We start from the raw sequence: 141,599 nt of genomic DNA, 5'->3' as shown, positions 1-141,599 counted from the left end.
AGACCCTTTTTCATCCTGACTACAGATTCTTGTCTCAACAACAATTTCTCTGAATTCTTATTAATACTACTGCTAGAGATTTACTTTCATCGACAACTCCCTTGAAAAAATAAAGTGGAATCATACACCTATAAAAGTCGTAGATATTAAAGCCTTGTCTTTCAGCTTTAAAATTAGTAGCTTATGCTCTTTTTTTAAATGCAGTCTTTAGTTCTGCAGAAATACCAAGGTATGCAGGTTTTTGCAGAACGATTGCAGAGGATGCTTGCTACAGCTTACCTGTGTTGCTTGGGTATGTTTTGTTTCCATGTTTCTGCCCCAGGGGTAAGGAGATAGCGTTGCTGGCAGATGTCCTTCTGCAGAAACAGATATTGTTGCTAAAACAGCCCTGGGGCTGAGAGAGATTGCTCTGCATGCTGTGGTTTGTGTTACTGCATTTTGCCATGGAGCGCTCCCTCACAGGTCTGTTAATCCCCTGGTTGCTCAGCCTGGGTTGCATGCAGGTTTGGTAAGCACATGTAGCTGTAGAGAACATGCAGAGCAGCTGTTGTTGGAATTTTGGCAGGTGGGCTGGAAAGACCTGCTACTAGTTAAGGAAGCGTTTCTAGAGGCTGTGGAATTAAGCGGAACTCCACCTTTCCATGCTGCTGGCAATCTCCTTTGTTACCTTGAAGTGCCTGAATCCCATCACCATGTGAAACAACTGCACAGGTAATTGTGCATTACCACCAAAACTGGTGGAGATGCAACTAATCCCTCCAGACTCATACTTGCCAAAAAAAAAAAGTTTTATATCAGTTCCTCAAAGGAAGTAAGTGCATGCCAGGAAAAACTCTTTCTACTAGGATACATTACATCTCTGTTAGGGCTGTTGCTTCTCATGACTGTTCTGTGTAACAGTGACTTCTGCACTCTAAAATCATGATGTGCCTTGCCAGGAACTCTTTTTAGGATCAAGCTGTAAGATCATTTGGAGTTTTTCACATGTATTAAGCTTACATAATATGGGAGTGGGAATACACTGTATTGCTTTCACAGTATCTCTGCAGTGTCGACACTCCCATTTGTCAATGCTGCAGATGTAGTTCCAGTGACACAGAGAATCCCACCCAAACAGAAGAAATTAGATTTAGTACATGTTATGTAGACCAGGGTTTATTCTCTAGTTTACTGGGTTCCAGCATTTGCTGTCCCACAGGCAAAACACCAACCAAGTAGAGAGGTGCAAGCAACCACATTCCTTGCTCTCTGTGTCAACATGGCCTGTAGAGATGTTTTACAAGCTCCATGTTTCTTCTGAGTGGCTCATGAACAAGGGCTCACGGCCCCACTTGTCTCCCCAGTGCAGATAAAAGTCATGATCTCTGCTTTAATAGGCTCTTCCCTACAGGAATATGTGAACATGTGGAGTTATCTAACTACACCACGTGACTCAAATGCTGAGCTGACAGCGTTTTGGAAATTTTCAGTAAAGTGTTGCCACATCTCTTGCTTGGCCCATCATTAGAGGGCAGCAGCATATTAGCTGATACTGAATAGTTATGAGACAGGAAAGACCCAAAATCATGACACTGGTCTTAGAATAAAAACAACAACCAAACAAACAAATAAAAACAAACAAAAAACCAAAACCAAACAAACAACTTATTTTTTATTTTCTGTGGGGGGCCACGTTATCTTCATGGTGTCCAAAGTTTTGAAGAGCACCCTCAGGTCATATCTGTGAATCTCTTTCATAACCAGGCTAGAATTAATTTCTGCCACTTGATGGAAATCTATCTGCTCACAGGCAGGATGTGTCTCTTGCAGCTGGGCTGTGTTCAAACCATTAAATCTTTTACCAATTACAACATTAGGACTTCTGCTTTGGGTGAGCCCTAAGATCCATCCAAATCATTGCTTAGATGCTGGGGAAGGACCAGAAAAGGAACTTAAGTCCCCGGTGTCCCTCTGGCTGGCTGAGGCTGAAGGACTGAGTCTAACAGATGCTGCATTCCTGCTGCTTTTACATAGGACATTGTGAGTGAAGCTCCTGATACAGCAGACATCAATAGACTCCCTTCCTGGAAGTTGCTTATTTGCCTCTTGGAATTGCTGCAGGTTCTTGGTCTCCAGAACCATCTTTGGCAATAAGGTCTGTCTTTAAATGATGGCCTCTGAAAAATTCCGTGTGTCTCCGAGGAAACGGCAAGATTTGGTAGTGTTTGTTAGCACTACTTTGTGAAGGTCATTAGCAGGGAGATCACAACCATTGCTCTTACAGGCAGCATCTTTCTGCAAGTCAGTCCTGGAGACTTAACAGCAAGATCCTGCCTGTCCTAAAGCACCTCTGAAGGAGCACGTGTCTCCTTTTCCAGAGAATTATTAATGAGGAGCAGTCACAAGCTCAACTATTTCACCTACATCTGCCTTTGATGGGGTGGCATGGAAAGGTTTCAGATGATATTCAAATGAGTAAACAGCACTGTTGGCTCCAGAACGACTGAAAAAAGTCCTTACACTAGTGAGAGAGCCCTGATAATTGTTTCTATTGTAGTCCATCTTGAGATGTTAACCAGCACCTTTTCAGTTAATTTAATTGATCCCCACCCCTCTGATGGTTGCAAGTACATGTCTTTCCCAGCCTTAGCCACTTGCTGGCTGTATGGGGTGGGGAGGGGTGCTGTGCCATAATTATATGACTTAGAAATTCACCGTCCAAAAGGCTGTATTTTTCCCCAAATCATGCTGGCCATATGTTGTGGTTTAATGCCAGGCAACAACTAACCACCACACAGCCACTCACTTGCTCTCCACTGCTGAGATGGGGGAGAGAACTGGAAGAGTAAAAGAGAGAAAGTTTGTGGGCTGAGACAAAAACAATTTAGTAGGTAAAGCAAAAGACACACACACACACACAAACAAAGCAAAACAAGGAATTAATTCACCACTTCCCAAGGGCAGCCAGGGGTTCAAGCCACCTCCAGAACATCAGGGCCCCATCAGGCATAATGTTTACTTAGAAAAGTGGTGTAACTCCAAAACATCCCCCTCTTCCTTATTCAGCCAGCTTTATACACTGAGCACGATGTCATATGGTCTGGAATATCCCTTGGGTCAGTTGGAGATCAGCTGTCTCAGCTGTGTCTCCTCCTAACTCCTTGTGCACCCCCAACTTTCTCACTGTCAGGGAGATAAGGAGAAGCAGAAAAGGCCTTGACACTGTACAAGCACCACTCAGCACTAATGAAAACATCTCTGTGTTATCAACCCTGTTTTCAGCACAAATCCAAAACATAGCCCCATCCTAGCTACAAGAATGTTAACTCTCTCAGCCAAAACCAGCACACTGCACAGTTTACAGTAGGGTCCAAGAGTGTCTGCATGAGGGAGTGGGAACAAACAGCTGTGAGGCACAGAGACATAAATCAGCTTTGCCAGTAGAAGAACATGTCTCTTATTACTCCAGTCACAGAAATCATTGCCTTCATTTATGCTCATTTTTTTTAACCATGACAGTTACTTCATTGCATTAAGTATTCAATATTGCTGGGTAGGGGGAATTCTTAAGGTGAGTTCTTTGACTCTAGATATCTGTCACTGCCAAGAGTCATGAAGCCGACCTAGTTTCAGCATCAAATCAGTAACAAAAAATGGCGTATGATTGTTATGGCTATTTATGTTGTAATGATCTACTGCAGTGGAAAAAAGATACGGAAAAATACATAGTGCATCTTAAAATTTCTTTCTTTTATTTACCAAATTGAATGCACTCTTAGATTTTCTCAAGGGGAGGCACAGAAAGATACAGACTAGAAGGAAGGGGTTATTTATAATTTTGGTGCTCATAAGATCATCTCACCAGCCTTCCTGCAAACTACTTGTCACATCTCCCTTCACTGGAAACTTCATCAATTCTATGCCTCATGGCTGACCTACAGAACTGGTGGTCTAAACATCAGATGGATACCTGGCACATGGCAATAACTTCTCCAACTTCAGTTAAGGGTATGTGACCAGCACCTCTCCATACAGCCCATGGCTTCATGTGTTATATGTGCATGTGTATAGTGATACGTATAAATGACATCCCCAAAAGGATGTGCTTCATCTCAGACAAGTTACACAATCCATAATTTAGAAGATCCAAGGAAGGCATAAGCTCTGTAGCCAGATCGTGGGTCTTGCTATAAGAGAACCTGGTTATCTGTGCCGATCAAGGAGTGTGTGTGTGCAAGTCTAAGGGCCTACAAATGAAGGGCTGTATGTGCGTATATGGGCAAACAGGTATCTGCGTGTCTGTGTGTCTGTACATGCTTGGAGGCACATATTCAGATGTCAAAACAGGTTCTAGCTACAGGGTGCTGTTGAGTTGGAGAGCACACGAATAACAAGGGGAGAGATGAGAATCAGGTTCGATTCCTGGCTGCCCAAGTAACCCACATCCACAGTGCTTAGGAATGATAGAGATGGTGGCCAGCAGTGGTTGGGAAAGGAGCCCCCGTAGTGGCTGAGTGGTGAAAATTACAGCCATCACCTGTCTTTGAGCCTGGATATTCCACACTGCCAGGATAGCTGTGGTAAAAGTCTACTTTGTGCTGGGCAAGGAAGCCCACTGTCGGCTGGATACTGCAGGTACCTCCGCCTTTGCCAAAGACTCCTCCGTCCTCGCTGGCCACAACTGTGTAAGCGTTCTGTCCTGTCCCATAGTGCTGACGGGGGGCAGGCATGGTTTGGATGTTGGCAGCTGCAGTGATTGGATAGCCCTGGTGGAATTTGGGGTGCACATCCAGGTAAGTACTGGTCTGGAAGCCACTCTGAAAAGGAAAGACAGTGAGTCAGCACACAGCCTGGTGACCACAGGCCTGACACGTTCTGGGGCTCGGTCCCTTCAAATATTGTGTTGTCTCTTGATCAGCGGCAACGGCATGGAGGACAAGAACCATATCCACTCCCATAGCTTAGGGGTGGATACACAATTGTACACACACACACATATATATATATATATAAGGAAAAGAACTTTTCTCTGGAAACATTTCCATGTCATAGTCAGCCCATTTCTAGGCTATGTACAGTGCATGTAGAGTCCTGCCAAGTCTGTGCCTCTGTGCTGAGCAAAGCAGAAGGCAGGGTGCGCTCATACTTGTATGCTTAAGTTTCTCCCAAGGAAGAAATACATCACAGGACTGATCTGTCCAGATAGAAGAGCCATGATGAGTTATGTGCTGTGTTCTTACTTGTGTGAGGCACTGAGCCCGTTCAGTCCACAGGCTGTGCTTCTGGCACCGTTTCAGCTTCATTCTCCGGTTCTGGAACCAAGTTTTCACCTAAGGGGGGAAGGGAGAGCAGAAGAAAATGTCAGCAGAGGGATGTTACCAAATTCAAAAGGAGGAAGAACCAGGGGAAGAGTGACCAGATGGCATAGATACATGGGCAGCAGCAGATAAAGGCTTTTTAAGAGCTCCCTGGGGTTGTTGCCAAGGGGAGAGGTCTGTCTAGCAGCCTCAGCAGGTGGCTAGTGCAACTGTGTGATGGGGGAGGGGCTGGCTTTATGTCAAGGGACAGTGATAGTTGTGACGAATCAACTCATTTCAATCATGGAGGTGATTGTCTGGTACAAATCAGACCACCAACAGATTTACAAGCTCTCTACACTACAGGCAAACTTCTAAGACACTGTTTCTGCATGTTTGTGAAGGGAGAAGAGGGAGACTTGCTCCTTTTAGCCAGCATTTCCCAAATTCAAAGCTCCTTGCTGGGGCGAATTCCAGAGCCGTTTCCCCCCAGGGCTGTGTCTGTGCTGTGAAAGCAGCCTTGCAGGGATGTGGATTGAAGGAAAGAGCAGACAGTCCCATATGTATTGTTCCTGAAAGGACCAGTTCCTGTGTGTGCGTGTTATATGTGCACCTACAATGCACATACAACTTTTTAGTCCCAGGGCATCCAGGCCATGTCCAGCTTTGAGATCCAAGTTCCGGGCACATTTTGGACTTGTAACTACAAGCACTTGTGCCCCGTTGCCCAGCCCCCTCTGCTTTAGGAAGGCATGATTTGAGGCAGCATGATTTCATTACACACAACCTACCTCGAGCTTAGCAGAGACCCTGAAGGGCTGTGGTGTATGAACCTCGCAGTACCCACATGGAGAGGGGAGCAGGTGTCAAGCAGCCGGGCACTGCTGAGTGTGGAACATTATTAGATATTGGACAAGATCAGCCCTGGGAAACGCTAGCAATAGCTTTCAGCATGTTGTTGCAGCCCTGTGTTTCAGAGAACTGATGCATGCCAGGGTATCTGTGAAGTTCACAGAGCATGGAAAAAGCTGTGAAGTGCTGTCAAGCACAGGGTAGAGACTGTTTACAGCAAAAAACATATTCATTACTGGGTTTGCAATTCTACTACAAGTGTTGGGAAAGAACCCTTAACTAACCCCTGACTGGGGAGGCCCAAACGAGGTGCCACTGGCTCTCCTATCCACAAAAGTACTTCTGATCTCTGGGCATGAATAAGCAGGAGAGCAACTGTTAGATGGCACCTTTGCCTCTACTCTCTGCTGGTGACTCATCTTTCCATCCTTTGCTGATGTTGCTGCATGTGAGCATTCAGCCACTGTGAGACAGATATACCGTGGGTCAAAGTCTCTGTGTTCACCTGCTTGTAGGTGAGCCCCAGGGCAACAGCCAGCTCCCGGATCTGCTGGGGGCTGAGGTACTTCTGGCTCTGGAACCGCTGGTGCAGGGTTTGCAGCTGCTCCTTGGAGAAAGCTGTACGGCTCTTGGTCTTCCTTATGCCCTCCACGCCACATTCTCTGCCCTTCTGAGACTTAGCTGTAGGCTGTGGGGACAAGGATGACGAATGTGGACTGGTGGCTGAATCTGGTGTGAATTGGCTGAAATTCCCAGAACTGGATGAAGCTGGGGATATTTCTATAAATAAAAAGACAACAGGAAACAGTATACAAGATGGAACACAGAGCTGTATGGGTATGAGCATGCTCCCTGCCTGCTGTAGAGCTCCCTGCCTGCCAGACAGGAGCTCTCTGGAAGCAAGGCCTTCTGTTACCCTCCTTTCTTCATGGATCTGAGCACAGACAAGTACACTGACAATGAGCAATTTCCCAGCTCAGTCCCCTCTGGGCTGCTTGTGCCTCCCTTTTGCCAGGCAGAAAATTCAAGACAGGGAGGGGACAGCGGTGCACATTGGTTCACAGTGTTACTATCCTCCTCCAAAAGGCCTCAGTAGTATTTCAGTTCTGGTGTGGTGTAAAGAGACCTGGTCATGACTGCAAGTATAGCTTCGGTTGGTGACTGGGCTCCCCAAAACTCCCTGCCCAGCAATATCAAGGCATTTGATAGACAGTGGCAAAGCAACCTCCAACCAGAGTGTGTGGTGGGGCAGAGAAGCTGATGCTTACACTGATGGGGGTGGCAGGTGTAGAGCATCAGTGAGACCTTGAATGTTGACTCAGTCCTGTTTGCCTGCATCTCCCACCACAGACCATGCCACTGTTGAAAACACGTGCAGATGGATGTTCCTGTTTGGCTGAGGGGAGCTTTTGGCAAGAGAAGAATGAAGAGGAGAAATTCGACGTGGAAGTGGGGAAGGAGAGAGGAAAGGCTGATGCATGGGACAGGTGAGCCATTAATCCTGTAGCAGGGACAGGGGGACAAAATTCAAGAGTGTAGAGGAAGGTGTCTAAACCCCTTTTCATTTGTCCTGGTCTTAAGGGGTTGACATAAAGATCTACAGGAAAAACTTCCTGAACAGTCTGGGCTACCAGTGCAGGCAAAAGCTGCCAAAATGCAAAATCATTCAGGCTGAAGGAATAAGAAAATGCTAATAAGAGAGATTACTCCAGCTCCTTTCTGTCAGATGCCTGGTTACTGAGGTCTGAGAGAGGCTGAGACATTCTCAGGCCAGCCCTGACTGAAAGGCTGTGATGCCACCCCCTCTTCCCCATAACTGCAATGATAACTCTAATCTGTCCATGTCTCCTTCCTCCAGCTACTCCTCTGCAAACACTTCTGCATGCTCTGTCCCCTCCCCTTCTACTGACATTTCAGGAGAGAGAGAGTGCAGTGAATAGGGCAGTGCCATTTCAGTGCACACCTTCTGACTACCGAGCCTAACCAGTATCTCCCAACCTCCTTCCCAGTCACCCTGAGAGCTGTGACACTGAAGCCCACTGAGACACCCTCCTCAACCTCTCGAATGTATGTCCAGTGCAAAGTACTGGTGTCGCCCTGAGGAACGGGCTTCCCATCAGCCCTACCAAACCTTTCCTTCTTCTATCCTAAGCTGAGAGCCTACTAAGCAATAACTCAAAAGTATTGAGGTGCTGTGGACCTCAGAAAGGTGACCACATCTGTGATACCATTCCCCTTGTTACACTCCTTGCAGAGGCACGCTTGTCTCTGTGGTGCCTGCCACTCTAGGCTTGCCTGCTCTTGCCATCTGACGTCCCTAGGAGATGATATCACCCAGAGCATGGGCTGCATGAGCAGGCAGGTGTAGAGTGGGGCAGGGTTCTGGTGCTGGGGAGCAGGGCCATCGGCACTACAAAGGGATTCTGTCTACAAGGAGAAAGAGACTTTCAGCAGAAGAGGTGCAAGGGCTCTTATGTGCATGGGGGTAGACTGGAGAGGCTTAGGAAGGTGAACATCCATGACTCGGCTGCATGGGAAGGTAAAATTTTGTACAGGATCATAGGATGCTTGGCTCCTGCAGGCTATGCATTAAAAATCTTATAGGTAGGAAATGAGAAATGACCATGATGGGAATGTGAGCATGGAAAATATGAAAGTCACCTGTTAGAAACCTTAGCAAGACACCACAGAACTAAAGCTTCCATATGTTCTTGATTAGCTTGTCATCCCAAACCCCTGTGGAATTTACCATGTGCAGCTTGAGCTCAGGACAAAGGCACTCCCTTTCCCATGGGAAGAGAGTGAAGGAGAGTGGAAGCAAGAAACACAAACAGCAGTACAGCAGACATAAACATGAAAACATATGACATGGGAAGAAAGTGAAGGAGAGAGGAAGCAAGAAACATAAACAGCAGTACAATAGGCATAAACATGAAAACATGACAGACCCACTTCCATAAGCCCCTGATATCTGCAGGCCTCCACTTCCAGACTGAACTCCTCTGGAGAGAACAGTACCAGAGAAGTGTGTTTGAACATGGATTTTAAGTCTATATACCAGATCCACTGGGGGACACGAACGAGCCCATCTGCCTGCTGCCTTCATGGAGCAGGAAGCATGCAGAGAACTTAAGCCTTTCTCCAAACTACTAGCCACTAGTCACTCTGCCTGAGACTATAGCTTCCTGCAGCAACTGGCAGTTTGAAACTGGCACTCTAAAAATCTCGCTCTCCGCCCTCCCATTTACCTTGCTCGAGTGTTGCCTGGCTGACTGTGAAATGGGGCTGGGCGAAAACCTGCTTTCCTCAGCTGTTCTATTGCCACTCACTGGAATGGGAGAGGAATGGCAGGAACAGAAAATGCCACTGCGGTGGGGCCTGGGACTTCTTTGCAAAAAGGGAAAGGCAAGGCAACAAGAGCACAGAAAGGAGAGGGAAATAGAGGAAAATGGCAAACTGAAAAAAGGGGAAAGTAACAATGCTCGATTTAAAGGAAGCAAATCTCCCAGCACAGTGATTCAGAGCAGGCCTTGGCTCAATTTTAATAAGCTTGGTGCTTATTAAAATAATAAGAATAAGAAAGGTGCAAGGAGTTTGTAAGGGGATAAGGGATACCACAAGAAGTATCTTCAGGATTTGTTTCTTTCCATAGCACACATCATCATTTGGCTAAAAGGAGGCCCAGACATTCCTGCCACAAGAATCATGAACTTCCATGAGACCACATTGTCACACTGCCCTTCAGCCTGGAGCAGACCTGCCAGTGCCTCGATGCTTGCAGGCTCTGTTGAGGTTTAGGAAACCAGTTCACAGTCACCAGAGAAAAGTTGCATGGAAAGGTGGTGTGACTGCCCAAGGTCACCCATCCTCCTTGCCTATCACATCGCACTTTGCCTAGGTCACACATTAGGAAACCAGGGCAGGGAGAGAGAAAAAGTTGCTCAAAGTCTTTAGCAATTGGTTGAACTAGGACCAGAGGTATCCTAGGGATCAGCTCCAGGGCTTAGATAAAATTCCTTACCTGCTGTGTGCCTCTTCCCTCCTACCTCCGGAGACTGCCTGGCACTGGCGGCTCCCGCTGGCCCGGACGATGTGGGAGCATGCCCTGCCTCCCCGCCGAGTTCCAGTAAAACTCCAGGTACCCCATGCCAGTCCCGCTGGGGTACGCCTGGTAGGGAGGCAGAGCCAAGTGTGCGCACATGGGGAGCAGATGAAGGGGTAGGTCCCCCACCTTCCGATAGATGCCACCTTCACTTGGGGGGCAGGTGACACCAGCAAGCTGAGGTAGTCCCGAATCACAGACAGGCAGTTACCTTTATAGCAGTCCATCCCCTGCCTGGGACTGCAATATTCACCATGGCCCGCTCCTCCAGGCTCTTTGTCATGTTAAAGAGGCTGATCGGTGGGGTGGGGACAGAGCAGGGGGGAGGGAAAGTAGCACACGGCATCAGGGCTGAAATATGTCCCCTCTGAATTCTTCCCATTCTGCAGGTTCCTCGGTCACACCTGAGCAAGGTCTGGTCCAGAGGCTCAGGAAAACTCCGCCTGCTTGCTTCTTTGGGCTCTGCTGAAATTGTCCTGTCTCAAAATCCCATGAGTGCAGATGTCCTATGGAAAACAGCTGTTCACTGCATGGGAGAATAAATCCCAACCAATCTCCACCACATGGGAGTGGACGGGAGGTAATTCTGGTGCTGAGCTATTCAGTATCACGCCGGGCAAACCCAAGCCCTGGCCTCAGGTTATGGGGAGGGTTCTGAGACCTTTACTTTGTGGCTTGTGTCACATTGACACCCGCCCCAAGACCCACACACACATGCACACGCCCTACTGACCTGGCAGCACTTTCCACACTCTTGGTGCAGATATCAGAGATGGAACAAGGGGGAAAACGAGTGAGAATTAGACCTGGGGGCTAGAACCTACCTTTTTTTTTTTTTTTTTTTTTTTTTTTCCACACAGACATTTGTGGGAGCCACCTGAGAATGTGTCTGGCCCATTTTTGACATCCCTGTACCAGAGCAAACTCAGGAACACTGGGCAAGTCACATCCAGCAACAGATCTCATTTTGCAGAGCAGGCTCAGAAATCTCAGCCGTCTGGTCTACAGGGGGACAATCAGAAGAGACATTTTCATTATGGAAGTAGGAAAAGATCTACTGCACAGAAGGTCCACAGCTAACAGATTTGCTTGCCTAGGGCCTTTCAAAGGCACCTTCTTTCATTTGTGTAGTCTTAGCTGTGGCCATTGCCAGGCTGTTACAGGTTGGTTGGAATAAAGGGGGTGAAGAGTCTCCTTTAAGGCAGAATTAGCTGATGTTTGCTGACATATGGCCTACCTAAGGTGGACAGGCACCTGCAGAGCTTGATGCTGCTTTCATCCCAAGCCTGTGCTAGCACCCCAGTACCTCCCCAAGTGGCCAGAGAGGGACACCTGTTTTCTGTGAGAGGGTTCAAGTATCAGCAGGGAGAAGATACGGACAGATAGGGGTGAGCAAGAGAAATAGGAAGTAGAATTAGATCAGCTTAAAAGGATATAGAACACCACTTCTGCCAGGGCTTCTGCTGCTGCTCTGTGCCCCATGGCAGATTACTAGTTCTGGCTTCCCTGTCTGTAGAGAGGGGGCAACCTGGGAGTCTTCTGACATCCCTGCATGGGTAACAAAGAGGAACTGCAGGACTGGCAAGTGGATGACCCTGAAAATCAATGCAACGGCTCATAAGCCACCACAAGCAGACTGTTCAACTCCATTGCCACATCACAGCATGATTTTGCTGCCATGAGACCATTCATTTTCCCATGAGGTGCAGACTGGAGGTAGCTAAGGGCCTGGCTAGGGTCTCTTTAACTTGACACTCAGTATTAGGTTTTCTGTTTGTGTGAAACACTTAAGACTACGAACTGCAGGGACTGACATACCTCTGCGCAAGAACTGCAGTTTAATATATTACATTTACTTGAAAAACTTAATGCAAAAAAGTGCTTTTGAGCACATCTGCCTCAATAGAAACCCAAGAACATCCTGAATATGTCAATTATGCTGCAACAGCTTCTACAAGGTGGTTTTGGTTCATGCCTCCCTGCTGAATCATTCCCCATTTCAGAGCTGCAGTGCCACAAGAGCTCAGATCACTGTCCCTCATGTCTGCCCTCAGGCCCTAGCTGATTAAGCAAAGGAAGAGACACCAGTGACAGGAGCTGTACCATATGTTGATGTTCAAGTTTTCAAGGCCTTAGGGGCAGTTAGAATATGAAAACAAGGTAGCAAACCTGGAGGATATCAACATCTCTGTTAGGATTGTTAAATATGAAGACCTAGCGGAAAACATGGTGTGGGTGCTGGCGTGGGTGACAGTGGGTGTCTGTGTACTTGCTGGGAGTCTCACTGGTTGAGCACTTCACACTTGATCTCATTGATTTCAGCTACTTCTGAAGGTGTCTGGGATCTTTCCTACAACATGCCCTGAGGCCATAATAAACCAGCTTAGTCACTTGCACTACAAAGTTCCTCTGGGCAGAAGCCGGGGAGGAGGGTGATGTTGCTCCGGGGAGCAGAGCCACCTGCCAAACTGGACCAGTGAGTGGGGCAGCACAGAGGCAGTCACCTCCCTGGGGGCAGGAGGGGGACTGAGGGGCAGAGGAGCTGAAGAAACCTCAGGGCCTCACTCCCTGGGCTTCAGAGTAGCACCATCGCTGAGGGAGCAACTTATCTCCCCCACTAAGCACGTAACACAGATGTGGCTTGGCATCAAACCAAGTCAGATTCTGGTTGGTTTGGTACTGTTTTATTCAGACTAGGCCCAAATACTCACTATTATCTGACAAAGATCTCCACAAAAGCATTCCCAGGCTCATGCTCTTGGCTGAGAGGTCTTTCTTAAACAGCCTTTGTCTGCTCTTCTGTACCATGAAGCTGAAAACGCACTCCACTAAAAAGAGGGTAAATTCTCCACCAGCATGTTAGTACCATGATCTTTCATTAACAGCTAAGTCCGCTGCTTTCTATGAGACGGCACTGAACTTTGCAGCAGTCACAGCAATGAAACAGTAGCCTGTCAATTGCCAGGTGAACCTGCAGAGCAGGTCCCTCTGGGATCTTAGTTTCTCCTAAAAAAAGGAGTCAGAGAGGGCAGAATGGGAAAGCTCACATGTGAATAAAGATACTGGATGGACTTGATTCTGAGGTGTCTGTGTTCAGGCAGTGTCTATGATGACTAATATGCAAGTAAGACTCGATATGTACAGCATGGACATAATAAAGCAAGAACTGGAAGTTAAAGCCAACAGCATCCTGAGTAGACTTAGATGTTCAGTCACAGTGTGATCCCTTGTGGACCACCACTTCTTGATGTAGCTCTCCCCAACAGCCTCTTGAGTGAAGATGAAGAGGATGCATCAAGAAAAGTATCACTCCATTGCATTCCTTTTTGGCTGGCAGAGCTGTGGCACTTTGGGCTGCAACAGTTCAGAAGTCCTTATTGCTACCACTATACCAGGAAATCACCAAGTTTCTTGGAGGCTTGGCCTCACGAGACCCCACCTGGGGGGTGCGTGAGGTGTTTCTCTCCCCAGAGGAACCTGCACTGCAGGTGAGAATCTGGTAACCCTCCACAGTCTTTTTGGGCTGTACAGTCTCTTTCTGCAAGTAATAGTATTGGAGAACAAGTGTTTTATTCTGCCCAAGTTTGCTGTTAAAAAAAGTACGCTTTTCAGTCCTTAAACTTGATGAATGTGGTTTTGGTTAATTATTCAAAGATAGTTAATGCAGTTGTTTTAATAAAAAGGCTTTGACAGTATTGTTTTATAGCATTTCTCCTTTCTTGGAAGCCTTAAACAAATGCTCTGCTTTATTTAAACATTTGCAGAGGTTTTGTTATCAACGTTCATAGTAATGGCTTAATCAAAAGACATTTTTAAAAGCAAAAAACTGGAAAAGTAATGCAGTTTGAATGATATGAAGCAAAGTAACTAAAACATTTCCACATTGCAACATTCCTGCACTGTCCATCTTTTAACCACTTAGTTGAGCATGTTAACTCTTTAATTGTAACTTGAATTTGAATTTAATTCTCTTAAAGCACCATAGTTTTCTCCAAAGACTTCTCTTTTTCGGTGACTGATGATTTTCTACATTTTTACTTTGCTTTCTGTGAGACTGTACTGTAAATTAGTCAGATCCCTGTGTTTGCCCGGTGTCACAATGACCTTGTCTTCTTTGGAAATACTGTTAATGAGTCTCCACCAGCAAAGGAGGTTTTTTTTCCCCCAGCACATATGGCTTTGCTGAACTGAGGACAGGCAGCAGAAAGGAGAAATTATTCCAAGAAATCATAAACTTTTGGTGGGTTTTAGGTGTGTCGTTCGAGGCTGAAAAATTCTGAAAGAAGTTAAATGAATTCCCAGTGAGGATATATAACAAGTTTCAATTGGGTGATCATAACGAAAAAGGAAAAGGATTCCCTTTCTCTTCTTCCGTTGTTCTGGGCCTAAAGCTGGTCAGAACTGGTGCTTCACTGTTCATAGCAGTACCAAAGACACACACAAAAAAAGTTAAAATCCCCCAGGGCTGAAAGATTTAAGGGGAGCTACGGTAACACCTACCTAAAAAAGACTGGGGGAGGGGCTAGGCAGTCTGCCAACCTTAAATAACATTCCTAACTATTTCCTAGCTGCCATCAATTTTTCCTTCTGTAAATGTAATTTAGCAGACAACTTCACATGTTTTTTGTTAAAGAAGGAAGGGAACAGTCTGCAGAGGCCCCTTCCATTAAATTACTAAGAGTAATAATAGCTCAAATTATTTTACTGTGCAAAATTTTTCAGTAAAATCAGTGAAAGGTAAAAATGAAAATCTATCCCACACCCACACATAGGTGTATACCTATATATTTAAATCCTCTCCCTTTGTCCCCTCCTTTTTTTTTTTTTTTAATCTGTGTAGGGAAACAAATGTAAGGGCCAAAAAAAGAATGGGCTTAGTTTCTAAAAAAGCAGGTTAGGATAAGCTGTTGATCACTATTGTGAGATGGATTTTTCAGCTCATATATCCTTCCTGAAATTCTTCACACAGTAAGGCCCTCTAAGAGAAGTGTATCTTGACCATCATGCCAAGAAGAAGATGAAATGGGAAGAAATTAATGTTGACAGTGTTGCCAGCACTCCCACAGTCTCCTGGGTCCCACCCATAGGATTTTATTTCCCAATTTGCTAAAAAAATATGTGATCAGTGTAGGTAGAAGAGAAGGCCTGGACAATATCACCGTGTCTACTGCTTTTAGTGTCATTCTGACATCTCTTGAAATGTAGTAGACTCCTCAACTCTCACACATCCTTCTCAAAACTTTTCCAGTCTACCTTCTGTCTCTAGTCTTCAAATTTCAAAAGCATCTGTATTTACGGGCCACAGTAAGTTCTCTTACTAAATGGCTACAGCATTTGGCAGGCTTATGGCAAGTATAACAAATTCTCATCCAACCTAATGCTGCTGTGTGTTTCCCACTTCACAAAGTGCCTGTCCATACTATGTGTGTGCCACCAACAGAAAGAAATGTGTGAGTCCAGCACTAGAAATGGAAAGTGAACTTTCCTTCCTATTCAATGCATGTGTTCACTTTGAAGAAACAAGTCTGCATATAAAGTAGCAGCAAGGCTATGCTCCAGCTCCACCATTTCTAATTACCCTACAATAACAGACATTAACTGTTGTTAATGTTATCTGTGGCAAGTTTTCTCCCTAAAAAGAAAAGGGATGAGGAATTTTCTAATGCTTACATTTTTTTAGTGCTTGAACTATTTCCTCTTCTCTTTAACAAAAGCTGTGAGGACTTTTGATGGTGGTTATTGCCATGGCACCAAGCTGTGTGAAGTCTTGAAATCTCAAATTATATTTAACCATTTTGTGTAAGACCATTTTGTGTTAAACATAATTAATCTTAATCTAAATGTGCATATAGAGAAAATACTCTCCCACCACTGGAAAACCCACCTACAGAGATGTGATCCCTTTGTGACATTCCCTCGACTTGTTCCTAGGCAAATTTTCCAAAGAATTCCCACTTAAACCCAGTTTGCTAATCTGTGGGTCTTCATGGTTCCTCTTCCTGTTCAGCTGTCATCACACTCATATGAGGCTTTTGACCAAGATGTGTTCCTTTCATGGTTTTCACCCATCTTGCCTCATGACCAGTGCATCAGGGCACAGTCTCGTAAAGGAATGGTGAAAGGGTCTTCAATACATTGTGAGTATGTGGCACACAAGTAGAGGATGAGCTGGTAGGGCACTCTGCCCACAGAACAAGGAATAAAGAAACTGTTGGAACACCTCTGCAAGGGTAGAAGTTAGAGAGAGAGCAGGTGATGGATTTTGGCAGGGGAAAGAAAGTAAGAGGTTTCTCAGTTGCATTAAATGCAGACAAAGGCTGCCTCAAGGGGGTTATAGGCCCTGGAATATCAAATCTTGAAGACTCTGACATATCAAGACAGGAAGAAGAATGCAGTATGCTCCTTTTCCAGTCACTGGCTCTAGTATCTGTGGTTCCACCAGCCCAAATGTGCCAGGAATTAAGTCTCCCCAGACAGAGATAACATAGCAGAGCCCTGATCAAGGGACTGGTATCAGAGGAGCAAATCTCTCAGCCCCAGGGATGAATCATCAGAGCAGTTTATTCCAATCTTTTCTCCTCCTTTCAAGTATCAGGTTCAATTGCAGCAAAAGCAGCACAAAAGGCTTTGTCATTCTGGGTGCTGAAAAGACAGGGAAAACACAACCAGGAGCAATGGAATTCACAGGTGATACAAGGCCGGGAGGGTGTTGCAAATACCACAGAGAACAAAGAAATAATGCAAAAGGAACCTATCTTGCCTGGGCAGGGAGGAAGAAGAACAGATGGGAGCCGGTCATGCACCTGAGGAGAAAGAATCCCATAGGTAAGTATTTAAAGGGAGATGTCTAGAAAGCACAGCATGGGGGAAAAAAAATAAGAAAAAAGGGAGGCAAATGCCTTTTTTTCGCGAATGGGCAAAATTGAGGCAGCACATGGGCTCAGGGAAGGGCCTGTTATTGTGCAGCACTGGTCACTCCTTGGTTCAGCAGAAACACCAGATTATCACTGCAGAAAACTTTTGTTTTAGAGCTAAAGGGGTAGTATTAGGCACAGTTTTGGTGAGATTACATGAAGAGGTTTACGTTGCCTTTTGTATGCAATGCAAAATAAAGGGATAAGGAGCAAAGAGAAGTCCCAGGCAAGAGCAACAGACACAGAAGTGTTATAAAACACAGCTTCTCTCTGCCAAGTGAGTGTCAAACCAGAATTGCAGCATCTCATCCTCTCTCCTTCTCAGTAATCTCTGGATCTAATCTCTATTTACATGTAGTGGGAGATCTATCTTGTCTGAAGGCATTCCCACTGCCAGCACCATTCAAGTGGCCCTTCCCACAAAGCAGCTGAGGACAGGTGGAAAGGGCGGAACTGGCAGGCAAACCGTGAAATGGGGCTTTGATGAAAGTAGATGAAGTTGTGTGTCACTTCAGCTCCACCAGTTATTCGCAATCATCTCACCCATGTACCAGACCACTCTGGAAGAGAAATGAACTGGAGACCCAAGCTTGGTCTGGTCCTTTGCTTCATCAGTGTTGGTTTTGGCAGGTGATAATTCAGCAGACTTTACTGGGACATCAGTCACATCACTGCTGGATCTTAATAAACAATGTTGTTAATGGGTCTCATTCCCCCATGAGCCATGTTAGCTCTGCAGGTCAAACAGGGGCAGGACCATCAACTCTGCCAGAAAATCAGTTGATCTCCTAAGCCCGTAGCTCTGGCTCTGGTGCACGCCGGGGAGCCACAGAATTGCTACTGAGCTGTAGTCTGGTTTGGGTTGTGGTTTGGCATTTGAGGGCTTGGGGGGCAGGGAAGGGATTGCATGTTTTGTGGTGTGGTGGCATGGCATTCTTGTTTCAGAGTAGCTGGTGCTTTGGCATGTCAAGATTTACCTCTATGAGTTATCAGTTGCCCTTAAAATTTTTTACTGATAATTACAATGCAGATTAATCTAAGCTTTGCAAGGAGAACTGTGGGTGTGGGAGTGGATATCAACCCCATATATTTACATATATGGACTATTTGCAAGAATGAGGCACGTGGGAAACACACATGCTGCTAGTGTGTTGCCGCATAACCAGGCATGTTTCTATGCTACAGACAGGGTAGCACACAGCCAGCACCCTCCAGTGAGTCTGCACTTAGTAGCCTGTGATTCCCTCAGGGCACTGTGCTGTAGCAGGAATGAGAGACCTCAGGAGCAAGGAAGCAATTCATGGCCCAAAAGTAATCAGTTTTGGGGATGTAATGTTAACTTATTTGGAAGACAACAGAGGGAGTGGGAGGCTGGTAGCCTGTGGAAGTCTCAGGAAAGATTTTTTTTTTAAATATCCTTTCAGTACCCTGGTGAAAGAGGCATGTAACAAAGGTTGTCTGGGCTTACCACAGTAAGCAGAACCCTTTGGGTTTTTTCTAACCCCAGACTTGGGGGCTTTACTGGAGCAGCGCCCAAGAAGCTGCAGAACCACCTGGGTGGCACAAACACGCAATGAGTTGTGGGGTCAGCACAGCACAAACCTCTGCTTCCAATGGCAGCTCTGCCAACATCCCCACTGGGGATGTCTGACATAGCAGAGGCCACCATAAGGTGACCTTGCACTAGGTAGGACTTGAAGTATGAGTGATGGCAATGGGAGCATCCACTGGGCCATGGTCCCTATGAGACTAGGCTTTAGCTGGTACCCTGTGTCCTGCAGAGTTTGGGATGGGATTAATGCAAGTTTAGTCACTACCCAGGACAAAGTGCCTCAAACCTCCACACCATCTCCCAGAGCGTTGTCCTTAGGGCTATACACCTTGAAGAAAATCTGAGGCAGGGGAACAGCAGCATGAAGCAGGGCCTAAAGAATGGCTCTTTAAGGGGTGATGAGGAAGCAGAGAAGTAGAGATGAGCGTGAGGAATGGGCTGAAACATCAGGGAAAATGCAGAGAACATCCCAAAATTGTGAAGGAGTGTAACACCAAGTCACCCTCAGGTCTGTATACAGGCAGACCCTGCAACACATGAGGCAGAAAGAGCAACAATAGAAATGGAGGTATTGGGAAGCAGTGGGAAAATGCCATATTGTAGAAACAAGGACCAAGCGAGTTCAGAGGCACAAGAGAAGTGCTGAGGTATGAGGGAGAACCCAGAGATGGCCAGGTAATGTGAGCCCATCTTCATTCATACTTTCAGTTTACCCATCTCTGCCCTTCCTAAGGCTGAGAGATGTCAGCCTGGTGAAAGTGGGCAGTGATCACCCCAAAAGTGTGTTGTTCCCTAGTTCTGGGCATGCACAAGTAGATTCAGAGACAGATATATCAGAGAGCCTGTGAGAAGCAAGAAGAGCCACTGAGAGCTGGAAGGAGAAGAGTTAAGCAGAATTCTAACTACTTCCAAGGCTGTGAGAGATCATGGAAGGGAAAGGAAGGGCCTGGTTGGTGCCAAGGAGCATGCATCATGTTCAGCTTATAGAGGCAGGTGGTGCTTGTCATCTTTCTCTGCTCAATGGAAGGAGAGCCTCCACCACACTCACTGTGCTGTTTTGGCCCTTTTTTGTGGTAGCTGAGCCACTGATGTAGACAAAAAGCCTAACACAGTGCTAGCAAGGAGCACGTAGTCTTCTCAACTCTAGTAATAGAGGCTTCCTCATGGAAACACACAATCTCAGGTCTCTGGCTGCTGCTGGAAGAGAGCTTGGCATTGCAAAGCATTGCACTGCACCGCGTTCTTCCTGCAAGTCACCATGTATATCAGAGACAAACTACAGGCTCAGCGGGAATTTTGTGGCCCCTTTGCCACAGAGACAACCACAGGGAGGGTTGCAAAGCTGGGCTTGTGTGCATGGCTGTGTGATTACAGTGATTCAACTTTTGCCTTACTTTTCCCTGCAGGAGAAATGAGGATGCAGATCTGCAAGCTGTGATCAAGGCTCTCAGAAGGCCTTCTTAGGCCACCTGATTGGGTGTGTGGACACTTTGTACCTTCTCATTACACTACTGGCAAGAATGAAGCATACTGTGCGTGTGCAACCAAAGTGCTCACACCCACAGATCAAACATCACATACGTGGTCATCGTGGCTGTGCTCCAAACCCCTCCTGGAAGCAGCTGGTTCAAAGAGTCTGAGAGCAGGGGCAGTACAATCCCTTTGGCTCTCAGACCTTCCAGTAACCTGGCGTATCCTGCAGTCCTTGGCACTCATATCAAGGACAGTACAATCCCTCTTCCACAGTCTTTCCCTTCCACATCAGGCAAGATAAGGAGATGAAGAACCACAATCTGTGTTATGCCTCTGCAGTCTCTGTTGTGTCAGAGCACTGCATAAGCAAATATACCCAGTGCCTGCACATCCAATGTGCATCAGTGCTTTAAGGTTTCCCATAATCTTTAAATTTCCTTGGTCTCTGTTTTTAAAGTGTCACGAATTTTTCCTGAAGCTGCCTTCAGCAGGACAAAACATGCTCTTGTAGCTCTATTTAATTCACCAAAGGTCAAGTCCAGTCCAGGAAAAAAAACCCCACCATCTTTTCATGAGCCAACACTGTGTACTAAATCTTTGCTAAAGCTTCATTTCTAGCCAGCTCTGGTGTCTGTGCTTTGGCTGTTCTCATCATACACATAACCAGTCCCAAGGAAAAATGTTTCTCTCTCTTTACTTCATTTTTTAATTTTTTTCTCTTTTTTTTCCTGTTCCTTTTTTTTTCTTTTTAAAATTTCATTTGGAAAAAGGCTTGTTCACAGAAAAAAATTACTCTAAATGATGTGTTTGGAAACACCACAGATTTACACTAATACGATGGTTTTTTTGTTTTCTGTGTATGACCAGAGAATTACAACACACCCCATTACCCACCAGAAATGTATGATCACTCTCCTGAAGTTTTGTCTCTGGCATGAAATGAGGAAGCTGGAAAGTACTTCTTTCAACGCTCCTGCACTGGTGTTTTTTCTGAGCTGGACAAGCCCCTGCAGGTTTCAGAGCAGTGGTGGTGTCTGTCCACCCTGGGCTTGGCTGACATTGGCCTTGGCTGGTTCTGTTTGTCAGAACCTTGTCTTGCATTACCTAACACAGGTAGGAAGGTGCCTCTGCTTTGTGTTTATGGCAAGGCTGCTTCTGATATGCCACTCTGATAAGTTTAGTCCAGCTGAGCCAGCTGTATCTTGCATGCCCATCAGTTTTCCCTGCCTGTGGCACTTAAAAGGTCCTGTGCATTTTATCAGTTTCTACCAAGCCCTTTATGCAGGTTGCTCTGGATGGCAGCTGACAATAAATTCCAGAAGTTGATGCTCCATTAAAAGTGTGCATTTTGGTCATGTTTCTCTTTGGTTTTGTGTGAAGAATCTCATTCTGCAGACAATTGTGTATTCTAATTTCTCATCTGCAGGATATGAGTAACTTTCTGAAGACTCTGATTGCTCATATCCTGTGGGGCAGCTGCAATCCAGCCTACATGGATGGTAAGATACAGTCTTAAAGGTGTTGCTTTCATAACCTAGTGAAAATATAACTATGGTGTGCTTAGTGAACATTTTCAAAGCCCATCTGTCATCTCCCACCACACCCAGCTCCTTTATTGATGGCAGTTGTTACAACTTGACAGTCTTGAATTTACCAAGTCAGTACAATTTCTGTGGCAAAAGGATGCAACTACATGGCTGAAAATCTGCTGTATTACAGCTGGAGATAGCACCAGCACAGGTCCTTTAGAAAGTCCCCAGTTAAAGAGAACCACAGATAAGAAATATGTCAGCCCTGAGTACAGAAACTCCGTAAGAAACACGTGGAAATACTCAGGCAACATTTGTCCTTCTTCCTCTCCTCCAGCAACCAGGTGTAGCTCTGCACTTTTGTCTGACAGTGTCAAGATCTCACTTAGCTGAGCATGAACTTTATTCACCGACTTCCCTAGGGGCATCACTTTGCTCATGAAAACATCCAGGTGCAAGGAGGGGCAGCGGTTTGCTCAAGATCACTCAGCCGGTCAGCAGGAGAATGACATGAAACCTTCTCTGCTCAAAGCCCCTGCTCTGCCCAGGAGATGGCACTGCCAGCTTTGCTGCCAGGAGCTGCCGAGCTTCTTGCGCAACCACAAGGCAAGGCCAGCAGTTCCAGTTCGAACTCTGCACGCCAGGCACCACCCCACGATAAGACCTAAGTCATCTACCTTGTTCTGTTTGCTAAACTTTCACCCTGATAGTCCCTTCTTCCAACAGGGTTGCTCAGGTCAAAATCCTGAAGAAGATAATGCACACTGGCACAACTTCTTGCTGCACCCAAAATACCCAGGCACCCCTCCTCTCCTTATCTGTGCCATCCTCCTACTTGTTCCTGTATTCCCCCACCTCTCATCTCTGACCTGTCAGAACAAGTGCATAGATGCTCCAAACAAGTGCTATGTCTTGTAATATTGCTGTCTGCTTTTGACCAGCAGGCTTAGCACTACACCTGCATATCCAATATATTTGCAAGCTCACTGATGTTTTTCCACCCTTCTTGTCACTTGCTGTCAAGCTCTGCTTTATCCACAGGATAAAGAGGCCTGGAGTACACCAAGTCCTGTTTCTAGCTGCTGAAACAAGATTGGCCTTCAGTATACCACTTACTCCAGAGCTGTCAGCATTTTTTGTTCATTCCCACCACCTCAGTGTGCTTGGCAGCCATCTCTGTACACACAGAGCACTGTTGGATGGACATGAAAGAACTGCTTTGGAGGGAGCATGGTTACAAAAAGACAAAGGCTGCTGGGTGACAGCAAGTGCTGAGCTGCACATTCTTCATGGATATAGGCTAGAGTTTATTTACATCCTCTGCCTCCCAGCTGTCTGCTCCCAACCCACTGTGTAGTCATGATCCCATCACTAAAAGTGGTGTCTCACACCAAGACACCTAATAGCTAGCTAAAACTACCTGGTGGCCACTCCACCTCACTTTGTTCAGCTCCACTCATACCCACCCTGACTTTCAAGGATTATTCTATAAAAGGTCTTTTGCCTTCCAAGAGGAAGTGGTTCTGACCACTCTTCACTGCATAATTCTTCCCTCTCCTTATCACACACAGCTCCCTCCTGTCTCCTGCTTTAAGTGCTAGACACCCTGCCAGCAAGTGACATGTTCTGGGTGTAAGAACTAGCTAGTCCAGCACTTCCTACCAGCTCCAGGAATCCATTCTGGAATCATGCACTGTTTCTGCCAGGCCCTCTGATGCATAATCTCTCAGTGCTTTACTCTGTTCCTTGGTTTCCTCTTACTCTGTTCCCTAAATATCATCTTCAGTTTCAATTCAATCAGCTCCATGCTGACTGCTCTGAGACAGAGGAAAGCGGTGCCAGGCTTTGGGAATGCATTGTCCTTCTGTACGGACAGCCTCCTTTTTGTTCACATTCAAACAACCAGGGAGGGAAGGTAGGTAACTGTTTATGTCCCAGAAATCCACAGTTCCAGCTGTGCCACTAGCCACTCTTCCACTGATTTGCAGCATCGGAGAGTTGTAAAAAGCCAGTAACACAGTATCAGCAACTATTTGCTGATACTGAAAGACAGCATCTTTAAACTATTTTGTTGTGCAGGGAGCCTGGTAGTTTTGGATGAAACCTATACTGGCTAAGGAAGGAGTTTCATAATGAATTCAAGTGCAAAAAGCAGATATGCAAGTAGTAGGAAAAAAGACTGGCTAAGAAGAAAGAGGATGGAAGCACTGCTTGGGTACTGAAGGACAAAATCAGAAAGGCCTCTCAGAGCAAAAACTTGCATGGGATAGAATGGGTGATAAAAGGGATTCTGTAATTATCCTATTAGCCAATGCAGGGAAAATCCAGGTCTGCTGAGGAATGGGTGGACAAACTAGTGATGGATGCCTCAGCCTTAGATGAGGCTGAAGTACTGAAAGCCTTTTTTGCAATAGTCTGTAGAAGCAAAGCCTGCACCAAGATTTCCAAACGTATCATAATGGTTTGGAAAATTGAGGGATGGTCAGGCGTAGGGCAGCAGCAGACTTGATACTACTTAGAGGGGCTGAACTTATTACAATGCATGAGATTGTATAGAATACAATTCAAGGGTGCTAGGACGTATCTGAAGCTGCTGAAAGAATTGCCTGATGTGATTATAAGATCAGAGTCTTTCATCTGTCTTCCCTGACAGCTGGAAAAAGATTTACATTGCCCTCAACTGTACAGAAAGCAAGCAAGATGACTTGGTGAGCCCCAGACCAGCCATTCTTACCTCAGTGCTATGTCCTCTTGGCACCCAGTGCCAAATGCGCCAAGGACAAGAATGTGTTCAGGAAAGGTTGATACTGGTTTAGCAAGGGCAAAATGACTGCCTTTTAAAATGACAGGAGTGCCTGTATGAATTAGGGGCGAGCAGTTGATGTGATATACTGTGACGAGCATTACACTGTAGGCACAGCACATGCCTTTGGAAGGACAGGGAGTTATGGCAGCAAACCACTACTCAGCATACTGGGAACTGGGAAGATGTAAAATATCACAGGGAGTGTGAATGACACCATCAGTAGATTAGCTCCTCCTAACTTCAGGCCTGTGTCCTGGCAATGTGACACTGCCCAAAGAGTGCCTTGAGCAACCCATCACACTCTTCACACCCTGACACAGGGTAGAATTCATCAGAGCGAGTAAGTGTTGCACCTACACCAACTGATTGTCCAATAAAATATTCCATAGCACTGAACATTGACCTGGAGACAGAGGGAAAGCTAGATAGACTATACAAAGCCATAATCAACTGATGAAATATTAGCAGATTTCTCCCAACCCTTTAATGAGAAATATCTGGAAACAGAAGAAGCACAGCACATCTATTGCTACTACATGCTTCTGATGTTCTGTTGATGTACATCCCCCAAATGTTGTTTTTCCTGAGCATGTAATTTGTAGAGATGCATTTGCCCATGAAATATTTGGCATCTCCATGAAGTCAGAAGATATGTCAATGGAGAATTCCTAACCAGGGAGACAGAGTGAGGAAGAAAGTCTTCACACTAGTTTCAGTTCATGCTTAATGGTCATGGGTTATTCCCTAAGAAAAATCCAAGAGTGCGTATATCTAGGCAGAAGCTGCTGGGCACACTAGCCTGTTCTGGTACAGTGATGGCCATGCTGGGACAGTCAAGAGGATGCTTCAGTGCAGAAGGTAGAAACTAAGAGAGCAGGTCATACAGGTTGACTAGCATTTTTCTGTGCACTGGGGTGTGGAACAGGCTTAGAGCGGTACTGGAAGAGGTGGGTCAGACACCGTGAGGTAGAACGGCAAAGTGCAGCATGCCAATATCTGCAGGTTAATATGGATCTGGAATGGCTGGAGATGAGACCCCACAGTAGCTACTGGTCCATTTTCTGCCCCATGTGACAGGGTTCTTCAGAGAACGAGGCACTGCTGTTTCCTTACTGCAAAGAAGCCCCACATTCAGATTTCTGTCCCAGTTCACTGAGAATGAGTAGCTAGCATAAAAGGTACAGACAGGAAAGACAGAGAGGACAAAGCCTATGGCCCTCACTTCTAGGGTGTTCAAAGCAGAATGGAAAGCCCCAGGCAGCAGGATTATTTTGGAGGAATAATTGATTTTAATAGGTAAACAGAGAAGGAGACAGAGTAGAGTCATGAGAAAGTCTTCTCCGGTGTTGAGAGCTTCCCACAACTCACTCATAAAACTCACCACCTATCCCTCTTAAGCTTCCCTTCCAGGGATGCCACTTTTCTTCACAATAAGCACAGACCTAGCTGCTAAGAACTCACGTTCAGTCCTGCCTCACTCCCTGAAACACTGCTTCCTCTCTGCTCATGACATCAGTGGTCACAACACAGATACCTGTGTCATTGAACCCTGAGAATATGGTGTTGGCATTGAGGGTGGGAAGGATAGTAATGGGCTATATGCAGCTGGTCTTTGTGTCTGTCTGATTGACTCCTCTGTTGTCTCATTTACCTCCTCCAAGAGGATATCATCACTTCTCAGACTCTGGAATTCTGTAAGAAAATAGATAAAAACATTTCTAACAGTTTCGTATCCATCTGTAATGGTTTCAATGTGAATCAAGGGGGCAGAGTGGGGGACATAATTTCAGATGACGTTATTTTTAAAAATGGGAGCGATAGGAAATCTAGCTTAGACACAAAAACATCTCCTATCCCAACTGCATTTGTAACGCCCTACCTTGAGTAAGCAAACTGTATCTGCGCAACCAAAACATTCGCACCCACAAACCACACATCAGATATCTTTTTTATATCTCAGAAGAAAGACTGGACTCATTAATATGAGTCTCAGCTGGGTTTTGCAGTGTTGGTGGGAAGCCACTTCAAACCTGGTTTTCATGGCTGTGCTCCAAAAACCTTCCTGGAAGCACCTGGTTCAGAGAGCATGGGGACAGAAAAGTACAACCCCTTTGGCTCCCAGATCTTCCAGTCATCTGGCATGTCCTGCAGTCCTTGGCACTCGTACCATGGAGAGTACAACCCCTTTCCTTTGTGCCCCTTCTTCATCACCTTGCCCTTCCACATCAGGAAAGATAAGGAGATAATGAGCCGTGCTTATGCCTCTGCAGTGTCCGTATTGGAGCACTGCACAAATACACCTTGTGACTGCATATCTGATGCCAAGTGAGTGCATTTGGGACCATTCCTGTGTCCTTTTTGGACTCCAGTCCAGAGAAGGCTGCCAGTGAATGGAGGTGTGTCCAGCCTGCTCTCCTGTCCCAGTTTAAGTTGCCGTGGCTGCTTCTGACTCCCAAGAGCTGTCAGCATTTCCAGGCATGAGTCCCACCTTTCCCTTCCTACCAACCCTCTCAGCAGAACTCACACCTTTAAGGCTTCCCATGAGCTTTAGATTTTCTCAGTCTGTATTTTTAAAGTATCACTAATTTTTCCTGACCTTGACTTCAGCGGGACAAAATGCACTCTCTCAGCCCAGTTTAGTTCACAAAAAGTTAAGTCCCAGTCAAGGAAAAAAGCTAAAACTATCTTCTCAAGAGCCAACACTGTGCAGTAAATCTGTGCTAAACCTTAACTTCTAGCCAGCCCTGGTGTCCATGGTTTGGCTGCTCTGTCCTCACACACATAGCTAGTCAGGAACTGGATGTCATTTGTTTTGTATTGTTTTGTTTTGTTTTTATTTTCGGGGGGGGGGTGTATTTTTTTTTTATTTGGTTTGGTTTCAATTACATTTAGAAAAAGGTATCAGTCTTTCTCACAGAAAAAAAGTGCTCTAAATGATGTGTTTGGAAACACCACAGATTTACACTAATACGATGGTTTTTTTGTTTTCTGTGTATGACCAGAGAATTACAACACATCCCGTTACCCACCAGCAATGTATGATCAGTGTGAATGATACTCTTGCATCAGAATGAGAAAGAAGTCAGAGCAGAAAGGCAGTGTGATGCTGCTCCCTCACTCTCCTGAAGTTTTGTTTCTGGCATGAAATGAGGAAGCTGGAAAGTACTTCTCAACACTCCTGCACTGGTGGTTTTTCTGAGCTGGACAAGCCCCTGCAGGTTTCAGTGCAGTGGTGGTGTCTGTCCACCCTGGGCTTGGCTGACATTGGCCTTGGCCGGTTTTGTTTGTCAGAACCTTGTCTTACATTACCTGACACAGGTAGGAAGGTGCCTCTGCTTTGTGTTTATGGCAAGGCTGCTTCTGATATGCCACTCTGATAAGTTTAGTCCAGCTGAGCCAGCTGTATCTTGCATGCCCATCAGTTTTCCCTGACTGTGGCCCTTGAGAGGCATTTTTAGTGCCATCTTCCAAGCAAGCAGAACCCAATCTTTGTGGACCAAGAGGTGAGGTCCTACTGCAAGGAACACTGTGACTGACGTAGCTATTTGTTTGTGGCTGCCCCATGACTGGAAGTCTTCAGGGCCAAGTTGGATGGGGCTCTGAGCAACCTTGTCTAGTGGAAGATGTCCCTGCCCATAGCAGGGACCCAAACTATTCTATGATTCTGTCCTCAGAGATCAGTAACCCACCCTTCTCTTTTTACTGATTGCTTCACTACATCCTCACAGACTTCACTGTTTCTTTTCTTTATTCAGGCACCTATGGACTCTTCCATACATCATCAGTGTCTGCTGTTAACACTGCCGTGTTCATGACCCTCCACACCTTCACCAGTGATGCCAGCTTTCATCCTCTCCTTGTTCTGGATCCTTATGCCTTCCTCAGTGGAAAATTATTCTGGTTGCTCTGTCCTAAACCTGGAGGACTCTTTAGGTCATAGACTTGCGTCATAGCCTAGGCTCAAAGAAGAGTTATGAGGTTGAGACTGTCATTGTGAGCTTTGATCCATCCCAGAGAGAGCACTCTGAAAGAAATAAGCAAAGTAAAGGGGCAATAAAGCTAGTCTAGACTCCAAAGAATTTAATGTAAAAAGTTAAAACCAAGATAATATTGCAGACAATAGCAGTTGGTGGCAGGAATATAAAGGATGCAATAAACATCTGTGTTTGGTTGTGATGGACATGCAAATTTGTTGATGGAAGGCAAATCTGTTCATGATGGAGAAGACTAAAATACAGGATGAAAGAGAAACTAGAGATGAAAGACTGGGTGCTGTTTGATCAGGTGGATCACTATATGAATGGCCAGTTACTAGTTCAGTACATGATCTGCAGTGGTCCCACACTGCATGTCACAGTGACTGGTGCACCGATGTGACTGCCTTACATAAATCCCTGTGCCCATTTGCTAAACAGGAAACAGTTGTGCAACAGCAGCAGAAAACAGACTTAGCAGGTCAGTCATGTGTCTATCAGGCATGCTGAATCTGTGTCTTAGGGAAGAGACAATTCTTGTAAGCACTGTGTAAGTTAGTGAGGTAAAGCATAGAAACAAGATTTATCACAGCAAGTATTTTACAAGTTATTTACACAGCCTGTCTCCACTAGAAATGGCATACTTTCAAGTAATATCTATTAAGTTGCCTTAGCAGTATATATTTTAGGAAATAAAACTATTTTCTTTCCTTGTCTAAGACAGCCTAAGTGCTGTCTTTCCCAACAGCATGCTATGAAGACAACTGCCTCTTGTCTGGTAACTCACCGTGTAAGGACAGAGCCAGGCTAAAGCGTTGACAGACCACAGCCACGTACCCCAGGTTTTCCAGTAAGCATCTCACATGTCTTCAAAGAATCCTTCTGAAAGTGCAGAAAACATTAGAACTGCATCCTTGGTCCTGTCTGTAGAAAGCCTGAAAAAGAAGCAAAAGACACAAATTCTCAATGCAGTAAAATGCGCGTTTGATTTACCTGCTGTCAGGATCCTTCTCATGATGTGCACAGCATGAGAAAACGTTGTACTGAGTCACCCCCTGCTGCTGCTCCATCACAGCCCCTTATAATGGCATTAGCAGTGTGTCCACACCTTCCTTCCTCTCAAATGAAACCTATGATGGCACAGTCCCCTCCCAAACTAGCAAATGTTCCTTCTTGGAGTAGCCCTCAAAGAAAGGTTTAGCAACTTTGCTTGGAGGCGAGACTGCACAGCCCTGCTTGGGCTCTCACCCAGATATGCTCCCAAGGGAGAAGCAGCCCCAGCTTCTGCAATGTCTGGAACTCAAATGTGCTCTTTTTAGAGCACAAAATCAAAAATAAAGATTTGTGCACTGGGCATGCACCAGTGAAATTACCTCCAGTAAAATGTGGTTGTTGTTGTTTTGTTTTTTTTTTTTTTTCTCCCCCCACATTTCTTCTCACAGAAATAAACTGCTATTTTTGCCTGGTACACAAATATATTCATCACAAATAGCACAAGCAAAAAGTGACAAATGTTGTCAGTGATGCTGTGACACTCTATCATACTCTAGCCTGTAAAACAGCACTGAAACATTTTTGACGTGGCTGATGACACTTGTTATCCTTGGGGGCCTTCTCTTGTCCACTCAGCAGTAGTTTCACTCTTTGAAGGGTTCTCCAGTGACTCAGTTCTGTGGGGGATTGTGGAGGCCGCAAGAACTGCCTACATGCTCATTTGGATGTGATGAACAGTTTCAACAGAAAACAACCCACCTTCACACATTCAAACCATTTAATTGCTAACAGATTTTCCTTTTGAAGCTTCCTTGCAGTTTTCAGAAATAACCAGATCCAAAACAAAACCTCATTTATCACAAAAACTACACCAAATATTAATTTAGAGCTCAGTGAATCATGTGCTTTGGCTCCAAGTGATTTTGCTCTTTGCCTCCTATTTTCACAAAGAAAATTGAAATGTTAAGAGTTAAGTTTGAGCTAGATATGGTTGAGTTTGGATGGCTAGGCTTTATTTTTTTAGCTCAGCTAGAATTGAAAAACAATCCTAGACAGATTAGCCCAGAGCACTCCCCAGCTCCAAGGCTGGTTGCATACCAAACTTAGCAAAACACAGGCTAGGAGCATGCAGCAGCCAGTAATGTTGGGCTTCAGAAAGTCTGTACTGGATCTCAGTTATGCTGAGCTTTTTGAGACTTTACTCCTTTTACAGACTTTATTCCCTGCTCTTTTCTCATTGCAGCCTGCTGACTCTGGAGTTATATTAGCCAGATTCCTGCTCTAGGATACTCTGGGTTCTGTTATCTTTTCCTTCCTCTCACTTCAATCCATCCTCCTCCTCTAAAGGATGTTTTACTTGAGTATTTTTTTGATGATCTCTTCTTATAGTTTCTGCCTAAAAAGGCATAGACTTCTTGGACTTGTTAGATAGCTGTAGGGCAGGAAAAGGAGAGCCTGAGAATAGGTGGGTGCTCAGAACTCCCTAGGCAAAAGAGCCATGGGTGAGAGCGTTCCAGACCCAATAGTGGGTCAAGAAATGCCCACTAGGATCAGCTGTAGGATCAGCTCCTGGGAACTGGCTTGCTCTGTGGGCAGTGCGGTTTTTTCTTCACAACACTGCTCCTTTCAGACAGCCAGTACTGACTGCACACAGGCATGATGTCAGAGGACATAAAGGTCACTTGCCAGACAGAGGGAGCAAAGCATCAGCTACAGAACAAAGTGCCTCCTCTTCACCTTCCTGACACAGAAGTTGAGGACCACAAGGAGAAAAGAGCAGGGGCAGAAGTCTCAGGTGCTTTGTCTCTGGACAGGATTCATAACCTCCAGCCACATCCCTCTCCCTGTTACTGAGAAACACTGGGAAAGTATTTGTAGGCAAACAAAAGCATTTGGGTGAACAGAAAGCAGAGATGCATACCTTTTTAGTTTAAAAACTCCTAAGGAATAACAGTAAGGAAATTAAAGGTGATTTACATGGAGGCTGAGAGGAATTACCATTTCCACTAGACTAAAACAGCAAATGCAGAGTGCTGAGCTAGCCAAAAAGGTTACAGGGTAGATGCTGGTGACATTCAGGGTATATGCCCAGGCTGTGATAAAGGAATAAGAAACAGAAGACCTACAGGATAAAGGCAAAATCCAAATAAGCCACTTATTTGATATTTTTTATTTCAAAACCGGGAAACCACCACATTAATAAGCATATAAAATCCATCCAAAATATTCACAATGCTGTTACAGAAAAAGAAAATAACAAAGAGATACCATGTGAGAAAGGCCTACACATTTCGGTCCAAGCCAACACACATCTGATGCGAAGTATGGAATGCTCTTATGCACAGCCGTAGGGGTAATTTCCTAACATACAGATACCCCATATAGAAATATCATGTCTGGACGTGCTGGAGGGTCAAAGGAAGGGCACAGAAACCTGTGTAACTGAGTCAAAATGTCAAAGTTCGGAAAGAAGTCTTATATAATACTTCTGAGAATAAATACCTGGCATGTAAGCCTGATAAAAAGCTAGGTAAAACTTGATGTAATACAGTTGCATTGTGCAAAGGTGGGGTATTTCAAATTAACTCACAGGAAGCATTTCACAGCAGCAAATTTAACTGATCTCTGCAACTGTATCGTATTAGGGAAGGTAGAAATGTCATCACTAGCTACTGAAAACGTCAGATACCCCCCAAAATATACACCAATGGGAACTTTTCTAACCTGCTCTGAAGCAGTATGTTGGTAAGAAAGCTTGGGCTATCTATGCTACAAAAGTCTTGCTGTCCCTTCCTACCTTTCTGAGCCTTTCCTCCTTTTACCCGCCTTGGACTCTGTGTGTTTGCCTCTTCTAGCAAAATCAACAGTGAATTCCAGCAGGTAGACCTTAGTTTGATCAAGTCCAAAACTGCAGACTAGATGCAGACTTCATCTTAGAGCAGGAAGTTAAATTGGACTTACCTCTGCGCTACCTTTAGACAGCTTGTGCAGGCCTGGACAGGCACAGGCCCTGAGTCTCTTGACAGAGCAGTGCAGTCAGTGGAGTAAAGCTCCCACCCCTTGACTGCAAGTATTACATGCTACTTTTTGCCCATCTGAACTGTGCTAGCCAGGGCGCGTGCACACACACTCTCACAACTGCCCAGCAGTAGGACAAGCAGGGACACCCATGTTTTCTGATGTACAATTACTGTCTGCCACATTTCTTTTAACAGAGGCACTATTACAGAGCTGTACACACCTACACAGCACGCTGGTGAGCACCACCACAACATCATGCAGATCTTCCAGAGAGGATACACAGGGCAAAAACATTTGGCCTGCAACCAAGAAGGCGACTGAGCACTACAGACCTTTCATACTGCTAAACTAGCAACTTCCAGTAGCTCTGTTTCTCTAGTCCTACATCTCTACCTTTATGAACTTACATGTACCATAACTGACCATGCCTGTGTCCAGAAGGGTCATGCTACATGCCTCTGTAATATTTATAGGAACAACTGCTAAGAAAATATAGCTTTGAAAAATAATTTTTTGTCCTTGCACGCCTTTAAGTAACAGTCCGCAAATTTCAGACTTTATGACCTACTAGAATACAACAGAAAAGCCAAAAGAGAAAATTAAGGGAAGGCAGGAAAAGTTACCTTCTGGTTAGCTATCACCACCCTCAATCATCCATAGAATGCTTAAAACCACGTCTGAAAATATAATCTAACAACACTCATTGTAAGCTCCAGTATCACTTTCCAATGAACACTTGGGAATAGTTATTTAAAACAGCCACCAAAAAATCCCTGATAACAGAGATTTTGGTGGAGAACTGCACCTCTTCTCACAAGTACACAATTCTTTGAATTTCTTACCAGAGGGCACAAATAACTTAAAGGTAATGTGCATAATTGGCTCTGTTGTACATACCACCCAAAATGCTCTCTCTCCTTTTTAGTACCACATTCCTCCTTTACAGTCCTTATTGCGCCTCAAGTCTACAGCATCTTTCGTTAGAATACCTATTTCTCTTAAACTTCCTCGATTTCATCTGTACATTTTTGTACACCATTAAAAAAATAAATATTTACAAAGTGACATACAAATAAATAAACTGAAGTAAAAGTATGCTTTCAGTTTCTCTATACAAAAAAAATAAAAGAGCAGGAAAAAATATGCATGTGACTTGGTCCCCTTTTACCTGAGGCTAAAAAAAGTGCACACTGGATAGGAAAAAGCAACCTGGTTTTTTGGTAGGCTTGCTAAATTTCAGTGTAGCACTGTACACACGCACACAAAATAGACTCAAAGGGCTGGGGACTTGTTTAGCGGGTCACTTTAACTCACTACAAAAATAGTAATTCAAATACATAATGGTCACTGTGTGCATAAGTATGTCAACCCCAGATGGCAATTTGATGTGAGAAAAGCAAAAACCACTGCCAGCTCTTCTCTGTTCTCCTGGTGTTTGACAGGGAAGATGAGATTATTTTTACAAGTGCCAGGTGCTTTCCAGTATGGCAGATCACCCATATCAGATTCGCTTAATGCTGGTAAGGCTGGCACAATGGACAAGCATGTGGGTGAAAAGAAGAAAATAGCAGCAATTGAGGAGGGGAAAAATGTCCCAGTTCTCATGGTTTTCTTTGCTCATTCCTTTAATGACTCTTTAAGCATGTGAGAGTTGAAGAATGGGTGTTTCAGGAATCTTAGGCAACTTCTTTGTTAGCTTGTATGCTGTTCAGCTCCACCATGGAGCTCTTCTCTAAAGGGGACGTAGGGTTGGAAGCTGCTCGCCCTTCAAAGCCCCTGGAGATGTCTTCAAAAGTCCTGCCCTTGGTCTCCGGCACTTTGAAGAATGTGAAGACAAAGAAGATGACCAGGAAAACGAGGAAGATGAGGAAGACATAGGAGCCACATAGTTTCTGCAGGGAGGACAAAAGCAGAGGAGGTTTTGATTTGAAAATGAATCTAAATGCAAGGTCATTTGCTGTTGACAGGTCAAAATTCCAACACCTTTCTCCAACAATGCCCTTCTTCTCATTGATGTTTTTTAAAATTAAATCAGGCTCCTGGGGGCTTCTGAAAGACTTTAATGCTCCTAGGGGTGACTAAAATCAAGGCTTTTAAAGGGAAAGCCTTGATGTGCTAAGTAAAATGGCTCTTTCAACTATTTGCAAATTTCAAGCAGTTGAGACACCAGAACGTAAGGTGAGCAACAGCACCGCTAACCTTCATTAACAACCACAGCACTGAGTCAGGGACCTCTGGAAGATTCACCAGCCCTCTGCTCAAAGCAGGGACAGCTTCCAGGAGACGTCACATCATTAAAGGTCATACAATCATGTGCTGGAAGTCTCCAAGGGTGGAGATTCTACAGCCTTTCTGGACACCTATTCCAATGCTGCAGTGTTCTCACAGTGCTTTATAAACCAGGACTTACCTCTGCGTAGGGGAAGAGCATTCCCACCAAGAAATTGGAGGTCCAGTTGGAACACCCAGCCACTGCCATGGCTGCAGGCCGTGGGCCCTGGCTGAAGAGTTCTGCCACAATGAACCATGGGATAGGGCCAGGGCCAATCTCAAAAAGAGCCACAAAGCCAAAAGTGGCAACAATGCTGATGTATTTGATCCATTCCACGATGTCCTGCAAGGGAACAAAATACAATCAGCTGCAGTTTGAGGCAAACATGGCACAACACAATGCCAACTCCAGAGTCACAACTTTCTCAGCTGCACTGTGAACACTGCAGCAGTTTCCAGAGTTAGAAAATTGCACTCTCTACTGCACAGTCCTGTATAGCCCCAGCTCTACCTGCCCTACAGGGCAGCACTGCAGATGTAAACTCTTATAAGTACCCTGCTGGGGTCACCATGGATATGAACACTAATTACTCACCTTCAGAGCTAAAGCAACAGTCATAATAGCAGCACACACAGCCATGCCAGCCAAACCAGCTAAATGGAGGGTCCTGCGCCCTGCACGCTCCACCAGGAAGAGCTGGAAAAATGGCAGAATAAAAATCCATTACTTTGGCACCAAAAGCACAGCAGGCTCCCTTGCTCAGTGTGTCCATCATCTCTTTTTTCATCTGCCTGTAACCCTCAGTGACAGTGGTGATTTCAGTTCAGGTCACCAGGCTATTCCATCCTCAGCACAAGTTTTTCCACTCCGGTTCTTGCTACTGCTTTCTCTCATCACTTTTCCCCCATGCACTCCTTTTTTACCTTCCTTTTCATCTAAGAAAACAATACCTCTTTCTGCCCACCTCTCCTCCCACAAATGCCTTTGATTAATTCTTTTCTTTGCTCCTACACTGCCCAGCTCAATGCTTTGACACAGCCACTGGCTACTTGTCTTTAGTCACATCTCCCAGAGAGGCCCAGGCCTCGTTCCACTCACCGACACAACAGTGAAGACCGTGTTCACCACGCCAGCTCCAATGGTGGCATACACAGGCTGTTTGATACCAGCTCTTTCAAAAATCCCAGTAGAATAATAGAATACCTGGGAAGAGAAGCAAAAGTTGGACACAAGTCATGGTCCCATGTTTGAGAGCATGTCCCTTATTCTCTGCCTATTTGGCTTGCACACCCCAACAGGGAGTTTCTAAGCAGCACTCCACAGTTCTCATCGTGGTTCATTCACCTGGTGCAAGGTTGCAGTGTCTTGCCACAGTGTGTGTGGGAAAAGTGAAAACCAACACAATATTCACCTTCCATCTCAGCCGTCTTTGCCATATCACACAACAGTGACCTCCAGTCAAGGCACAAAGACATTTTTGGAGGTACAGTTCTCTCTGCATCAGTGGCAAGTGTAAGTTTAGCTAGAGATAAAGGAGGCCCAGCAGATGGGACAGGAAGGTAACTCACAGCATTGATGCCTGAGAGCTGTTGGGAGAGCTGCAGCATGATGGCAATGATAATGGCTTGACGGTAGTTTGGAGAACGGAAGAGCTCTGGCACAGTGGCTTTCTTTTCTTGGGACATTTTAGCACTTTCTTCTTTCATCTCCTGAATGTCCTGAGACACATCTTGTGTACCACGGAGCTTCTGGAGAACTGGAGGGAGGAATCAAAAAGTGTCAGGCATAATACACAGACCTACCGGCTGTGGGGGGGTGTGTGTGTGTATCCTGCCCTGCTATTTCAGGGAGGGCACAGGAGCAAGAGTGGAACACCTGCCAGTTGGTGTTTGGGCCTGTTACACAGGGAAGACCAAGCCTCTACATGCAGCCTTGCTCATCTTTTCAACCCAGGTCAAAGTGCTGTGATCAACAAGGAAATCGGGCATAGGTCCTACTCATGTTGATTGACCTCCAAGCTAATATTTGATCCCAAATTCTGTTCATGCTCTTGCCAGAGCTGATCCCAGACCTCCAAGCTCCTTGTTAAATGTCATCCTATTTCCTGCCTTTCAGGAGGAGATGGTAGAGTGGCAGTAGCTCATCCTGCTACTTCCCACTAGGCCAGGTGCCACTCCTCAAGTCTTAATTCCACCTGGAGCCTATGCTGGGATGCCAGGTTTCTCATGTTTTCTGGCACTGGTGCAACCTAAAGGATGGGAGGATAGGCCAGGCCTGATCTGATGCCCTCCGGGAGTCACACCCTAATCCACCACAGGCTCCAGAGTCAGTCCTGGCCTCCCACTCAAATTCAGTGTAGGCTGGGAGCCAGAACATTGCCCTGCCCCTTCGAGATGAGTTCTTACCTGCTTGCGCTTTCTCTTCTTCCATCTTGTTGATCAACAGGAAACGGGGGCTCTCAGGGCAGAACAGAAGACCCACGCACTGCAGGATTGCTGGGAGGACTGTGAACCCCAGAAGCAGTGGCCAAAGTGCTTCAGTCCCCATGATTCCCTCCAGGCCAAAGATCTACACCAAGAATTAAGAGAGAAAGAAGAGTGATTTAAACACTTCCGTTCCTCACTCCCACTCCAGTATTACAGTGCAACTCTCCTCACCCTCCCCCACGGGCATGAGCAGGTTGTGCCAAGCCTACCTGAGCCACCAGGATGCCCACAACAATGCCCAGCTGGTTGAGGGTGCCAAAGGCTCCACGGACGCTGGTGGGTGAGACCTCGCTGATGTACATGGGCACAAAGCCGGTGCAGAGACCACAGAAGACGCCAATAATGAAGCGGCCAAGAATCAGCATCTCCACTGCCTTTGCTGCCTTAGAGAAGGCCATGAGGAGGCCACCAGCAAAGGCCAAGACATTCACCAGTAGCATGGAGTTCCTCCTGCCCAGGTAAAGATGTTAAGACTGAGCTTAAACTGCCAACAGGAAAATCACTGGGAGAGGGATAAACCTGACCATGATCTCCTGTCTCAGGGGTGGGAACAGAATAATACCCATTCAACTCCTGCCTTGGCCTGAAACCCTTCCTTTCTTTTTGCAGCCCACACATTCCTGCTTCCTCCCGAGACATCTCCTCCTCGCTTCCGCTCACCTCTGCCCTCTTCCTCCCAAAACTCCACTGCAGAAGGGAAAAATAGTTTAACAGATTGTATCCCTATTTCCAACTTACCTGCCAAATCTGTTGACAAACAGGCTGACTGAGAAGGAGCCGATCATACCTCCTACTGAGAAGATGGCCACAGAAAGGGACCACAGGGAGGTGAGGAGCTCTTGGGAGACAGCCTTCCCACTCCTATCTGACAGGGTTTTATTGAAGAACGTCCGGATGATCTGCAAGAGATCAGGTGGAGATAGAGTTACAATCCAGAGGGAGGCATTTTGCACTGGGGAAAGGGGCTGCCATGAAAACAACAGAACACCACACTCAAAAAAAAAAAAAAAAGTCAGCAGGCAGCAGCAAGTCACACAAGGGGAAGATGAGGGGCAGAAACAGGAAGTAGCAGTATAATGAGCGAGAGATTTCTTCACTGAACTCGGGGGTGGGGGTGGAAAAATGGGGTATACACAAGACAGCAGTGTTTATTAGGGAAAACAGGCTTATCTTCTGAATATTTTGGATTAGGTGAGTCACTGGTGGTTCTTGGGAGGAGTGTGAGACAGTTGGAAGTAAAAGGAAAAAAAGAAAACATGAACAGAGAATGGAAGGGGGCATTTCTGGCAATATCAAAACACTGGTAGCAGGCAGAGGCTTTCTGGTATGGACATTGTTAAAAGAAACACAAGGCTTCACTGAAGTAAGGCTGAAAATCAGCATTATGTAGAACAACCCAACAGGGCCATGATGCTGATTTCCAAGGCATCCTCCTAGACAATGAGGGAAATTCTGCATGGGCTAGGGGGGACAGAGTGTCTGCCCCCAGCAGATGGCAGCAGGACATTAGCTAGGGAGGACCCACCCCCATCCCCCATCCCACCGGTGATGTGACATCTCTTCCCGGAGACAGCGTGGATGTGGTATTGGTGACTCAGTTCTTGAGAGAGGAACCATCTTAAAGTTACATGAAAACCACATCTCTCATTTTCTGCATCTCTTCCTAGGCTACAGTCATGAGATGATTTGGTCAGAGTGCCCAAGTCACAACCCTTCTGCAAGCACTGAATCTATACTTAACACAAGGAATGGACAAACAAGTAAAATAAAGAAACCTGAAATATACTAAACGAGAGCAACTGTAATCCTTACCAACCTTCCACTGTTTTCTGCACACTGCTCACTACATTCCTTCTGCCATGGCTGGTTTATTCTGACTCAAAACTAAAGTTGCTCACATTCCTCCACATACCACATATGGCAGATGGAGCCTTCCTGCCCCCCCTTGCTCCTAATTAAGAGAATTAACCTCTCTGTGTGCTCTTTCTCCTCCCTAAAAGTTTGCCCTTCCTGTCCATTTTTTGTATTTGAAATGGGACTTTAAATTCTTATTGACTTCATAAACCAGAACCAAATTATTAGCTTGGATGAAAGCTCCTCTCCTTTGTACACCTCTGTTTTCCCATCAGCCCCTCACTCATACAGCCTCCCCAGCCCATTCTTCCTCTCACCTTCTCAGGTGCATTGATGACACCAGTGTTGTACCCAAACTGGAGAGAGCCAATGGCAGCAATGCAAACAGCATAGATAAGGGGTGCTGTGATTTTCTGTGGAAAGAGAGAGGAAACACTTATTTAGTTAATTTGGCTTTCTAAACAACTGGAGTTTCTCTTCAGCATAAACAGCAGCTTCACCTCCTAGGTGCCATATGCAAGTGCACCAAGGGCCAGGAATGGCCTTTCATCCAGCAAGGGTAGGTACCTACCAGTAGCATCCCCTGGATCCCCCTCCCTGGAAAGGGAAATGCAACTGTACAGAAGGAAAAAGTTCTGTAACTACAAGTGGGAGGCCTTGTCAGGGCCTCCCCCTTATTATCTCCTGACCTTCAACAACTATTCTCAGCTCATTAGTAATGAATACACTGGCTGCATTAGTAGCTGTTATTTTGGGTTGATCTGCTTTACAGAAGCTTTTGCTGATCTCTGGCGTGCCATGAAAGAAGGGTCTAACTTCTCTGTGCCAGCTGACAAGTTCCCATAAACTGAGTCTCAGATCTGCCCATGAGCTACACTGGCAGTCACTCATAACAGTTACAACATGCACTCTTCAGCAACAGGCTTGTTTTTCCCAGGCTAGAGCTTCCCAACCCTGCCCCAGGGCACCTGGCACAGCAGCCTCCCTCAGAGATGGCAGCAGTTACTGCCAACCTTCCCGCTTATTTTTCTTGAAGCTGTGGCAATAGTTGATATTTTAGATCAAGCACATTCCCTGGAATTTCAGTATATGTGAATCTCTGTTAAAAGAAAAAATGCTGAGCCCTCAGAGCCATGGAGAAAGCTTGAAGGTCCAACCCTCAGAAGTCCCACATATTGAGAAATGTGTCAGTGAAAAGCATCTGACATTTTATTCGTTTTTGAAGCTTGTGGCATTTAAGCCAGCTCCAAGTGAGGGAGGTGTGGGGGAGCAGGTGACTCAGGAGTTGGCGCTTAGGCAGCCAGTGCTTGAGTTGGCACAATTTGGAAAGATCGTGTTTCTGTCTCAGGAGGGATTGGAAGCTTTTCCAAAAATAATAACAGTCCCTTTTCCAAGACTTTCCAATTATTGTACTTACACTGGAAGGGTAGAGATAAGTACTTGATGGGGCCTACTATCGCAGCTCTTTCAGACTCTCTAGGCTCAGCTCCAGTAAGGGCTCATAAAACTGCCCATTTTCTGACAAGAGCCTTCTGCCAGTGCTCATATCACCTTCACCAATCTTTCAAGCCAAGCATGCATGTGCTTCTGGCCTGTACAGCCCTAAGAACCTACAGAACCTACCAATTCGGCCCCAGTAAACAGAAACTGAGGAAATTGCTCTCAGGCATGGTTTCCCCCACCTACATCATGTAAATATCTCAAGGCTGAGTTCTCTTCCTGCCGAGGTCAGTAATGGAGACAGAGGGGACAAGGCACAGATGTCCACCGAGGTAGCATTCACACCTGAACACACCCTAGGCAGTCTAGGCATTCTCCACGGCACCCTGTGACTTCTCCTCTCATCTCTGCCTTGAGAAAATTGGGCACAGAACCACAAGGACACAGTTCTTTCAAAGCATCTGGATGATGCTGTAAAAGGGCATTACAATATTTAAGTACTTTTAAGACCCCAGGCTAGGCCATCTCTAATCAGAAGGTATAGTTAAGCTGCGAACAAAAAAACCCAGCTCTCCACATCTTCAACGCAACAGCACCTTTCCCCCAGGACTCTGCTTTGTCATGGCTTGCAGTGACCACAGCTGGCCTTTTTCTTCCGGTACTTGCTTTGTGGGTACCCCTTACCTACATGGCACATACACAAGCTATAAGTCGTTCTGCCCTCCTTCACACTTCCTTCTCCTGGCTGTTGCCTGCTATTTGTCTCCTACCCAGCCTCCTACCACCCAGCCATCACGTGGCATGACCCATACCCTCCAGTGAGCCAGGCCGTGATCTACTGTATGGATCATTTGTTACTGTTGCAAGTCCCTCACTCCCCAAAAGGCAAACAGGGAGCTCAGAAATAGTACAGCTCCACCCACTCTATCAAAAGGCTCAAGGCTGAGGTCTGCACACCAGCAAGGAATTCAAACCACCACCCCTCCCTTCGACCACAGGCATCAGCAGCATGCGCTATCCAGGAGATGCTCCTCACCAACTCCCCTCCTTCACTGAGTGGAACTCCAGAGCTGTGCAACTTGTTGAGCCCGGCGGGAGCGGCCTCTCCGAGCTCCTCTGAGCGACCTTGACCGGGCGCTCCCCTTTCCTCTGCCTCATCCTCTCGCACTGCCCCCATCTCACATCAATATGGCGATGCAAGGCCTCGTCCTTCCCCGATCCTGCTGTTCCCGACTAACTATAATCCCCCGGCATCCCGCACCGGGTTCCGCTGGGTATTTGCTGTCTCCCTTGGTACATTCAAACACACGCAGTCATGAGCTCACGCCACTGCTACACACCTCACTCGCAGCTGCAGATGAACTACGATATCGACAAATGTCCCCTGGTCTCCATAGGAGAAAGAGCTGAAGGATACACTTTGCCGCCTTCTTGAAATTTAAAAATGCCTTTATATATCATGCCACCACCAAACAAAATGCCTTTAATAACAACCTCCCTTCCAGCATCCTAAACCCTGGGACAAACCGAGTGCGGCACTGCCAGCAAAACAAACCTCGTGATCAATACCCTAAAACACGGACAGCATCATGTGCATCATCACGCCACGCGCACGAAACCAAATCGATCTCACGACCTACAACAACCCATTCCAAACTGTGCCCGCCCTCCCCTCCCCCGGCCCCGTCTCCCTTCCCGCAGATGGGGACTTATCCCGAGCCACCCTCCAAAGGGGCCAAGCAGCGGCCCTGCCGGCACCACCGCCGCATCCATCTGCGACCAACAGACACCCGGCGGCAGCCACCGGGCCGGCAGCCAACCCCGCCCGCCCTCCCGCCGGTCGCGGCAGCATCCCCGCTCCCCGGCCCTCCGCCGAAGCGCCCGGGGACCCGAGCGGCGAGGGGAAAGAGGACGAGAAGGAACCCGCGCTCCTCATCCCACCTTTTTGTCATCCATGGCCGGCGGCTCCCGGGGAACGTCTGCGGGCGAACGGCCGCCCGTCCCCACCTAACGGAACCCGCGAGGAGGCGGCTCCGCGCCCGCCCACGCTCGAGAATGGTGCGAGCCCGCCCCGCACGCATTTATGGGCTCGCCACGGGAGCCTGGGAGGGAGGGGCGGGGAGGGGCTGCCCGGCATCCTGTCATTTCTCTTTGCGACAGAGCTAAAAAAAAAAAAAAAAAAAATCACGAAACACCCCTCCGAGCTCGCACCACTCTCTGACGAGAACCTGCGTGCCGGGCGGCCGGGCGGTCATGGAGCGGGGCGGACGGTGGCACCGGGCGGAGCGTGCCGGGCGGCGGGGGGGCCATGGAGCGCCCCGGCTCCGCTCCCCGCTCCGCAGGGAGCAGGCACGGGGGGCACGGGGGCGAGGACCCGCCGCACCTCGGATGGCAGGCGCAGGCGTTGGCTAATTGGTACGATGCCGCTGGTTTGCGCCGAAAGCAGCTGCGTGACACAAAGCGACATCGCTATTTATTATTTATTGTATTTTTAAATAAATATATTTATTATTCAGACCTATAAGCCCAAGCAGCAATGCCGGCAGTGACGGTGCAGAGAAGCAGCCACACAAACATCGCGGGCAGAAGCCTAAAGTCTCACGCTCCGCTCTGTGGATGCTCGTCCCTCCTCCCAAAGCTGTGGATGAGGCACAGTTCTGGAAAACTGGGTTTTGGGGATTTTTTTTTGTTGGTTTTTTTGGTTGCATGTTTTTACTTCTAAAAACATATTTTTCCTATGAAAGACGGGGGCAAAGCTGAAGCTGCATTTAGCCTAAGACTTGTACCCTTCCTTACAAGGGCATGTAGTGACAGGACAAGGAGGAATGGCTTCAAAATGAGAGAGGACAGGTTTAGAAACCCTTTAGTGTGAGAGTGGTGAGGCACTGGCACAGATTGCACAGAGAACTGGGGATGCCCCTTCTCTGGAGGTGTTCAAGGCCAGATTGGATGGGATTTTGAGCAACCTGGTGTAGTGGAAGGTGTCCCTGCCCATGGCAAGGAGATTGGAACTAGATGATTTTTAAGGTCCTTGTAACCAAACTGTCCTATGATTAAATCAAACCAGGCTACTGTGCTCCATAGTAATTTACTGTCCATCCTTCAGGTCAAACAATTACCAAACTCTTCTAGGAGAATAATGAAGAGCTGTGCTTTGAATCTTAGGCAAAACTGCTGTCAAAAAATAAAAGTCTTCCCTGAATTAAGAACCTGTCAAGATCTTCGACTTCAGAAAATGGCAACAGCTGAGAGCTGGGGATAAGGGCAAAGTCGGGGAGACAGCTGACATCCTGTTTTTTCATTTTTAGGAAAAACACTTTGAGACCAGACACCACTTTTGTCATAAGATTCTGGGGAACTAGAAAAATCACATTTTTAATTCGCTTCTGCTGTTTGTTTGGCATGGTCTCCTGGCCACACATAACTGGAAGTTAACAGGTCAAAGCTTTCCCCCACTCACCGTCACAAATACCCTTTTATTTTATGGCATTTATAAAGGTGAGTGAGGTTGATAAATACTCATGCGATATTTATGTGATAAGTATTTGTGTGTTGTTAAAATATTATTCCCAGCAGAAAAAGCTGTGTAAAAGGGCACAGGATGCCTGCACAGTCCTCTTTCTTAGGCTATATGACAAAAGCTCCTCTTCACACCCAACAAAAGAGCATGGACAGACAATAGCAGAAGAGGGCCCCAAATAAGACCCTGCCCCAGCTACTCCCAGGCCCATCAGAAGAGCCATTAGCACATCAAAGACCCAATTTTCACACACCCGGAGGAAAACAGGGACACAATGCCAGGTGACAACCTAGATTAAGGACTCAGAGGAAGGGACACCCTGCCTGGGCCAGGTGCCATCCCAGGAGAGCCATCAGCCCTGTTGTTCAGGTGTGAAACCCATCACAAAGCCAAAGCTGGAGCACCTTTTAGACTGGGGAAGAGGCGGTGCTGCATGCAGGGTCACCGGACACCTTACAGGATGCAGGGGAAGAGAATTTTGGGATTGCACAGGACTTATTACTATGGGACGTTTAAGGGAGGAAACGAAGAGCAGAGAAGGAGAGACGAGGGGAAAAAACAGACAGTTGCATGTAAACTCTTAGCTGGCCAGCACTTGATTAGCACAGTTTGCTCAATCCCGTTAATTTCTATTTCTAACTCTTTTCCTTGGTGAGGTGCTCTCTGTTTGGGGATGGGGTGGTATGTACGGAGGTCTGAGTGCCAGGTCACAGGGGCCCATGTGCCCAGGGTGCAGAAAGTAGGGCTGTACAGGTGAGGGTATCAGCACAAATAAAGATCCAACTAGATAGCTGGCAACCAGGTGAAGTGGCTGGGAGCTGGGGTGCCTGTAAGGGAAGAGCTGCCTCTTGGAGAGACTGGGACAGTCCCAGCCAGCTGCCAGAGCGACTCTGGGATCTGGGGGTTTATAGGGGTGAGAACCACTGGTGTCTGCTTGTCTCTAAGGGCAAGGCCATGGCAGGTTGGCTACTAGAGGGACCAGGATTGTCGTGGCCAGCCATGCACACACCTGAGTGCGTGTGTCTGTGTGTGTGCATCACCAATTGGAGTGGGGCTGCAGCCTTGTGCCAGCATCAGGGAGACTGGTATCTGGGGTCAGCCTCTCTGAGCCCAGCTCCTGGAAGGATCCATTTTATCATATTTGCATATGTACACATATATATATAAATATGTATATTTCCCACTACTGGACCTCCATCCTGCTTGTTCTGTGAGGCCATTGGTGCTGCTTGTGTTTGTGTAAATGCTTTGTGCGCCTGTGTAGATCCATGTGGCAGCCATGTACATACATGTACACATGTGGGGCATGTGTGTGTTTTTCTGCATGTGCCTACAGGGAATAATACATGGTCAGCCTTGCTACTGGTTGCACCTGGGAGCAAGGAGCTGTGTCCAGCCTAATTCCCTACCCCTCTTTTTCTGACTAATCTTGGCTCACATTTGTTTTTCCTTTTCCTACCTTATTTTCCATTTGTTTGCAAGCACAGCAAACTCCACCTTGAATCTGATCACCCAGCTGTCTCAAACTCTGGCATTAGCTCAGGAAACATTAAATTACTGGTTAATGTGAATAGTTGCCATATCTGTGGAGGCTCTAAGCATATCCAAATTTCAGAAGCAATTTTTGGACTGCATTCTTCTGAAATGTCCTCATTCCTTGTTTATTCTAAACCCACATGAAGCTGTTGCTAATGCTAAGCAACCCAAACTTCAAGACTAGATTAAATACATACCAGTCCCATTTAGAAGCAATAGGAGTTCAGCTGAAAATTAAATCTCTAACACATAATGCAAAACATAGTGGGTTGTACTGCTTTATTTTACAAGTGCTGGCAAAGTAAACAGTAGTAAAAAAGAGACACAAGCTCAAAATGCATCACGGCAACCCAAATTTTCCTAAGGAATGTGGCAAAAACACCCATTTCAGTGAGTTTTGCCGCATCTGCTGATGCTTAAATATTCACATTTGAAGTTTGCATCACAAGCTGTTCCGCCTAAATACCAGTTTTGTTTCTGTCCTAGGACACACACCTACCTCCCACATCACAGATCAGTTCCAGGGGAAGTACCTTAACAGCTCCTTAGCAGGGCTGTCTGATACTGTTCAAGTAAAACTAATCACCCAGACCTTTTCTGAATATAATACTCGTATATTATGCAAAATGCATTGACAAGCTAGGATGGAGGCCCACTGCATGTGGACAGCCAGACATAAGATTGCCAAGGGAAGGGCCAGGCAGAACCGGTCCCAGGTAGAACTTGATGCTGGCTGCCCCACATTAAACACCAGTATCCTAACCACAGAGCTCTAGGGATTGGGAAAGGCTTGCCTTCTGCTTAACAAGCTTTTTTCTTTTTAGCTTCGAGAACATTTGCATGTCTAAACTAGTGCATGCCAACTAACGTTTCATTTTCAGGGAGCTTACATTTTCTGAGGAAAGCTGGTTTAGTCAGAGAATCCCTATCTGACATTAAGCAAGAGCCCCAACAATGGGCAAGCCTGTTCTTATTTTAATTTATCTCAGAGACTGGAGCTGGCAAGTCACAGAATCACCTTGCTGTGGCTTTTTGAGAACGTCAGTGGAGGTCCAGCAGCTACAGTTCTCTGGCAAACACGTTTCATATATACAAGGCCTTGGCCCAAGGCACAAATGAGAAGGCACCAAAAATTGGGTGCTAAAAAACCCCCAAACTAACATTTTTGATCCTGACCATGCCTCCACAACCTAGTGGGAACAGAGACTGATCAACAGGGATTAATCGCCCACAGCGGCATCACTGTCCAAGCTCCTGGCAAGCTGTATTTCTCTTTGCCCTACCTGCTTTGTCAAATCTGCCCAACTCGCTGCTCTTTCTAGTCTCTCTCTTTTGCCTCCAAATTTAGCGAACCCTTTCTCATGTTTCTTCTTATTTTGCCTGGAGAGCAAATTCTTCAGAGATAAGGGGAGCAGGGACAAGGAGGATTATTATGCAGTGTTTGCCTTGAGAGCTGATTTTGTGCTTTTCTGTTTGTTGTGTTTATAACAAAAGAGCATTCAGAACAAAAGAGAGAGAATGAGAGCCAGCATGGGCCAGATGCTTCCCCCTCAAGCCATGAGTAACTTTTATTGTTGAGAGGAGGTTAGAAGGGGGGGTAGGGGGGAAGGAGGAAAGATAAAAGAGTCAAACAAGAAGATTGGTGGGATGTAGGGTGGCCCGTACACAACAGGAGGTTAAGAGAGTGAGAAAGGAACCAATGGAGAGATAGAAGGCAAAAACAAAAAGACATAATGAGGTAAAGAAAGAAGGCGCTAAAGTAGATTAAAAGGGCGAGGCAGAGGAATTAAAGAGGAAAGGAAGGAAAGGCAGCAGCAAAATACCAGAGGAAAAAGTACAATCTGTGAACTAGACAGAAAATATGAACAGACAGAGAGAGGTACAGGAGGAAGCTACAGAATTACCCAAATAAAAAAGCACAGACATAGCACTGGAGAGATCATAGCATTAAACCGAAGTCAGCTTTAATTTCTGCCCTCTACCACGGTGCAGTGTAGGTTAGAGCTAATGTCTGAAAACTTTGCTAATAAAACTAGTCAGTTAATCAAATCACTGAAATAAAAAGCTTTTAATACTTTAACAGTCACTTGCAAAGGGGAAGTAACCATTGTAAAAAAAAAAATTCTATGGAAGCCAACATTTAATACTTTAATAACGATTCACAAAGAGGAAGTAACTTTTATTAAAAGAATGAATAGTTCTGCAGAAACCTACATGCTGGAGAGTAAACCAGGAATAGTAGCATACCACTGAAAATTCTGTTTCCTCTCTCTACCTACCTTGGTGCTACACAAGAGACTTGACAACCTCCAGAAAGCCATCTAAGATTGCTTAGTCCCACTTCCTATAACACTTCAGGTTTTGTCCTCTTCTTTTGCTCTGATTGGAAAAAGACTCCTGACCAGCATCTAGGCCATAAGCCTGCTTTTTTTTTTTTTCTAATTGATGTTGCTTGTGAAACCAGGCTTTCTAGCAAAGTGAGGAGCCATATACTTGTGCATTTGCCTTTTTCTTGTGCTACTTATTTATTTTGTTTTATTCTAACATTAGTCCATACCTAAGAAGAGCAAAAATTAAGTATGTACACGTGACTGACAGAGAATGCTATAAATGTGTTTTGTTCCATAAGCAACTGACCTTCTTATGAGCTCTCTCAGTTTCTGCCTCCTTTTTGCTGAAATATGCAGGTGAACTACATCTGAAAGAGCCCCAAAGCCCATGTCCCAGTCCTGGGCTGGGATGCTGCAGCAGCTGGGGCGATGGAGACAGCTGCAGACCTGTGATGGGAGCTCACAAGTGAGATAGCAGGAGACTGAAGGGCAGGAGTGAGAGGCTTTGGCCAAAATATCTGTGGTAAGGTCTTTTTTAATATATCAGCCACTGCATCTCACTGTGTTTTTCTCCACCCTGAGCAAGAAACTGAATTTGAAGGGCAATGTAAGAAAACAGCCTGTCTAAAGAAGTTCAATTAAAACACATCAGCATAAGGGGAAAAAAAAGGTACCCAAGGAGTAAAATTACAAAGAGAATTTCCTATCAAAGTCCTGAGCATAGCAATAGGAAGATACACCTGGTTCAGGAGAGGGGTTGGGCTGGGGGTCGGCTCAGGAGAAGGCCTGGAGAGGAACAGAAGCTATGGATAGAAGGAAGTAGGGTTGGCAGTCAGCTGAGACCCCTTTCCTCCTTTCCTTTTCCCGAGGGGTGAACAGTACATGCATAAGGACTGGGTTGTTTTTGGTGAGTCTACACAAAACTAATCTTTACTTCACAGTGGTCAAGAAATTACTATACTGGGATGGTAAAATATTATTTCCTAAGGAGGGGGGAAACAATTTTTCTCTGGAAGAGATAACAAGAAACTCTCTGGTACGTGCGGGGCATCGTGCCAGCCTGATGAAAGGATGATGGGAAGTTTGACGAATGCAGCTAGACAATGTTCTGTAGCTGCTTAACCAGCTGCAGTGTTTCAGTCACACAGATACCAATCAGAAAGCATAGGCTTCCTCACAGCAACATTTTATACCTAGCCTGGTCAATCCAGCACCAGTGGAATAGGTGCTAGGGAATGCTGCCTGCTGGCACATGGGGCCAGTCTGGGCCTGCACCCCATGGCACGGACTGAAGGTGTTGCATCAGTGTAAGCTGCCTTATCTCATGTCCCCATTTAGGCATACTTCTCACACCCCTACATTAGTAAGGGAAAACTACACACAGGGCCAGCACATACACATACACTATGCAGAGCTGAACCCACCCACTATACCTACACACTCCCCAGCAAATACACACATTAAGACACACATATATTGACACAACAGCTCAGATATATAAACACACAGACACACTGGGCACAAGCAGAGCTGCGGATTCACAAACACCACTTCTGGAGGCATTTCTCATCAAGCCATATTCTTCTCCCAGGTACCTGATCTGAATCATACTATATTTTCCAGCAACAGAGTGAAGGATTGTAGCCTGGGGCAGAGGGGCTCAGAGGCTGTGATAATGGCTCATTACCACATGAGATTACAGCAGCAGGATTCACAGCAAAGAAACAAAGCCCCTGGCTGACCCTTCTCCACTCCCCTCACTATTGTAATCTAAAATTAGCTGAGCTGGAAACGCTCAGCAGCACCTGAGCCTCCCCTTATCCCTATGCAGGCTTGTTTTACCTCGTGGGCTAACAATGGCTAAGGCAGCCAATTACACTGGGGTTTATCATTCCTCTCCCAGCACGAGATGCTCTGAGCTGCCCCGTGGCAGTGCTCCCCTCTCCCCCATAAGTACAACATCCCACAATTGCTGCTTAGTAGCCAGGGGCACAAGGAGCAGCTCATGCAGAACTAGAAAGGAGGTGATGTGAAGAGTGCTCCAAAACACCGCACACAACTCCTGTGCTGAGATCCAGGCAGAGCGGATGAGGAAAGATGAGATTAAACTGGTCTTTAGGAGAGAGCTGCCTCGTGCAGCCAGTCCTGCTCTGCATCACTGGCAGGGTCAACCACAAGAAAGGGGGAAGGAGAGATCCCAGCATGCAGCCTCATCATCCCATCCCATCCCATCCCATCCCATCCCATCCCATCCCATCCCATCCCATCCCATCCCATCCCATCCCATCCCATCCCATCCCATTCCATCCCATCCTATCAATTCTGCCCCACTCCCCCTCAGAAACGGGGTGTCAGCAAGCCAGGGTAGGTATCACCCATAAGCTGCCCCCTCATTTTATACTTCCCCCTTTTCAGGGGAAGATGAGGTGTTTCCCAATTCAGCCTCTCTTTCTCTTCCCCATCCTCCTCTCTCACCCTCCAGTGATGCTGCCCTGTTCATGCAAACCCTTCTGGCTCTTGCATTGCTCCTCTCTGGGTGCTCCACACACCCTCTGTCCTCCCCCGGGATCATTCCTGCACCCTTTCACAGCTCACTTCCACTCCTACACATGCATGTATCTGCTTGCCCGTGGCCTTCCCCATCTCTCTGAAAACTAGTGGTTACATTCAGCCAGCCTAGCTGGGTGAGGATGCCGTGCACACAGCTGCTCAGGTGTGTTTCTGTGGGCAGGTGGAGGATTCTGCGGAGCCTGCTGCATTATGGTTGCTTTTCTATATAAAATGTTCACACCTGAGTAACTTTATGTTCTGATACAGAAACAGATATGTAATGTGTGTTGCTACATACCTGTACAAACATTAGAATGCCTGAGATTACCAGTGCAGAAATTCATAATATTAAAATGTGTACATCTATATTGCTTTATGCCCATAGATATATTTCTGCACATGCTTTTATTTCTGAGTCATATATTTAAATATAAAAAGATATTTGCAAACATGGTACTTCGTACATACAAAGGTATATACATATGCACATGATCACATGAATGTATACATAATATATAGCTGTATTTTTGTTTGTGTTTGCATATCTCTACTTGCTTGCATTCATATATCTACTATATTTGTTTATATATATGCATTTCTCTGTACTGGTATTCAGCTGTTCCCTATTTGAAAGCCTGTATTTTGTGGGTTTTTTTGTTGTTGTTTGTTTGGGGTTTTTATTGTTCATTTCTACTGGGCATAGTTTGTTCAAACCCAAACATTAACTTTCACATTTGCAAAAATAAAAGCAAAACAAAAACCTAAACAGAATCTTCTGTAGGTAACGAAGAAGGGCTTTTTCTTTGTATTTATTTCTGCAAAAAAAGTCACTCACTGCAGCGATAAGGTCTCAAACCCGGAAAAAAGGAGAGCTTGAACAGTAAAGATAAGATTTTGCTGAAAGCATCAAGAAAGTTAATGCTAATGACCAAATCCTCAAAAGAAATCTGTACTTTTCCAATCAGATGTGAAAGGCAATACTTTTAATATGTTGCAACACCGTTTGCAACAGGGTAGGCCACAACTGCTGCTTTGCTCAGCTACCCTTTGCTTTACAGTGAAATGTATGGAGAGCTCCTTCATACTCCCCAGTGGCAACCCCCAGTGGAGGTTGCTGTGGGAATCACACAGGAGCTGTGGCTGCTCTGGCCCAGACCTCTCCAGAGAAAGCTCTGGAAACTGGAGAGGTCACAGGCCTCATCCTTCCAATCCGTGTCACTCCAGCAAGAGTCCTCATCCCAAAATACTGTGTTTGCTCTGAAACAGCTTTCACTGTAGCCCTGTTTCTCAACAAGGAACAGGCCACCTACTGAGAAGTCAGGGACCAAGACAAGAATAAACTTTGAGGCAGAGATGGTTAAAACATCTCCAGTACTGAGGAGCTTCAGATTTGAGTTCCCCGGAGACAACACACATTACCAGACAGCTATAGGAAACAGGCTCGGCACTGCTCCATGGCTTTTGGTCTTATGATAGCAACAGTATCCATGAGAAAGCATCTACACCACTTATTCCAAGAGGAGCTTCACTCTTGGAGTCATTCCTTCAAGGGGCTGTGGCAGACTGTACAGGTATGTAGTGCACGGAAAACATCATGACAGTCGGCTCTGATCCTGCTGCAATCTGCTTGAGCAGACAAGTAGTGGACAGTGGGGCTGAGCTGCCCATCCCACAGCTCCGGGTAGGGCTGAGGTAGTGTTCACAGGGGAAGTCACCACACATCTTTCCAGGAGGCAAAGTGCTTGGCCTCAGGTCAGTGCTTCTGCACAGATTTGTTCCAGTTTAATTGACCAGGTGGGAACAGGGTGCACTTTGAAAGACATTATACTTTTGAATTAGCTCTCCTGCCAAGTGCATTATCGCTCTACAAACAATGTGAGTATGGGGAAATGCACCTGGGAAAGCAGAGGCTAGATGCATACACTAGGAAGAGTGTAGATTCCTCTGCTGATGACACAGATAAGTAGAGCTGGCCATTCCCCAGCTCAAAAATTAAACTACAGGAATGAGACGGCAGGTCTAGGATAAGAAGGAGCCATAGGGCAGGGACTACATGCTGGCCAGTCCAATAACCCTGGCTACTGACAGGGCTACAAGAATACTAATAAGGGGACACACAGAAGGGACATGCAGAGGGGAAATCACCCACAGGGAAAGACTGAAGGGAAAGACTGAAGAATCTATCCAGCCTTTAAATTTTGCCTCTTCAGCCAGTGGTCTTCTCCCCAGTAAGCACCAATTTTAAACACCAATAGTTCCCCTTCTACAAAACTCTGCCCCAGGCAAGCCCAGACATCATGTTTGTACCCACCGGCCAAGTGCCTTGGTTTCAGAATGTCACATAACTCTTCTCTAGTCAGCTCTTGGCACCTCCTGCATTCCTGCCTATTTCTTCTCAGGCTGTCTCTCTTTGTTGTCCCTTCTTTCTTTTTCTTCAAGTCTGCTTCCGTCTCTTTGTGGTTTCTCCACCTGTCCTTTTCCCTATTGCTGTGTCTCTTTCCAAGCAATGTACCTCTTTCTATACACTTCCCTCTCAACATGTATTTCCTCTTTGTCCTTTCCCATTACTCACTCCCTCTCCTCACTCCTTCCCCCATCATTTTTCATTGTCCATGCCTCCCTATAAAACCTCCACTTTCTGCAGTTGTGATCCCTCATTTCCATCGCATAGTCCCTTAGGAAAGGATGCCGTGGTCACCACAGGGTTAAAAGCACTAGCGGGGGCGTGGGGGTGGGGAGCTGCCCTTCTCTGTCCTTGATTAGTGCCATCAGCCTTTTGGGAGACAGCAGGTGGCCGGAGGGAGCTGGGCTGCATCCTCATGCAGTCTCTCACGTCCTCAGCACGTAGGGGAGTGCAGCAGTCCTGCTATCAGCTCTGCCAGTGCCAGGCGGGAGGGAGGGAGGCAGGCCAGGTAAAGCAGGCTCTTTGGCAGACACAGCCAGCACCACATGTGGAAACCTCAAACACATGAGGATTGAAGGGGATTGATAGGGTGAGTGTCTGTTCTTTTTTATGCAGCTGGAGCATATTAAGTGTAATTTTCCTTGTACTCAGATGCTTTGCAGAGGCCCCTCGGTCCCACACGTGCTCATGTGTTCCTCTGGGCTGCAGTGAGGCTCCTTGAGGCCTTCCCACAGTATATCGTGGAGTCCCTCCTAGTAAACCTCACTTCTGACCCACCGAGTCACACATACGTATGTATGTATATGTGCATATCTCAGATCGCCAAGCAGCTGAATTTCTAAAGAAGTGAATACCTCACTGTAGTCAGTCTGACAGACATCCGCCCTGGAAAACTCAATCTCCCTGGCAATGGAGAGTGTGAAAACTGAATATCCCTGGCAATGGAGAGTGTGAACAAACAAACGAAAACAGAAGTATATTTTTCAGAAGAGCAAGAAGCAGACATCTCCTGTAGAGACATCCACATTCCCTCCACTCAGAAACACAGCAGGAGAATTTAGGAGGTAGAAATAAAACATGACAAAAACAAAGGGGACTTGGCTGAGTGAGAATGAGCACTGGAATTTATGTATGATGTCACAGACTATGCCTTTGAGCCAAAGTCCCCCAACTGAAGGATTGCTGTGTTATTCCTTCTGGTACAGCCAGTTGGCACCTGACATGGGATAGGGCAGTATCTTGCCAGATTCTCAGTCTTCAGGGGATCACAGAACAATATGTCAAGTGCTTCAAAATAAGTCACTAATTGCTTATTAGTGCTCCATCCACAAGGCACACCCTGCTCCGTCCACAAGGCACACATGCACATACACACCACTTCTGCAGCACTGTAGGATCTGGACATCTCATAGCCTTGATTATTTACAGAACCCCACCAAAGGAGGAAAGACCCTTTATCAGATGTAGAACTGAGACAGAGACAAAAAGTACATCCCAGTCTGAGATGCCACAGTGCTGAGCACTTCAGCACTGGGACTTTGTCCCTTAAATGGGAACTAAGAGCCCATAAGGAGAAATGAATATTGCTACAATGGATCCAAAAAGCACACTGGGGAGCCCTAATACAAACTGACACCGAGGAAAACAGTAAATCCCAGCACTATACAGGTTACACTGCTGTACTCAGCACTGCTGGGAGCTGCCTCCCTCCAGAGGGGAGCCTTTGACCTCTGTTTTTCTGAACCTACACTCATCCCACTCTTTACTTCTAAAATAGAAGCTACTAAAGAATCTGTTCTTTCTCTCCATTGACAAGAGTAACTCTGTGATTAATGCAATACCCCAGAACAAGAGACTAGTGTTCTACTCCATCAAGGCACCTATGTTCTACATTCCTAGACATGGTGTTCATGGATCCACAGGTTACTACGGAAGGACAAACGCATTCACCATGCTACTCTGAATGCCTGATTAGATCTCATAACCACCTGTGATAGTCCTTAAAATATACACATGCTCTGCCTAATAAATTCAATGGTGAAAAAAGTCCAGAAGCCAAGATCACCTGTTTTCTGTACCTATGCCAGGTAAGGTAGGAATCAGGCTTCTTCATGCCTCATACCCAATGTATCCTTCATTATTCTTTGTATAGGGATGTGTCCCAGTACCTGACCCAGAATTTGCAATCATTAACTTCTTACAGTCTCCACCACTCCTGTTGCCTCCAGTAGTGAGAATGGCTTCCTATGGAGGCCTTTCTACAAAAGCACACTAAACACCACTGCACTTCATGTCATGTCTGTTCTAGTAGGAATGCAAACAGTATCCTCAGAAATAAAGTAATAATAAAAATTTGTCTCCAGTATATGACACTCACTGAGTGTGTGACTTTTTGAACATATTTTTTAGGTGTAGTTGCCTAAATGCTGCCTCTTATCCCCCTTCAGATTCATAAGCCACTGTACTGAAGTCTGCCTTAAATAACAAGCACTGAACCACCTGTCTGTAGAAAAAGTAACTGAACAAAGGGTTGGGCAAACTACAAGAAAACATTGCAGTGGGCCTGGAAACATCTCTTAAGGGAGGACACTGCGTGCATAGGTGGTGGTGGAGTACAGCCTGCTTAGACCTAGTTCTTAACTCCAGTCAGTGTTCTGGCACTACAAAATAATATAAATGTCACTTCTCTCCAACTTTAACTCTCATCTGTTTTTCTAGATCTTCTTGTGGTAGCACACTGACTGAGCCATAGAAACAGAAACAGGGATTAATAAGAATTGAAGCAAAAATCTGAGGGAAGGAAATATCTGTCTTACAGAAAATGGACAGAAAAAAAGGGAGAAAAAACAGATGCAGGTTAAGACAATGTAAGAAAGGAATAACTAAGAAAAAAAATTTTTGAAAGAAAGTACAAGAATGTAATAAAAAATAAGAAAAGGAGAAACGGAAAAAAAAGATGGCTGGTACAGAAACATATCTCTTTCTACTGGATGATATTCTTCTGATTGTCAGAAAGTTGCATGACAGCAAAAGGGAAGGATGTTCTTACAGCATATTTGTGTCAAATGAAGCAATTAGTGCAACACTGAGTGATGGGGACAGAATATTTGCAGGATTCCTCCACAACGTACAGAAGGATTTTCTTGCTGCAAAGCCCACTACTTCAGCAAGTCAGTAACTGTCAGGTCTTCAAAGTTTCTCTTGGTCAAGGAATATCTCCTGTGCTATTCCTGATGTTAAGTTCAGACTCTGTGCAGCTCTCGTGTCACAAAGGTAGGTGCAGAGCACCACAACCAGTCAGCTACCTTATGCCAAGAGTTCAGGTTTCCCTGAGAATTTGGGACCCTGAGCCAAACCACCTTTAACAGGTCCAAAGACTTATCAGATATCACATTCTTCAGCCTTTCAGAAGAGTCACTGGATCAGAGACAGAGAAGACAATGTGCTAGTCACATGAGACCCTAAACCCTGAACTGACCTAAAAATGCAGTGAAGCTCAAAACTCTATGAATAACATATTTATCTGCAACTGATTCCTGATCAAGCACTGATGCAAGATTTCTGGGAACACCTTAAACTATGGAGTGAAATGCGGTAGTAAAATAAATGTGTGACCACTGTTGCCATTATTTGACATTCACACAGCAGAAACAAGCCTCCCTGAATCCCGTCCCATTCTGTGCCAGGCTCAGTGTAAGACCTGGAATTATTTTCCCATGGCAGCCACTCCCCTGATTCTTCCAGAGTTTACCCCACAGAGCTTAGAATATTGCAGAAACAAACAAATGAGACTACTGATGACATGATCTTCAGACCCTGGAGCCAGCTAGAGATGCGTTATTAATAGGATTAATTAATCCTTCTAAAGGGTCCAATTTAAATTGTCAGGATGACTCTATAGAAAGCAGTGTATGTATATCAAGAACAAGACAGAGCTATATCCTCAAGATCTGTCTTGAGGCCTACATACATAAGGGAAAAGAACTGATGTAGTAATTACATGGCTTGGCCCAAGAGAGGATCTGTGATGGAGCCATAAATCAAACCCCAATATCCAGAGACCCAGACCAGGGCTTCACCAGCTAGGCAATTCACAGCCTTCCTCTGGACTGAAAGCAGAGACCATGACACAGGCAGCTGATAGGTCTGCTAAACAGAGCCACTACAAGTCCTGTATGTATAGTGTTGTTTGTTTTCATTCTAGATTTCATGCTCCCTTACTTACTTGAAGCCTCTGGCACCAACAAACAATTTTCTGGGAAACAAGAAAGTGTAGTTATAGATCATAAACCCTCACTTGCCTGCTGGGAATGTGCACAGCTGATGCTATCAGGGGAAAATACACATGTCAGATTCTGTCCATCTAGCCCAGACCAGAAACAAGAAAATGACCTTTAGAGTCACGCTCTAAATTTTTGTGCTTAGATCACTAGGAAACTGATTTTCCAGTAGGATATTCTTCCTAAACTAGGAAGAAAACCAAAGCCACTCACTGCCTGGTGTTATGCACTAAAAGAAGCCCTTGGGAAATTGCTGTACAGAGCATGGAAGTATTATTGTGATTGCCTATGTGAGCCTAAGCATATTCTTACTTTTTACTCAGAGGAATAAGTGCCGTGACATTATTCCCAAACAGACAGATTGTCTCCTTCCAACAACAAAGAGAGGAACAAGACAACACTGCAGGAGAAACACCAAAAATGTAACTTACTCTTGCAGGCCTATGGCCAGTTCTTCTGACCAGGAGATTCAAAAGGCTAAAACAAACCTCGGTGGCTTGAAGTGCAGTAAAAGACCTGCCAGTCACAGAGAAAATACGTGACATGCTTGAATACTGTACAACCCTTTCTTGTCTCTAATTTTGGCTCCCTAATCACCTAATATCTGGACCTGATGTAAACTGCTGTGGTGAAGCAGGTTTATATGAGTTCAGCACGGTCTGCGAAGATCAGCTGTCTCCTTCCGCCAGGCAGTAGGTGGATGTTGAACCTGCCCAGCCCCTTCCGTCCATCAGGGTGCCCAGAAGACAGCAGGAAGGTAATTTTGGGTCCTCCTTTTTCTAGTACAGAAAAAGACTACAGAGATCCAGAGGTGTGGATGACAAACACACATGGCTCCCAGGCAATACAACATTGTTTAAACTTTCCCCAGGAGGTACCAACCTTTCTATTTCATTCTGCTTTCCCTCCCCTGTCATAGGCTCAGCTGGTGGGCAGTCATGTTTCAGCTCCCTCCAAACCAGTGAAGGTGTCTGGACATAACTCAATGGGGTTAACTTTACAGGAAGAATCTCTGATGTGGGACATTTCCAAATTTCCATTTGAGGCTGATTTCCACTTGAAAGGCAGATAAGCTATTCCCTGTGCTTCACATAATGAAACAGCTTATCCTCCTCTTCTGTTGCCTCTGTACCCCTTTCTGTCATCCTTCAAGCAGTGAGGTACAATCACATTAGGAGCAAGTGCACATGTACACAAGATGTGGGGGCATGTTAAGCAGTAGGAGTAGGACACATGGAGCAGATCTGGATTTTATCCGCATGGGAAAGATCTTGTAATAGCTCTGACTTCACTCTGGCTCTTCTCCAGATGGAAAGGTGCTGGCACATCTGGCAGCAATCAAAGGCATTCAAGTACTGTGTTCCCCTCACTCTCTGTTCCCTGTATCCCCACCTTGCCTGCAGCTTTGGAGCCCCATCAGAGCTATTTCACTTTGTGACTCACCAGTGGGAATCTGCCAGCCTTCACCAATGTGAAATTAAGACAGACCCATAGCAGTTTAAGTGACAATGAATTTAACTCCCTTTCAAAGAAAAAAGGAGAATATATGTCACCTATCCTACCCTGTGCACAAATCCTGCAAATGCCAGTTATCACAACTGAAAAATTGGGTGAAGACTAAACACCAACAATCCAACACAGACAAGCCTGCATCTGCTCACCCCAGATACCACTTCTGTCATTCCTACCTTGCAACAGCTCTCCCGAAAGCCTCTGTCCCTTGGGGCCCCCTCTGCCTGCAGCATCCCTCTGTTCATGCACTAAGGTAATCCTCGAGGAGGAGCTCTGTAACCACTGCAAATCTTTGCCCTCACCACCTGCCCTGACAGTTTCTTCCACTGCCTTCCTAATTCCATGACATTGAACTACCTCCCACTTTCTAAGTACTTTCCTGAGGGCAACAGCTCCTGCTCTGCTCCGGAGATTGAGATACTGCTCTCCCCGCCAGGCTTCCAGTCTCAGCTGACCTGCCGTGATCTCCAACTTCCACATAGCCTGCCAGTCTCACCTGCCTTCACTGAGGAAAAGGTGAAAGGCAGCACAGCAAAAGAAGGAGCTACATCTGGACCAGCACCTTAGCTGTGCCATTTTCTCCCATTGTGAAGAACAAAGGGGCTGATCTCTTTATACCTGTCCCCTAAGAAAGCTTCTGTTTTCTGCCCAGCCGCAAGCACCAGCCAAACGGGACTGCTCATCCTGGTGAGCAGAACGCCAAGGGAACTGGGATGTGGCTACACTGGAGCCAGTAAAACAGACTCCAGCACTGCTGGGTCTCAGATCCAATTCAAGATCAGACTTTCAGGATCTCCTCTCCTTTACCCTTTCACTTGTGCCTTATGTCCTTTCCCCCCACCTTTGCTCTCCCTCTACCCCACTCCCCTCCAAGAGGCTGGGGCAGAGGTGTCACTGAGTCTCAGAAGTGTCTCAGTGTCACAGTGACAGAGCCAGCATGCCAGCACTAAGCCAAGACCAGCAATCCTGGACAAATCCAGGGTGTGCAGGCTCTACAAGGTCCCTTGGTTTGCTGTGCTTTCCCTTGCAGAGCTGGAAGGACAAAAACACAGACCCTGTGGTTGGACCCAGTCAGGCTGGATCTTTGAACACAAGTAGGCTGCAGCAGTTCCCTTGTGCCTCTGGGACTGCCACAGGGCACGGTGAAATCTCTCTGACCTCATAATCTCATCCATTTCTAGGAAAACCTGGAACTGCTACAACGGCACTTCCTCCCCTTTAAAGCTTTCCAGTTGTCTTTCATTCACAGCTGAACGAATCAGGTGTCCTGATTTGCTCCACCTGGGATAAGGACTCTGCCTTACATATGCAACAGTTCCCACTACTTTGGAGCTACTCTAGCTCATGGATTTTGTTACAAGTTGGCAGTTTTCCTTCTTTCAGACAAGGAGTGTTGGTATCTGTGAGCATGCTAAAACATGATGACTTCCTTTGACCCCATCACGGGACAAATGAGCACAGGAAATGTTTGTGATTCTTGTGTTGTGCATAGAATCATTTTAGACTTATTTCTCAGAATTTGTTAAAGTGCAGGTCACAAATGGGCAGCTTTTGAGAAGACTACAAATTCCCCTTGTAGTCTTTCATGTGACTCATGTTGTCTCAGATCTGTTATAAAAATCTCTTATCAGCCTGTTTCACAATGAATGGTTATTTTTATAGTTATATGATCAGGTTTTGATGTGCATGTTATTTCAAAATTTTTTGCAGACTAAAAATGGCTTTGGAAGGAGGGTAATTGTTACTGATTGAGGTAGTTTTTATTTTGTATTGAAAGAGATATAAGGATACCCACAGTAGAATAATTATCCCACTGAGATGAACACCAGTTTACTTCCCCTCATAAATAGGTACAGCTAGATTCAATGTCAACATGAGCCTTTGTAGCCAGCAAGGCCTTAGAACAAGAGGATCTATCTCTCCAGACAAAGTCAGTCTTGATTTGTCATTAGGTCCTTTGCTCAGAACACCATGTTAAGGACTGCACAGAGAAACTTCCACAATAACAGCAACAAATATTCCCAACAAAGGTCAGAGTTATTTAATGCTCTTGCCGAATGACAAGGATCAGTCATGCCAGACCTGGAAATAGACTTCAAGCCTTCTATTTTTGTAATCCCATTATCCCCTGTTCCCCACCTCCACAGCAACTGAAATTACTGGCACTTCTTCCATTCTCTTCCACTTCAGCATCTTTGCAGCCAAAGATCCAAGACAGGTAACCTGGTGGGAATGTGCAACTGGATCCCTCAGCCTCTTCTTCTTACCTCATCTGCCATGTCCTTGTCCTCCTGTCCCCTTTCACCCCAAACTTCCATGCTACGCTCTGTACCCAGCGCTGTCCATCTCCTGTGCACATTACACATCCTCCTTGCCTTTGCAACAGTTGAATACTGTTCTGCATCATCTCTTCTCCATCATCTTTCTCCTCTCCAGCCTAATTTTTTACAATACCTACCACCTCCTCTCTTTCTCAGGATTAATCTAGACAGAGTTTTAGGTCTGATGTTAGCCACATAGGGTAATGCAGTCATTTAACCAGTGTAATACGGACACAGCAGACTGACTATCAGTCATGTTAGACTAACTAGATCAAGTTAGAATCTAAGAGATGTACTTTAAATCCTAATTGAGGCAAGAAAGCAGTGTTTCTTTGTATATTTATTAGTTTTTATCAGTTTCTGACTCTTTTCAAGAGTCTCTCCTCATTTTTGTTCTGTTCATTATCTTTTGAAACACCGCTTTTTCCTCCCTTTCTCACCAAAAAAGGCTCCTTTTCACAACTTGATCATCACCATAAACAGGACGCAAGCTGCTTCCCCTTTGCATGTGTTTATATTAATATGTGCTTGCTTCTCATTCCAAGTTTATTGCTCCTGCCTCAAAGTCAAAGACGATTTTTTTTTTTTTTTTGAGAACAAAGAACTTCTTTTCCGTCTTAGATATGGATAAGGTAAGGCCATGATTCAGGAAGGCTGTGGCTAATCATACGATTAGGAAGGCAAAGAGAGACTAGAAAATAAGGCTGGAATGAGAGCATGAAGGCAAAAGGTTACAGATAGGGCTGAGTAACAGCTAATACCAAGAACAAGGAGGAGGCCTGATTCCACCTTCCCGCTCGTGCCTTTGGTACCCAGGAAGGGGAAGGCAGTAGCAAAAATCGGGCTGCGCAACGGGACCCAGCTCACTCCAACACTCCCCTCTGCTGGCCGGGGCGCGGGGCCCCGGGCAGGGCGCGGTGTGCCGGGACGGGGAGCTCCGGATCGCCCCCTCCCTTTGCCCCCAGAGACAACGGGACCCGGGTGAGACCGAGGCACCTGTGTTAGCTGAACCACAGCGTTCTTCTTTGAGGCTGAGGATGGCTGAATTACTGGGGGAACTTTAGCTCAATTCCAGGTATCTGTTTTGTGTTCCTCATACAACTTCAAGGTCAATTAGTAGGTCTTTTTTATCTTGAAATGTAAGCTAATATACCGCAGCACTCTCGTCTCCTTATGGTTCCTGGCCATTTCCTCCAGTGGCCTGGATTTGCTTTCCTCACTGCAGAGGAAATGATACACAGGAAGACCCAAAAGGCCAGATCATTTACACGTAGGCACATGTATCCATAATGTATTGTGGATAATGCTAAATAGCATGGGAAAGAGTTATTTGTTTTGCCATATCCTTTGTACTTAAAGAAATACTGATGTATGATCTTGGTTTAGCAGGCAGTGGGAGCTTCTTGGCCTGCTGCCCAGATGTGCACAGGTCTGTAAAATTTCCTAGAGCCTTTTTGTTGACAATGCAACATAGAAGGCAATATTTGGCAACTGCAGAGCTCTTGCTGTTTTGTTGCAGGGGATCTGCAATGCACGTCATGTCTGTTGTATGTGTATTGAAGACAGTTTTAGGATTTCCTTCCTTTGTGGTAAGACCGCAGGCTTACAGCCAAGTCCCATGTTTTCGAAGGCTCCCAGCTCTAGATCCTTTTGCAACTTAAAATTTCCTTTACCTTGTTTATAGCTACAAGTTTTAGATGAGTTTTCTGGACTATGTAAGCCTTGGTAAGCATTCATTTCAACATGAATTCATTCCTCAAACCTCCTAACTCCAGCTGTGCCCCACCCTCCTCTCTGGTGCCCATAACACAGCCTCCCAGCTGTCCTCTCAGTCATTCCACACTGCTGCCTCTCCTCCTCCCAGTTCTTCCACCCACTCCCTTTTCCTCTTTCCCTGTTTCCCTCACCAGTCTCCCCTCCTTCGCTCTTCTTCCTTCCTCCCCTTCTCTTTGCTTTCTCTGAATGGCTGTAACGCTGCCAGGACTTGACAGATGAGCCAGCCCCTGTCTCCGAATTAGCTAAATTAGCTCTATTAGCTACATTGGCTGTGTGCGTTCAGGGGAAACCCTCTTTCGCAAGCTCAGCCCTGCCAATCCTGGACAAGAGAGGGCCATTTTTAGGGATTCCGTTTCCTGCAGTCATTTAGCTGCCTGACGCTGTTTGCTTCTGAATCGAGCCCTGGCGCCCAGCCAGGGCAGCCTGTGAGGTGTGCACTGATGTATCCTGACAGTTATTTATGGTGTAAAAAAATGTCCCCGTTGCCCCAGGAAACCGGCTCTCCCGCTCATCTCAGGCAGAGTTTGCTAAGCAGAGTGCTTGTGCTTAAGAGTAGGGGGAAGCAGAGCTGAGATCCGGCAGCGCTTCCCTCACCTGTTGCAAAACAGGAGGGCAGGGACAGGCAGGACCACCTGCCGATTGGCGGCAGAGGCCAGAGACAGGGTGGGTGATTTATTGAAATGTCTGACGAACAGCTAGCTGCTTGTCATACTAAATAAGTAGAGGGAATTGGAGGGAGGAGCAATCCGGTTCCCATGGCAACCGCGCTCAAGTCATTTGAGGTCAAAATGATGACCGAGGCTGCCAGAGAAAACGAATTTTGATGTGAGGATAAATCCCACGGCAATGACTGCCATCAGTCTGCCATCTCTGGGTGCCTGAGCAGCCCTGCACCCCCCTTTGCCTGCTGTCGCCCCCCAAACTGGACTGCACTGCTCCCCACTACAGTGCTTCTAGGGGTCCTCACAAAGCATGATCATTTCGCTCAATGCCTGCCCTGAATTCACCCCTAGCTATTTTTTGTTTCTGGGTCATCGAGATCACATATGCATAGCCAGTAGAGGCTGATTGCAGTGTGGGCTGGCACATCCTTGCTCCTCTGAACCACCAGCAAGGGCTGCCCACAGCGGTCTGAGGGGCACAGGGCACCAGCCCACCACCAGCCAGTGAAGGCGCAGCTCGCCAGTCACCACTTCTTTGCTGTCCTCAAGGACCCGTCTTCACCGAAAGCCAACGCATATACGACTAGTGACGATAAAATCACGTCAGCTTCCTTTTTTTTTTTTTTGAAAGCAGCTGGAATTGAGCAGTTTCTGCAGAATCCTGACTGCGCTGAAACGGATTTCTGTTGCCATCTGGTGGTAACTGAAGAGCACCTGGAAATGTAGACAAATTGCCAAGATCCACCCACTCACCATTCTCTGAGAGGGACTTGTTCTCCTCCATAAGAACGGGCTGACCAGGGAGGTGGTTGAGTCTCCATCCCTGGAGGTGTTCAGGAAAGGACTGGACGTGGCATTTAGTGCCATGGTCTAGTTGACAAGGTGGTTATCTGTAAGAAGTTGGACCAGATGATCTTGGAACAGGGGAGAATGTTAATGCTATCAGATTTTATTTTATATCTAGATTCCATGTTATACTCTCATTGCAAGCGTTCTCCACAGTTTTCGATTAAACACTGGCAATTTTCTTGACTATATCACATGCTGTAGTCAAGACTCTCCTAACCTCTTAAACCTGCAGTTTAGCTCATCTAAATTAAAAATCTTCACTCTGGCTTTGAGAGTTGTTGAATGAGTCATCCACAGTCAGTCAGCTAATGAATGTACAACAACCAACCCCATCTGCCTGTTGTGGAAATCTCCTTAAAGGATTGCACCCCTCTTTGTGGAGGAACATGTGAACCACCATCCAGCCTCAGACTCCCTGTCTGTCTAGCCCAGGGCTCCATCCAATTGCTAGCTTAGGAGCAGAGACCTCATGAAAGGCGGAGTTCTCACGTCAGATGGTTTGCCCTGACACGTTCCTTTTGTGGGCACTATTGCAGCTTCTGCTGGAGCCTGGCTTAAACTACAGCATCAGCATTTCTGCAGCCACAAATTCACCCTCTTGTTGACTCATTACTCCCTGGTAGAGAATAATTCTCTTCCTCTTTAAGGAGGGCACCAAATCCAGAGACAATGCAGAAGCAGGGCACCCTAATGGCATTTGATTGTAGTTTTCCTTTGGTTTTGCTCCCAGCTACTCTTAGCCTGCCTTTGTATCTCCCTCCTCTTCCCTGCTCCAGCCCAGCCACATCTGCCTGCTGGAACCACCCCATCTCCTTCATGACCATCTTGCCTAAACTCCAACAAACTGCCTTTACCAGTCAGGCAGAGAGCCCATGGAGAATTTCCCACTCTGTTTTTCCCAGAGGCGGGGATGACTCATGACATCTTGTCACTCCCAGTAACTTAGCTGATAAAATCCCAGGAGCAGCCAGCCGTACTCCAGCTCTGTGTGGATGTTGGTTCTCCAGCAGCAGCATCTGCCCCATCTGCCCCAATCTGTGGAAAGGCACCAGCTCCTTCACTAGCCCCATCTCGGAGCTGAACCTTCCCTTGCCACACAAAACTAAAGAAGATCATCAGTGTTGTTTTGGTGCTGTTCACCTATGTCACAGGCTATTTTTGACCAAGTCTTCTGTGTGTGCTCTTGCGTTCCTTGCCAGAGGTGGGTGATGGCCCAAACAAGCCCTCCACTGCAGAGAGTGAGGAATTACTTTTCACCCTTTAGTTAGACCTCGGGGAGAGCAGTCAGCAGAGCTGCACTCACAACATGAAACCAAAGGCAGAGGGACTTTTTGTGGATATTTGGCAGTACTGTGACCCTCAGGTCCCAGGAAGAAACTCTGTAACACAGTATCTCCACTTCCACCAGGACTGGAAAAGTCCTGGTGCAGCTTCAAAAATCCTTCCTTCCCTTTAGTGAATTCATTTTTTATTCTCTACATCAGTTCTGACATCCACTGTCAAGACAGGGAAGCTGAGTGTTTCCGGGGCTCACAACTGGCAGTGATTTGCACACCCAGTTCTCTGCAGCTTCATGTTTCAGCTCCATATTCAGTGCATTCACAACTGAGAGCAGAGACAGGCACTAGACAGTGGTTTGCCACTATGCTGCTGTAAGGCAGGGGAGGGATCATTTGAGGGCAATTTTGAGTTAAACACCTGATTCCACAGACATCACAAATGTAGACAGCCCAAGACACCCCACCAACCTGTCAGCCCATCACTCTGCTCCAAAATGAGGTAACCTCATCCCACCACAGTATGATGGCAGTGGATCACACAGGTCTGAAAGACACAGGAGAAACTTCATAGTCTCTAGAAACTTCATAGGCACAGGATTTTGTTAGGAATGTTAATGGTTTTCTACAATTTAGTCCAGGAGCAGATCTTCATTCACTCCACATTACTTTGTGACAGAGATTATTTGGTTACACAATCACACTAGTAAATGAAATGCTGACTGGGAGTGCTCCCTTGCACTGAAATTTGGTGTTTGAAGTTCAATTAGCAGCCCACTAGCAATCTTCTTAACAGTTCCATACAGTTTAGAAGTCAGCACATGGCAAGGAATGTTCCAGAAGGAAGTCTGCTTACAGCCAGACTGCTACGGAGGGTAAGAGAGTTTAACAGTATGGCCACTCCGTGCTCATCAGCCTCAGAGCCATAGAAGAGTCTGGTTTAATTTACTACCAGAGTAAGCCTTTCTCTCTGAGTGGGCACAGAACCAATTTATCAACACTTTGTTCACTTTTCATATTTCCCAATTACTTTAGGCTTTCTGCATGGTACCAAAATAATTTGGGACAAGGGACTAATGCAGTTTAAGTTCAAAGTCATCTTTCACTAGCATGTCTCTACATGTAACGTTTGATTCACTATGATGACAGAGTCAAGTTTATTGGTTTGGTTTTTGTTGTTTGGTGGGTTTTTTTGGTTGGTCGGTTGGTTGGTTGGGGTTTTTTTAAGTTGCATTGCCTTCAGAAAACTAGAGCTTGTTGCTAGTTTTGAGGATCCAGGTTACTGGAAACACTGTTGTCACCAGATCAAGTGCACTGTTCTACCACAGAGTTGTGCTCTTACCCCAACTCCCATTGATTTGATCCCAGACATGAAGACTCCTTAAAAGAACCAAGGCCAATGCTGATTTGAAGCAAAGCCAGATTACTCTGAATATTTAACATAGTGTTCCTTGTTCCCACAGCTTCCTCTATAGATTTCCATGTTGTTTCTGAGCTGGAAAAAATCTTGTGCTACCCATCAAGAACTGAAGAGGAAATGCTGGGAAATACAAGTACCTCTTTCCTTGCATCCCTGAGCTACCGGCTTGCATGTGTTAAAAATCACTACAAAGCTGGAGTTGGGGAAGCATAGAAGTTCTTAATCCAATAGGATACAAATGGTAAACGAGTCTCCCAGGTGACAACTGGTCATTTTGAGTCTATGGCTACTCATTTTGCTAACAGTGATTTTTCCAGAGTCTGCAGACTAACTTAGTTCTGAACATTTGGCATCATCCCTAACTGCATGTCATAACCTCAGCAATGTCATTTTAAGCAACCCAGAGCAGAACTGCTGCCTCATATCGATTCTTCAGAAGGACTAAGAATGATTCATGTAGAGATTCCAAGGCTCACAGATTGAACAAGGCCTACTGGTGTTTAGGGAGTCTGCAAATGTTTACTACCAATTTGTTACCAAGTTATAAAGTAACCACTTAGTCTGACTCAGACGCCTTAAGCAGAGGACAGTATTTTTTGGACAGCAGTCATTCAAAAATCTGTTGAAAACCTTACGCAAGCCTTTATAAATATTTTTTCCCCTTTCTATTCATCCTGTGTTTCCTCAAATGTTTGAGTTAAAAATCTTCTGATTATGCACAGGAACATAGTTGTCCCCATTCCTTATTCCTTGGACAGAAGGGCATCTGATCCTGACTATTCCTATAAACCAGCAACTTCAGAACATAATTAGCAATACTGTGACAAAATCCTGCGACTAATTAGGACCATGTCTGACCAGTGGTAACACCACTTGAGGGAATATGTTGTCTTTTCAAATGTGGACTGATCAGAAGGCTTTAATAGTTCAGAGAAGAAACTGAATTAATTTAAAGTTAAATGGCTGTTTCCTTTTCCTGTTTGCACTCTATTGCCTCAGGCTGAGTGAAAGAGTAGGAGAGCAGATGCCTGTCTATGAAAGGAAACCTTAGTCAGCCCCCTTTTCAAGCTCTGTATCTTCATTTTAAATTCGCTTCTGTTTTGGTCTGACTCACACACCTTTGGGACATTCTTTGCCATCATCTCTCCCGGGGAATCAGTCACCTAATAGCTAATTCAGCATCCTCAGCCAGGATAGGATGTTCCCCCTCAGAAATTCTGAACAGCCTGTGAGGACATAACCCTAACAAATACCCCTGTCTCAAGTGTATTGTCATTGATGACAGCACTACACAGTCATGAGAGCTACATAAATTTCCAGTTCTTTCTGAAAACTAGTGAAGTATTTGGCTCAACCACTTCCTTCAGCAATGAATTCTCCAGTGTAATCTCACGATACGGAAAAGAGTTTCCCCATTTTCAGTCCCCAGTTTCATTGAATGGTCCCTTTGTTCTCATACTATGATACTGGCAGAACAGGAGCCCTTAAGTCTACTTTTCCTACTCTAGCAACTATTTTATAAACTATCTGTCCACTTTTAGATCTCTCCTTTTCAAAATTGCAACCTCTGCTTTTCTAATGTCTTGGAGTTTTTACATGCCTTACTCGCTCAAGTCACCATTCCCTGAAGTCTCCTCTTTGAGGGCAGACTTCTGTGTCCTCTCCAGAGCATTCAGACAAGATTGTCCCCACTGGTGCTGAAATCTCATGCCTATGATTATTATAGAGTTAATTTAAACCCCAGAAGGATAACATCAGCCCTTGCAATTGCAATGTTGGCACTGGATTTCAATTAGTGTTGCTCTGCCCAGTCACCTTCCCTGTTTAGGTCTGACTGAAGTCTCCCGGAGACCTCTCTAACACGGCTACTCCGATGTTGATTCATTGTTTTTCCCTCCTCTTCCCAGGTAAACAATAAAGAAACACAACATGGGACTCAGGATAATTCCTTAAGACATTCTGCTTTTAACCTTTTGCCATGATGCAAATTGTTTAGCTCCACCCTCTGCTTGCTGCTGCTGAGACAGTTCTTGTTCAAAGACAATTCTTTTCATCTTATGCTGTAATACTTAAAAGTCTTTAACTTTTTTTTTGTTTCCAAAGTTTGGGGAAGGACATTTTGGAAAGTCCCTAATTAATTCTGGATTTTCTTTTTCTACTGTTCACCCTAACTTTGTTCACTCTATACATATTTGTTCTTAAATTAGTAGCATCCTTCCAATTAAAAGCTCCTTTCCCTACCTGCTGATTATCACCCAGTGTGTATCCGGCCAGCCATCAGATCCTTCCTAGTCTCCATTTCACTACGCAAGTTTTCTAAACCAAAGTTCTGGTGATAGGATCTCCATTCTCCAGAAAATCCTAGAAGCCATTCTTACATCTGTTTCCATTTGAATGAATCTTTATTGAGAATGAATTATCAGAATTATTCACAATATTCTATATGAGATTTTTTTAATAGAAAATTCTCTTGATAATTTCCTGGATCCTATTTGCCTTATAGCAGTTCATGGTGTGTGACCAGCTAATATTCAAAGATCTTTTTGCTCCTTCTCTCTCATTTCCAGTTGGTGAATTCCCAGGAAAAGAAAAGTTATTAGTCCCTATATTCACGGTAGTAAATTTTGCATACCTGAATCTCATCCAAGATTTCATTTCATCCATCCTTCAGTATTCGGTTATAACATCCTGATCATTCTGTCCTTGTGTCATCAGCAAATTTCATCCAAATGCTCTTTTTATTTATGCCAAGGCCAGGAATTCACATATGAAACAAGATAAGGCCCTGGAGTGACCTCCATTAGTAATCCCTTTTCCCTATCAAGATTCTGCTTTTGTGGAGCAGTCTCAAAGGCCTTTTAAAAATCTAAATATATCAGATTAAACGTTTCTCTTTTATTAACTTCCTTATTGGCACATCCAGAAAACTGAGAAGAGGATTTATGAGATATTCTCTGCTCAAAGAATTAATCTTGGTTATCGTAATCTTCCAGGTGTTTTGACATATTTTTAATTACCATGCCGACCAGCTTTCAAGAAACAGATAAAAGCTTCTCTATTCTACTTCCCTGCTTCGTCCCTAGCACCTCTTCTTAAGTTGTGGGTACTGTCTGTATTGTGTCCCCTGATGCTCTGGTTCTATAGCAGATTTCTATGAGAGACCAAATATTTTTAGTAACCCAAGGAGCCAAGATGCCCAACTACTCCTCACTTGAAGTTCTCTGGAATTCTTGAAGCTATACCATATTATGTTTAAAATAATTAATTTGGTCCAACATTCCCTCCTTATGAGACCTCAATCTTCAAGAGCTGCTTCATTGTAAAAAACAGAATACATGCAGGGCAGGAATAGAAAAGCCTCAAAACTGAAAGTGTATGAGAAAAAGCAAAGTTTTTCTCGATTTTCTCTTTAACCTCCCTTGATGCAACACATCCACTAATTGTTTCACAGGCTTCCTGGCTCTCACACCCTGTAAGATTCTCATTTATCCTTTTCATTCATTTCATTGTTTGCTCTGCAACTCCCTATTGTATCTTCCCTCCTAATTATTAAATGCTGCAAATTCAAGCTTCTCTCTACTGTAATTTTTGAAAAACCTCTTGCATGACTCCAAAATTATAAGTTAAGTCACACAGGTATCCTATTTTCCTTTTGATCCACGGGAACGCTTGTCATCCAAGACTATTATTATTGCTGATATCATAGGTATCCTCCAGCACTTCTAAGGATTTTAATCTTTTACTATTAAGTCTGATGTCTGCTTCTCAGTCAGAATGCAATGGCATGAACCCCTCATTAGTTTGAGTTATTGCGATCAAACTTCATATCCTGTCTGCATTTTCACACCATCTGCTTTTGAAGTGGCAGACAGGCTGTTAATCAGACTCACTGTGCTTCAGTGCCTGTGAAGTGTAGTGGCTCTTTGAACAGTGACTTCAGGTTGTTCTTCATTTACTGTTTCAAGCAATTTCTGTCCACACTTACAGACAGGGATTTTCTAGCTGCCAGCCTTGGGAATGTGTCCTTCCCTGGCACCATTGCTCGACATGAAGACCCAAAGTTTGATGCGCAAAACAGGGATTACCTTGAAGGACAACTACCAGTTGATCTTTTGATTTGTTCAACCTAAGTATTGGAAACTTAGAATACAATTTTGTCAATTCAACAGGAAGAAGCAGTATCCAGCTTCCTCTCTCGGAGCTATTTTAATTCTGCAGGGCTAACAGCAGGAAAAACAGTACAAATTATTTCAGCCTGTCAAGTCAGAATATGAGTCAGAACACACCTAAGCATCTTAATTGCTGAGTAAGAGGGTACCTTTTCATGTAGGCTTTTTAGAGGAAAATCACTTTACAACTTTGCTGTACTTTGTATTCGTTGAGCCTATGGCAGTATAATGTGTAACAGTACCTCTGTGAGCTTTTGGGCCCTAGAATCTGATCTTCATTATCAATTTGTCTGTCTGTACAACCACTGGTATGTCTCACTTGTGAGTACTTCATAATACCTAACACAGTGACACGACGTAAACCTGAGCTGGGAAAGTACAATTATCATGGAAATAATTTTCTCATGGAAAACTCTGCAGATGTTTTACACTGATGGAAAACCAGCACAAATTGAATATGTACACAGAACAAATTCACTTCATTCACTGACACCCTCTTCTCTTCCCAGGAAAGTGCCCTTGTCTCATCCAAGTCTGCTAGAATAGAGGACAGGAGACCCTAGCTAGGCCACTGAAAACAGTTCTGAAGACCCCAACACCCTGGTCTTCCAGATCGTGACAGCCAGGAATTTCATCCCCAGGGGTCCTCTGCCCTCTGGCCTTGGAAGCACAGAAATCACGCAGGAACCTGCATTTAAGTATTACTTAGAATCATGCAGGCACTTGCTGATGCTGACAGTTCTGACTTCACCCTCCAAAATTTTCATCTTGAATGGGAGCTCCAGATCAAGACTCCTATATACAAACTTCCCTTACCAGTCTTTACACAAGACATTGTTCCCAGAGGCCCATTCAGAGCAGTTTGACCACAGGGAACTCATACAAAGGGCTGGGAAGACCGAGCACATTGTGGTTAAAATATTTTCCCCAATTTGTGGGAGACCTGGATCCCAATTTTTGCCTCCCTGCACTGCTTTCTGTCAGAGATACAACAATATGAACACACAGTTGAGCATTTTGCTGTTAAGTATTTGTCCTGTTGTATCTCCCTGGTATCTCCCATATACTGCCTGAATGTCCTGAAGGCTGGGGTTTATAATCCACCTATTTTTGTCTCTGTGAATATTTGATCAATTGTTCACACAAAGAGGAAGATGTTCATGGAAAAAAAAAAAAAAGCCTTAGAAAAGCAACTGCCTCCAATTATGTGGATAAAAAGATGCTGAACAACAAGAGCATTTACCTAAGACACGCTGGCATGTCTTGCTTTCAAACAGGGCATTTGACTCAGGACACAGAGGGAGCAGTCTTTTTCTGCTCATGATCCTTGGGAATGAGCCTTACTCTGTCCCTGTACTTACCTACAGCCAGTGCTGCTATGCCTGTCTATAAGATCAAGGGAAAAGCGGGTGAGCCAGGTTTAAACCTCTGCTATAAAGCTATGACAAGAATGAAAGTCCCTTGCAGAGATCTTAAAAAACAAGAACTCATGTAGGGTTCATGGAAATAAGGGACCAAACACAGAAGACAGACTTTATTTTCGTCCTTGCAGAGGGAAAGGTCATGGTACAAACTAGAGATTTAAAAGGCTTAAGAGAACCAGAATGAAAAGAGACATTACAAACGCACCAATTAGGGGAAAAGCTTCAGTTAGAACTTGTGCCTTGTCAGTCATCAAAGAATCCAATTACAAGACCAAAACTGGTAAGGAACCAGGCTTTGTTAGTTCTGTAATTCACAGAACTACCTGCTTCAAAGCACATTAAAGTGCAGCTGTAGCCTGAAAAATGACTATCACAGCCACGTGTGATGGCATGGAGCCATCCAGGCTTGGAGAAAACAAAGACCAAACCATCAGTCAGAAATGAATGCTGAGACTTTCCTTCTTTTGACAAAGCCTCTCTGTATTGGAAGCACAGCCAATGTCCCTGTCTTGGACTTCAGAGGATTTCAGAGAAGAGTTCATACTGTTGCAGGTCCTATTTGAAAGCGGAGGTGGGATAATGGCAGAGACAGGACAGTCCATGTAGAAATCACTTTTGTGGGTAATGAGAGACAGAGGGGCTTCTGACTACCCAAAATATTCCATTATCTTCACCAGTGACTAAAACCTCTGGAGCACAGCTGATTTGATTTTTTTAACACAACCTGGAAGGGTTACAGTGGCACACTCCTCAGGAAGGCAATGGCTGTAAGACACAGAACACACTCCATTCCTGAGAGCCCGAGTGCAGTGTAAGTGGGAAGAGGATACACTTCACCAAGAATTCAGTCATACCTGCAGAGCAAGTGACTAAATCAAATTCAAAGGCTTCCAGGACCAGAGGACAGTCTTAAACTGCACCAGGGGAGGTTGAACTATAGAAGGAATTTCTTCACAGAAAGGGTGATTAGACATTGGAATGAAATGCCCAGGGAAGTGGTGGAGTCACCGTCCCAAGAGGTGTTTAAGGAAAAACTGGACGTGACACTTAGTGCCATGGTCTAGTTCACATGGTGCTGACTGGGCAAAGGTTGGACTCGGTAATCTCAGAGGCCTTTTCCAACCTAATTGATTCTGTGATTCTCTGATTTCACCTGCACCTACAGCAGCACGAGTACACCAGTGATAGCAGCAGGGACACTGTTCTCCACATACCACCACCATCACCCACCCAACCCAGCACTGCACTGCAGAGAGACCTCGCTAAACCAGGGCAACCCTGGATATGTATATAGACGAGGAAAAGAGAGGCTGAAGAGCATTGGAAAGGGACCTGGGGGTCCTGGTTGATGGCAAGTTGAATATGAGCCAGCAGTGCCCTGGCAGCCAGGAGGGCCAACCGTGTCTTGGGAGGCATCAGGCAAAGCATCGCCAGCCAGTCGAGGGAGGGGATTGTCCTGCCCTGCTCTGCACCGCACCTTGAATATTGTGTGCAGTTTTGGGCACCACAGTATAAGACAGACATTAAACTACTGGAGAGCATCTAAAGGAGGGCAATGAACATGGTGAAAGGCCTTGAGGGTAAGCCGTACGAGGAGGCTGAGGGCACTTGGTCTGTTCAGCCTGGAGAAGACTGAGGGGAGACCTCACTGAGGTCTTCAACATCCTCCTGTGGGGAAGACGAGGGGCAGGCACTGATCTCTTCACTCTCATGACCAGTGACAGGACTCGAGAAAACGGTAAGAAGCTGAGTCAGGGGAGGTTTAAGCTGGGTATCAGCAAAAAGTTTTTCACCCAGAAGGTGGCTGGGCACCAAGGGAAGTGGTCACAGCACCAAGCCTGTCTATTCAAGAAGCATTTGGACGATACTCTCCGGCACACGGTGCGACTCTCGGGGTGTCCTGCGCAGGGCCAAGAGTTGGGCTCGATGACCGTGGTGGGTCCGTTCCAACTCAGCACACATTGTGACCGCGCTGCTCAGAGTGAGCCGCCCCCAAAGCCCACGCAAGGCGGGGCAGCCTCGCACCCAACATGGAGACCCCGCTGCCATTTCGCGCGCGCCGCTCCCCGCGCGCCCCGGGGGCGGGGCTGCCCCGCGCCGGCCCCGCCCACCGCGAGACGTCACGCACAGCGCGCGCCGCGGGGGAGCTCGCGGCACGCTCGCGGCACCGCCCCCTGCTGCGCATGCGCCACGCCGAGGGAGGCGGGGGCGGCGCCGCCGGGGGCCGCGGGGTCGCTCACCCGGAAGCCGCCGGGGCCCCGGGCAGGAAGTGACCCCCGCGCGCGCGCCGCGACCAGCGGACCCCGAGCGCGCCCGCCCGCGCGGCCCGCGGTGAGTCACGTGACTGACGGAGCCGCTCCGCCCTGCCCGCCTCGCCCCGCCCCCCGCGGGCGCCGCGGCCAATCGGAAAGGCGGGCTGTCCCTCCTTCGCCATCTCCTCCTTGACGGATGGGTGCGACAGCCAATCAGGCTGACGGTCCCGCCCCCGCCGCCCGCCAATGCGCGGCGCGGCTCTCGCGGTCGGGGGGCCGGGAGGGCGGGCCCGGCTGGCGCGCGCGCCCCGCCCCGTCCCCGGCGCCGCCCGCGCTGCCTGCCCGGGGAGCCGCCCCCGCCCCGCTGCTGTCCGGGGGTTCCCGTCCCCCTGCGCCGGGGCAGCCCTGTCGCCCGCCGCACGTTCCCTGGCTGGATGCGACACGGGGTGGGGAGGAGCCGCCCGGCCCAGGGGCTCCGCGCGCTCTTAAGGTGGCCCGAGAGCCCGGCGGGAGCGGGACCGGTGGGGGTGTCCCCGGGGTGGCGGCAGCGGGGGCTGCCTGGTGTGGGGGCGGCTGCGGGAGATGTCTCGCTTGTCTGTCGGGGTGGGGGAGCCGGGCGGAGGCTGGTACCGGGAGGTAAGCGCTTGACACGTGAGGAATTCCTGCTGCGGGGCCGGGGAGCGGCGGCGGGAGGCGAAGTGTCTGCTCTCCCGCGTGTCCCGGGCTGGGCCATCAAACAAAAAGCGTCCCTTGACGCTTTTCCAACTTTTGAGACTCCCGAGCTCCCAGAAGGTCCGGTTGGCACTGGTGGGGATACCAGGTATCACGGGCTTGCTTGTAGTTTGGATCCTAAGCGTGTAAAGTGCTGAGTTTTAAACCACCACTTTGGGCCTTTTGATTGTGTAAGATGCATCGTTACTCAGGTAGTATGTCACTTTCATAAAGTACTGTAAGAAATCTTTCCAGGCATGTAATATCAGTAACTAAAGTAAATTTTTACGTAGGTATTTACAGAATCACATAATCAATTAGGTTGGGAAAGGCCTCTGAGATCATCTTGTCCAACCTGTGACTCTGCACCATGTCAACTAGGCCAACTAAATGCTATCCAGTCTTAAACCCCTCCAGGGACAGTGACTCCACCATCTCTTTGGGCAGCCCGTTCCAATGTGCAATCAACCTTTCAGTAAAGAAATTCTTCCTGATGTCCAACCTGAACCTCCCCTGCAGCAGCTTGAGAATATATCCTCTCATCCTCTCACTAGCTGGGAGGAGAGGCTGACCCCCACCTGGCTACAGCCTCCTCTCAGGCAGTTGCAGAGAATGATAAAGTCACCTCTCAACCTCCTCAGCAACCCCAGCTCCCTCAGCCATTCTCATACTTACACACAAGTACATAAAAGAGTTTCCTGGATAAGAAGAGGTTTTTGAAAAAAAGTCACAAGCCAAACACCAAACCCTATCCAGGAATAAAACATGTTAGGGTACCTGCATGTTACACGGGGTTGCTGAGATGCCTGTTTACTATTAGTTGGAAATGGAAGGAACAGTCCTTTGGTCAGGATGTGGAATAGAATTCCTGCCCATATACTGTGAGTTTCAATGTCCTAACTGCCAAAAAACAGCCACCTCCTACACCATCCTGGATGCCAGAAGCCCCAACTGCCCGCTACCCATCTGTCAAAATTTACAGCTCTCCTTAGACAAATATTAACAATTCAGTCATGCACAAAACCAGTGGCATCTTGAAAAAATTGGGAGAAAGATAAAATACATTGAATGTAATATAAAAATAAGTTGCATGGTGTGACTAGTTTACTTTTTTTCCCCATGTCTCCATCTGCTCTCCTCTATCATCTACTTAGCTTGGAAAGTCTTTGGGACGTGTTCTTTTTTTCTGAATGCTAAATATTATGATGGATCATGATCCATTCACCTCTGTGTGTCTCTGCCACGCTATCCTTTGCCTTGCCTCCCTAGGGCACTTCTTCTGTTGAATGCAAATTTTTGTATTTACATTCTTTCAAGCAGTGGAACAAGTTAGTTACATAATGTATTTTTATTGTCTATAAAAAGCAGGCAGTATTTCAGGTATTCATTTTGGAGAGAGGATCCTGAAAATCAAAATGAAAAATAAGTAGGGAACACGCACTGGATGCCTGGCGCACGTCGAGTCCAACCGCAGCTTTTTAACACCTCTGCAGTTGGCTACAGATCAAAGAACTCGGAAATACCACCCGTCAGTGCCTCCCAGCACAATGATGCTCCTGCCTTGTCTCTCGGTAAAGAGGAGCCTGAGCACTCTATGGAACAAATCCCAGCTAGAAGGGGACTAGGTGACTTTGTATGGGAATAGCAGAGATCCAATGACCACGTAGGCTAAACAGAAGTCCAAGGAGGGGCAGAAGAGCAAGGGCACTGAAGCTAAGATGCTCACTCAGGACTGGAGTGAGGCTGGGAGAAAGGACAGAGCTCTGCTGTAGCGGTGGGAGGGAAAGAGTTGGTTGTTGGCCCTTGGTAATGGTCAGGAACACCATAATGGGATCTGTAATGAGATAATATGAATATGGGAGAAGGGTCAGGAAACCCTCCTTGACAGAGGGAAGAACAGGTAAGTAGTACCGGGAGAAGAGCTATGACTAGAGCTGCTGGCATTGGAGTGGTGTGGTTTGGTGTGGAAAAAGGAGGACCTAGAGCATCCTGAGAGGACGGTGACTGATTTCCTGAAATGAAGACATTGAACTTAGGCACGGGTTTTGACAGGTTGAAGGAATGCGAGGAGTCATTGCAAGTGCAGTGGTAAACTAAGCCCTGCAAAAGCAGCAAATATTACAACACACACTCTACCATCAGAACAATTTCCATATTACAGTTTCCAGAAGGAAAAATTATTGAGAAAATGCCATTTCCTCCCAGCATGTGTGCTGTCTACTGCTCCAAATCTTAGAGAAGTGCTACCATTTGGAAGGATGCAGGTGCAAAACTAAAAGAAAAGATTATCAAATGGAAGGGGTCTTTCAGAGAACTGGGGTAGGGACCCTGAGGGAGGCTGTTTCACAGTCGTGCATTTCAGATTGACATGTCAAAGTGGCCTGCCTGTGACACTGGCTTCAGGAGCAGGGGGATGCCGGGCAGTGCCTGCTCCTTCCTACATCCACATTTTGGAGTATTTGTTCTATTTAGTGTGCTTCACTGCACAGTCCTCTTTAATGCCATAAAATAATGGACTGTTGCCTTGGTCTGCAGCCCTGAGACACCCCAACGGGAGACTCCCAGTTTTCAGCCAACTGGGTGAAAGTGGGACAACGCTGTATGTAATTTGCAGAATCACAAAATGCGTAAGGTTGGAAAGGACCACAGTCCATCCTCACGGCTCAAGCAGGTCATCCTAGAGCACATGGCACAGGATTGTATCCAGTCAGTTCTTACTCATTTCCAGTGAGGCAGACTCTACCTCTCTGGGCAATCTGTTCCAGTGTGTGGTCACCTGCACAGCAAAGAAGTTCTTCCTCATATTTAGGTGGAACTTCCCATGCACCATTTTCTGCCCATTGCCTGTTTGTCCTAGTGGTTGGTATCACCAAGAAAAGCCTGGTACTGTCTTCTTGGCACCCCCGCTTTAGGTATTTATACACATTAATGAGGTGAATTAATAGGGTTTCCTTTATGGTTCTAGCTGGTTGTAACACACAGAAAAGACAGCAATGAGGCTTTTAAAAGGGTTGTGGTGGAAACACCTTTTAAGATCTGATGATGTCCCTGCAATAGGTTATTGACAAACACAAGGCGTGAGGGAAGATTACCAGAGACGGAGAGCCGAGTTGTTTTGGGATAGGAGTTGACCCCGAGCATCCCGGACTGGAGCTGGGCACAAGCGCTGCGTGGGCGGTGGGAGCAGCGCAGGTCACCCAGGGCGGAGACCCCGACCCAGGGCACGGGCAGCCGTGTGGGAGCGCGGCGGGGGCACGGGGGAGCCCCCGGCCAGGGGCCGATGACCGGCTGTCGGCTGGGTGACCCGGCCAGCTGAGGGGCGGCGAGAGGCGGCTGCTGGCAGCGCCCTCGGGGGCGAGGGCCCCGCGGCCACCGCCGGGGTGACTCGAGCCCCGGTGCCGGCGATGGCCGGGGCCCCGGCCGGTCCCCGCGGGCAGCCGGCTCCTCCCCTCCGGCCGGCAGAGCGGGCGGGCAACCGCAGCTCCCCCGGCCCGGCGCCTCCTTAACCCGGGGAGGCGGGGGCGGCCGCGGCCGGGGGGAGCCGGGGGAGGCGGAGCGGCGGCTGGGGAGGAGCCGGGGCCTGCAGTGGAGCCGCAGCCCGGAGCAGCAGCCGCGGGAGCGGCGGGGCCTGGAGAGACTCAGCGCCGCCCGGGCCGGGCCCCCGCACCGGAGCCCGCGGAGCGCCCCGCGGACGAAGCCGCGGCCCGGCGGAAGGCGGCGGAGGCGCCGCGCAGCCCCGCGCAGGCCCGTGAGCCGCCGCGGCCTCCCGTGGTAGCCGAGCCCGGGCAGGAGGAGCCGGGGCCTGGGGGGAAGTCAGGGACAGCGGCCGGGGTGGGGGGACACCCCCGTAGCCTGCCGGGGTGGGGGAGAGACCTCGTCCGCCGCCCCCCGCCCCGCCTGCAGCCCCGCCGGGCAGCCCCGCTCCCGGTGCGGGGACACCCCGGCGGCCCCCCCTGCCAGGCCCCTTCCCCGCAGCTGGTGAGGGAGCTTAACACTCGCCCCCTTCCCCACTAACGAGCCAAGGCTGCGCAGAGGCCCCCGGCAGACAGCCCTGGCAACTATCTAGAAGGAGGTCTGCGCTTCCTCGCTGTGGGACAGTCTTCTGGAGCTCTCTCGATACGAGGAGAGAGGTGTCCTCGGATCTCAGTTTCTGAGGATTGTGAGAATAACCCTTACTACCTACTCCCCCCTGCTACTGAGGAAATTCCTCCCTCAAGCAGAGCGGACAGCCCTTCCCCAGATCAGATAGTAACAGGGGAGTCTTCACAGAAGGAATCCTGTATGCCCAAGAGAGGCAGTCCCCAAGACAGAAATAAGCAGGAGCTCCAGATACTTACCTAGTAATTTTAATTATTTACATCTGCTCAGCAGGCGGCAGAGCAAAACAAGGGAGAGAAAGCAGAGGCAGATTTAGCTTTTTTTTCCTTTTCCAGTTGTTGGTAACTAGAGATAAAGGTAATTTCCAATACTGATCTCATCCTCCTTCATCCCAAGGAAGATCCCTCATCCCCTAATTCCAAGAGGGTTTTCTTCAAATACCCTGTGCAAGGAGGGAGGACACACCTCCTAGTTACAGGGAAAGGAAAAGGCAGATTTCGCTGATAATATCCACAGAGAGCAAGAATTTTTTCAGAGAAAGATATTTGCCCACCCTTAAGGACAAGGTGTACCTAGAGAAAAGAAAAGAGAGATTTCCAGGTAGGGAAACTGATTTCTGAAATAATCTGACTGTCAGTGAAAACGCTGTCTCCCAGGGGAACACCCCTTTAGTACTTAGCTGCCAAAAGGGAGAGAGGATCTCCATCCCAGGATAAAACCAGCCGTTTTAGGGGACTGACAATCCCAAGCAGATTGTTTTAATACTCAAGATCCTGATTTCATCCACAATCCTTTCACCCTCAAAATATTTTTTGAAGAAGCTCTTGGAATAGCTGACAGCAACAGTCTGAGTATGGGTCTCAGAGAAGGAGTGTGAAGGGCAGCACCCCAGCAACCAGCACTGAAGATAATCCACCTCCCTCCAGAAAATCTTCCAGACAGAGTGAGTGACCACATTATATCACCTCTCTATTCCTAGCTGTCCTTCTCTCTTGCCTTCTGTCCTTGTTTTCCATGTCTTTTCTCTCACTGTATCTGCTTTCCTTTTAATCTTTTCTCTCGTTCTGAACCTCTCCACAGGCTTCTTTTTCTGTGTGTCTCTCTCTGTTTCCCTCATTTAGTTCCCTTATATGCTGTATGGAACTGACCTGATTCTCTCCCTCACTATTTAGCTTATGGGAGACCTTATCCCTATTTAATTGTAAGAAACCTCTCTGCCCTTTCCCTTCATTTTTTTTTTTCCTGGTTGATTCGTTCTGGGCTCAGCCTTTTTCATCACTGGTGTGAATTAGTTTCTGTCATTTAGGGGTCATTGAGAAGGGTAATACTGGCCAAAAAAAGCTTTGAGGAGACAGGAGCAGTGATTTGTAGTGCCAGCGTCCAAGGATGCACCCATGGGGTGGAGTTCTCCATGTGTGTCCTACTGTGCTTGTAGCTGAGAATAAAATCATTGTGCGATGCAGAGCTCTCTGTGCTTGGGATCCAAAGGTACAGATCCCCATGCAAGTGCTCTGAGATGTGTGCCCTAATGTACCTAAGGGAGTGTGTGGGATGAATTCTGGAAAGAGTGCCCTTGAGAGTGGGTTCTGTGGTGCGCAGGGGCCTGGAAATGAAAACCGTGACAGTGCTGGTGGAACTGCTCCGAAAGCCAAAAGGAGCCATGTGGTTGCCACCAGTCTTCATTTGTGCTTTATCCTGTGTTCAGGAGCTAGGAACATGAATCCTAATGCTGGTGCTATGTGAGCTGAGCTGCTGCTTTTTGTAAATGAGGCGGTTAATTCCCAGTCACAAATGAGTATTCTGACACCAGTGTAGTGATTTCCTGAGAAATCAAGTCTGAGGGAGATTTCATCTCAAATGAAGCCAAAGCAGATTCCAGTCGTAGAAGAATCATGCCTAAGGGTATCTCACCTGAGATATTCCTGTTTCTGTTCTCCAATGAGATACCAGCGAGGATATCCAAGATCAAAAGGGCCAGGACAAGAACACTTTTAGAAGCCTTTTGGGAGAGCGATGGTTAAACAGGGAGTCCCTGAAGAAGGAACTCCTTGGTGTAATGTGCTAGCCAGATCAGACAAAAGATGCCAGTGATTCCCCATTTTGGCAAAGAATTCTGTCAGTTATCGATAGCTTCCAAAGGTGCCTCCTTCTAAGGGAAGGCTGAACCACCTAGCATACATATATTCTGGGGGTACTGTTGGATGCCCTCCTACCTGTTGCCCTATAGTTATGCAATCAGCCTGTTTTGAGTACAGCTGTGTTATCTAGCACGAGGAAAGAGATAACTGAGGCATTTTGGCCTTTGTACATTCAAGGGGGTAACTGAGTTTTTATGCTCCTGAGGTTAATTTACCTCATGCTGCCCGCTTCTTCACAGTAATGACTTGACATTTTTCAAGTGCTTTTGGCTCTGATGGATGCCAGAGCACTTTACAGAATATATATGCCAGTCTTAAAATTCTGCTCTTCCACAACAATTACTTTCTGCATATGAAACATTTTTTTCCTTCCATTAATGATAAAGATTAAGATTTTTGTACTTGCTGCCTGAGCATTAAATATTCATGACAGGCATACAAGGCTGAAAGTGGTGTGCTGTAGACTAATTGTTGTATATTTGTTAATTGCTGACAGAGCATTCAGTGCTGACTTGGACACAAAATTAAGACAATGTCTGCTGTGAAGATCTTGTAGTCTAAAACACAGCTATGCAAAAGCTAGGACATATTCATAAATTTAAGGGAAAAGGGAATAATTTTTAGAGAGCATAGCTCTTCAGTGTGATCATGTGTTCACATCAAATGTTTGTCACAGGTGAAAATGCAGCTTCCTCTGAGATGGAATACTGCAGCTGTTCTGCACCATTTATTTTATACAAAAGTATCCATAAACGAAAAAGGGAGAGTATTATTTGTCATCATGAAAGTGCAAGATACTTTATAGATACATTTAAATGTAAGTGCTATGTCTATAAGAGTTTACATTAAGAATGTTAAATCTGAATACCTAAAATTAGACTTTAAAAACCACGTTAATGTACCTAAGTAAATAGCCTAATTCTTGTAAATCCCCAGGAACGCAGAGTTGGCTTCAACAGAAGCAATGAAGTCTTCAACATTTGAGTAAAGAGACACTTAGCTATGTGTGTATGGGTTTGTAAATTTAAATCTGGACGTGCATGCTTCCAAAACTTGACTTCTTAGATTGAAGCAGTTTGATGGGCACTCACCTCCCATCTGAGAACTGAGTGTGTGGCATTTCTCAGGTCAAGTTGTTAAGTAATACGAAATGAGAAGGTCTAGAGAGTTATGGGAAAAGGATTATGTTATGATCAGGAGGTTATAGTAATGTTTGTGTTCTGTAAGTTCTTGGGTTTTATCTTGAAATCTGGTTTTGTAGGCAAGTTTCTAAGATAGAATAAGGAGTCTGAAAAGTTGGAACGAAAGAATGAAATACAGTAAACAGTTTGAGGAGTTTGGATCTAATTTCCCAGTCTGAGACAGGGTTGTGACTTTGTAGTACTTCTGGTTTAGATTTTTGTTGGTTTGGGTTGTTGGCTTTTTTTTTTCCCCTCTAAAAATACAGCTGGTGTCTCCAGAGAAGTTTATTCTTACCACAGAGGTACAGGTTACAGCTTACTACCTCCTTCCCTAAACTTCAACGGACCTTCATGGAGTGGGAGATTCCATCTGCATCCCAGTTTGGATCTTTGGCCCTTTACTTTCAAGTGTCAGAAAGGAGGTATGGTTAATGGCAACTGTGATACGGACAGCTGTCCCTCAAGAGCGGGACTGGGCTGATTATCTCATTTTACACAGCTGTCAGAGAGGCACTGGATCTTGGTTGTTAGCAACCAAAAGATGAAATATGCTTTTGGACTAATTTTTCCATTTGCTTCTCCCAGCCTTGGGTAGAACTGTAACCAGTGACTTTCACACAGAACCCTCTATGTTATGTAGTACTCCATTTGCAGAATATGTTTCTGATTGATGCTTCAGAACTGAAACTTTAAAAAAACACATTGTTTCTAGCATTTTCAGCCTGGAAGACAACTTAGAAAAGATGAGTAGTCCCTAGATTTATGGACAGCCTAATATGGTATCTCTAATATGTTTTAACTCTGCAGTTGTGTTAACTCTGAAGCCTGAAGAAAAGCCTTTAACTCACTGTATTGCTGGCAGTTGCACATGTTATTTTAGCAAGAATATCCAGTTGATGTGTTCAACCTCCAAATGCTTGTCATCTTGGTAGGAGGCAGTGTTGCTACTTGCTGTCTGTTCTGCTGGTTTTGTTTCCTTCTTCTTCCTTCTAAGAGATATATGATGAACCTAAAAATCTATAATGTGTTTCTTCTTGTACTCAGGTTTTTCACTTTTAAAGGCTGTGTATTACTGAGAGAGAGCAAGCACGCTGCAGTATGCTTTCACAATTAATTAATTGTGAATTTTCATTTTATGTTTGAAATGGAATTGCATTATACTGGGAATGTTTCAAAAATCAGAGATCTCACAACCGAGTTTAGGGAACAATTTAATGTTGTATCCTGTGGTGCTTTGCCAAGATTTGGACCAGACTGTTGTTTTATACTTCTAGTTTTTGACCTGCCCAGTCTTCTACCCCATCCTATTAAGGACCTTAAACTTGTCTTAGAGGCAGACAGCACAGATTTTGCTGGTACCTGACCTTTGTGAACCCTTTCCTGAACCCCTGGGTTCCGTAGCACTGCGTGATACTTGCATTCTTCTCCTGCACCTTTAAGGCCCAGCATGTTTCCACCCTGCCTACTTCTTGACTCGCATTTCCTCCTACACCCCACTCCTCCTCTCAGTTGTCCCTGCTCTTTGCATCTGATTTCCCTTGCGGTCCCTTTGGCATTCTGTCCTGTGGTCCTACAAGCCTAGAATGCTGCTTTTCTCTTCATCAAGTAAGTATCCCTCGTCTCCTCTCTAGGATTCTTCACTGGCAGGAGTCCTTTCTTACTGTATCTCACAGGTTCTGGTCTTACTTCCTTACCTGCATTTTGACCTGTTCCTAGTTTGGCTTTCATTAGATTATATGCCTGTGGACACATAGGATTTTTTTGTCTGAGGTTATCTCAAGCAACTTTTTTCTTTAATCACTGAAAACGTCCAGTTCTGCTTGTCTGTGAAGTGGCATTTTGCCTCCATAGTCTGCCTCATTCATTCTCTTACCCTTCCTTCTCCTCTGGCTGCTTTCCTTCCTCAGGAATTGGTAGATTTTGGTTGGTTAGACTGAAAACCCCTTGCATTATGTTCTCTAGTTCCCTTTAGCACTTGAGGATCTTGGTTTTCAAAACTGAGGTGAACAGTTTGTTCAAGGCCCAGTACCTCATTCCTTATCCTTCTGAGCTGGTCAGTTTATTTGATGTGAAGTCAAGAACTAAGGGAATGTATGTTCTTTTTTTGGCCTTTTTTATCTGTAAGAGAAACTGAGTAATGAGGGACAGGGTGAGATGATGAGTGAGAGCTTTTATACCTCGAGGAAAAAATATTTGCTTTTTTGGTTTTTTACAATTAGCAATTCAAATTTTGTTTATGCTCTCTGCTGTATAAAGACTGTGGCTGATTATAGCAGAAATATGTAATTACTGTTAAAAGTTCAAATCTGAATAATTGGGAAAGAATCTGAACTCTTTGTGGTCACAAATTAAAGGAGCAAAGTTTCTGAATTCTCAGTTTCCCCCTAGAAAACTGTGGTTAAATAAAACCAAGACAAATTCTCCCTCCCCATCAGGAACTTGCAGAGAAAAGTAAGCAAACTGCTAAAATTGTTACATCTGAAATTCCCTTTATCTGAACAAAGCAGACAAGCTTTGAATGTAGAGAAATGGTCTGGGATTTGGAACACCCATGTTCTCTGCATGGTTCTGCTGCTCCTTTGCTGGCTGACCTTGGGCTGCACGCTTCTCCATGCATGGCTTCCCATTTATTCTGGAATAGGTTATTGTAAGAGTTCCAAAGTATAAGGATGAAAACCACTTTTTAATGGCTGGCTGTTCTTCTTGTTGTTGATTGCCTTAATTACAGTGTGATATTGAACTTTTTCAAAAACTCTATATGCTGTTTTTTGTAACATTAAGAAACAGTGAAAGCACAATGCCCCAGTTAATTCTTGTTTCATAGAAGGACAGTGACTCCAAAATGGAAAGATCATGTACCATATCTGCAGTCTAGAACTGTTTTGTAAGCTGATTTCAGTATAGATTTTCTCACTCCCTTGAAGCTTCTGCTGAGATCTCTAATGACCTTTTCTTGGCCAGGTCTCAGGGTCTCTATTCCATCTTCATCCTTCTTGGCTTCCCTGCTGTTTTTGACACTTGATCATGCCCAGTCTTGAAATCTTGTCCTCCCTTGACTTTTGTGTCAGTATTTTCCTGGTTTCCCTCCTACTGTTCTAGTCATTCATTCAGTAGCTTCTGCACTAAGCTATTTACCTTTTTTTTTTTTTTTTTTTTTAAACAAGTTAGACACAATGACCCACTTCTGGTGTCCTTTCTTTGCTTTTCTTTACCTCCTTCATTCCAGGCATATTAAATTAGGCAACTTTGCATTCTACCTTAACATATTTTTTAAAATTAATTGCTGCAATTGCTGAGGCCAATACAGAACTCTAGACAGCTCCTTTGAGATTTCCCTTTGTTTCCTGCTTTCCTCTGTTGCAAACCTCCACAGCTGGGCCTATAACATGTTCTTGCTCTGAACAGTCAGGATAGGGACTCATCTTCCAGTTCACGGCATGAATCCTTTGCTGCTTTTTTTTCAGTCTCTTTGGGTAACCTTTCTCCTTCATTTACCATCTTTGTTACTGCTTGCTGTGCTTGCTGGCCTCTGACAACTGTGTTACCCTCTTGTCTTGTTAAAAACATAGTTTCTGAATCTGCCCTCCTGGCATGTTTTTACAACACGTTGCCATCTCCTCCTTGACAAGCCTGTACTTTGGCTACCATCCACCACATAAGGTTCCAGCTTCTTGTAGTCACTCTAAGGGGCCTTCACATTTATGTTTCTCCTCTATCTGTTGCTGTCTCTTGCTGCATTGTCCTTTGCTCTGCCAGCAACAGAAGCATGGCATTGTGCTTTTCCATTTTTCGCATGAGGATCTCTTCATTTTCTTCCTCAGCTGACTCATACCTTGATACACAGAGGAATACTGCCAGCCAATAGAGGCCAGACACACTGGAAACTACTTATTTCATAGAATTGTAGAATCATTAAGGTTGGAAAAGACCTCTGAGATCATCGAGTCCAACTGTTAATTGCATATTTGCAATTAACTGTTTTCAAATATACAAGTAACTGTTATTAGCGTATTTGAAAATTATTCAAGAGGTCTAACTGATACTCAGAGGTAGTTGTCTTACTGCATGTACCCCCCTCTCCCTGACCTCTTTTGTGAATAAGGATGATTGCAAAACTAAATAAAGATTGTCATAAGCAAAGACACAACATCTCAAAGAGTGGGACGGTCAGGGTTAGAGCAGAATAACATTTACTTGCAGCTGCCAGGTGACAACTGTGGCAACCATGTATGTGGAAGAAAGGGACTTCTTTCAGTGTCTGTAAGGAGGTGAACAGAAGATTTAGTTTCAGGATGATACACAAAATGGAGCATTTTATGACTAGGATGCAGAAAAACCAAGCAGCAACATAAGTGTTTGAAGCAAGGAGAAACCATTAATGAGTGTGTGTTCTGTGGCTGCGTGGTTCTGAATCCTCTTGACCTTGAAACTTGGTACAAATCTTTGCAAGTTGTGAGCCTGGCAAGGGATTGTCAGGTGTTTTGTCTGCTGGAAGACAGTTCAGCCAGTTTAGTTGAGAATAACAGCTAGCAGAAGAGTAAAAAGGAATTATGTTAAAACAGTGGTTGAGACCTGATTTATGAGCTTCACACAGTATGACTTGATTCTTCTGATCATTCTCCAGCTTCACTTTCAGCTGTGCTTTGCTCTCAAACTCCTCTTTAAAAACAGGCTTTTCTGCTGTGGTTTTGTAACCTCAACTCTGGGAGCGTGTGCTGTATGTACATTTTGGGCACGTGGTATACAACTAATCTGTGCTTGATACCAATTTCCTTATTTCCTATGAATTCAGTACATAGTTCTTGCTAGCGCTTGATACCCATTTCCACAAGTGGGTTGTGGCTTGTTTTAGCAACTATTGCAGAGTTCATATTCACTAATCTATTTTCAGTGGCCTTTGGTGAACAAGTTCTGACCACTTGCAGTCAGATTGTCATTTTCCCTATACTTGGCTGCCATTCCTTTCTCTTATATAGAAGCTTTTCACTGTTGCTGTCATTAAACTGCAAGGTTAGCAGTACTTTTTCACTGAGAGACCCATTTTTTAATGTAAGAATACAGTTTTCATTTATAAGCATGTTACACACAGAAACCCAATTTCAAAGAATATATCTTTGCAATGCTGTGCAGATCTTTTGAGCAAGATATTCTGAATGCTGATCTACTTCTGATGTTGTCTCTAATTTCAGAGACAATCTGGATATTGTATCAGTGTTTGCATATCTTGTATTGGAAGTTTACTGCTGGATGCGATTCTGATAGGCAGACAGTTGAAATCTCTCTCTTCAACTTGTTTGCTCCCATAAGGCTAGGGAAAATACCTGCTCTTAGATACTGTTTCTCTACCACAGATTTTGTGGTTTCTAAGGGAAAATTTCATTCCAGATACATGCTCATAAGTTTGAATTATTCCAAAAACAGTACCCGATACCTTTCTCAGTGTAAGAGTAATTGTTCCGTTAATATTCTTAAAGCAAATGTCAAAGATTTCTCTCCTGCCTTGGCATATGTTTAGAATTACAGCTCCTACTTCCAATGGTAAAATACTGCGTAGTGATTCTGAGGGTGGAGGGATGCTGTAGAGACATTTCTGCTGAAGTGATGTATTTTCATTGTGCTTCTTCAAAGTGCTTGGTTTACTTTTTACTTCAAATCTGTTATTGGGAGGGTTGTCATGGGACATTTGGCTTATTATTAGAATAAATCTTTTCTAGTAGTCTTCTTACAAAGGAAATAACTTCCAGCTCAAAAGTATTTTAGGCTTACCAGTATTCTCAACATAATTTGCTGTTTCTTTTGACAGGTGTTACGTATTCCCCACTTTCCCTTACACGGCACCATAAATAAACAAACTAGTCCTAACTTTGAACACATATTTTCAGACTGTCTAAGGGGTGTCTGCAATATGTGTGTAGTATTTCTCAATGCATTTTTTTTCTTCCTGCATGTTTATATAGCAGACAACAAAAATATTTGATTAGTTGATCTTATTAAAATCTGGCAAGGCACTAGCTGTGCTCCATCGTAGCCTGTTATGCCCATAAAGATACTGTCTCCCTTGACATGAGCATATTTCAGACTTTGGCTGTAATGCCATCTGTTGATAAGTTTAAATAAGCAGGTCATGTTTTGTAAACTAGACCATTTGTCAGTTTCACACAAAGCTAGGACATAATTGCCTTTGGAATTGAATCCTGACACACTTCCAACATGAGGGTTTTGGTGACTTTTATAGTCCCCACAAGACTTCATGCTCCATTAGTACCAAAAATGTCTGTGCAGTCAGTGCTGTTCATTTACTCAGTTCAGAATACAAAATTATATCCTGCTTGTGCACCGTTCTCAAAATGGAGGGAGTCGAGATGTCCAATGTTAAAATGTGCTCTCATGATATTTATGTAATTGGTAAATATTATGAAAATTAATTTGTTTTTTTTATTTTTCCTCGAGATTTTATATGAACCTTATGTTACCGAGATTTCTATTTGTTAAAGGAAAATGGTATCTGTATAACAATTTAATTAGAACAATTAGTCCAGTGATTTATATATGTTAAGCTATGCATTGTCTGGAAGTCTTCATCTTCCTCTAACCCTGATTTTTAGTTCATCTGAGCGTGTACTGTAACTTCTAGCAAATTTCTGTTCAGGATGCCATAATTACGGAATCACCTGTGTTCTTCTACATAGAATATCACTGAACATTGAAAGCCATTCTATCTTGCAGGCTGAGTGGTTCTGAGGAGGGGTGCAGAGCCAGACCACTGTGACATGGGCAAGTGCAGGTTGTGACTGTGCTCATACAGGTGGTACCACGGCGTATGCTCTTCGGTGACAGGAACTTTAAAATCCTCCTGGATTATTTTTCGCTTTGTGGCTCATGACTAGCGAGAACTGTGTGCCCCCTGTTACCACACCTGCAAGCCTATAGTTAATTGGGAAAGTGTTTTCTGGCTTGTTCTACTGCTCAAAAGTAGGGAATGGTTCTAGGGTATGACAGTTTCTCTTACCTCCTTGCCCCAGGGAATGGTTTTCCTTCTTTCCTATGACACTGCAGGCAGAAGTGTACTTTCAAACTGCAGTGCTTTTTTCTTGTCACTGGTGTGATACCTGGCCATTCCTTCCAGGTTAAGTTTTATTTTTATGGACAATACCCAGCAGCCTCTCTCTCTTCCATCTTCATTTGATTCCATAAACATGAACATCTTCAGAAGACTTCTCACAAGTAATTACCAAAATGATGGGTAGACATTTCAGACTGTGCACATAATCAGGTTCCTTTTTTCTAATTTCTTACATGAAACAAGTATCTCTGTGAGAACATTTGCTCAAAGAAGATCAGATTTTTAAGTGTTTTGTTCCTGCTGTCTTAGTTCACACCTTCTTATTTTTGAGGGAAAACGTGTCTGAAAATGGCAAATTTCTCCTGCCAGAATTAGCAAAATTGATTATTTCCCCCTTTCTGTATTGGATAAGAACACAGTGTTTTTGCATGTGTAATTTACACAAGTATGTCAAAATTGCCTTTTTGTCATCAAAGTAGAGGCTATTTCTTCATGCATGTGGTGTTCTTAGGTTTTACTTTTTCTCCTTACACTTTGAGGCAGTTTTCTTTAGTTGACATGGTGCTCACCTTTCTGTTTCAGAAAGGTTGCAGTTGAATAGTTTGGTTTTTTTTTTTTTTTGGTCAGATTGGGGTTGAGCTTTTCTGTTTGCGAAATACCTTAGAAGACAGGTGTATCTCTGAGTATGTTAGAGGGATATTGTTAGTTAGATCACTGGATCTGTGTTTCAGGCACCTAAGTAGAAGTGGTCCTGTATTTATAGGTGTTCTACAGCTACTGTTGTTGCTTGGTAGTTTGTTGTGCGTTTCTTCTCTCTCAAAGTTTGTGTTGAGCAATCTATGTTGAGTCTCCTTTGAATGTTCTGCCATAGTGTTTCATTGGATCAGACTAGCAGCAAATAAAGCAACAGTGAAAGTAAACACAGGAGAGTAAATGTAGAGATTTATTCTAGAATATGCCTCTTCTGTAGGCAGAGCACAGCATGGTTTCATTCATTGTATGGCTCCCTGCCTCAGTCATAACTGAATCTGACTGGCCAGCTTTTGAGTTCAGCCTTGGAGAATGTTTCAGGCTGTAAATGTTTATTAACTGCGTTCAATGTGACCCTCAGAGTGTTGTTCCCCACATTTCATACATTTTTCAGTCCTGATATATAAGTAGCAGTGATCTTGGATAAGATCTGACTGGCTTGGAGCAAGCATTTGCGAAGTAGCAGGGCAGGCAAAGTACAGATTTCTTCACTGTGGCAGTAGGGATAGTCCTTACTATCCAACAGACAGAAGACTGGCTTGCATGAGCTTCGATTTGCTGCTAGTTACAAGTATTCAGAGTAAGGCAGTAGTTTTCCTGGAAAGCTGTAGTGAAGTATTACTAGTCCCAAGCGAATTCGTGGTTATTAAAAGGTATTCAATGCAAGGATTTTTTTTAAAACCATTTTTCTTATGAACTGGACAGATTCTTGTCAGTTTAACTATAGTTTGGGATCAGTGCTTGGCTGGCACTTTTGCATCTCTCTGACCTGTCTGACTTGGGGTTGTACTGTAACTCATTAGTGCTTGGGAAATGAAGACTGCAGACAGTTTCCAGCTGTTGATGGTGGTTATGACTTGGCTACTTTACCCTTGCTTTTTAAAGTCAGCCAAATACATAAACAGATAGAATTTACCTTGTAAAGTGGGAGAATTCTGGTCTTCAACTTTCTTTTTACTTCTTCAAAGTTAATTCTGGCTTGCTAATTTGGTAGGATATTTTAAAATATCCTTGATTTCAATTCAATGTGTTTATTAGTTACTAGTAGTTTTTTCTTTGTTTCAATGGAATCATAAGAGAAGAGTTCAAAAGAAGATTTGCCAGGCAATAAGCTGGGAAGGGAAAGTTGGAAGAATCATCAGCCTCTCTGGTTTGGCTGCAGTCTTGTTTTATTATACCATTAAGTAGTGTCAAGCTGGTGCACCAACCACTTGGATCAGGTGAATGAGATATACAACACAAATTAACAGTAATATTTACTGCATAGCAAGTAGTTCTTTTAAATAATTTAGTAATCAATTACACAGCGTTATTTTTACCCTGAAAATGTTCTGGAATTGCCACCCTACCTAACGTTTGACTATGCCTGATTATTACAGATCCTGTATTGCCAGCATAAAGGCTTTTAAATCCAGTAACATGATAAAGTTCAAACTTGGAAAAAAACCTCTTATTCCACTGCTTTGAAATTTCCCATGTGATTCCTGTTGGGTCTGACTCTTTCTGTCCTAAATTACTGTCTAGTGTCTATGTTCTTAAAGAGCTGCTGTGTTTTACTGAGAAGTGGTTGTTTCAGTACTGGGTGACTAGTGCATTTGTATACACAGATTTTTTTTTATTTATGATTTTGAGATTTTGTTTTGTTGTCAAAGATTTTTATAAACCAATGAGTGGAAATATTAAAATTCTTAGTGTGGGTGTAATCTGACCCAGTTCTAACCTTGCTGTCTCCCTGACGAGTATATTTTACACAAATGCATGAAAGCTTGTGTATTTGATGATGGGCGTGTTGCATATTGGCCTTACATTTTACTGCATAGCAAATCATCCCAGATGCTCTACTGACATTAACCTGGGCAAACCTGAAGCTCTGTGAAAACTGCAGGGTTTTCTTCTGCTTCTTGAATTTCTGGTGTTTCAGATTGGTATCTTATTCTGCCATAGACTTTTATAACCTAATTTTCTTGATTTCTATGCTTGCCTTAAAAAAAGGGAGGAGGGGAATGGAGCTGAGAAATTTGTATTTATTTTACTATGGAGTTGTTAGCACAACTGATATTTCATAATGGCTTAACAAGAAGCAGTAATTTGTTGTCCAGTTGCACCATGGAAATTAAAAATTTTATGAGGCACACTTACAAAATTAAGTTGTTCAGGTTATATTTAGTTCATATTTGTTTTTTCCCAAGTGGAATACTGCTTTTAGTGAGGGCTGTACCTGTGAAGTTACCATGCTGTGTTTTGGGTACACGGTGGTCTGACCATCCCCACTGGATAAAAATATATTGTTTCTTTTCCCTTGTATTATTTAGGAAGGAATAGTCCTGCTGGTTGGGGGGGGGGTGTTGTTGGATTTTTTTTGTTTATTTGTTTTGGGGTTTTTTTGTGTGTGTAAATTTCAAATGTTTGATACTAGATCAAATCAATCACAATGTTATTCAATAATCTACATCTTGAGGAGGGGGATAATGTAGGGCATTTTGCATTTCTCTCCTTAGCTGTATAGCAAGTAGTTGTCCCTATCACGTGATAGTGTGGCAGATAAGTAGATGGGTAAATTAGTTGCAGTTGGGCTTTTCCTTTCCTCCACAGAGAGAAAAATGTTTCCACTTGCCGTAGATACTGTAGAGCTCCAACTGTACTTTTTAGTCAGTGAGTGCTGTGAGTGTGAGTGATAATGTTAGCTGTGCAATTAAGAGGTGTTTTTTGAGGCTGGGGCTTTGCAGCCACTGTCTGTGGAGGTTGAGGGATGGGTTTTGTTGGGGAATTGTGTGGGTGTTTGAGCCCTAAGAGGTGTGGTGAGCACATGCATGGAAAATGAAAGGCTTAGTGCTTATTGGAATAAGGACTTAAGTGCTTTAGTGCTGTGAGAACACTTCAGTGCAGAAGTGAAAGGTATAGTGCATATGGTTGTGGGAGAAGAACCGGTAGCTTCTGTGTCAAAATACTGGGTGCATCTGTCTCTGGATCTGAGCATCCACACTGTTATTGTCAAATACCTATTTTTAGAATGAGTATCTAATTGGTATTCATGCAGATGGGTGTCTCCCTGTCTCATCTGATCCACTCATCTGAGTGATGCACTTGGTGGGAGGTGTCTGCTGACGAATCTTTCCTAAGCAGAGTGCGTTCGTGTCAGTCTGTTCTCTTACATGTATGCATGTGTTTAATTTGTCACAAATGTCTACATAAGTATGTGCACATGTTTGTGTTTCCCTTTTCTATGCACTAGCATGCTCAAAGATAGTACCATCTAAACCTCAGAAATAAAAGGTGCAGAACTTGCATCCCTTCAAGACATGATTCTTCTCTTGATGCAAAGAATAAGCGCAAAGCAGTGCAGGGTTGTGGCCATGGAAACTTATCTACCTCATTCCAGACTTCAAGGGATTGCTCCTAGTATAGTGATGCAACCAGTTGTGAGTAAGAACGATGAACTTTCTGCTGCCTTGTCTGCAACAAAAGGCAACATAAAAGTTTGTGTGCTAAGTGCACAAGTTCCTACAAGCTCATGTTGCTGTTTTCTTAATATGAAATAAATGCTAAGTAGGGATTCCTGGGTACTACTGCAATCCAGGTGTGTTTTATTTTTATGAGGGGAAGTATATAATATTTATGAGAAAAGATCCTGAGTCTCTTCCTACCCTGTGGCAAACTTGTGTGACTTTGGATGAGTAAGTTTTTCCTGTGTCTTAGAATTGGAGAAAACACTTGCCTGCTATGTTGTGAATTAAGCAAGATTTAATTCAATACAATTATATATATATATATATTTGAAAAATTGGTTATGGTAGGCAAAGCTTTAACTATTAAGAGCTTAATATAGTCTGTTCCAACTCGACATGGTAGATGTAATTATCTATATATAGTATTATGCATGATCTTGGTGTTTTAAAATGAGATATGTAATCCTAGCTCTAAGGAATAGGATTCATTATAATGTCACCTAATGCAAAAAAAGAGGCTAGGCCTTAGAGGGAAATTAATTTCCCCCAAAATTAAGATAGTCCTGCCTTTGAAGATGATATAATTAAATTGTGGTTTGTATATGGCATGAATGAGTATTCCCTTTTAGCTATGATTTTCCTCTTACCTGACACAGTAAACCTGCTGGATTAGAGGTAATCTTGGTGAAGGCTACCAAGGTTATATGGATTGGGTGGTAAGGGAGTGAATGTGATACAGATGCTGAAAGGGTTCTGCTTCCTTTGAACAGATCTTGGTTCTTTACCTGGGGACTGTGCTCTGGGTACGACTGCCCTAGCAACGCTACTGTCAGCACTGTCCCAGCTTCTGTCAGTAAGGATGGTCCTCCCAGAGAAACAGTCATAGGCCCCTTTGGGTGATTCTGTCTGGTTGTGAATAAGGTGTATGAACTAGGATGGTCTCCACACAGGTGTTTGTGATAGGGGGAGAAGCAGAGGAGGAATGCAAATGAGTGGTTTTGTTCTCAGAGTTCACCTTGTTTGTGTCTCAGGAGTTTCCTTTCTGCTCGTTTCTCCTCACAGGTACTCCTGCTTCCAGCACCATGGCCTCTGACCTGGAAAGCAGCCTCACTTCCATAGACTGGCTCCCACAGCTTACTTTAAGGGCTACTATTGAAAAATTAGGGGGTTCCTCACAAGCAGGACCTCCAGGGTCTGCCCGAAAGTGTCCCCCAGGCTCACCAACAGATCCTAATGCCACACTGAGTAAGGATGAGGCTGCAGTGCACCAAGATGGGAAGCCACGTTACAGCTATGCCACACTGATCACATATGCCATCAACTCATCGCCTGCCAAGAAGATGACGCTTAGTGAGATCTACCGTTGGATCTGTGACAACTTTCCCTACTACAAAAATGCTGGTATTGGTTGGAAGGTGAGGGCTTGCACTAAAGTACTCTTTTTTGCCTAATTACAAGACTTATTTTCTTAATTCTGTGCAAAATACCCTCACTGAGAAAAACAAGACACATGTAAAACTAAGTTGAGCAACTGGAGAAAATGGAGAGCTAGAAGTGCCATTTTCTCTGAGAATTGTGTTGTATGTGGTGCCCCCTTAAGAAGGAGTGTGCAAAAAAACCCCACCAACAACTAGCAAGAAAAACAAAACAAAAAAACCCCACAAAACCCACATTCCTACCAAGCTCTGCATCATTTTTCTATTTTCACTGCACCTTCTGTAGATGTAGAGGTGGTTCAGCTCCATATTATCATCTAAATCCATCTCTCTTTCTACAGCTTCTGTTCTGTTCCATTCCAGGTATATGTAGTGAGCTTTGGCTTTTGAGTATGCACCATCCTATTTTCTCTACCCGTTCCAGGGCATACTCAGAAGACTGTGTGTTTTTGTTGTGGCACTTACCTGTATCTCTTACTCTCTCATCAGAACTCTATTCGTCATAACCTCTCTCTGAATAAGTGTTTTCGAAAGGTGCCTCGACCGAGAGATGATCCGGGGAAGGTAAGAAATCAGCATACTCCTGGGCAAGCAATTTAAAACTGCAGGGAATAACCTGGGGTTGCCCTTTCTAACTCATGGTTGGAATTTGAAACCTAAAGTGTAGGCAAAAATGGAAGCAGTAGTAAGATTTACTGCAGTACTTTGGCTGCAGACTCATTTACTTAAAGGGAACCTCTAAAGGGGCCCTAGTGGTTTTAGTAATTATTTTTCCTATCTGTGATCTTCAATTGACTTTAAAGATACTGTAAGAAGTCAAAAATGGGGTTGAATGTACCTTAGTAGTTGTGTTTCTTTTTCTTCTTGATCTCTGTGTAAAATGTGGGTCTAGTACAATCTGTTCTGTTATGAAAGACCATAGTGACCGCTGGTGAACAGCAGGATTATGATGTGACAATCATGAATTTCCTGGAGGCAAGATCCATGAAAATGAGAGCAGAACTAGTACCTACCTAGACTGCAAAATATTTAGTGTTGGGAAAAAAAATATCATCATCGCCTTGTTTAAATCTGTAGAAATCATTTACAAGTAAAACTCAAGAATTTAGGAATTTGTTGGTCAAGTAAAGGCTAATAAAGCTCTGATAGTACATATAGATTGTAAAGGGGAATTGCTAGCAAAACCAAGACTTGTCATCTTGACATGCAGATATTATTGTTTAAAAAAACCTCACAATTAAACAAGCTGAGGGAGATGGTGGGGGAAAGAAGTTATGTATTTAGACAGAAAGATTGTCTCTTCGCCCTCATCCTAAAGTTGTCAGAAAGGACCACTTGTTCAGGCCTTTTATTTCAGGTTATATTTAAAGGACTGTGTGGTCTCGGTGTTTATAAATGGAAGTTGTAGATCTTTGAAGATCACTGCTCAAAAATATGGCTTACTCCAGGAAATCCCAACTGACTTAAGGGTATATGTTTGCAGGTGTTCATTGGCACATTGGGCTGGGTTTATAATGAAAATATGTTCTGTGCTTGTTACTTATTCATATTATTCAGATTTCAATTAGAGGTTCAAATGAGCTAAATTGCACTGTGGAATTCTCTTTATACTTATTCAGAAAACAACACACATTATTATAGACTATTTTGTGTTGAAAAGGACCTTTGGAGGTCAATACGCACCCCCACCCCTCTCCCATAGAGGAACAATTCGATTCTGTTCTTGAAGGGTTTGTTGAATTTTGATTATCTCCAAGGATGGATATAGCAAAACTGGGCACTTGTTCCAGTGCTGTTCCACCAGCGTTGTGAAGAAATTTTTCTTCATGTCTGACTATACTTTGCCTTGCTGTAACTTGTTATTTGTTGCCTCTTATTCTTGTGCTTTACATTTTTAAGAAGAGTTTGATTCTGTCAAGTTTTATTCCCTTATGCAGTTGAAGACAGTGGCTAGATCCCCTTAGCCTTCTCTTGTCCCAGCTAAACAGATCTCTTCTGTGAACTGCTTGTACATTATTTGTTTTAGTTTCTAAACGTTGTGGTGGCCCTTCTGTGACATACTTTAGTATGTCAGTATCTGTCTTGCATGGGAACCCCCCAAATGGGCAGAGTGCTCAAACCGGAGTCTCACAACCGTGGAAAAAGAGCAATCCTTCTAGCTGTCTGCCAAATCAGAATATTGAGTTGGTTCTCACCAGTCAATAACAAATTCAAGTTGGGAGGAAGCTACTGAAGGAGATGTGCAGGCCCAAAGAGTTCACCTAGCTTGGATCAAATCATCCTTTTGGTGTCCTGTCACAGAGTGGTGGAAAAGTAGAGTATTCTGCCTTCCACCAGTAGCATTGTATCTCCTTGTTCTGTGCAACCCAGTGCAAAGAGAGGAATGTCTGTGCAACACCCAAGTCTCTGTCTGATGTTTTAGAGGGTGGTCCATGTGGTCCTAATGTTTAGTTGGTGCTGCATTCTGTGGGTCAGTAGCCCCCTGCTTCAGGAAGCTCTGTAATTTAATCATACACTCACCAATGGATCTTCTTTCCAGGGTTCTTATTGGACAATAGATACATGTCCAGATATATCTCGCAAGAGGCGGCATCCTCCGGATGATGACGTGAGTGTTTTTCTTTCCAGACAGCATGGAGCGGGGTGGGAATTCCCTTCTTGTTCCAATGAGTCCTTCCAGCACTGGACCATGTTAGTCTTTTGGGGGCAGGGTGTACAGATGGGGAGACAAAGGCCAGGAATGAATGAACTAGAGTGTTTTTGTCCTGCTGATTGGCTGTTGTTGCTGCTATTCAGTAGCAAAGTTAATCTTGTGTAAAGTCCCTTATCCTGACTTCTCAGTGACTAAGGCCCCGTCCCCCTCTTTTTTTAAGCCATGAACTTCTACAGCGGGGGAGCTGGCTTCCCATCTGCAGTTTCACTTCTCCATCTGTTTTTGATTTCTGATCCTTTCCTTTTCTCTTTCTTCCCCATCCACAGATACCGCAAGACTCCCCAGAGCAAGAGGCAAGTAAAAGCCCCCGAGGGGCTGTTCCAGTCAGCACAGAAGCCTCTTTGCCACCTGAGGCCACCCCTCAGATGTCGATCCAGAGCACCACCCCCATTGCCAACTACAGTCAGGTGAGCAGCAGAGGGAAAGATAAAGTGGGAGGAACAGCACGGGGGAGGATGCATGAATGGAAAAGCGAAGTGGTGAGAAGAGGGAATTGTGAAAATTGTGATATGGAGGCAAAAATAAAGAGAAGCTGAAATTGCAGAGATAGAAAATAAGGAGGAAGTGAATTTTAGCAAAGGGCTGGATGGGGATAAGGATAAAGACATAATGGTATTAGATAGCTAAAGAAAATGCTGGAGCCACTGGGCTGCAGAGGGAGGGCAGTGGTTGGTATTCCCCAAGGAAAATGGCATTTGGGAAGATTTGCTGGGGGATGAGCTAAGTGATACGGGATATCGGTGCATGTTCTGTGTGTATCTAGTCTCTGGATCTCTGTCTCAAGTTACAAAAACCAGTACAAGCTAAAGGCCTTATTTCTTGTTCCCTTAGCAGGGTGCAGGACCTGTGGATGTTGCCTCTACTGTATCAGGGGGGCAGGGCCGTGAAGGAGCTGATGTGCCACCCCCGCTGTACAGTGCCAACCATGACTTCAAGTTCTCCTACTCTGAGATCAACTTCCAGGATCTTAGCTGGTCCTTCCGAAATCTCTACAAATCCATGCTGGAGAAATCATCTTCCTCTCAGCACGGTGAGTAACTACATGCGTCATGTGGGGTGGGCAGGTATCTGCCCACACAGTCTTGTCCATTTGGCATCTCTCAGATCTTTCCTCATTTAGGAGCCTGTGCAAACAGACGTTCCTTCTTTGGCATGCTGTAATTACTTCTGCCAGGAACAGATAAGAAATCTGCACGTCCTTTATCTATTGCTCCCCCTAGTTCTCTTAGAATAAAGAGGATGGTGATTTAAAAATACCTTCTGTTGATACAAATGCATGTACTGAAATGGCAGAAACTGAGAGAAATGAAGTCCCAAAGAAAAGCGGGTCAGAGAAATATTCAGTCTTCAGGCTAGAAACCATAAGAGGGTGGGGATTGTTGCATGTGGAGTTTCTCCGGGAGATTGGAAAGTCATCATTGCTCAGGTCTGGTAAAACTAGGTTTGTACACCTTGGAGAACTGTACTTCTTGGTTTGAGAGCATGGAAGAGAGAGCCCCCAACTCTATTCATAGCCTGCATTTCTGGGATTGAGGAAGCAGCCACCAGAGGGCAGGATCGCTGCAGGGATGAGATGTCCACGGAAAACACTTCAGAAAAGCCTACAGTTCTTCCCACCTTTAAACACTCTTCTAAATACTAATCTGGAGTAAAAAGGAATATGTTATTACATGAGCTTCTCACCTGTGCTCTCAACCATCCCACAGTGCAGGCAAAGTTTGCCACTCTAGGAGGAGCCTCCTGAGCTTGTAGCTTACATGAAATAAAAATTTATATACTTCTACTGCTTTCATCGTGCTGGCACTTGAGATTCCTAGTAGGAACATGTGAGGTATAGGATAAGCGACCTACAGAAAATGTAGAGAAGAACCTTGAGTTGGTGTGTTCCTCTGTTTTTACAAACTTAGCCGTAGTCTGTTGCTTTTTCCTCTCCAAGTCTTAGGCTGTAAGAAAAACATGCGGTTTTTGCGGAAATTTGTAGGCAACTTTGAAGTCAGGATGGCAGTATTCATCCTTTTTCCCCATTGCAATAGTAGGAAGCTCTTATCTTGAATCTAGGCTTGATCTTGAATCTAGTGAAAACCTGAGGCTTGCTTGCAGATGGTCAGGTAAGGGTACTCAAAGTAAGAAGTGAGTAACTCAAGTTAATGTTATGTGGTGCCCCTGTGATTTTTTCCACAATGTGTGGGGAGAATGAACCAGGGAAGCAGACATAAGAGATATGCTGAGCTCCTGGTATTGGGGAATAATGGAGGACATCTGATCTTCTGCATCGGGGGATGCCCGAAATACAGGAAAATAGAAGTGACACACCCAGTGAGTCAGGAGGAATGAAAGTCATGAAGGAGCCCTGATGTGTACAATGTGGTCTGTGTACAAAAGCAGAGCCTTTTATATGTGTGAGAAAAATTGGGAAGATTCCTGACCAAGCGGCTTGTAGAAGGGGACTGAATAGAGCCCTTGGAAACAGCAAGTCTGATGTATCAAGTTATCTGTTTTCTAAATGTTTTGTTGTTTAAGTTTGCTTAGTGGTCATTTATGTGAAAACAACATGCGCATGACATTTCAGGAGAGCAGGAGTTACTTTGGCAAATGTAGGAAAAATCCAGTAAGGAATTTGAGTACCTAACTCTGTACTAAAATCCTGCTGAGTCTTTGTTTTAGAGCCTTTTGTTTTGAGTACAGTTTGGAGTGCAGCAAGTACGTAATTGCGCAGGTCGTGGTTGTTGGCAGCCAGTAGAGGGAACTCCAAAAGTTTCATAAATAGCGGCATGAGCAGTGTGAAATTAGAGATGGATAATGTAAGCAGAGGTCTGATTCAGGCTGCTCTTAAAGCTCCCTCCTCTTTCATTTACTTGGCAGGTTTCTCTTCACTCCTTGGTGACATGCAGCCCTCCAACCACAATTATTACATGTACCAGCAGCAGCAGCAGCAAGGCCCCTCCTCAGTGGGTGCTGCTCCCCCGCTCCACACTCCAACCCCAGAGGGTTGCCCATCCCAAGGGGGAAAGCAGCAGGGTGGTGAGGGTTATGGCCCTCCACCAGTGATGTCCATGCACCCGCCCCCGATGCAGCATGGAGGCTACCACCAGCATCAACAACATCACCCGCACTCCCACCCACAGCAGCAGCCACACCAGCACCAGCAGCAGCAGCAGTCACAGGCTTCAATCAACAGTGCTGGCTTTGGTGAGTCAGGGGCAATGCAGGGAAAATGGGAGCAGTGAGGAGCCCCCAGACAGAAATTCCACAAGTGAGCTTTCCCTAGGTAGTGCCTAGAAAATGGGTGAAAACCAGTTAAGTTTGAAATCTGAGAGGGAAATGACCTCCCTACTGAAGGAAAGGAGTATACATCCACCCTGGGTTTGGGATTCTGTTTAGAGATGCAGGATAAAGTCAGGGCCTCAATTAGAAAGGAGGTGCCATCCCTGGTCTTCCATCAGAGAAAGAATATCTAGCTACTGTACCATCAGGCTCTTTGGTGAAGAGGCACCGATCTTTTCCTATTAAGGGGTGGAGGGAAAGGGCAATCTGCATTGGATTAATCTTGTCCGTGTTTCATTCCAGCGTTTCCCCCTGATTGGTGCTCCAACATTGATTCCCTGAAGGAAAGCTTCAAGATGGTAAACCGGCTGAACTGGTCTAGCATTGAACACTCCCAATTCTCAGGTCAGTGTTGGCCTAGTGACTAGTGATTAGGGCTGTAGTCTAGAACATATGTGAGTGCTGTGTTAAGATGTTTTTTCAATGAATCTGTGTCGAGTCCATTGGTTTCTCAGACTCACCTTATCTAAAATGAGGTGTCCTACTTCATGGGTTCTGTTAAAGATCCTGAAGCACTTGAATGAATACTGCAGGAATTTGGGGCAGGAGGAATTAATTCATAAAAGCATGGCAGAAAGCTGAGATTTTCCCCTCCAACTCTCCCTTCCCCTACCTGAGTCAGTGAGACGGTATCCTTAGATACGGAGCTCTCCAGGCATTTGGTGACAGATTTGAAACAGTGAAGTTGGGTTTGTGAGGAGGAGGTAGGATTTAGGGACAGAAGACAGAAACTCTTTGCATGGAAGACCACAGTGTGACTACTGTCTTTGGCACTTTGTCCTTTGTCCCCCGCAGAGCTGATGGAGAGTCTGCGCCAGGCTGAGCGGAAGAACTGGACGCTGGATCAACATCATATTGCCAACCTCTGTGACTCCCTTAATCACTTCCTTACCCAGACTGGTCAACTCCCTCATCTGGTTGGCCCACAGCAGCCCCCTCGAATCTCTGATTCTTGTGCCCTGAACAGTGGCAAACAGGAGCAATCCATGAACCAAGGTAATTAGGAGGAGACTAAAATTATATGTAAATGAAGGCCCAGTTCTGTGAATGTCCTAAATTACTTACAGCCTTGCCAGGCAATGTAGCACTGAGCAACTCAGAGCTAGGCTGTCAGAGGTGTTCATACCAACTCAGGTTTCTCTGGCTTTAAAGAATGAGGTTGTCCTATGCCTGTGGCATGGACTGACTGCTATTATTTGATGCATACAGTTGACAGGCAACCTATCCAGGAAGAAATATATTTAAAAGGTAAACCCATAAAAGGAGAAGGGGTGTGTTTTTTTGTAAGTGACCAACAGAAAGAAATGGCCAAGTAGAGAGATTGTTATTCCAGATGGCATGAGCTGTAAAGGAGAAAGCACTTGCACCCGAAAGGAGAAATACTGACTGGACAAGGAGTAGGAGGATGCACTCTGAGGAGAGCACAGAGGATATCGTGGTCTTGATAGAACTGTGATGATGTCTGTCATCTAGTACTGAACTAAGTGGATGATATTGAGCCAGCTTGTGGTGTTTCTGGATGAAAATTTTCTTCTTTTACAATAATAGAGAAACTCCTGCTGGTTCCAAGAACAAGATCCCAGATCAAGCTATAGCTTGCAGTTAGGACCCAACAGCTGAACATCTCCTCAGTATCCCGTGGGTCTGAGTGAGTTGCTCTGTGGCTGAGCTGCCACCCCGTCAGTGCCAAGACTGCTGACCAGAACATTAACAATTGTTGGTTTTTTTTTGGTTTTTTTTGTTTTTTTTTTTTTTTACCTCATTTCCTTTCACAGTGAACTCCTATGGTCAGCCCCAGCCTCCCCATCTCTTCTCCGGGCCATCTCCTATGTACCAGATTTCCACCCAGGACTCTCCAGGATATAATCGCCCAGGTAAGGAGTGACATTAAGGTGTATTATACCAATGAACATTAAAGAATTGTTTTCCAACTCCTTTATGTGTTTCTCCCAAAGCACTTAGTAATCAAACGGAGCACTGCAGGTAGAGAGAGAGGCTAGACTGCAAAAACCCCTCCATTTAGGGTTCTGCCATAGCTTTGGGAAGGCTTAGGGTGTCAGTGGCCTGATTTCTTTCACTTCACATAAACAGTCTCCTAGCTCAGCCTCACCCTCAGTTGGTTGCTTAAAGACAACTCTACATGAGAAGCTTCTGTTGATGAAGTCCTCTGTGCTCTATCAGCAGTCAGCAGTGAGGGAAGTAAAGGAGGCTGAAACTTAACTTCTGTAGAAGATGCTGTGGAGAATTTCACAGCAGACCACCTAAAGACATTTGTAGGTGCTGTGTGACAGAGAAATTGATGCCACTAGTGTTCTTGTTTGTTAGACTATTGGAAGGGAGAAGGCCCAAACAACTTTGGGTTTTTTTTGCCCAAGAGCCCCCTGTGAAAGAGCATGTAGTTCTTTATTCTAACTGTTCTCTTTCCTTTTCCTTTTTTCTTGTTTTTGGCTCAGCTCATCATCTGGTCCCCCGGCCTCCAGGACCTCCTCCAGGTGCCAATGAGGAAATCCCCGATGATTTCGACTGGGACTTGATCACCTAGCGAGTTACAGACTTTATAGCCCGTCCTTTGTGAGGGACGTGGGAGGGGGGAGACGTGGGGTCAATGGTGTCAGCACCGCCCTCCCCAGCCTCCCTGCCTTGCCTGTATATAGATATATATTCTCTATCTCCGCCAGAGAAGCCACCGCAAGATGCTGCCGAAGATAATCCTTCCTTGCGTCCTGTTTTATCTTCTTTTCTTCTTTTGTTTATTATTATTATTGTTATTATTATTATTACCAGTAATTGAGCACAGCCCTCCCCCTCCTCTGGTGGCCTCGGACGCATCGGATCAGCTCTTTCATGTTGCGTAGTGCCCTGTGGAGGGCAGAAAGATGGGTCCTTGGTGCCATGAAAAGACCTTGGAAGGCTGAATCCTCGAGTGCATCTTTCTCTGCCTCCGTCATTTTGCGTTTAACAATCCCTCTTTCCCTTCAAGGTGGCCGGTGAATCTGTCGTATTGGCTACTGGAGTGAGAGAGCCTAGTGGACCCTGGGAGCCTGTAGTTATGTTGTTTCGTAAATGTTGTAAAGGTCAGGGGGCTGAAGGGACACTGGAGGAGTGATCTTAGCTCTGTGAACTTTGTCACACCAGCCGGAACAGCAAGAAAAGAAGTGGTGTTCCCAAGTACAAAGAGAAGGTAATCCCTGAGGTAGGGAGAGCTAAGCTGAGCTGGGAGGGCAGACCTGAGTTTGGAGAAAGGAGAACGTGGCAGAGATGGTATTTCAGCAGTGAAGTTGGGTTTCACAATGCAGTGCCATCTGTGAAGACAGAGATTTTGAAGGGAATCCTGACCATTTCCTACACTGCTTTTTGCAGTCTCCAGGTGAAGCTTAAATACCCATCAGGTAAAGGAAGCAGTCAGGGGTCTCACATGTGATTCAGAAAATTCTGTTCCCCGGAGCTTTTAATTTCACCCTCTATCCTTTCAAGCCCTTCTTCTGAATATGTAGTGAGGCTCTTACTTGCATATGCAAATTTGGAAATTTTCTCCCATCGGTATTTGTCCAATTGTTATTTGGCTCTCCACCCCTCAGATTTCTTTGGAGACTGTCCTTGCCTGTGTTTTGAGAGTGCCAGCAGCAGGAGCCTTGTTGTGTAGCTGCATGTCCTGTGTCAGGGGTTCCCACTTGGTGAATGGGCTCGTGGTGGGCAGATGAAGCTGCTGCACAAACTGGGGGGGAACTGAGGGACTGCTGGTCAAGGGCTGGACCCTCTGGTCAGGTACCGGGAGGCCCTCATGAGCAGTTTTTGTAAGAAGGGCATTAGAAAAGAGAGGATGAAGCAGGGCAGGCTTCTAAACCGAACAGCCGAAGAGTGTAGTATAAAAGGGAGGTGGGTGGGTCAGACCCCTTCCAGTTCGTCTGGAGAGATGACAGAATCTGGTGTAAATCCTTAAGGATGAATTTTGTCAGCACTTGCAAATCAGGAAGGTGGAAAAGGTGCAGGAGCAGGAGTGAGTGTTGAGATGCCTCCTCCCCAAAAGCTATGTCCTCTGTTCCCCTTTTTTTCTGATATGGCTCTGTTCTGTCAAACCTCTTGTTTTCTCTTAATATTTTGTAAAGCCTCCCCCCAGCCCTTATTCCCTGTTTACCAGTAAAGGGAACAAACATGGAAATAGACCATCATGGCCACTTGACAGACCTGCGGCAGGGGAGTAAAGTAATAACCTCTGCTCTGACTGCAGGAAGGTGGGGAACTGCCATTGCTTTTTCAATTTGCTATAGGGATAAACAAATTGGAAATTGGATCTTTGTCAGGGAAGTGGACAGAGTCTTGTTGTATTGGGAGGGGAGAACAACACTTTTTCTTTTTTTCTTTTTTTTTCCTTTTTTTTTTTTTTGGTTTCTTTTTTTCGTTTTAAGTGTGTGTTTGGGGGGGAGTTCATCATTGAGTATTTCCAAGAGAATTGAGGAATCCCAGACAGCTTCAACATGGAGTCAGCTGTTATCTCTGCTGATTCAGGATGGGAGTAATACATCTTGGAAGCATGTGTGATAGGTTTCTGTGGGAAGTGGCACCAGAGATAACTCATGGCAGGTGCCAGTTAGTGCTTTGCAAAGGACATTAGTGAGAGCCGGCCCTGTGGAAGTCTGAAAACACCACCGGAAGAAAAACAAACCAAGATGGCTCCTTCTGCGTATCCAAGTGCTCCTCATTTGCATATTTGCCTCATTTGCGTATTAAGTTGTGCCTCATTTGCATATGTAAATACATGCCGGTCAGTGTGCAAATTAGCCTCGTTCCTCTGCCCCTGAAATAAATGTGTGTTGTTAGTGCGTGGGAAGACATCGATGGGGTGGGCAGCACTGGCCTGCAGGGAGGGGAGGGGGGCCAGCCTGGCCTGGAGGAGGGTCCTGCAGGCCCCTCCAGCCCGGTGTGGCCCCCCTCCCGGTGCTTCGTGTCAGTGGTCAGGGAGAGAGGGGCGTGGTTTCACGAGTTTATTTTTGTGCATGCTTTCTTAATAAAAAGAAAAAGTGAATGTTTATGGTTTAACTCTTTTGGTGCCAGTATTGATTTTTTTCCCCAGCGGCGCCCGTCAGGTTGGCTCAGTTCCCACCTACTTACCTTAGAATTTGGGTGTTGATATGGCTAAATGAACTTGTATGTACTTTAGACAGAGATTTTTTTATGATGTTGAGAGAAAGAGTTGAAAGTTCTCCCAGATAGCTCTTCTCAGGGCACTGAGATCTGTCAGTCTTTCAGTTCGTGCTCACCAGAAAGGCAGAGTGAAAACTCTACCAATGTTTGGTGGCTGTTTGTCCGTACCACGTGTTGACCTTTCTCTTTTAAGGAAGGAGTAACGCAAAAAAGCAAATTTTAAATTGCTTCCATAGAGTACCTAAATAAATGTATTGCCACTTTTCAGGAGCAGGGAATGTTGACCTTTGGGAACATTCAGGAATTCACACCCCAAATAGCCTGAGTGGATGAAATTTTTATCTTCCTCTACCAGAAAGACAGGAGAAGCACATCTCTCTTGTAAAGAGAGCCTGATGTGACTGAGCCCCGATGTGCTTGTTCCCCACCTTCTTGAGGTCAGACTGGAGGTTATCACTTCTCAATTCCAGAGTTTTGCCAAATGGCTGATAGGCCAGCAGTCACCTAATCTGGATCATCAATGACTGCAGTTACTCAAATTATGCGCATGTGCCATCTTAAAATGCAGGAGGTACATTTGGGTGATCTCAAACTACTTCCTAAAAGGAATATTTGGGACTCTTGTGGAGAGAGCGCTGGGGAGGCAGTGAGTGTGCTCATGTTAATGAACATAGGTATGGCATGTGCATTGGACGAGTTACAGTGATGTATTTCCCAGTCAGTTCAGTGCAGCTGCCTGGGGCAAGTGCTGCTCATAACGCATGGCTGTAAAGAAATGCAACATTACCCTCTAGTGGAATCTTCAGATACTCCCACACACACCTCAGGCCCCAAGTAGAAACAAAGGAGAGGAAAGATGTGTTGACATTCTAAGGAGAGGCATCAAAGTGAGTTTTATCTGCAGTTTATCAGAGACAGGAGATGTAGAACATAGACGTATGGAAATAACATTCTCATCTCAATTCAGAGGTTCAACTACGTGATCCCACCACATTCTGCAGCCTTGCTTTCTTCTCTAAGAGTTAAAATACTCTACTTCACCAGAGTCTTCCTCGCTCTTGGTACTTCCAACTTCCCATCTCTAGAGTAGGATGTAAAGGGGTTACTTGTCATGATCTGAACCATACAGGGTGTGGAGTTGCAGGCTAATGAAATGTGTTGGAGCAAAACCAGCTGTTAAGCAGTGGCTGATGTGCAGGACTATAGCTTGGTCTTTCTGCAGTGGTGAGAGCATTACACTGTGCTGCTAATGTTCTTCTCTGCTGAAGTCTGGCTTCTGTGAAGTTCTGTGGGTTCATCACTAAAGGCACCTTCCAAGATTCCTTGCACTGATTGACGTACCTTTGCCCTGAAGTCCCGTCCCACAAAAACGTAGAGCAGGGGGTTGATGCAGCTGTTGGCATAGGCAAGTGCTGTAGAGAGGTGATCCCACAGGATCAGTGACTCTGTCAGTCCTGTTCTAAGACTAGGTACAAGGGAGAGAATCCCAACTACGTGGTATGGAGCCCAGCAGGTGAAGAACGCAGCTACCACGAGCACAACTGTTCGCAGCATCCTGTTGCGCGGTTTGCTAAACTGCTTTGCGTGTGTCCTGAAAACGATGAGGACGTAGCAAACTGCCATTATGCCAAAGGGGAGCACAAAGCCAAAGACAGCCCTAGTGATGTTTATTACCACTAAGGCAAGGGGTACAGAATAGTCACCTTCATAGATATTTCCCAACAAGTCGTTACCATTGTAGGCTAAAGGTGAGTATTCTTCCCCTGACTCATTTACAGACTCATTTATATAATCTAGCACCTGATCATCTCCAAAACTGTACCCGCACTCAGTTTTGCCATCATAAATGCTTGTCTCACGGTAGTAGAAGACAGGACAGCAGAAAATGAAGGCCAGGATCCAAATGCCACTGCATATTAGCAATATAAATTTCACTGTTCGATGGTTTTGACACCAGACAGGTTTCATGACAAGGAGGCACCGGTCGATGCTGATGGCCACGAGTAGGAAGACACTAGCAAACATGGTGAAGATTATGACTGATGGAATGACTTTGCAGAGGAACCAACCATATGGCCAGTGTTCATGGAGGGCCAGGTGAACGATGAAAAATGGCAAGGACAAGCAGCACATGATATCAGCCACAGCAAGGTTTAGGAACCACACAGTGTTCACAGACCTTTTCATTTTCAGACCAGCTACCCAGATTACCAATCCATTGCCTGGGATACCTATGATGAAAACGATGATGAAGATAGCAATCGAGACAATTGATACCGATGCATAGTATACAGCAGCCTGTTCCTCTGAACTGCTGTTGCCCAGGAGTTGAGGCATTCTGCAGCTATAAAACAGAAAGCAAATTAGTAGCAAGTCACATTCTCCTCCCTGAATTCTTCTCCTAATCTTTCATGAAGCATCCTGAGTCAGGGGACAGTACAGAGCTGTGAGGGTACAAAGGCATGGGTCTATACCAGTTTGTGCTAAAGGCTTACCAATGTGACCATTGTACACCATCATTCTCATGGTAGCTAAACTACATAAACCCCACTATTCAAACAGCTGTGTGCAGTTACATTCTCCTGTCTCTGCCACCCCCTTTAGTCTCCAAAGTGGAGCTCTCCATTCACATGGCCATGCTGTCCCCAGGTGTTTCCTGATTGCCTTCCTGCTTTTACTACACTTCTCAGAAAGGGAAATCCGTGTTTTTGAGTCCTGTTCCTTTAAAACGAGCGATTTCCTCAGGCATAACCAGTGAAATACATTTAGCCTAAGAAAGCAGTGCTTGTCTTTATGAAATAACCTTGCTCTGCTTTTTGGACATTGTAAATAGAACACATAAGACAGCAACTCTGTTGCTAAGGGGTATTTTAGGGCTAAGGGGTATTTTAGGGAAGTCTCAGTAAGCACTGCTGGTTCTTTGGAAAGCTAGTCTTGATGAGTAGAAAGGCAGGAAATTCATGGTTTAAGGTTCTACAAAGGCAAGAAATGAATCGCTTAAGGAGAACAGACAGAGACTTATTTGTAGAAACAAAAATGAAAATACAGAGTAATAGTAGTAAGGTTCTTGAGCCACTTTAGATATAAGAGATACCTTATTGCAAGACAAGCTGTGCTACCACAGACCTAAGTGACATTTTAAAACTATGAGAGCGGTAGAGGAACAACGTTAATTGCTCAATTATTCTTAGACTTAGTAAATTTAGAAAGGAAAGGTAAACTAGCAAAGCCAAGATAGAACTGAGAAAAAGAGCCCAATCTTCATCCTTTAGATATTAATAGAATTGTCTATAAAATGCCTGTTAACTAAATCCTTGCTGAATCAATGAAAGCAGTTGTGTTGCTGAAACGTCCCTAAAATGTTACTAAAATGCAAGGAAGCTGCATAGTTAAGAGCTGAATGCAGCCTGCAGAAGCAACTGAGAAGACATGAATAACATAACTGACCCTCTTTTAACCTCTATTATTCCAGTACTTAAATGACAGTCAGGGACTGTTTTGTGCAGGACTACATATCAAGATTATTAAAAAAATTTAATTCAAATCATCCACCTCTTTCTTGCATAACATATAGTCTAAATGTGGAGCGATGCATGAGTGTTAGAACTGCTTCACCGGGAAGAAAATTAAATCGTAATTTTCCAGTTTTTGGTAATAACTGCTAAGAAGTTTTAGATGAGGGTGACCTGCAAGAAAAGCCATGAAAGAAGCCTCTGGAAGACTTAACTTAAAGCTGGAGTCTTAACTTAAAATTCTAGCAAGTTTGTTGCATTTCCTGTGGTCTTGCTGATACATGCAGAAGTGACTTTTACTGGGACAACTGGAGAACAGTGCTGCAGGAGCTGAATCTTGCTGCCTTCCCATATAGCTACAGAAAATGGTGTGATGGGATAGGGAACCAAGGAATGCTATAAGGAACAGTAATGCAAGTCCTACTCCAAAGTAAACGCAGAGATGAATCAATACGAAGATACTGCCCACTCTATGTTTTCAAGAGTGCTAAAAGGGCTGGAATGTTGTTGAAAAATGGAAGAGGGAACTGGAAGAGAGAGAGAGGTTTTCAGGAGTGAATAATAATAAATTTCAAGAAGAGGAAAGCAGCTTATGATACCTACCTGAGTGAAGTTATTTCAGTGTGTCAGGGAGCAAGTACTATCAGTCCTGTCTCTGGAGTTACTGAAAAAAGAAACTCACATGACATTTAAGGAACTGCTTGTTGTTTCCTGTATGTGTGTGCCAAGTGTGTTCTTTCACCCTGATGGAAAGGCTTAGAATGACTCATATTTGAAATTTTAGATATCATCTGCTCTTTAAATAAACAGTCAAACCAAAAGAAGTGGTCCTGATACCGTCAAATAAAATAGTGCCCTAAATAAAACATTAATAGAAAGCAAAGGAATAATGTGCACAGACCTATACTTTACTAGAGTTTCCATAAGACAACTGAATGACATCTTGCCTGTTGGCATTTTACTGACATTTGCTCAGTATAATTCACAATTCCAAACTCTGCCATATTACTGCCAAATTTCTGACCTGTTGTCTTGTAGCCACTTCCATGTTTTATCAGATCAGCACATTCACCTAGTTAATACCATTCTTCTTGGATTCTTAACAATCCAGATCAGCTTCTGTCCCAGCTTGAGACAGCTTAGAACATTGTATTCAGCAAATGATGACTGGTCATGTCAAAGGGATTTTATTCTGACTTTTACCTCTCAGGGTATTTAAACTGTATTTTTTAAGAAGGAACTTGACTGACGGAAAGTTAGAAGTGGTTGACTGAAATGCTGATAGCACAAAATGGGGCAAGGCGATAAGAACCAAAGAGCTCTAGGGCAAGGCATTTCAAATGTTTTAGCAAGGGGTTCCCCCTTGCCCCTCAAATTTGGCAAATCGAGACTGCTAGCAGAAATTACAAAGCCAGACATTCAAGAATCAGCCTCAGTATTTTGGTTTTGGTCTGGGAAAGGATCATGACAGAGCAAAGTTCTGCTCCTGAGTGTGTTTCTGTGAAAACCACCAATGCTGCCTCCAATACAAAAACCGTGCAACCAGAAACATGAAGACTAGGGGAGGCTGGGTTATACCCCCAAGGACAGACAGGCAGTCTGCCAGGAAAATTTCTCTATCTGCATCATATTCTCAGCTGCCATTCTTCCTACAGGACCCCTCTGACCCAGACAGGCAGTGCTGATAAGAGGTTACTCTTATGGGCTCCTGCTGGCCAAGGGACACACAGCCTGGTCACCACTGTGGAACTTGCTAGTTCTGGTCAAGCTCTACTTTGCAAGAAGGTCCTTCTCCACCAGTTTTGCTCCTCCAAGTTAAAACCTCTCTAAGTTTTGGTGTTAATCCCAAATTATCATATTGCATTTTCTTCTCTTCTGGCTCACTCCATTCCCCTTTTGATATACAGACTGAGGTAGCTGAGAAAGGCTCTAATTCACAGAATCACAGATTAGCTGAAGTTGGAAGGCTGTCTGCAGACTGTCTAGCCCAACCCCACTGCTCAAAGCAAGGTCAACTAGACAAGATTGCGAAGGACTGTGTCCAGTTATGTCTGGGTATTTCTAAAGAAGGAGAGTCCAAAAACTCTCCAGGGCAATTTGTTCCAGTGTTCAGCCACCTTCACAGTAAAAAACTGATTTTTTTTTTTTTTTTTGGTGTTCAGGTAGAACTTCCTGTGTTTCAGTGTGTCTCCCTGGCCTCTTGTCCCAAGCTCCACAGAGAAAAGTCTGTCTCCATCTCCATTAAACAGTCCCATCAGACAGATGAAAAAAATCCCCCTAAGTCTTCTCTCTTCTCCCCAGGTTGGATGAGGCATTGAGCAACCTGGTGTAGTGGGAGATGTCCCTGCTCACTGCATTGGGGTTGGAACTAGGTAATTTTTGAAGTCCCTTCCAACCCAAAACACCCTATGATTCTCTTCTCCAGGCTGAGCAGTTCCATCTCTCTCAGCCTCTCCTTGTATGACAGGTGTACCAGTCCCTTAATTGCCTTAGTGGCTCTCCACAAGTTTCACTCCAGCATGCCCACATCTCTGTAGTAGTGAGGAAGCCAGAACTGGACCCAGCACTCTAGACATGGCCTCACTAGTGATGAGTAGAGAGGAAGGATCACCTCCCTTGACCTGCTGGCAACACTGCCCCTAATCCAGCCCTGGCAATTATTGGCATTCTTTTCTACACGGGCATATTGGCAGCTTACGTTCAACTTTCTGTCCACCAAGACCACAACATCATCATTCTCTTCAAAGCTGCTTTCCAGGTGCTCATCCCCCAGCATGCATTAGTGCATGGGGTTCTTCCTCCCCAGGACTTTCCAACTCTTCTTGAACTTCATGAGGTTCCTGTCTGCCCAGTTCTCCAGGATGTCCAAGTTCCTCTGAATGGTGGCACAGACAGCTGGTGCTTCAACCACTCACACCACTCCTGTATAATATGCAAACTTGTTGAGGGTGTACGTTACTTCATTATCCAGGTCATTAATGAAGAGTTAAACAGTACTGGAACCAGTGTCAGCTGCAGCTGGACACCACTGCTGACTGGTCTACAGATGGACTAAGTTATTCTGATCACTACTCTCTGAGCTCAGCAGTTCAGCCACTACTCAGCCCACCCCACTGTCTGCTTGCCTAGCCCATATTCCAGCTCAGGTAATCACAAACTTTGGACACCAAGTAGGAAACAAAGCCTGGAAAAATTGGTACCAACATAAAACCTACATAATAAAAAAATAGCCCTTCACAATAACAGTGTCTCAGTGAAAGAAACACCATTTGAAATAGTACATGGTGTGTTTTGTAAAAATGCTCATAACTTTTAAGTTATCTAAAGAGTCATTTCGTGAGACTGGTTTCCCCTGTACCTTCTGTGCAGAAAATTCCAAATATTGGGTACAATAAAGTAGATTCCTGGACAATGCCTTATTTTTATTTAAATAGGCAAAGCAAAAGATCAAGTGATTCTTTTGCATGGTTTATTGTGAGGCTACCTACAGATTGGCATGAACAGTGCATTTTACTCTACTTACACACCTCACATGATTGCACATTGTGGAGTTCCATCCAAGATTTCTGCTGTTCCTTGTTTTTTGTTCATTGAAGATTTCTGTGTGGGAAAAATTTGGATCCTTCATTGCTTTCATAGTCTCATTTTAAATATGTTCTACTTCAAGATTTCAATCTCGGGCTGAATTCTTTAAAAAAAAAAAAAAAGGTACAAAAAATTAAAACATTTAGCTTTTATCAGCAGTGCTTTATAATTTCTTGGTGCAGAAATGCCTGTTTGAACCAGGCAGAAGAATGTTATGGTCTCTGCTGGTTAAGTCTCAATGGAAATGGATGTGAGGTGTATTCCTGGAGTCCTGGTGCTTGTGAATTTTTCCTCACGTGCCTTATCACAGCTGGCCCTTTGCCACTCTCTCATCCTGGAAGGACCGTAGGAGGTCTGTAGCACACTGAATGACAGCACAGTAAAGAGATAGGTGAAATTTAATATTGCTAATTGTGAATCACTGAACCTGGAAAAGCAACTGTAACTATACACACAGAGGGTTGTACTCCAGGTAAGTTATTAGAACTGAAAGAAAAAGCTTAGCAGTCACTGCAAGATGTTCTCTGAAAAATCATGTCAACACACAACTCAGTCCAAAATGTAAATGTAACAGGAAGCATTCATTGCTTCTTGAATAATGAATGCTGTAGTAGTCCCTGATCTTAAAACGAATTATAGAATCAAAAATAATACAGAAAATGATGACTAGACAGCCATTGCTGGGAATGGCTTCTTTTAGTGGACAAGCTAAATAGATGAGAATCGTTCACCTTGGAAAAGAGGCAGGTGGCAATATGAGAGACATGAATTCTTGTTCGAAAAAAAAATTACTTTTTTTCATATTGCACAGATTCATAGCTCCAAGGATGATATAGGTAACTAGAAGTACAAATAAGTTTTAAAAAAATTAGTTAAGTCCACAGAAGACTATCAAATATTGCTAAGAAATGCACTAAACCCCTGGCCCTCAAAGCCCTTACCCCACAGATTGCTAAGCTACTATACTAGGTAAGTGTAATTCTGCGCTGTTTTACAAGCTTTCTTTGAGTTCTTCTGCAAGGTTTACCTCTCATTCACATCTTCACCTTAATTCTGCAGTCTGACAAGCAGTTCAGCATTGGGACAGTGCAAGGAGGGAGGCTGAGCTGCCTCTTACACACATATCTGCATTGAGTGTGGGTGCCACGTATTCCTACTGGCTCCTGCACAGGCTGCATGGAAGGGTTCACGTCTCTCTCCCTGGGCATTTAACTGTCACTTATCAGATCTATCGATCAGCAGATCAGGCTCCCTTTTTTTTCTTTCAAATGGTTTCTGCACTCGGCACTGTCAGAGATTGCAATGTTGGGTTAGTTGGATGGCCCGACAGGATGGCTTGTTTGACCGCTCTGACTGAGGTTGGTTACCATCCTGTTCCACTTACCTATGGAAACAGCAAGAAACAAAATTCCATGTTTCAGCTCTCCCTGCATTAACTAATGCTATTGCATACCAGAAAAAAAGAGAGTAATTCCTTAAACTCACAGAATCATTAAGGCTGGAAAAGTCCTCTGAGATCATTGAGTCCGACCTTTGACCAATCACCCTTGTCAACTAAACCATGGCACTAAGTGCCACGTCCAGTTGTTTCTTGAACACTTCTTGGGATGGTGACTTTCACGGGCAGCCTGTTCCAATGCTCGACAAAGAATGCTTAGATATGGCTCTATATAATTTCGTAACTTTTCTTATGCCTTTTCTTCCAGTTTTCAGAGTAAATGTTTGGTGTTTTAGAGGCTCAGTCACAGGGCACTGCAACACCAGCGTTCACCAAGAAGTCACGATTAAAAACATGGTTTAAATGCTGCTTTTGCCAATTTTAAGAGCTCTCTAAGCACAGATACAGAGTGTAGTTTAGAAAGGAGACAGTGTTTATTCTGCCCAGGGCGCAAGATGAAAGTTTCCATAAATCAAGCACACCAACCAACAAAACTTTTTACTATTTATACATTTTAGCAAACAAAGGAATTAGTGTTACTTGGCTACAAGTCACATAGTTCTCTTATTAATTAGTACTCTATCTTCTGTTGGGGTTAATGATTCTGTGTCTTCTCATTCTAATTAGTCTGCACGCCCAGTCTTTCTCTTCTTCTGGGTCAGTGGGTTCCTTGAGTTGGTGGTGTGCGAGTGGGTGTTGTGATCTCTCCCTGCCGGAATTCCCTTTTACCCAGTCGGAGCTGATTCTGCACGGGTTGCCGAGTTGTCTTTATTAGTTTCTTCCTTATCTTGGAAGTTCTGCCAAATGTCCTTGTGGCCTGTAAATTCTGTGTTCTCTGTGTCCACTATCAGCGGTACATCCTTCTCCCCAAGCTTTGTTAACCTCCCCCTAGGTCTGAGGTTATTGAAACATGTCAAGCCCTAACAAGGTAACTTTATCCATAAGTAATTTGTCTTTCCAGCACCTGGACATCACTTAGAGCTTGCTCGTTAGCTGCTCTCGGTTTCACGGATTAAATCTCCCTTGTTGTTGGTTAGGCTTGAAAGTATACAAAGATCAAACGTCAAAGAACATCCTTTCTTAAAGGAATTTTAACATATTCCGTATTTTTGCAACAATTAGGCAGTACTCCGCTTCACAACCCCCTCCTCGTTTCCTGTAACTATCTGGACAAATTGTTAATTTCTCTGACCCTTGAGATGTCAGCATCACTGCTAGTCCTAACTAAATCGATAAATCAACTAGCATTTACGCCTTTATTTTCACCACATTTCTGGGGAAGCCACGCTCCTGAAACGAACCTTTGCGCAGCTGGCATTTCCATCACTTCCAGCAGCAGCAAAACCCGTAGTGTTTTGTGCCACGTTTTCTATTCGGTTTGCCGTCTCACCGGAAAGCCAGGGGACCCCAGCACCACGGAGAGCCCACGCTCGCTCAAACGCCCAGGCGCGGCCGGGGCTGCCCCCACGGGCAGGTCGGCACGGACAGCCCCGCTGCCCCCGCCACCCCTGCGGGCGGCGCCCCACACAAACATGGCCGCGCCAGCCCCGCCGCGGGACCCTGCCAGGCTCCAAGATGGTGCCCGGCCCCGCTGCGGTGTCAGAGGCGGCTCCAAGATGGCGCCCTCCCGCCCCCGGGCCCGGATGCCAGGATCCAAGATGGCTCCCCCCCGCTTCTCCGACGTGGCGCGCGTCCCGCCCGGCGCCCCCAGGCGGTGCGTGCCCTCATCAAAGATGGCGGTGGGCAGCGCCGCTGGTCATTAGGCTGCCGCCGCTCGCTGTTCGCCTGGGTTCGTGGTCGAGATGGCGGCGGCCGAGCTGGAGTACGAGTCCGTCCTCTGCGTGAAGCCCGATGTCAACGTCTACCGCATCCCGCCTCGCACCTCCAACCGCGGATACAGGTGAGGCAGCAAGCGGCGGCGCCCGCGATCACCCCAGCTCGGCGCGGCCCGGCCCAGCCCCTGGCCGCAGGGCAGCCAGGGCTCCGAGCGAGGCCTTGGGGAGCCGTGTCCCACGGCCGCGAGCGAGTCTGGCTCGTTCCCTGAGCCCCCGCCGGCCACAGCTCGGGGGTACACGCCGCCTCGGGTTGCCTCTTGGAGCTGGTCAGCGCCTGAAAGCAGACGCGTGTGCTCCGTGCTGTGCAGGAGCAGGGGGTGTTCTGTCAGTCAGGTGCAGGAGGTGAAGGCGCCTGAGCGCCCTGCTGTTCCAGGCGGAGCTGACCGCCGCTCCCGGTTTGCTCGGTCAGCGGGGATGTATGTGGCTGAGGTGCTGGAACAGCGCGTTGGCTTTGGCCTGTTCGCTCCGGCTGCAGCGGGGAGGAAGGCGGGAGGAGTTCTGCATGATTTCTAATACGAGGCTGCAGGACCAGCAGGTAGAAATACCTTCTCTGATTAGCCGACAGCAGTGGTGTGTGGTTTTATAAGCTGTGACGACCGCAGGCCTACTGGAGACGGGGATTTGTGTGCTCCCTGAACTTGACAGACTGTGGGTGCTGTGCATGTTGTACCAGGCCACGGATGTTTGTCTGCAGTTGTAAAATCGTGTAGGTTTTACAGCATCAAGTCTCCCAGAGTTCAAGTATTATTTGCACAATGCTTTCAGGCACGTAGTGTGATTCTTGGGGATGTCCCGTGCAGGGCCAAGAGTTGAACTCTATGATCCTTGTGGGTCCCTTCCAACTCAGAATATTCTATGATTCACTCGTTTGGAGTTTTTTTCTCTTTCCTTTTCATTTTTTTCCCTTCACAAGACTGTGGTAAAGAGTTTGATGGGCTAGATGGAACATACGATGTTTTACCTGGTGTAAGCCAGATGCCTACAGGTTCAGAAGTACTTGGTATTAGTTTGCAACAATAGGGTAGAATAACAGAGTGGCATTTCAGCATGCTGATAATTAATTTCTGGGATCTTCCTGATGCTCACTTATTAGTCACTTGTGGATTTCCTGTTCAAGTGAGTTTCTGGGCTTCTGTCCCCCCTCTTCTGTAGGGTTATAAATAGAGTCGATGTTCTCTGGACTGTGTCTATTTCCCTTTACCCAGAGAGGCCAGTCAAAATCATGTGCGTTGATTGGCAGCAACAGAGAGGAGCTGAGACCCCATGTGTTGTTTGGGGAGGGAAGTGGAGTGAGGCAGTTGCAGGTGTTGAGGGTTTGGGAGGAGAGACTTCTGCTGAGATGGTTGGGCAGAAGTAGAAGGGTTGATGTATGGTCAGTGATCAGCTGCTTGTCCTTTCAGGGCATCTGACTGGAAGCTGGACCATCCAGACTGGACAGGGCGGCTTCGTGTCACCTCCAAAGGCAAAACTGCTTACATAAAACTGGAGGATAAGGTTTCAGGTAAGGCAAAGGCTGTGCCTTGGCAAGACTACAGCTGTGATTGCTGCATGTGAGCCTGTGTTTCTCAGCCTGAGGTTGCTCTCCTTAACGCCCGATTCTTTGCCCACAGGAGAACTCTTTGCCCAGGCTCCCATAGATCAGTACCCTGGCATTGCAGTAGAGACTGTGGCAGATTCCAGCCGCTACTTCGTCATTCGAATTCAGGATGGCACTGGTGAGTTGAGGGACAATGTATGTGCCAAGTGCTAGGGGTGGAGGAGACTTAGCCTGGTGGAGCTGGGTGTGTGCCAGGTGGATTGGAACTGTGTTGGGAGTGCTGGCAAGGCCGGGTAGCGTGCCTGGAGGGATCAGAAGCTGAGGTAAACAGAGGAGGTTCTCCACGCTGTACAGAGCCCAGGGGCTGGGAAGGAACATTTGGTTTCTGAGTGTGCCCCGTGGGAAGAAGGGTGTATCCTGAAGGCTTGGAACAGTGAGCTCCTGGTGTTCAGCTGCAGCTGTGTTGGAGGGAGGTAGCACAAAGTGGTTTAGGAGAAGCAGAAGGACTTTGGAGCGAATGAACACGAGGGCCCATTTGCAGAGCACCTCCAATGACTCCTCCTATCTCCTTGCTAGGACGAAGTGCTTTTATAGGCATTGGCTTCACGGATCGTGGTGATGCCTTTGACTTCAACGTCTCTTTGCAGGATCACTTCAAGTGAGTTGTGCTTCTCTGGAATGCTGTTTTTCCTCCGGCCTGTAGAACGTGGCGGGTGGTGGTGCATGGTCATTCAGCATAGGCTTCCCTGGGATGGTCCTGAAGCCCTGCTCTGGCCAGGAACACTTGAGTGTGCTGCCAGCTGTTGTAGCAGGCTGAGAGCCCTGCGGGGTCAGATCTGTAAGTCGTCAGCTTAGGTCCTGTGATGCTCCAGGTGCAGTGTTAGACAGTCTTTTGGGTTTGTGGTGGTCACAACTTTTTGCTGCACTACACTGGGAGTAGGGAGGTAGCAGGTTTGACAAGGCAAGGTAGTTTGGTGGGATGGGGAGAGAAACTACACATCTTTTTTGAAACCCTGCTCCCTTTTGCCACAGGGTCTCATGTCCTCCTCTCTTCTTTTTAGGTGGGTGAAGCAGGAGACCGAGATCTCCAAAGAGTCCCAGGAAGCTGACACACGTCCCAAATTAGATTTAGGATTTAAGGAAGGGCAGACTATCAAACTAAACATTGGGGTAAGCAGACCGGTTTACCCTGCTTCTTTCTCTGGGTATGCCAGTGGAGACTCTTCTTACATGTCCTTTCTTTTTATACAGAACATGACGACAAAGAAAGGAGGAGCAGCCAAGCCCCGTGCGTCTGGATCAGGTGGCCTAAGCCTGCTGCCACCCCCACCAGGAGGCAAAATTGCAGCCCCTCCTATTCCTCCCCCCTCTTCCACAGCCATTGCCAACCACGTCACGCCACCTCCTGTGCAGAAATCCAGTAATGCGAGCGGTGCAGGTAAACATTAGCACGGAGCAAATGGTCAGGCAGTGGTAGGTGCTTAGAGAGAACTGAGATCTGCTGCAGCAAACCCATGTTCAGCCCCGTGCCAGCAGTGCCCTGTGGTGTGTCCCTGCTGTCTTTGGCAGCTCTGGTGCCCCAGTGCGAGAAAAACATGGGCCTGCTAACCTGGGTCCTGAGGAAGGCCATGGAAATGGTCAGAAGGCTGGAACACCTCTCCTGTGAAGAAACACTGAGGGGATTGGAGTTGTTCCGCCTGAAGAGGGCAAGGCTCTGGGGAGATCTCATTGTGACCTTTCAATATAGAAAGGAATCTTGTAAGAAAGATGGAGACTTTTTTACCAGGGCCTGTAGTGACAGGACAAGGGGTAAAAGCTGAAGGAGGGTAGATTTAGATTGGATATCAGGAATAAATTCTTTACAGTGAGGGTGGTGAGACTCTGTAACAAGTTGCCCAGAAAAGCTGGGTACTCCTTCACTGGAAGATTTCAAAGGCCAGATTGGGGAGGGCTTTGAGCAACCTCATTTAGTGAAAGGTGTCCCTGCTCATGGCATGGCAGTTGGACTGGATGAACTTTGAAGGTCCCTTCTAACCTAAACCATCCTGTGGTTCTATAACAAAGAGGTTGCTGCAGTCTTCTGGAGGCTGTACTAAAAATGTGACCATGCAGAGGTGTCTGGAGAGCTGATGATACCCTTGTGAAGGCAGAGACTTCAGCAGTGCTGTACACCGGTTTGAGTGAGAAGAAACCACAAGCTTCTGAATAGGGCTTGTGTGGTTCCAGAGCATGGTTTTTGGTGTTAAGATGATGCCTGTTTGGCAACTGTTATGATTGCTGAGCCTTATGTCTACTGGGAGAGGTAGTAAGTCACAAATCTGCCAGCTGGTGTGCTAAGTGGAGACCAAATAGTTCGCTATACCCTTGCAGTGTGAGCTGGAGGCTCTGTGCATGTTCAGGAAAAGGTGATGTTGTTACAACAAACTTCTTGAAAAGTAACTTCCTTCTTCTGGAAGGAGAGCTGGAGTTTCTTCAAAGGTTTTCCTCTCCTACATCCAGGAGTTTGTTAAAGGTGACAGTTTAAATGCCTGTGGGGTTTTCTTCTTGATTAGCTTGATTTTTTTTTAAATTTTTATTTTTTTCCTTCTCTCCTCCCATAGATATTCTATTAGACTTAGATGCTCCTGCATCTGCATCCAAGGCACCAGTACCAGCTACCACAGACCTCTGGGGAGACTTCAGCACTGCATCCAGGTAAACTCTGATGAAAGGAACACAAGAAGAGTGGTGTCCTAATGGGCACTTGAAGAACCGTAAGTTAAGAAGTCTTTTTAGGTCTGCCCCTTTGACTCTCCTTTCTTTATTGCAGCACTGTTCCCAATCAGGCTCCTCAGCAGTCCAACTGGGTCCAGTTCTGAATGATCAAAGCAGTGGAATGGGGCAAACTGATGACCAAGAGGCACTAGAGGCACCAAATGGGATCAGAGGGGGCACAAACCTCTCTAGTCTTCAATCAAAAACAAATTTGGACAATCTCTCATTTTTAAACCAGACCTTCACTTCGGTAAAAACTTAAAATTTTTGATCCCACTGAACCTAAAGAGAACATACTGACTCCTCCCAAGATGGGCAAGGAGGAGAGAGGTAGCCTTATTTCTTCCGCCTACTTGGCCATTACGTGGTACATCCTAGCTCCTTTTCCCTGTCTTTCCATACAGGGAAAGCAAGAATCCTAAAGAAGGTGGATACAGGAGTAGGCTGGGTAGGTGCCCCTAAATTCCTTTTCCTCTAAATTTTCTCTGGTTACGTTGTTGCTTTTTGTGGCTGTTTCCAACCGTGACTCCAGTCTCTGCCGCTTGCAGTGCTGAGGACAGCTGCATTTGACTGCAGCTGGTAAACGGAACCTGTAAGGAGATAGTTCTTGTCTCAACACAAAACCCTGTTGGATTAATTACGTCTGTGGTGAACCTCCCCCTGCACACACTACTCTTCCTGTCTTTGGTGCAGTTCATGGTAGTGCTGGATCTTCTTGTGCTCTTGTGGGAGGAGTCACCCAAGTCCTTGAGCGGACCTGCTGCCGCTGCGCTGTAGCTTCTGGTGGGCACCCTGTCTCCAGGCTCCATATTTGGCTCGCAGGGTGGCTGGAGCAACTTAGGTCATTTTAACTCCATTCTCCCTGTGCAAAGGCCTCACTGTCACTGAGCTTTTTTAACTGGAAATAGCTTTAAAAAAACACAAAAGGCCGGTTGTTATAATTTGGTAGTTACTTGCACTAGATGACAACCAGGTAATTCCCACCACTTAGTATTTCATGTTCCTGCATCACTATCCTGAGCCCTGGCCTTGTTATGTGACTTGGCACTGTACAAGTATTGCATATCCATGCCACAGTAGGAACTATGGTGGGACAGTGGATTATTTTCTGGAGAAGGACAGTCTTCTTTTTCAGCTCACGCTTGCCATTTGGGTAAGAAATGTATAGTAGGTCCAATCTTGAGGACTGGCAGCAAAATTCTCCCACCTGTATTCCTTATTATAGCTTTTGTTCTGAGGTTAACTTTGTAGGGATGTGAGCTGGTTATTGGAACTTGGATTTTTTTCTTAAATTTTTAATGTGCCCCAAGCCCCCTCTATTTTCTGTGTGGTTTAGGGGGTTAGAAAGAAGATAAAGGGCCCTTACTCTCTGCTTTTCTCTTTGGGAAAGCTCCCTGAGGCCCTTGATGTGGATGCTACTTCAGTGTATGAATGTGATCTGGGGTGTAAGTCTGTGATTACTCTGGGCAAAGCTCGCAGGGCAGGCTGGAAACCTCACAATGCTGGCTACCCTTCATGCTGGCTCATAAGCCAAAACACTAGCTGGGAAGGTGATCTCAGTGACTCTTGGACAGCTGTACCCAGTTACTGGAACACTAGGGTTTTGGTGCTTCACTGGAAGGCTTCTTCCTGTTTTGAACACTCAACACAGCAACACTTTTGTGTCTCTAGCACACCTCTGCAAGTAAACTTTTGCCTTTGGGCAAAAATTTTCTGGTGAGGCTTTTAAGAGTAGTTAGATGTATGCATCTTGTACTGGCCGAAAGGTCTCTTGTCATTTTTGTCTTCTTATTACACTGAGGGCATTTGGAGACAAAGTTTCACTTAGACCATCCCTCTGGGAAGCAACATTATTGAGATAGCTCTAAAGCTGCTGCAGTTCCACTTGTGGAAGTGGGGACCAGACTGCTGTTGGATGTATTTTAAGTAGTCATTTAATCCTGATTCTCTGGCGCTCTTGGTGTTTCCCCCTTGCCTTCATAGTCACTCCTGCAGTCTCACTGCATTTCAACTTCCTGCCTCCTGAACTTGTGGATGGCTATAGTCTGCCAGTGAAGTCATGGACTCTGCTGGTTGGCTTTTTGTTTTCTTTGTCTTTTTTTGTTTGCTCAAATCCTAGTGAGGTCCTGTCATTTCAACTATGTATCAGTTCCCCAACCAAGGAAGTTCATGGCACCAATTAACAACTAACTAGGAGCCTCTTCTGTATTGTCTTAGTATTCTGGAGATAATATATTATGTATTTGAAAAGCTGAAGAAGCAAAAATTAAAGATATATGTATATAAAGCATAAGATGTACTGGTGCAAATGGTAATTAAACAAGTAATATTGGGGAAAAGAGTGTATGAGTCTTCTCAGTTGTCAAACTGTTGTTGCTCTGGAAGCCTCTAGGTTGGATGTCTTCATGTCTCCAGCAAGATCCTTGTAACCTGCTTACCCTTTCTGAATATGCATTACGGACTGCAAACTGGACAAGAGCAGCCTCAGGAGTGAATGGGTTCAGGCTCTGTCTGGGCAAAGAGGGAGGAGTGTGGAAGAAGAACACAGAAATGACATGGCTGCTCCACATGGGGTTAAAACACTACACGACACCGAACACAAATCAACAATACAGAAACAGGCCTGACTGTAGGTGCACGTGATGCCTGATAAGAGTGTGGATAAAACTACAAGCGAGAAAACTTAGTTACCCTAACATTTAGCATTTTGGACATTAGAGGCTTCTGCAGCCTGCAGATACTTTCAGAAGTGATTCTTGCCATGCTGGTAGATAGGAAGCAGTCTCTGCTGACTGCAGAGGTGGGCAAGGTGAGCTTTGTCAGGGGCAGCAAGGGCAGGCTGCTTGGAAAGAGAACAAGCTGGAAGCTGAGTCACAGGAGGGCAGGCAGGGGGCAGTGGCCTCACCAACAAAGAAGCAGTCCTGAAGTACTTGAGCACAAAGATCAGAGCAGGTCAAGGTGAGGATTTAGATCAGCAGGGTATGTGACCAGATGTGGGCACGGCTGCTTTAGCTCAGGCAGGGATCAAGGGTGAGCCCTTTAGCTATGATAAGGCCAACTTTGCTACAGTTTCTCAAAGCCAGACGCCTCTATTACTTAAGCCAGTCTGCCAGAAGGCAGAGAATATGCTCAGGGCCCTGTAGTTCTTCTGTCGAGCCTGCATACAGCCATTATCTTGCACAGCCATGCTTGCTCAGTGTTCGTGTGCCAGACAGCAAAGCTGTGCATATGGCTGTCTTGGGAGTACAACAGAAGTCTTGTGGCCTGGGTAAAGATGAGAAGTCTTAAACTTTGACGTTTCAAACAGGCAACTGTCAAATATCTGTGGTGGCTGAAAAAAAAAATCTACATTTTTTTCAGATCCAGGAGCAAAGCTGTGATCCTGTTTTGGTGGAATGTGGTATAGGTCCTGGCAGGTAGAAGATGAAGCATCATGTCCACAAGCTATAATGAAGTTCCTCTGACTTTTCAGTAGGTACTTGTAGCAAAAAGGATTAAAAGGCCTAAAAGGGTATTTCGCCAGAGCAGGAGGTATTTCAGATGAGGTGCACTTAAGGGCAGTGGAGGGATATACTCTTGTTTATGCATAAAGAAACATAGAGGACTGGGAAGCAGTTCATGGGGGAGAGCATAGTCCCCTCTGGAAATCTCAGTCCCCGTATCTTTCCTCCCAGGTAGGTTACTGGTGAAATGACTTGGCCTGGCCTGTGGCTGGACCAGCTGAATTCCTCCATCTCTTTCTGCACTTCCCATTACCATTGGTTTCTTCTAATGTAGCAGAAGCCAATAAGCATGCTGCTTGAGACTACTGTTTCTGGTATTGCAGACAATAGTCTTTTCTAGGTAAAGGATCAAGACCAGGCCCTTAATGTGTATCAGCAGATCAAACTGAGCAGTATCCCCTGAACATTTATGTTCCACATAGTAGATCAGCTGATTTCCTTAGGCTTTTGGGAATACCTGCCCTCAGTCTGAGAGGGACTAGTCAAAGAGGCAAAAAAGTTCATGCCAGTTGAGAGGCAGACTGTAGCAAATATAGTCAGGAAAGAAGTGTCAAAGGGAAGATCCCAGTTTCATCTGGTTTTTGGTGGTTTCTTCTGTGAGAGCTGTAGTTGAGGTGGGATGTGTTTCTCACCCCCTTTTCCCATTAATTATGTTCTACATTCTGTGCCTTATGTCTCACAGTCGTTGAGCAATTGTTCCTACCACAGCCACACCATGTGAATTTCAGACACAAACTTTCTAGACTTCACAAAGCCTTGATTCTGTGTGTGGACTCCTGAAGAAATGGAGAGGAAGAGTTGTCCTTCCAAATAAAAACAAAACAGGAAACCAAAAACCCCAAAGTCTTCCTGAACATTGGTAATGAAACAGAATCTGAATCTGAACTCAACCTGTTAAATCAGCATAAATCTACTAAGTTCTTGGAGGGAGAATAGCTGGGCTGGTAATGCATAGAACTGGAGCCCTGGGGCCTAAGTAGTTAACACACGTAATGCCTCAAGGTCTGGGCAATATGTTGAGTGCTCATTGCATTATGTGAACAATAGACTCTCACTCTAGAGACTGTTACTGGTTGGTCTCTTTCTTCCAAGTTAATATCTCTGTCCATGCTCACAGGAAAAGGGAAAGCACGTTGCAGGATGCAGTGCCCTTCTAGTTTGGTAGCTTAATTTTTCCCCATCCAGAGTTTGACAAGACATTCCTTGAAGCTGAGCATGGGAAGATGGATCAGTCAGCAACAGCTGGTCTGTGTAGTGGCTCCTGAGCAGAGCCAAGTTTTACAGCTGTCAATGTTGGGATCTTCTTGCATCCCTTGTGTTTGGGGCAGGCCAGCCAGATAACTTGCAATAGCCTGCTTTCCGTTTTCTTTCCTAGGTAGGCATTGTAGAACAGCAGCTCCTGAGTGCTGGGACAGAAGCATCTGGCTTCCATAGTAGTCTGGCTTTTTAGACCGTGAAGCAGTCTGAAGGGACATTCCCTAAAGGAGGAAGCCGCCTGTAACTTGCAGCCTTTGTTTTGAGCCTTGTGTTCTAGGGATGTGTGGTGCTTCCCTGCCCTCCTAGCTTGGTCTGCAAGCCTCATCCGCGATCGGGCGTTGGAAGTTCAGTCTCACCTGTGACCGTGTGCTGCCATCTGCTGCTGAAACCCTTTGTTGCGGGCTTTCCTGCAATTCCTGGGCTCAGCCACCAGCTTCAGGGGCCAGCTGGCGCCCAGGAATCGGGGGAGTAGCGGGTGGGATGCAGGCAGACATCACCTGAGACTCGGCTAGCACTGGTGAGGTGCTCTCTGAAAAGAAATCGCAGCTGCTGATTTGTACTTTGATAATTTGGCAATAACGAATCTGGTGCTTTCAAATGTACCCATATTCTGCAATCGCAATGCCCTCTGTGTTTCCCTGCTGCACAGAAAGCCTTGTGTGGGGCTTGGAATCAAGCTGTGCCAGGGCAGGCACATATCTCCTCTTGTGGTCCAGTGTACGTACAGGTATGTATTTATATTGTCTTTGAAGTTTGGCCCAAAGGAACAGCACCCCTCCTAGTCTTTTTTAAAGTGATGTCTAAGCATTTGTCTGTAAGCGCATGTTTACAGTGTTAAGCAAACTGTTTAAAGATGTGTGGAGATGCTATGTCAGTAGTGCTACGCAAACCAGCACTTTGGTTAGCTGGCAGGGACAAGGTGCTGTATTCCAACGAGCAGCAGTCCCAAGTGGGAAGGAGTAGGAGAGCATTTTTTTGGACAATATGTGCTGAGGGGTTATAGATATGGCAGCATAGGCTGTATGTCTGGCCCAGAGTTTGGGGCTGCTGTCACCAATACCTAAAGGTGAAGTCAATACCATGGGTATGTGCTGTGCCTGGAAATGACCACTGCATACTTTTTGGTAACAAGAAAAGCCTTTAAGCAATACATTCCATACAGAGGCAGGGTTACTGTAAGCAGATAACCTGCCCTCTGTAGCCTGGTCCAGCTCCAGAAGTAGTCCTGCTTTGAGAAAGGTTTGCACAAGATGCCTCCAGTTTGAAGTATTTCCTAGCACATCTTTTGTGCCGGGTTGTGGTGGGGTGGGGCCCATGGTGGGCCAGCAGTGTGGTGAGACATCTGACATGGGAGGGTGGTCAGTGGTGGGGAACACTGAGGTCTGACAGCTGTCTGTCACCTCAGGAAGGGCAGAGACTGGGCAAGGACCAGGATAGTGTGCTGAGCCTATCTGGTCCAGTCTTAAAATGCTAAATATGTGAATAACTGTGAACTGGAAGCAGGGTCTAAGAGACAGGCCATGGTGCTGCAGGCCAGTGTGAGTCATCAAGCAGCACTTTGCTCTCTGTGTCATCCCAGTTGGCAGCTCCGGGGCCTGCAGGGAGTCAGCAGCAGGGGCCCTTTGCCCTTTGAGTCAATGCTGGCTTCATGCTGGAGCAGGGTACCCTGAAGTGCCATTTGCTTGCCCTTCACTTTACTGTGTTGACTTCAGTGTCCTACTGTGGTAAAAGTCAGTGACACAGGCATCTGGAGAGTGTGCTCTTCAAAAAAAATTGCCCTTCACCCATCCAACTGTGTTGACATCTGTGTCATGAGGAGGCTCCTGCATACAGTTGAACCCCAAAGCTTAAGCCCTCCCTGCCTGGCATTCAAACTTTCCTAGCATGTTTTAGTGAAGAGGTGCCAAGGAGTGTCTGACTGAGTTGACTATTCTCGCTGGTTTTAATTCAGCTTTCTATGACTGTTTAAAATGGCCTTTGCCTTGTTGTGTCCTGACAGGACAGTGCAGATGTGGGAGATCTGCGCTCCTCTGGGGCAGGTGGTGTCCTCCCGCCCTGTGCTGACCAACATGAGGTGGGCTTGGAGGCTGCAAATGGCATGCAGGGCTGCCTTGGCTATGGAGTGCAGGGTAAGGGTCAGCACAGGCCATTTACAATCTCACTGCTACATCTGCCCTTGGGGATATGAGTGGGGTGAGGGAGCTCTTCAGGACCAGGGAAGTTTGTGCTGCTATTCCAGACCCACCTACTGGGACAACCTGACCAGGATGGCTGTCCCCAAAACCTCTCTATGAGAAGATTTTACTGTGTGGAGAGGATGTCGAGGGGAACAGCTTGAGATCAAAAAAGAGTGGCCCTAAGATTACAGCATGGATCTGTGTGACCTTACTTGATAACCCCCATAGTTGCTTGGTGACTGTGGTTGTTTTCCATTTTTGTGCTTTTCTTTCCACTCCCCCCATTCCCCATTCAAAAGAAGGAGATCAGGTGCATTCACCTCACTGGGCAGAGAGTATCCAAACTGAATTCAAGGCTGTTGATGATCCTTAGATAGAACTGGAAATGAAGCATGAAGAATTGCTTCTGTGGGGAGCTGTTATGTGGCCACAACTGTTTCATGCAAATCCCATGTGCAGTTTATTAAAGAAGATAAACTTCACAGCCCTGCCTCTGAAACAGGCCATTGGGGTCCAAACAGGACTTGGATCTGGCCCAGGTTTGAAGTCAGATGTGTAATGCATCTGCAATATCTGGCAAGTATCTGGACCTGATTTCCAACAATTTCTGGCCTTGAGACTTGTGACTCTGATCCAAAAGAGGAAGGGGGCAAAGGTGCAATGTTCACAGTAATGGAATAAACCAAAGCTGTGAGATAAATGCAACTGTGTCCTCAGTTGGCTTTGACTGGATAATTTTTTTAATTTTGTTAATTAGGGGAAATGAATGAAACATGTCCCTTCTTTTCTGAAGAAACAAGCCTATGTTAATGCTTTATGTAAAGAGGCAGGTTGGGGCTTCTTGTCTCTGAAGATTCCCTAGATAGTGTTCTTCCTTCTCTTATTCTTTCCCTTGCACCTGGGGGATTTGGATAGCCTATCATTACAGCTGGGCACACGACTTTTCCTTCTGGAGTCTGACTGAGTTTGAGCTCCCTCAGCTCATTTAACTTTGGGGCATAGCCTCTTCTGCTTGAATATCTCAGGTCTCACTAAAACTTGGTAGAAATATGTGCAGGTGAAAAATGCGCAAACCCTTTTTGGGGGGAAACATTTCTTTCTCATCTCTCCTGCTTTTCTTTCCTTTCACTGTGTTCTGCATGGTATTGTAACCATAGCATTTTGGGGAGGTGCTGGTCTCTGTCTATGTACTAGTGTCACGCTAGGTGGTTTTGCTCAGGACACCGTGTGTTGCCGCTGACTCAGGCCTGCCTGTGGTGAAGTGCTGCCACCTGCCAGAAACTAGTGTGGCTTCACAGTGCTGCCTTCTGTTTAACCCATCCCACTCATTGCTCTCACCTCCCTTTCTCGCTGTCCATTCAGTACTTCCCTGTTTTCTCCACTGGATGCTGGCTCAAATGACCTTTTCTCTGAGCTTTCATAGGTCTTATAACACATTTCTTCCTAGGTCTCCTGGCAATCTGTGTGGAACCCTGGTTCACCTTCTGTGACTGCCTTCCAGAAGAGGTCTGTTATCCTTGCAACTCTGGCCAGTGTCATCAGCCTAGGTTGAGAAGGGCATGGAATGCCTTTCTCCCAGGTCCCAGGGGGTTGCAGTGCTCCCACACTGTCCCCTGGAGCTGGGGGAACTCAGCTCCTGCAGTAAGAACTGCAGCATACTGTCCCTCCCTGCTTTAACCTTTTCCTTGCAGCAGGGTACACAATGGGGTCTCTTGTTGCTAGATCCTATCTGACAAGCCAAATCCCTCAGGAGCTCTCAGAGAACTTTTACTGCCTGAATCCCTTTGAGTAAGTATCTCACCTCCCTTAATAACTTCTCAGTATCTGGCCCTGAGTCCCCGTTTTCCTTGTTCCAGTGTCTTTTTATGGTCTTTCCTTGGCTGCTCTGCTCGCTGGTTCAGATGGATTTTCAAAAGAAGTAAGGCATGTGCAATGGCACTGTCTCCTCTGCTGTCACATGGACCTGCTTGCTAGAAAGAGCATTAATTCCTCTGGTGCTTTCTGTTTGGGTCAGCCAGCCAAATGGTGCCCATGGAGCTTGCAGAGCAACCAGCAACAGGAGCACAAGTAAGGACGAAGTACAGGACTGTTGAGGTGAACAAACACATGAGTCCTAGAAAGGAGCTGGATTGTGAGGCACGTGGGAGTTGGGAGTGTGGGAGATATGTGGCAGTGCAGAATAGGGTTCAGCTGAAAGATGTCTGTGGGGAAACACGGGTATTGTTGGAGGACAAGGGGATGGACCAGAACACAGAAGCGGGGAAAGGGAGGAACTGAGGAACAGCGGTGAGAATGCAAGGAAATAAACCGTGAGTTTGTTTTTTTTTTTTTAAGCAAGATGTTATTTTTTTATTTTAATTTTATTTTATTTTTCAGCACCACAACTAACTGCAGTGCCCAATTGTTCCTGTCTCCCACCCATTTACATGCCATCAGTGTGTATGAAATTCAAAGGACAAATTTTACCCTCAGGAATAACGCCTCACTGTTGTTGCACTCTAGCTCAGCATTGCATCGTATGGAAGTATGATTCAGGGTTGAATTTCGATAGCAAGCAACAACAACTGATGGCTGAGAAAGAAGAATTGAGCTGTTACTGATGTTTGAGTGCAGTCTAGTGTAGTCTAATAAAAAGAGCAGCTACAGTCTGAATTCACATTTGAAATGCCTCAGCTGTGTTTGGAGATGTGTTTCAGTGGAAAAAACTCATGAAGCTACTCAGTTACTTCCTTCTCTGTCTGCTGATTGTGTTTCCTGTTTCTTCACAGTGGAATTCTTGAAACCCTGACAGGAAGTAAGCCTTTTCCTCACGAGACTGGGTCTGTTGAACTTGGTTGGATGGTGACAGGAGGAATCATGCAGAGGATTGCTCTGAAATCTCAACATGAAATTTGAGGGCTTACTAGATTTCAACAGACACTCGGGAAGACTTAATTCCAGTGAGAAGGCCAAGCCTGAAGACAAAGCATAGTGCTGGAAGGAAAAGCAGGCATATTCTCAAGGGGCCAGGCTTCTGTTCTGCAGCTGTTCTGATTCTTGTATAAAAGTCACGCTCTTTGCAAACAATACCAAATGGAGAAGTAAAGCCAGTTTAGAGCACACAAGACATGAGGAGGCTCCTTGATAAAGAAATCCAGCTACATATGCCCCACTCTGTTTAGGGGTAGTTCTCTGTAATCTGTGAATCATAGAATCATAGAATCAGCTGGGTTGGAAAACACCTCCGAGATCATCAAGTCCAACCCTTGATCTAACACTGCCGGGGTTACTAGACCACGGCACTAAGTGCCACATCCAGTCTCATCTTAAAAACCTCCAGGGACATAGAATTCACCACTTCCCTGGGCAGCCCATTCATAGTCTGTGAAGGTCCCTTCTGACCCAAACCATTCTGTGATTCCTGAGTCCTATCTGAACCCTTCTCAACCTGCCTGACTTATTGGCATTTCTTCTCAGAGTCTTTCTGATCTAGCATGTATCTCAGCAGCCATTTCCCTTAATTGTCTCCTTTCAAGATCTACCCCAGCTTGAAATCAGACTAAACTGAAGTAGACTGACATGTTGTCCAAGGTAATATCAGAGGCCTTTACCAGAAACCAGATAAGGGAGATAAATTACAGTATTGGAGCAAAAAACCATAAACCATCCCTTTTCAAAAGCCTCTGAAATGGAGCCTGAAGCAATCACTGCTCTGAACTTCCACAGGCTGTGGAAATTCACAGGTTGTGATAGAAAGGTCACTGTGTGGAGTCTCTCCCAATAACCTCTCAAACCATCAACATATTTTTTTTTTTAATTCCACTTTGCTTGTTCTCCTCCCTGACCCTGGCCTCATCCTTCTGTTTCTCTTTAGAAGTATCATACTTCTGATTATTTCTATTCCTCTGCCTAAGGCTGCAAATCCCTAGTCTCCTTTCTACAGGAACATTTCCTCATTTGAGATTTGTTGTAAGCGCTAGCTCCTGACTGGGACTGACTTCTGAGAATTGAGACATAGTTGCAACGTTTGATGTAGCAAATGCAGCTTAATCACAAGGGACTTGAGAGGGCAGGACGCATTTTGTGTTGGACTGCAGGTTAAACTGGGCTAGGAGCTGTGATAGCTGCAAACTGAGAAGCAATAGTAGAATTACAAACAGACAAAGGAGGGCAGGAAAATATGGAAAGGGGAGAAAGTTAAATAAGAAAGGTAAAAAGACAAAAAGAAAACCCTAAAAATATCTTTGAAAGGAAGCCTCTCAGCTGAGAATTGGTTAAGGGGAAGGAAGGATGCAACTTCCTTTTCAGTTGTTAGGTTCTCTTTTTTATTTTTATTTGTGTCTCAGAAGTTTCCATAGTGCCAGGGCTGATTTTCTGGGCTAAGAAACTGAAGACCCATATGGAGCATTTTTGAGCTCTCAGGAACTCTGAGGTTATTGCCAGTGCTTCCAGCATTTAATGCATCATTCCTTTATGGGCAGAGGGCGAGTGAGCTGATGGGAAAGGCTCAGTAACCTATCGGTGTCACCCCCTGGAAACAAGGACCTAAAAGGACCACGTTTTATGTGGCAAAACTAAGGACAGGGTCAGTGGTCACGCTGTGATTAAATGGCATCAGAAGTCACCTATGCTGAGGTGAAGTTCAAGAATGCATCACCGACTGCAGTGATTGAAGGTAAGGAATGGATGGGTTATTCAGGGGAAACGAAGCAGGCATGAAGGGGGGAGGAAGACCAGGGAACAGAGACTTTTCCTTCTGTGACTCTGGTTTCTACCTGGCCTTGATGGATTGGTGAGAAAAAGGAGCTGTCTACCACTAAATGAGCAGGAGACTGGAGGAGTTTTGAAGTAAGAGTCTCAAGGAATGTCTGCAAGAGTAAAGGTGAGTTGGAGTTGCAGCGTGATCAAGGATGACTACTGGGAGCACAAACAGTAGGTTTCAAGTGAACATTCATTAAGGAACGTATTTGGGCTCCCTCAGTCCCTTGGTTGCAATATCAACAGTGGCAAACAGTAGAAGGTCCAGCATAGGCACTGTACAGGAGTAGTGCTTAGCCCTGCTTCCATGCTGGCTACATCCTTACATGTTAGTAGTCTTGGATGAATCATTCTTGGACAGTACTGAGTAACAACAATAAAGACTACGATTTATTACAAACAATCTGATCTGTTACAAAGGTGGAGGGGCTCCCAAAGCAGCAAATAAGCCCAAGCCCTTGCTGCTACCGCTCTTGCTTCTAAGAGAGTGCAACCACAGATTCCTGCTTATGTTAAGGACAGGAGTCTCCCTATAGTAGAGCAGTCAGCTCTACTCTGCAGCTTCATGAGAAGTGGTACTGGCTGCAGGAACTTATAACACCATTGTCCATGGTTGATTGAGAAATGGTCGTTGGAGAAAAGAGACAGACCCAAAACTTGAACATAACACCCTAAAATACACATAAGGAGAATTATTTAAGATCTGGAGGAATATCCAACTCTATTATTGATGTCTGCCACTCCTGAAAAATAATTAATGCACCAAGCAAACAAATTTTTATTGCTATTAAAAATTACAGCGGTAAAATGTTTGTGGGTGGTTTTTTTTTCAACCAGACTTTATGCAAATATAAGACCTATTCTGATCAGAATGTATTCTTCAGTAATTATGCCACAAGTAGGAACACATAGAGAGGTTTTATGTATAGCTCATTGCTTCTGCCCTGACACACAGGACCCTACACAACAGCAGGTTTCAGGGGAGTGAAAGTATGTGTGCATAAATCAATGAATAAAAAATTAATAATTAAATAATTACTGCTGCTAAAGATATTAACTTGCCTATTAACAGCTTTGCCTCAGTTTTACAATCCCAAACAGAGCAGGCATCAGCTCCAGGTTATTCCTTGACTGCTCTGAGGCATGAGTCATGGAAATAAACTACTCTCTTGAAAGCTCACTGTTTTCAGTGCACCGAGATCAGCTGGTTCTGGATACAGCTAGCATTTCCACTGTGGTGAGGTGGGGGTGGTGGAAGTTCCCCACTGTGTTCCAAATTATGTTCCAAAGACATCTGATCCAGCCATGTCTGCTTGAGCTGTGGATGCCAAGCTTATGCTATAGGTTTGGGTGTGTGCTCAGAGTCTGATTTTGGGTGTGCCTGTTGAAGTGATCTCACACTGTCTGTAGTTTGGAATGCAGAGAAGTGTCTGGTAGTACCATTGCAGACAGTTCTGTGTCTCTCACAGCCTCACATTATGCCCACAGGATGTGTGTTGTGATTACTAGTGAAAGATTGGGACAGTCTTGCTACTCTGTTGTTCTTCTGAATGGTTACTCTGGCCATGCAGACCCTGTGTTGGTAATGGCCAAGCACACCTGGGTTTTCCCATTCTGTAGCCCCTTCCAGCTGGGCTCTAGAGATACCAAAATTGGCAGCCAAGAGGTTAGAGAGGAGAAGGCTAATCAAACAATACATGAGCTCTGACAGGAAATGGCAGAGCCTGTTGGGGTGTGTTTCACACCACAGTGCAGATAGAGTTCCTCATTTCCAACCAGGATTTCCCAGATAAAAACACAGGCATCTGTGCTGCCCCACGTTTGCTGCCTGTGCCCAGGAGATGCTGGATTTACATGCTGAATAAACAGCGTATGCTTCTCAAGTCTGTTATGCTGGGATCATGCTGGACATGTTACAAGCATGCAGACCAACTGTGGAAAGCATTTTGCAGGGAGCTCAACCCACTGAGTGTGCACAAGATTACTGCACTCAGCACTACTGCTGCTGAGGTGTATGGCATGCAGTGCCCCCTGTGCTGAGTGGGTGTGAGTGTGGAAGGCTCAGGTCTGACCGGGCATGGGTTGAACAGTCATACTCTGGATGTGCTGCACATCAAAAAAATTATTTGGACTCGTTAGGTCCGAAGTAGGTGGCTGGACTCCAGATCATGATCCGATTCCTTCTTTTCACTACAGACAAAAGCTTTGGCTAGAAAAACATTATTTGACCAAGGAAATCTGGATCTTGTCTGTCTATGAATGTTTTCTCTACAGATAATGCATGATGCCTTTTGCCCTTCTGTAGCCTTTGGGAAGTAGTCAGAAGGCTTCCACAAAGAGCAGGTTTCTGGAAGTCTTGCTTACTAGGCATGGCTGGCAGGCACACATGGCTGCTGACAGACTTGGGAGTCTCATGCTGAGCAGTGAATGAGGTCTCTTTAAATCTTATCATTAATGTGAGTCTCTCCAGAAACTTATTTATTCCTGTCCTGCAGTGAGTGCTGCAGTCTCTTTACCTTTCTATTTGCTCTGGCTTGTGTACCTGCCACAAGCTAGAACAGTCTCCTAACAAGCGATGGCTTCTCCTTCCCTGTGACTCGCTCTCCTGTCTCTTCAGTACTGGCAAAATCCCCCTAGACAAAAGTCAGGTCCTGTCAAGTCTTAGTCTGAGTGTGATACTTTACTTAGAGTGCTGGACACAGCCCTTTGTACTCCTGAGGAATCCATCCTAGCAGAACGTATTACAGCAAATCTCTGAACCCTGGCTTGGAGAGCAGAGATGGAAGGGAAAAATATAGTGTGGCAATGGATTTACCATATGTAGGATAGAAAAAGTCCTGTCAAAGATGGACTGGTGAAGAAAAAGAAGAAAACAGCCCAAATGTTTTAAAAACAGAAGTTTTTTATGTTGTTTAAACATATCTTAAAAAGGCCTTTTCTTATTTCTGCAAGTCACTGCTCTTTCTTCCCAACACTCTCTGCAAAGAACTCTTATCTCCCATGCAGGAATGTCCTGGGAAGATATCCTGAGGTCTTCTCATTGGCTTTTGTTAACCCTTTCCTATTGGCTATTAACTCTTTACCTGATTGGTTTTTCTGTAAGACCCTGAGCCTGTAACTGGTTCTTTTTTAACCCCCCTAAAAGCCTTATAAACCCCCATCCCCACAATAAACGTTCTCTTTCATCTGTCCCTCTGCGTGGTCTGTGTGAGCTCCTTACAGGTTCGAAGGGCCGCGTGCTGGGGGGCAGGGTGGAAGAGCATTCACCTCCAGGAAATGGCCTAACACCCAGGACCTGAAGGTTCCCCCTCCAACCCATCCGTCACAGTATAGCTTTTCATCTCCCAATGATTATGAGCCATCATAGCATTGCACATTTTTTGTCTCCTGTCCTCATTCATCTTATACCAACCTTCTGCACAGGAAGTTCAAAAAGCTCAGAAGGAACTGAATCAGGCATAAAAAGTTTTCTGGGAAGAAGTCAACATGAAATCTTCGTATGAATGTCTCAAGTATTATGGATAGAGCAATGTTGTATTTGGCAGCTTTGCGCTCATTCTAGAAGGACGCAGTTTCACTGCAGATTTTGAGGCCACATGAAGGCTTCACCTCCTGACAACAGCAGTTAGCGTTGTTAGTTCACCAGCTGGGCTGGAACTGGGAATCCTGTCACTGAACTTGACCTTCTCCAGAAACCACAGAGGTCCCCTGCTCTGTCCCAGTCTGCCCTTCTCCCCAGTTGTGTAACTTCCACATCAGAAATGAAATTGCTTTTTATTTTTGAGCAGCTCTCTCTTGAGTAGTACATCCTTGGTATATGGTGTTTTGTTTGGTGTGTTCCTTCACTTTTAGCACCTCCTGAGACGAAGAAGCACGAGCACCATCCCCAGAAATACCCACCATGGCTCCCGTGGCTGATCTCACTGCTGCTCCTCTTGACGTGCATTGCCCTTGTTGTTGTTCTCCTTGGTGAGTATGTGCAGGCTGGTTATAGGAGAGAGGTCTGGGGGAAGTGCTGGGATAAAGGAAGAGAAATCAGAACCCAGAGGAGAATACCTTCCAACTGGAGGGGACTTTTACTCAAGAACAATTTTGTAATGAGAAAAGGATGCAAGCACCAGCATCTGGGTTCACAACATGCAAATGTTGAACATTTGAACGGTATGTTTAGGAGCAAACAGTTGCAGCATGACACAAACTTCCCTCTTGCAGGCCAGCCAAAGCAGATGTTATGGCCGACTGGCATGTGGGAGGCAGGACTACCCCAGCATTATGCCAGATGGTTCTGTTATACCCACCCTCTTCCTTAGAATTATGCAAAGACTTAGGTAGGAAGGGGCTTCTGGAGGTCTCTAGACTTGAAGCATAGCCATCTTCAGAACTGCATGGTTGTCTGGGCTTTGTGTAAAGGTCTCAGGTTTTCCTGACCTGACTTTGTATATGTCTGCATACAAATTTTCCACTGTTTACCTGAGTCTTTTCAGTGTGCCCAGGTTGCACATTCCCATCTTGCATGGCCTCTCTGGAACTTCAGAACGATTCTCTACCTTCATACTACACTAAAAGAACTTAATTACATTTAACAGAGGGCAAAAAGTGGAGATGGAAGCACAAGAGCCTACACAGGCACCTGAATCTGCACTTAGGCTCTCTAAGGTGCTTGGACACACTTTGTGTCCTAATGGAACACATGGTTCTCATAGTCCTAGCATCTCCAGGATAAGCTGCACACTGCTAACTCTCAAACCTTTTTAGGGTTAATTGAAGATTAAATAAATAAAAGTTATTCTTGCACATGCAGTTTGCGGAGATTGTGATAACTGTTTCATTCTCATTTTTTGTTAAAGAGGAGCCCCTGGTGGTCTAGTGGTAAAGGCGCGGCGCTATCACTGCCGAGACCCGGGTTCGATTCCCGGTCAGGGCCACTCCTGGGCAGGTGGAGCTCGTTAGCCCTGTAAGGCAACCCACCTACGTCCTGAGGACCTCGCTGCCACCGTCCAAGCTCGCTTGGCCCCGGCAGATGAACCTTAGGATTAAAGGGTGGGCTCAGTTCCGCGCACACTGTGTCTCACCTAAAAAATCCAATGCGCAGGCTGGAAGGTGGAAAGACCTTCCCCGGATCTTCACTCGTGAAGACTGGCCATTATTATTATTTGTTAAAGATCATTCATGGCATGCTTGCCCAAATTCTCAAGTACAGATCCCTTCACTCTCATAACCAGTGACATGACCCAAGAGAACAGCATGAAGCTGAGTCAAGGGAGGTTTAAGTTTTATATTAGGAAACAGTTTTTCATCCTGACAGGTGGTTGGGCACTGGAAAAGGCTAAGTAAATAGAACTAAGTCCTTCAGGTTGTGGATGTGACCATTCAGCAACACTGTGTTATTCCCCAGAAACTGGGGGCTATGAACTCCTACGAGTTTACCCTCCACTCTGGTTTCAGCAGCTCCACCTGTATGCGATTATCTGTCTGTTGCTGATGGAACAGGCCCATCTGATGTGCTACTCCTCCAAATTGCTGTTGATCTCTAATTTAGGCAGTGATAGTGTGACACTGAAGAGCTGCTTTTTATTCACTGATTGTACAGAGGTTTAGACTGGCAGCTTGGCTGTTGGTATGTCGATGGTGGAGTGGCTGTGGTTGGGTGCACTCAGTGCTGCAATCAATGTGTGGCATGTCCTCAGGGTGTGTCCTTGCAGTGTTCCTTCTGCTGTGTGAGAAGCAAGATTGTCTCTTTGTGGCTGGGAAGGCAGCCACGCCAGTTGTTTGGGCCAGGAGAGGAGATGGCTGGAGCAATGCTTGGTGTGGAAACGGGGAAGAGGAGTGAAGGCCAGAGACGCTGTGTGAGCAACCAGGAGGAAGGGGTAATGCTGCCACCTTTCCTCTCCCTTTCCAGTGGCTCCCTTCTCCCACAGCAGCAAGCAGCCCACAGCCCTGCAGGAGAAATTCACGGCGTGGGAGTGCAACTCAGCGGTGTCAGAAAACAAAGGTCAGTAGGGCTGGCAGGGGTACAGGAGGTCTTTGGGATGGGGGCCATGAATGCTGAGATCTGCTCTGACAGCAAGTGGCAGCAGGAGCAGAGTGGGGAGAGGCAGACTGCAGAGGAGGGAAGCAGGGAGAAAAAGGGTTTCCTGCTAAGAGCTTAGGCCGTGTTAATGATGTCCTTGGGGGGCAGCATGGCTGTGAACTCTGCCCAGACAAAGGGGACAGCAGAGAGTGGCCCAGGGGAGGTTAACAATGGAGCAGTAATAAAAGGGCAGCTCCAGTCAGGGAAAGAAGCAATATCCCCTGTTTCCTGGGGCTAAAGGCCTAAAGGAGACTGTACAGGGAGAAGACAATTCAGATCAACAAAATAACTTAGTCAAGACCTGAAATTTTGCAAGAATTACCAATTGTATGCAAAAACCTCACTGGTCATCCCCCAAGCAATAGGAAAAATGTATTTGTACTCTCCTTGTTTTTCAGGCACTTTCTGTCAGGAAAAGTGACTTAGGAGAACATGAGCACTATCCCTGGAGAACTTGGATCTTTGCAATCACCATCTCTCTTGTTGCTAGCAGTCACTGCATTCATATCTGTGTTCTCTCCCCACACAGGCCAAGGCTGGGTGTGCTGCCCAAAGGGTTGGAAAAGGTTTCAAAACAGCTGCTATTTTCTGTCCCTTGATAAGATGCCCTGGGCTGAGAGTGAGCAGAACTGCACTGGGATGGGCTCCCACCTGGTGGTGATCAACAGCAGGGAAGAGCAGGTACGTGCACAGGGCTGAGAGAGGGGCAGAGCAGCCATAGACACAGTGCTGGGCTCTGGAGGGGACTCAGAGCTCCTCCTTGTCCTGCACTGGGTTCTGTGTGCCACCATCCCTACCCCACATGGACTCCTGATGCCTCCCTCTGATCAGTCCTTCATCTCACAGATATTGTACTCTCCCTCATTTCCAGGTTTTCCTCTCTGAGCAGATAAAACAAGGTACAGGAAGACCGAATTTCTATATCGGTCTGAGAGCAGTGATTAAGGATCAGTGGCAGTGGGTGGACAAGACTCCCTATAATGTGACAGCAGCGTGAGTATCCCTGGATGGAGAGTGATTGGTGTGGTTCCTGGTAGTGCAAGAAAGAAGGGAAGATGTGAGGGTGTTGCTGGTGTGTGAGAGGGAGGGATCACAAACTTGCCCAGAGACAGACACGTCTCTGCTGGGTGTGAAGCTGATGGGTTGAGTGCTGGTGATCAGTTCCCCCAGAAGGAAGGGTGAGGGCCCTTCTGTGTTGGAAGGCTGGAGGAAGAAGGCAGCTTCCCATGTGACACTGGTGCCAGTGGGATATCAGAGAGGGAGGAAGGGTACTGCTTCTGTCCATGAATCAGCACTGGGAATCTTTCTCTCTCCCTTTCAAGTCCTGCATCCCTCTGTGGCCTTTTTCAGCAGTGCTTTACAGTGAAAGCTGGGGAGTAATGTGCCTGTCTCTGTCTCAGGTTCTGGCGAACAGGTGAACCAAGTGAGGGTGATGAGAAGTGCGTTGCAATACACAAGGATTCAGAAATACCCAACAACTGGAATAATGTCAGATGTCAGCAGCATTGGCGGATTTGTGAAGCTGCAGCAGTAACTGTGTGATGAAGATACCCTCATCCTTTGTAAAAGTGGGTGGTGAGCAGTGAGCTGGAACCGGTCTGGGCTGTGCTGGGAGGGGTGGGGAGCCCTGAAGCCTGCATCTGCACTGTGCTGGGTGGGATAACGGGAGGGGAAGTGATATGACCCTTTGTCCAGCATCCCCAGTGCACGGAGGGGCTGAGGGAACACATGAAGGCTGAGGGTCATCAAAGCAGGTCCTGTGTTCTTGTGTTCTCTTCTCTCTGAGTGGGTCCAGTGGCCACTGGCAGAAAAGACATGGAGTTCTCCAGGAAGAAGACACAGGAATGGAAGACAGATGTCCTGAGCTGCAAGTTTCTTTGTCTGCTTGAGCAGAAGTCTCTGCTTTCTGTGGAGTCACACAGAATGTCCTGCACTTGCCCTGGTTTTGCTGATCAATGTCTGACACCTTATGCAAGAGAAATACAGTATTAGACCAATGGAAAAAGTCTCTGTGCAGTGTGTGTAGATCTCTCTTTCTCTCTTTCCATCTCTAATCTGCAGGGGTATAATCCTTGAATCGTGGAATGGTTTGTGTTGGACAGGAACCTTATAGATCATCTAGTTTCAAGCCCTGGGTCTTGAGCAGGGGCACCTTCCACTCGAGCAGGTTGCTCAAAGCCCCATCCAGCCTGGCCTTGAACACTTGCAGGGATTGGGCATCGACAACTCCTCTGGGAAACCTGTGCCAGTGCTTCACCAACGTCACTGTAGAGAATTTCTTCCTGGAATCTAATCTAACCTACCCTCACTCAGTTTACAGCCATGAACCCTTGTGCCATCACGACATGGCCGTGTGAAAGGTGCCT

General features: G+C 45.6%; 6 protein-coding genes across 9 annotated transcripts; 3 read left to right on the top strand and 3 right to left on the bottom strand.

Moving 5' to 3' along the window:
• Positions 1–4,433: 4,433 nt before the first annotated feature.
• LOC126648494 (homeobox protein NANOG-like) lies at positions 4,434–10,329 on the bottom strand. The gene is given in 5 exon segments (XM_050331495.1): positions 4,434–4,796; positions 5,220–5,309; positions 6,634–6,908; positions 10,150–10,239; positions 10,242–10,329. Coding segments are annotated over 5 exon segments (906 nt in total).
• A 21,297-nt stretch (positions 10,330–31,626) lies between these two features.
• LOC126648489 (solute carrier family 2, facilitated glucose transporter member 3) lies at positions 31,627–42,634 on the bottom strand. Its single transcript, XM_050331485.1, has 10 exons — positions 42,486–42,634; positions 39,422–39,517; positions 37,989–38,149; positions 37,460–37,700; positions 37,170–37,332; positions 36,333–36,520; positions 35,863–35,967; positions 35,359–35,460; positions 34,903–35,106; positions 31,627–34,384 (listed from the first exon to the last, which is right to left on the bottom strand). Exons 1-10 carry the CDS (start codon positions 42,498–42,500, stop codon positions 34,169–34,171), a joined length of 1,491 nt encoding a protein of 496 aa, XP_050187442.1. The 5' UTR covers positions 42,501–42,634; the 3' UTR covers positions 31,627–34,168.
• Positions 42,635–79,274: 36,640 nt separating this feature from the next.
• FOXJ2 (forkhead box J2) lies at positions 79,275–106,723 on the top strand. 2 transcript variants are annotated; one of them, XM_050331484.1, is made up of 11 exons: positions 79,275–80,578; positions 95,276–95,628; positions 96,139–96,213; positions 98,189–98,257; positions 98,629–98,769; positions 99,197–99,392; positions 101,225–101,551; positions 101,930–102,031; positions 102,482–102,682; positions 103,462–103,560; positions 104,140–106,723. In XM_050331484.1, exons 2-11 carry the CDS (start codon positions 95,296–95,298, stop codon positions 104,226–104,228), a joined length of 1,632 nt encoding a protein of 543 aa, XP_050187441.1. In that variant the 5' UTR covers positions 79,275–80,578; positions 95,276–95,295; the 3' UTR covers positions 104,229–106,723. The 2 variants fall into 2 exon arrangements, with proteins under 2 accessions (XP_050187441.1, XP_050187440.1); XM_050331483.1 differs by having other exon boundaries at positions 79,279–80,578; positions 99,194–99,392.
• A 519-nt stretch (positions 106,724–107,242) lies between these two features.
• C3AR1 (complement C3a receptor 1) lies at positions 107,243–110,990 on the bottom strand. The gene is made up of 2 exons (XM_050331493.1): positions 110,944–110,990; positions 107,243–109,172 (listed from the first exon to the last, which is right to left on the bottom strand). Exon 2 carries the CDS (start codon positions 109,163–109,165, stop codon positions 108,062–108,064), a length of 1,104 nt encoding a protein of 367 aa, XP_050187450.1. The 5' UTR covers positions 109,166–109,172; positions 110,944–110,990; the 3' UTR covers positions 107,243–108,061.
• Positions 110,991–117,073: 6,083 nt separating this feature from the next.
• Positions 117,074–123,828, top strand: NECAP1 (NECAP endocytosis associated 1). The gene is made up of 8 exons (XM_050331498.1): positions 117,074–117,263; positions 118,599–118,699; positions 118,809–118,913; positions 119,312–119,393; positions 119,797–119,905; positions 119,987–120,173; positions 121,336–121,429; positions 121,545–123,828. Exons 1-8 carry the CDS (start codon positions 117,166–117,168, stop codon positions 121,591–121,593), a joined length of 825 nt encoding a protein of 274 aa, XP_050187455.1. The 5' UTR covers positions 117,074–117,165; the 3' UTR covers positions 121,594–123,828.
• A 135-nt stretch (positions 123,829–123,963) lies between these two features.
• LOC126648498 (C-type lectin domain family 4 member A-like) lies at positions 123,964–141,238 on the top strand. Of its 3 annotated transcripts, none has more exons than XM_050331506.1 (7): positions 123,964–133,080; positions 137,016–137,132; positions 139,063–139,155; positions 139,763–139,914; positions 140,105–140,226; positions 140,634–140,801; positions 141,029–141,238. In XM_050331506.1, exons 1-6 carry the CDS (start codon positions 133,014–133,016, stop codon positions 140,773–140,775), a joined length of 693 nt encoding a protein of 230 aa, XP_050187463.1. In that variant the 5' UTR covers positions 123,964–133,013; the 3' UTR covers positions 140,776–140,801; positions 141,029–141,238. The 3 variants fall into 3 exon arrangements, with proteins under 3 accessions (XP_050187463.1, XP_050187461.1, XP_050187460.1); XM_050331504.1 differs by having other exon boundaries at positions 141,020–141,238; XM_050331503.1 differs by having other exon boundaries at positions 140,634–141,238.
• Positions 141,239–141,599: the final 361 nt, after the last annotated feature.

The sequence above is a fragment of the Myiozetetes cayanensis genome, unplaced genomic scaffold (genome assembly GCF_022539395.1).
Source record: "Myiozetetes cayanensis isolate MyiCay16 unplaced genomic scaffold, myiCay2020 scf5-8, whole genome shotgun sequence".
Taxonomy (NCBI): Eukaryota; Metazoa; Chordata; class Aves; order Passeriformes; family Tyrannidae; genus Myiozetetes; species Myiozetetes cayanensis.
This window is presented reverse-complemented; position numbering and strand designations above follow the sequence as displayed.

Coding starts and splice junctions, on each gene's coding strand:
- LOC126648489 (XM_050331485.1), bottom strand. Junction 38,150..39,421: donor TCATCAATGCACCTGAGAAG/GTGAGAGGAAGA, acceptor GATCTCTTGCAG/ATCATCCGGACGTTCTTCAA. Junction 36,521..37,169: donor AGAAGAGAAAGCGCAAGCAG/GTAAGAACTCAT, acceptor TCCTCCCTCCAG/TTCTCCAGAAGCTCCGTGGT.
- FOXJ2 (XM_050331483.1), top strand. CDS start 95,296: ATGGCCTCTGACCTGGAAAGCAGCCTCACTTCCATAGACTGGCTCCCA. Junction 102,032..102,481: donor TGAACACTCCCAATTCTCAG/GTCAGTGTTGGC, acceptor TGTCCCCCGCAG/AGCTGATGGAGAGTCTGCGC. Junction 103,561..104,139: donor TCCAGGATATAATCGCCCAG/GTAAGGAGTGAC, acceptor TTTTTGGCTCAG/CTCATCATCTGGTCCCCCGG.
- C3AR1 (XM_050331493.1), bottom strand. CDS start 109,165: ATGCCTCAACTCCTGGGCAACAGCAGTTCAGAGGAACAGGCTGCTGTA.
- NECAP1 (XM_050331498.1), top strand. CDS start 117,166: ATGGCGGCGGCCGAGCTGGAGTACGAGTCCGTCCTCTGCGTGAAGCCC. Junction 119,906..119,986: donor CTATCAAACTAAACATTGGG/GTAAGCAGACCG, acceptor CTTTTTATACAG/AACATGACGACAAAGAAAGG. Junction 120,174..121,335: donor CAGTAATGCGAGCGGTGCAG/GTAAACATTAGC, acceptor CTCCTCCCATAG/ATATTCTATTAGACTTAGAT.
- LOC126648498 (XM_050331506.1), top strand. CDS start 133,014: ATGGCATCAGAAGTCACCTATGCTGAGGTGAAGTTCAAGAATGCATCA. Junction 133,081..137,015: donor ACCGACTGCAGTGATTGAAG/GTAAGGAATGGA, acceptor CTTCACTTTTAG/CACCTCCTGAGACGAAGAAG. Junction 137,133..139,062: donor CCTTGTTGTTGTTCTCCTTG/GTGAGTATGTGC, acceptor CTCCCTTTCCAG/TGGCTCCCTTCTCCCACAGC.